Source organism: Alosa alosa, chromosome 15, assembly GCF_017589495.1.
Source record: "Alosa alosa isolate M-15738 ecotype Scorff River chromosome 15, AALO_Geno_1.1, whole genome shotgun sequence".
NCBI lineage: Eukaryota > Metazoa > Chordata > Actinopteri > Clupeiformes > Clupeidae > Alosa > Alosa alosa.
In genome coordinates, this window is record NC_063203.1 from 22276527 (window position 1) to 22409417 (window position 132891).

The following is a 132891-nucleotide window of genomic DNA, read 5'->3' on the forward strand; positions in this document are numbered from 1 at the left end:
AGTAGAATTCCTTTTATGAAGAGGTCACGAAAACTCAAGTATAACTATTTGGACTAAAAGGGGAAGAAAAGGCAGTTATTGGTATCACCTGAAGGGTAACATTTTCATTTAATATTTCAATTTAATTAACAATATTCAGTATCCACATAAACCAATTCTTAATAGCTTCAGTCAGTGAATATGTACAGAGCCTTTTCACCTATTTCTATGCATCTATAATAAATGAATAGATAATAAAATAGAAAATAAAAGCATTAACCACTGGAAATGAGTCATCACTAATTTATGGCATATTTACAAAGTTGGTAGCTGATTTTTTCAAAACTTGATTAACTATTAAATTCATTGCTACTGTGCATTTTTCTATTCCTGCTCTGAGTTTCCTTCGGGATAATAAAGCAGCCTGAAAAATAGCCATCTTAAAGGTAACACAACAGATTTAGATTTAAAGTCTTCACTTTTTGATCAACTGGACTGATTTTGCTATACTTTTACTACACTTAGGTTGAATTTAAAGTTCTGTTTCACCTGCAAGGTCGTCATGTTGCTCTTCTTCTTCCTCCTCCTCCTCTTCTTCTTCCTCCTCTTTAACTTCTTCATCTTCCTCCACTTCAAATCCCTCCACCTCCTCCTCTTCTTCATCTTCCTCCACTTCAAATCCCTCCTCTTCTTCTTCCTCCTCCACTTCAATTTCCTCCACCTCCTCTTCTTCCACATCCTGATCATGCTCATCTTTTTCCTCTTTTTGCCCATCCTCTCCTTCGTCTTCATTTCCTGTTGATAGACTGTTGTTGTTATCACTACAACTAATGTAACATTTAGCCAGGAACTGGCATTCTTTTACAATTTGCAGAACCAGACTTGTTTCTTTATCTTTTTCTACCAAAATGAGAGCTGGCTGGAAACATTGAAAATATCATCACATTATTTTATGTTTAGGTAGATATTTATACTATGTAAGTACTCAGCTCATAGCAATGTAAAAAGATGAAACAAATGTGCCGGCTGCAGTGAGAGTTCTAGTCCTTGCAGAGTGTGTTGCGCAAGCAATGACAATAATTTCTGAGCCTTCTCTTTATTTTTAGCACATATGTATTATTGCCACTTTATTTATCCAGATATATGACATGCACATTAATAACAGTCTGAAATATGATTGCACCTGTTTTAGTTTCCATGATGTGTTTCAGGAAAAAGTGGACAGCCGTTTCTGCATCCTCAATACTTTTTCCTAGAGCACTGGCAAGCAAGTCAATGTCTTTCTGGAGATGGCACCACAGGTATGCTCTTACATCGGTTGTTTCAAACTGTATTATGTTTTGAATTTCCTACAAAGAGAGAGAAAACAGGAAAAACAATCAACACTGCTGACACAACTGAACTGTAGCGTAACATCTTATTGACACTGTTTTTGACAATGGCCACTAGCAAAGTCAAGTTTTTTGGACAGCACTACACTGACTTTGAGGTCACCAGTTTGGTTATACTCAAAAATATCAATTAAAATACATATCATTTTCCTGCTGTTTATTTCACTGAAAGGGTCTTACATACAGGTGATTATAAGAGACCTTTGTTTATTGGAGTCTTGGATATTATGTTTTAGGCTGTGGTACGTTTTAACATTTAGGATGTGTATATGCAGTGTCACAAAAAAGTGAAAAACAAGTATTTTTTTTCTTCTTGTAATTTTGTATAGTCCAAATGATTGAAAAATAATATCATTAATCATCAAAAATACCTCAGGATGGTCCACTGAGCCCCAAATCAAAGATGAGTGAATGAGGGCTTGGACCAGAAGAAGTTGAGCCCCAAAAAGATTGCGCTCTCCTTCCTGATCTTTCCGACTCTCAGGATCACCGAGGTTATGGCCTCTTCCACTACCCTCTCCATTTCTTCGGGGTCACACAAACAATATTACTGGTAAATAGTTTTCACATAACCTTTTTTCAGACTTGACATCTATATTGATCATTTAGAATATTGTTTGTTTGGTAACCAAGAACATAAATATGAAGGTGAAATAAAACAAATATTATGATATGAAATGATATAAAATAAACCTAAATCAAGCAGGACAAAATCAAAAATAATCATGTGCAGACAGGGACACTGGCTATAACAACACTCACTCAGTCTGTTGAAACCCCTCCACTGGTTTGTGCATCACACCGCCAACATCTTGGCCGCAGCTAATACATTTATCTGTTACCCAGGGTCTCCCACACTATAAACAATCAACCAGAGATTAACCAAATGCCATAAAACTTGCACATAAAGAGAATGAGAACTGGTCTGATTTTGTAGCAAACTTACATTTCCAATTACAACAGGCTCACCACACTGACATCCTGTTGAGATACATATGTTAATTACTTTTGCCTAATGTTTAACAAAAATTCTACTGTAAAGTTTAAGGCCAGACAGACTACACTTACTCCAAACCGTGTTTTTGTCATTCTCATCTGTGGGCTTAATCCAGCTCATTATCTCATATACTGAACTTGGCATTGTTGGCAAAAAGATGTCCTAAAAAAGAACATACAGAAGGGTAATACTCTTCTGGTCTAATTTTCAGCAATCATGTGTTTTTTTTATTCATGCATTATGATTGTGTTAAGAGTGAACATATAATTTTGAACATTCATAAATATGTACGAAAGCCATTTTTTTTAATATTATCTGATAAATTAAGAATTGATTTTCAAAATGATTTGAGATTATCAAGGTGACTAATACATATATTTGCATATAATACATTGTCTTTGTGATTTGAGGCTTTGTCTGGCAGTACTATAGTCATAGTCATGGTCAAGTTTATTTATATAGCACAATTTAAAACAATATACTATAATGTCAAGAGTAGCAACCTTGGCATCTCCAGGTCTGAAGCACAGAGTCCGCAGGAGTGCAGCCTCAGGGGCTTGGGACAGGTGCACCACTACAGCTGTGTGGAGCACAATCTGGGACAGACCGGGGCTCAGCTCTGCTAGAGCGCCCTCAGTCACTTTTTCACAGATTCCAACAAGGCGCCTCCATCTCATATCTCTGTTGGGCTCCACCTTCATCTTTTCAATCTAGAAAACACACACGCACACATGACAATCCCAATGTCATAAACAGTATATATATATATCATGTCTTTGAGTTGTGACTTATTTGTTAGGCTGGATATATTGGTTAACTTGATGAGCCATGTCATAGTGAACACCTAAAAGATTAGGATCAATAATTCATTCACAGTAAACCACTGGTGAAGGCAAATAGGTAGCTAGCTTTCTAGCCAGTAGAGGTGTTGAAATTAATCAAATAATCAATGCATCACGATGCGGACATGGACGATGCTGCATCATCGTCTGTCAGATTGTCTGCTGTGTTCAGACTTTGTTAAATAAAAAAGATTGTTTATATCTTACTACTTGTATTTTGGATGAAAACTTTTTATTGAAAACTGTATTATATTAAAATATACAGTACCTTAATGCATTCTGTCAAGTCAAATATCCTATATGGCTTTAATAGAAAAGTGTATTTGACGCATCTTGAGTGAATTGTGAGTGTATCGTGATGCATCAAGATATCGAATCGAATCGGGAGATCAGGGAAGATTCACACCTCTACTAGCCAGCCACATTAGCACCATTATGTGGTCTTTTACACAAAATGGCATACAGATTGGATGGAATCAAACTCACCAATGAATCTTCACTGCCTAATAACATCCTGTTTTGTGTCACCTGTTTGACAGCTGCCAGTGCCATGCACACAGAGAAGCATTCTGAGCTCCTGTCAACATCCTGCACCAAACCAAACAGACATGCCAGTCATAGTTACAAGATTAGAATGTAAAATAAGAAAAAATAAAACAAGGTCACTTGTATCCACATTATACAGGTATAATATTCGGGGTAATACTTGTTCTTGTTATGAGGTTACAGTATGTGACACCAAACACCATTCCTAGTGGCAAATTACATGACATTCTCCTGTTAATGGAAAATCCCATGACAATGCTTGGAATTTTATTTGGAGGCATTAACAACTTACATGACATGGCTATAACAGTCACAGCAGACATTTACAAAAGCTGTCATGACAATTACTGGTAATTATCATTAAGTCTTTAGAATGTATTGTTAATAAAATTTAACAAAATGAATAGTGTAAATCCTCAACAACACAAGTGCAAAATACCACAATACAGTACCTCTGCAATATGCTGCGATGGATCAATTGTGTCAAGCATGATACGTTCATACAGGTCTCCATACATGAGAAACGGATCCATCTGCTCAGCTGTGTCCTAGAGATAAGAGCAAATTTTGACAAAATACAAAACAGGGGTCACTTCTGACATATCATAAAAGCACCAACTTCTGCCCCTTTCGTTCGAAAATTATATGTCGTTAAACACAATCTGGTTTGGTTCTTAACAGCAGCATTACTGCCATCAAAATCTGATTTTGTTCACCGTGCTCGGAGTTTGGTGCTGGGTTGGTAGGTGCCTATTTCCGCCCTTTCACACGGCACATCAACAGTTAGACCGAGAATTCTCGTCGCTAACTCAAAATTCCACTGGAACTCCAAGCGGATTTGTACACGCAGCCTTACAACACTATTTACAACTATTTGAGTCACGGTAAAATGTCATTTTTGGTACATAGCTAATTTAAATACACTTATGGCATGGATGATTGTGTTTCTTAAAGGATAATTCCGGTGTGATTTTGACCTAAAGTGTGTTGAAACATGATACCGAGTGTGAACGTATGTCTCATAGCTCACCTCGGCTTGTCCCCTGCACTCAGAAATCTGGCGCTAGTTAGCCAATGCTACCAACACAGTGTTATGGTGCCTCGGGCATCGGCCTAGCCATGCAAATAAATCACTGTTTTACACCATTTACGAGGCTCAAAGTAGCTCCATACTTCATTGGTAGACTTCTGAGGGCCTTGACAATACAGAACTACAACCATGTTAGAGTTAGCTCCACCATGTTTTTTTTAGTTCAACCAATGTACATCTTGACTGATGCCATGTTGCTTGGCAATGGTAAATGAAAAGGCTAAAGATTAGAACTATGTGTTAACGGAGGACGAACAAACAAAAATCTAAATAAACAATAGAAAACACAATTTTGTATATTAAAACTAAATTAGTTGGTAATGGAACTGTTGTATAAAAGCAATATGACACTTGTGGTCATGGGGTTGATAAAATATATCCCCACAGCTGCAATGGCCTTGTACCCTCTGACAATTACAGCCTTGTACCTTTACCAACCCCACTCCCACATGTGTCATATTGCTGAATTGTACAACAGTTAGGTCCAGTGGAACTATTTATTAATTTCTGATTACCAACCCCATTGATATCTCAGGACATTCCCCCACGGTGGTTTTGCAGATAGTAATCACTGCACTTATTGCATTAAATTATCCAACACAAACATTCCATTCATTCAAAGCAAGAAAAAGTGATTTATAACATCACATAAAGAGTAGGGGCATGGCTTTGCCCATATAAATCGTTTTACCCAGATATTGGGTTTTGAATTCCATAGGCATGGTAAATCCAGTTATATTCCAAATATGTACACAACTTTAAGAAACACCTCAGTAGGTAAATCTGTATCCATGGATTGTCTGAATCGGATATGAGCTTGTGCAAACTCTGAAGCAGCTGCTCATTTCCCTTATCGGTTATTACTTGTTCATCTGTGTAATAATAATATGTAAATATGTGTGTGAAATAATAATAATAATGAATTATAACATTATTACATACATACATACATGAACACATACATATTTGTAGTAGAGAAGCTCTTTCTGAGCACAAATGGATATGGACTCACCTTCTGCTAGCACATTGTGTATCACGTCAGAGGCTATTGAAATAGCAAATCTTAATTTTGCAATTGTATGAAGGTCTTCAGCCGTGATGTTATCTGGGCCAGATCTGCTCAACATGCAGGTGCTGAGACACTCTTGTGCCTTTTCGATAAGACACCCTTGGTTCGATGAGTGTATGTGATCCTAAAGAGAGAGCATGATTTCTCATTTTCCATTCACCATTCAAGTACTATGTATCCTGTACAGTACTGTAAGTAATGGCATGAGTGACTGACCTCTATACTGCGCACTATCATGAAGTAGAGTTCCTCAGTGTTGTCCTTGCTGGAGCTTAAAGCTGTGTCTAGGAACCTCTGCAGCTGAGTAGCTGACTCCTCCATTCTGTTAAAGCATTTATTTGACATTTTTATCAAAGGTACATCCTAGTAACTAGTACACCATTATTTTCTATATCAACAGTTCCATTCCATGGGGCGGTGGTAGTGTAGTGGCTAAGGAGCTGGGCTAGCATGCAGTAGCCTGAAATGTTGTGGTGGGTTCAATTCCCGGCCTCCACCACTGTGCCCTTTTGCAAGACACTTGCAAGTTGCCCCAGGGACAATGTAATACCTTGTAATATAGTTGACATATGTAATTCACTAAATGTTTGCTAAATGTAACAGTATCTTATTTTATTATGGTTCTGCAGAATACTGCAGAAAATTCCACTGACGTGAATGGACGGTGCCAACATTTGTAGGTCCAATGTTTTTTCTTTCTTCTCCAATTTGACCGCAAAAAATGTACATGTATGATCGCCAGAGGTGGGAGGGAGTAAGTCACACAAGCAAGTCCAAGTCATTTTTTGTGACAATCAAGCAAGTCAAGTCATTGCTTTGGTCAAGCAAGTGAAGCATAGCCAAATCATACAAATTCATGATGATTTACCCACGTTTTCATTTTAAAATAAGCTACAATAGGCTAGTTATGAACTGCTGGAGTTTTATTTGTAACAAACAAATAGACATTGCATTCATTCAAGCCACATACATCTGAACTGTATAAATAAAATTAAATGTACACGAATAAAAATAAATGTATTTCAAGTAGAGCTATTATAGTTTCAATATGCCTCAAATATTAGGGAAGCTACATCAAATCATGAAAATATAATAAAACAGTTCAAGTTACAACTGTCCTGACCTGTCACATCTTCAGGGACCCAATAATGTTGAACAAGTGAACTAATCACTCAATCAAACGCTGCCGTCGACGTCACTGCCAAACTTTGACAAGCACGACAGCGCAATGGGTTTTTGGAGGGTTAAGGACCGCCAATGCTATATCATATTATGCATAAGCCTAACATGTGAAGTAAGCTACTTTATCTATGCTGATTCCTGGCAGTTAGCTAGGCCTACTGACTGTTGTTACTACTAGGCTGCAACGCATGGAACGGGGACATGTTTAAAAGGGAGGGAGAAAGAAAGGCGCTTACTTTAGGTTACATTGGCAAAATTTTCGCTAGCATATCAAGATTAAACTTAGACAAGAAAATGTTTCACTTTGTCATTTCACACATTTTAACCTAATATCACGTTAATTAAAAAGCATAATAGATTCAAAGCCAACTCTTAACATATAATACCTCAAGTTTGACATTAGGTTTCTAACATGACTAACTTCTGACAGATGAAAATCAACGTGGTGGTGGTTATGTTGCTAATTTGCCCACTTGCAGACTGCTGTTGATTTCTCCTTTGAGTTGTCAGATACATCATCTGTGTAGCCAAACATTGTTATGTTTTGGTATAAATGTAGTCTTCCATATTTGCAAGTTAGCCTACCTCAGTCTGTCTAATTTGATCTGGCACTTGCTGTTGGTCTGTCGCGTCACTTGGTAACAATGACAGGTTCGCTCGCGTGACACATGCAACAGCACCTAAGCAGATTTTCTAAAATCCTAAAGTTAACTCCTTATTATCTATGAAAAAATAAAAAGTCAAGTCATTTCAAGTCATTTGTCTCAAGTCTAAGTCAAGTCTCAAGTCATGAATAGCAAGTCAAAATCAATTCAAGTCTTTTATACATGTTGATCAAGCAAGTCTCAAGTCCTAAAAAATGTGACTCGTGTCCCTCATGTCTGATGATCGCTGCCAATTGCAGCTCAGCGGAAGCATACAGTATGGTGAAGCCATGAAAGGGTAACCAATTATGGTAACACTTTATAATAACTACACACAATTCATCATTTATTAAGCCTTTGTTACTTGTTAGTTAATGGTTTGTTCATCCTTAGTAATTTCTAATTTATCATCAGTAAAACATTTGTTCACACAGTTATAAATAGTTTCTACATAGTAAATAAGCCTATATCTTAAATATGGTTATACTTGTTAATACTTAATAAATGATGCAATAATATGTTGTTGATTAAGTAATATTTCCATTATTTAACAGTTGTTACATACACATGCACTAATGATTAGTTAGGGTGAGGATACATATTTTATAAACCACTTCCTAATACTATAAATAATAATTAACGAATCATTTACGAATGAGTTATAAAGTTTACACTTACATTTATTCATTTAGCCGACACTTTCACCCAAAGCGACTTACACATGTCAATGAAACTAAAGGGCAAGACCACATTGGCAGACGCCGGGGTTTGAACCCCCAACTTTATGGGTTACTGCATGTTAACCCAGCTCCCTGTCCACTACACTACCTCTGCCCAGTGGTATTACAACAGTCAATTCAAAAATATAATATAGATATGCGTGTTTACTATGAACAAACAATTTTTTACTGTGTGTAAACATGATTTACAGTCCTTACTTTAGATAAGCTCACAAAATATCATTAACTAACCACTTGTAACCCCTGAGTTAATCATGAATTATAGTATTAGGAAATGGTTTATAAAATATGTATCCTCACCCTAACTAATCATTAGTGCATGTGTATATTATTGCATAATTTAAGTATTAACAATAATTAATAAACATATTTTAGATTTAGGCTTATTTACTATGAACAAACCATTTATAATTGTTTGAACAAATGCTTTACTGATGATAAATTATGAATGAACAATAAATTACTAATGATGAACAAACCATTAACTAATAAGTAACAAAGGCTTAATAAATGATGAATTGTGTGTAGTTATTATACAGTGTTACCCAAATTATTTATCAAAAATACATATTGTGTGAAAATAACAATTAATGATATTTGATTTGCAGGTTTTACCCGCATCTCAGTAAAATCTTCAGCACAAGAGAATAAGTTGCAGGGTCAGGCTTCAGACACTTCTCTAGTGTGGACTTTTCAGATTTTGTATCTGTAGATAACAACAAATAATAAATAATAAATACATTCTTACACAATTAAAATGGACAAATTTGAATAATGATGAACCAACTGAGTGGGATACTGATAAAAAGATAAAAAAAAATATTAAAAAGAAACTAATAGATCGCTTTATTGTAATTCACATCCACAATGAAAAGTGACTGCATAAACATAAAGTACATTACCCTTCAGAATTATTGGCACCTCTGCTAAAGTTGACTAAAAAACGGTATAAAAAATGATCTGTTGGTGATTTATTGTAATCTCACAATGAAAAAAAATAGGAAAAATCCAACCTTAAAGGGGCGTAATTTATTTATTTTTTTAATAAAACATGTTGCTCACAATTTTTGGCACCCCTGAAAAATGTTATATATAAAAAAAAACCTAACAGAAGCATTTTCCTGTCTAATTTCAACTTATGTAAGTTAATCAGACTGTCTGTGAACTTTCAGAAGTAGTTCACTATGGTATGAAAATAAAGTCACACAGAGGCTAAATCCTTTAGTCATTTTTCAACATCAGAAAGACAAGAGAATACACTAAATTTAAATAACAAGAAAGTGTGTTGACATTCGTAAGTCAGAGAATGTCTATGAAAACTAGGTGCTTTGTTGAAAATGCCTATATTTACAGTTAAAACAATGATTAAAAGGTTCTAATCGTCTGGAAATATGACCAACATGCTTGGACAAAGACCCATGGTTATATGGTTAGCCCCCACATACAGTATGGAAGATGGTAAGATAGGCAAAAAATTCTATAGGAACCACTGTTGGAGAGTTACAGACAAAGGTATCATCTTGGTCACCAAGTCCCCCAAAACATCTTCAAAAGTGACCTCACTGCTAATATATTATTTAGAGGGCATGCCATGTAAAAGCCTGTCCAGTCATTTAATTACCAATGTAAACGGCAGGAGTTACTGAATGGTACAGTGACTTAGTCTAGAAATGTGGTCTATTGTCAGATGAAATGAAAATTGCGCTCTTTGGCTAGAAACATGTTAGGTGTGTTTGGCGTACATAGAAGAATGACTATACTAAAAAGAAACCCATGCCTAATGAGAATTATGGTGGAAGGGCTGTGCTATTGTGGTGTTGTTTTTATTCCCAAAGGCCTTGGGAACCTAATTAAGGTGCACGGTATCATGAACCCCAAGATAAAACCTGAACATTTTCAAAGGAAATCTGTCAATCTCTGCCAAGACACTAAAAGTTAGTCATGATTGGATAATTCATCAGCTCAATAAACTAAAACAAACGTCCAGATCAAAACAAATATGGTTTGCTGAACACAAAATCAAGCTTCGGAGATTGCCATATCAGTCCCCTGATATAAACTCCATAGAAAAACAGTGGGGTGAATCAAAGAGGAGAATGCACAAGTGTGGACCTAGGAATCTGGATGAACTAGGGAGATTTTGTGAAGACGAGTGGTCTTAAATCCCTTACTTTGTTATCTCCAACTTTATGGGGTGTCATAGGAGAATATTACAAACTGTTTTATTGGCAAAGGGAGGCTTAAGAAGGTATTACAAGCAGGGGTGCCAATAATTGTGAGCAACATGTTTTTGTTAAAAAATATTTATTTCTTTATGAAATTTTCTATTTTTTCGAAATAAATTTGCTTTCCATCAAGGTTGGATTTTTCATATTTGTTTTCATTGGGAGATTACAATAAATCACCAACAGATTATTTTTTAAACTGGTTTTTAGTCAACTTTAGCAGAGGTGCCAATACTTCTTGAGGGTACTGTATATCATTCATAATTCACAAGGTGAACAATTGCATTTAGTGAAGTAGATTACACATATACTGATGCATATATGATACCTTCTACAGATGGGCTGCCTCTCACGTAGTTCATCAGCTCTTCAACTATTTTGTCGGTCAGCTTGGCTTTGGTAGGAACAAAGTTCCACATGAACTCAACAAAAAAAGAGCTGCACTTTCTCCTGAATCGGTTCACTTTCAGAAAAGTTTCCCTGGAAACATACATAAAAAAAGATTGAATTAAATGATCATGTTACTCTAATTAAAGCAGCATATTGTAAATTGAAATGTGTCCTCATACTTATCCACAACTCCACACGGTTTGTAATCCATGCTTATCTCTTTCTTGCATTTCCTACAGTTTCTGTCACTGTGTTCCCTCAGGCATGACAGATGAAACATGTGTCCACATTCCACTTTAGCAGTGTTGTCCTCTGTAAATTCTTTATCACAATATGTACAGTTAACCCTGCAAAAACAAAACACATACAGCACACAAGGGAAATACAGTCTGATATTAGCTAATTTTCTGTTTGAGTACTCTTGCTTTAACTGCAGTGCTCATGATGAAGAAAATGCACCACACAGCCTAATTTCACAGTATAAAGGTATGTGTGTAGATATTTAGCATCAGAACCAGGGAGTCAGGATTATGAGGGCTAGTTCAGCACGTTGGCTTCCCAGATGGCCACATGAACACACATGAACACAACACTTCTGCTGCTCTTACATAACTTGCACCACTATGCCACTTTCTTTATTACTTAGGTCAAACAGAACTACCCAAGCCTTTTATTGGCCTGACTTTGCACTAGTACTTTATTGACTGTCTATGCACAATTTCAACCAAATTTTGCTGCTCTTATTTTTCATTATTATATGTGCCCTCTTATTTACTTATTTACTTACTTTTTGTTTTACTTGAATGTTATGTTTGTCTGTGGACTTAAATTGGAAAAATATGTCTTGTCTTCACCGTGGGATAGTGAGAAACGTAATTTCGATCTCTTTGTATGTCTGGAACATGTGAAGAAATTGACAATAAAGCTGACTTTGACTTTGACTTTGACTTTGATGGCCACCACTACAAAAACAAGCCAATCAGGTGCCACATTCCTGATGGACACAACAAATTGTTGTTCATGTAGATTGGTGGTTGAGCTGGCAATTTACTGCTGAGAGAATCAACCAATTCATATGGATGACAATTTGTAGCCATGTAGGGTCGGAGCCATCACTCCGCTTATTACATTACATTACATTACATATGGCTGATGCATGTTAGCTAAAGCGACCTACAACATGGTAAACAGTTTAAAGCTTTTTAAAACAATTCTTCCAACAATTCTAGAACAATGTAAAAGGTAGAGTACCATAAGAAAAGTGCATCAGTGAGGGTTGTTATACAGTTAAGTGTCAGTTCTAGGGACAGGGACTAAATTTTGATGTTGATGTGATAGTGGTGGTGTGCCTTTATCCATGTACAGTAGATGGGTCAATGATGTGACGTCTAGATTTTCTGTCCAACAGCATTTTTTAAGTTCATAAAATGTTTGCATACCTGAAGACACACCATGTATACAGTATGTAGGAGCACTCCGATATTTGTAACCACTTTAACTTTTGAAAAATCCTATTTCATAAAAAAAATCATATCGTATGTCATTTTTCTACGGAGCCCCTAACTCTAAAGTTTAGTTTCATGTGCTCATGTGAAACTGTCATGCGCTCACATGAAAGTTTCATGTGCGCACAAAAGTTTCATGTGCGCATGTGAAACTTTCATGTCATTATGAAAGTTTGTTCCACCCCCCTTAGGGGCTCCGTATTTTTCTCTTATGTAAAGTATTAAAATATCATGTGGTACGACCGTCCCACCATGACTGGTGTTTAGGAAACTTCTTTAAAATGACACTAAATCTATTGAAATTTGTTTTCTGCTCTATCTGGCATATTTTTTCAAGTGTTTTGTAGCTCTGTAGAAAATTACACAGTATTTGTATTTTTATGTCCATACTATTATACAAACAAACTTTGTCCGAGGGTGTTAACTTTATCAAATATCATGTGGTGCAACCATCAAGAAACTGCCATTTTGAGACTTATATTTTCAAATTAAAGGAGAATTCCGGTGTGATATTGACCTAAAGTGTGTTGAAACATGATACAGAGTGTGAACGTATGTCTCATAGCTCATCTCGGCTTGCCCCCTGCACTTAGAAATCTGGCGCTAGTTAGCCGATGCTACCAACACAGTGTTTCGTTATGGTGCCTCGGGCATCAGCCTAGCCATGCAAATAAATCACTGTTTTACACCATATTCGTGAGTAAAAGTAGCTCCACACTATATTGGCCTTGACATTTAAAACGACACATTGAAAACTTTGAAAAAGCACTGGTAGTTTATTTACAAGACGATTTATACAGACAGTACCTTCAGGAAATTTACCGTTCGCCGCCATCTTGAATTTAGTCACGATAATTCCAGCGACGAGTATGAATGAACAGGTATGATAAGAGTTCTTAATAATATGAAGTATTTACATTTCTTCACTTTTTATAAATATTGGCATGATATTGTTGCTCTATACTGTCAGTCACCTTCTAAAATATACTTAGAACCCCTTTTTTCCCTGTAAGTTGTGTAAACTAGCCAGATTGTTTTACCAACTAAAAATATACAAAATTGTGTTTTCTATTGTTTATTTAGATTTTTGTTTGAATAGTTCTAATCTTTAGCCTTTTCATTTACCATTGCCAAACAACGTGGCATCAGTCAAGATGTACATTGGTTGAACTAAAAAAAAACATGGTGGAGCTAACTCTAACATGGTTGTAGTTCTGTATTGTCAAGGCCCTCGGAAGTCTACCAATGAAGTATGGAGCTACTTTGAGCCTCGTAAATGGTGTAAAACAGTGATTTATTTGCATGGCTAAGGCACCATAACAAAACACTGTGTTGGTAGAGATTTCGGAGTGCAGGGGACAAGTCGAGATGGGCTATGAGACATACGTTCACACTCGGTATCATGTTTCAAAACACTTTAGGTCAATATCACACTGGAATTCTCCTTTAAGTATCATCCTGGCTTCAGCTGTTTCCAAACGACCAGAGTTCTATTATAATAAATTGAGAGGATTGGCCAATAGTAGCTCATGTGTTTCTCCTTTCTCTCTCCCAACACACTGCAGTTGTTGTCTGATTAACTGAGAGGTGCTACGATATTATAATCAGCTCCTCACGTCTGATCCGGCCCTTTGACGTTGCACAGCTTAGTTATTGCATTGCGTTAAACAAAACTCACCATTTATTCAAAGCGAAAGAACAACAATTTCATAACATCACATTTGACTGACAAAATGGAGTAAATAAAGTTTAGGTGAATGTTCACTTTAAAATGAAAAACTCAGATCAAGTCAATGATGTGGCCAGCAAACAGTCTGGATCTCAATCTCATTAAGAATTTAAAACCTGATTGATGAAGAATACTGTTCTGCATTAGTTAATTCAAGCTGTCATAAAACCCAGAGGAGGTGCAAAGTACTAATTATGTATCATATATTTTTTCCCCTCAGGATTGAGTGATTCAATTTGTTTTCCCTCTACATGTTCTGGAAAATGAATTTCCTTGCAATTACTGCATTTTTTGTTAATCTATGTTTCAAAAAGCCAGAATGTTCATCTGTTAAATAAAAATCGTTTGGAGGCACATCTGTGATTTGTCTTTTTTCTAAAAAATAAAACAGCTGAATGAACATTTTCCAAGAGTGGTGATTCCATAATTTTTGCCAGCGGTTGTAGTCTAGCCTACACTCTTTCTCAACAGCTTTCTTGCATGAAAGGCTCAGTGTTTCTGGTGGAGCGAGGTGTGTTTGAATCTGCCGCTATTGTTAATGTAATTAGTGCATTGAGAGCCTTTCGTGCAAGTAGCCCATTGGCTTACTGTCAGTACACTTTAGTGCAATACACTGTCTGTATGCTTATTTGCATAGGGGGGAATTCTCCTATGTGCATAAGGGTGCGTAAGTCAAAAAAAGCACATAACTATGCACACTCTACTCTGCGCAAATTCTCCCTTTTGCTTACATCTGTCATTTACGCGTGATAGAGGGAGTTGTGGGTTTTGGGAGGAGCAACCCCAAATTTCCCCCATTACAGTGTCACACAGTGGCATATTTCCCGACATTACCTCATCAATGAGGCTACATTGTTAAATAGTGAAAACACTGTTATCATCACCCACTTTGGATATTGGAGCTTACCGACTGTGCATCTTCAGTTTTAACTTGACGTGAAGTCATAATGCCAGAGCCTACTTTGTTCGAATCTGTCCATTTCTATCCAATTTGACCGAAGCCATCCAAACATTTGCACAGACGTCTGGACAATTGTCGAGCAGCATTTATATTCGCCTGTCTCTGATTAATGTCTAATGGTGGCTGGTATTGTTATGTCACTCTCTTTACTGTATTCGAAACTGCAGGTGTCAGTCTACAGCTTGGTTAGCATAGATAAATTGATAGAGAAGCAGCTGCCATTGAAACTTTCTTTCTCAACAGTGAGTTTTTAAATTATGGATCTACACACCTCAAACACGTCTTGACTCTTTATATACAAACCTCAAAGCAAAAGTGAAATTTTTGTCACACCATTTTACTGTAGGCCTTCGCTATTCAGTTCACCATGCTTACATTTTCAAAATCAAAGACTGGTTTGTGTTCTTTCTGGATTTAAATGGCATTCAGAAGGTCAATGAGAAAGTCCACGTACTACGTTTTCATATCTAAATTAACGAGGTGGTGGATCAGTCTGGTTCTATTTTAAATAAATCACGTTTCTTTCATAAGGCCGCCTTGATTTCGAACTTACGCGCTGTGGGAGCAGAAACGGGAATGGGAGAATCAGGGATTAAAGTGAAAAAAAAATCGTTTGACTGAACTTTTTTCAGGCCATAAGTCATACGTTGTTCATATCTATCTATAGAGATAGCACCCCTTTTGCGGTCACAACCTATTGATTTTTAATGTACAAAAAGATGGCAAAGTAAAGGGAGTATTCGCCTTATTCACACGGCGGCCATTGTTTAAACCAAATCGAGGCTACAGGGTACACTTACTATATAATTAATGCCACCTACAGCTAACATAACAATCCTATGGTTTGTGTACCCTGTAGCCTCGTTTTAGCCGCCAAGGGCCGCCATGTGAATAAGGCGAATTGAGAGTGTTTTTGATTGAGATTGAGTTTTCCTGATGAACAAAACAATATTTCAGTACCATCCCTGACCATTGCTGACTAGCCATTGGTGTTCTTTTCTTCTGAAGCAATATTGTAGAAGGGCTTTAACTTACACTCTTATTTAACCCATTTACTCCTAATATGCCTGCTAAAAACGCCTATAGAATCCTATGGCATTCTAGACTAAATAACCTTATTTCCTGAGGGTTTTCTGAAAGAATACTAAGAATTGTCAACGTCTACCAAAACCTTAATATCTAAGCCTCTGTACACCTAGAAACATGAAATAAAAAGCATGCTGCACTACGCAGCATCCAGCGGGAGAGTCAATGCTGCGCTATGCCACAACAGGTGGGAGATGGAATGTTGTGTTGTGCAGCATCCAGCACAAATGGGTTAATTACTTCAGGCCAAAAATGTTTAAAGGGGAGATTTTTTTCTTTTCTTGTTAATATGCAATTCAACACCAAGTAAAATCTATAAAATCAAGTTTGCAAGACTTCCCATTTCCTCATCAAAGTAACGAATCAGAACATTCGAGATATTGTTCATATTTCCATTTGTTGCCTCATCCGCATTTAATGAAAACGTGGTAATTTTGTCTTCAGCATCAGATTGTATAAGGTTGACAAGAGGTTGCGATATGGTGAGGGACAGGTCGTGTTGCGCTATGAAAGAACATGCGTAGCCTGCTTTCTGAGCACAAAATCGGTCAGCCATAGATAAACGTAGTTTGTAGTTCTCCCCCATTTCCAACAGCCGCCCATCTCCATTTATTTTTTAACTTATGACACCTGTGCCTTCCTTTAGCAACAACGCATCCATGACAGCTAGTGGCCTTGCCAAATAGACGCACACAAATCATGACGCTGTCTGTGCGTCACAAACACGACTGACCCCCTTACTCAACAGTTCGCGATGATGACAGTATTATTATTTTATGTTAACACGCTCAGTCAAAACCTTCCGCAAAACCTACCGCAAATTGTGAAAAACATTGCTGTACATGTCATAACAGACGGGATAATACATTGCATAGGCTACGGTTTATATTCCGTCGCTTTACACATAATATTAGTTGCATTGATTAAAAACTGTAACAATAATAGGTTACATCGTTGTAACGTTACATCTGTTCAAGTCATAGCGACACCCAAAATGAATGACCTCCCCTGACAAGAGTTCGCGATAGTAAGAAATTGTCTACATTGATGCACGAAAAGAACACAGCCTACGCTTCTTCTCCAAATTCGCACATAGAGCTCACAATGCATCATATCCAAAAAAGATAAATTGATTGGCCAACCTCATCAGCTGTCTCGACTGTGTCACTATAATCCAACTTTTAGACCGTTAGTCCTCCAGACGTGTTCTTTTTTTTTTTAAGCAAACGCCCCAGGCCAATGAAACAAGCGTGTAGCTACAACATATACAAAGCGAAACTCATGGCTGACGTATCTTCCTGAGCGGTGACTGATTGGGACACTATTAGGTCTTTAAACATTTACCATCACACACATTAATTCATCGGACCTAATATTTGTAGTTGCCTTAAAAAAAGGAAAAGAAAAGGTGATAGTCACCCCCCCCTCCTAAATATGGTATTTCTAAAATCAAATTGACGGAAATCCATCGTCCGACGGAGAACTTTAATCCTTGGAGAATACGCATAACGCATAACACAGAGGTGCAAAACTGAAGTGCGTAAAAAAGCTTATGTGCGATTTACGCGCGAATGGGAGAATTCCCCCCTAATTGCCTATATCGGAACACCATGGTGGTTTTTATCCCTTTCAAGACTTCATTTAGCTATTATCATCTGAAATGAAGAAATTGTACTCACATGAAAATATTGCAAGCATTCTTTCCACACTTTGTCAGGGCTCCTGTGACCTTCTCAATCACATATTCCATATTCTTTCCATTCTCAGAGTTAAGGTTCTACACAAACAAAAATGGAGGGATATTTTATTTTCTTAATCAAAACAGTCAAAAGCCAAAACAAGTTTTACAAAAACAAACTTCATACCTTCCACATCCAAATGAGATTTCGAACGAGAAGTGTTAAAAGTTTTTTCTCCATGTCTGTCTCATTTTGAAGAAGATGGTCCATGAGAAGATACATAATCCTGGTGCTTTGCCAAAAAAGCCTGCAGAAGAGTAGCACAGTGCAGTTGTCAGGATAGCCACATCATTATAGTACATGTCACATTATTAACAGACAGAAATGGTATATCATTTCTCAAATTCTATATAATTTTGAGACATACTTTTGTAATTTTTCGATCCTCTCTGCATTCAAATCTCTATATCTCAAAATAGATTTCCGCAACACTGGACTCATTTAGTCGAGGCAAGCCTCAATTATATGTTGTGTCTACCTGATTTCTGTGAAGAGTAGCATCCCATTTTCTCCAAGCCTGGTCACCAGGGAGTTTTCAGAAAGCATCACTTCCACTGACATCGACAATGACTTGACTTTCTTTATCCAGTCCTGGCAGTCAGTAAAGTCCTTCATTATGTCTTCCTTTGGCCGGAGGCTTTGAATTGTCCTTTTCAATGCCTAAAAAAGAATTGATAATGAAACAAAAAAATGTGCACTGCTGAAATTCCCTTAATATCATCACATAATCATTTCATATTAAATGTTCTCTCTGAAGAGTTGATTCTTGCATGATGAGAAAGATACTGTAAATTCTATCAATAGCTGGATTTCCATTCAGTTGATGTGCACATTACATTGATGAAAACAAACAAGTAAACACAATCTCTTAAATAACCTCTGTTGCCTCTCCAGCATCCACCAAGTCATTGTCCTGGATATACAAATTGTAGAAATGCTGATGGTTATCCTGCATGTACTGATAGGCAACAAACAGCCAGGGAAGAGAGACATTCTCTGGATCTTTTCCAGTTAACTCATGATAGAGGCGTGGGGTCAGCTCAAGGAGTGTGTTAGAGAAAGACTACAGAAAACACACACACACACACACAAAGACACAGACAGACACAGACAGACACACACACATTAGACAATTATCAAAAAAGGTAATTTAGGTAATAGTTTAGGTAATATGAAATTACACCATTAAAATAATTTGATACCACAAAAAACATTTACCAAAATTTGACCCTGGTGGAAAATTAATGCTAATAGGAGGGGGGGGGGTTACTTTTACCTTGTTTAGGTCATGTGGGTATGCTGTCATCGTCATGTTCACCAGGTCTTCAGAGAATCGGGCAAACAATTCACTGCTTCCCCTGATGTTTTTCACCCAGTCCAGGGGAATGAGCTCTTCAAATTTTTCCAAGTACTCCAGAAGTGGGTAAGGACAGGGACCTAAATCACAAGAAAGATATAGATCTATTGCAGATCTATTGCATACTCTTCGTGATTTGCATTTGTGTCAAATAGCCCAACTGTCTTACAAAGCACTGTACAGTGCTGCATAACATTTCTATCTATGGTGACATTGTAATATAGATGTAAAAATCTCCTGGTGCATTATACTGTACAAAACTCAGCAGTTCCTTGCAGGATACATCATGTAACCATAACACTTACCTTTAAGATTTATTAATTTTGACCAGAGACAATGCAGTCTCTCTTTCAACACCCAGCCAAATGGGAAAAGGCAGGACCTTGACTTATCATTCAGTCTTGTACTTGACACAACACACACCTTTCCTTGAGATCTATACAATGAAATATAAGAATTACTGACTGGAACAGTGTTAACAGCTACAATCAACATTTGAACTACAATTACAATTTTCAACTCAGACATTCTGCAATGCTGGATTGATATCCACAGGCTGACTTCTTGTTTAATGTTCCATAAATGCATAAAGATCTCTAAAACAAACAGGAAAAAATGAAAGAGAAATTATAAGGAAGGATTTGAATAATGTTTAGCACTATAGTATACTGACTGAGTAGCTGGTATATTCAACAGGTCCCACTGATCCTCTTGAAATATCTTTAGCCACAGCTCCACCATCTCAGGAGATGGATCATTGATGAGGTTGTCAAGGTTGTTGTCCCCATCAATGACCGCCAAGATTTGGGCCAAGGCAGATGCCATAGTGTCTTCCAGGTGAACCCATAGCATGTGTCTAAGAAGTGTAAAGTATTAAAAATATTTGAAAGCATCATAAAATATAGAAAAAAAATAGACTTCCAAATGTACAGTAAGTACAGCATAAAAAAGGTTGTGCACATTGAAAAAGGTCTAGATACAAATAACTCCATTAGTGCTTCCAGATTCTACAGAAGCATGCCCGATTTCATGTCATTCTTTATATGCAGCACTGCAACTGATATATTTTACTATCTCATTCAAGCATGAGCCAATATCTTGTGATGGAAAGGCTCCAAGAATATGGAATTTCACATTCTGAATAACTACCATGGTCTTTGTATGCCAGGTTTCGTTAAATTCCTCTGCAACTGGTCTGGGATATTTCAATATTTGCTTGGACCCCGATGATGGCCGCTTTGAACTTATCTTTAGGATAGTAGGATATAATATGTCCATATTCTGTTATAAATGTCGATACTCTACATTTAGTATCAAACATTCTTGTCTTCAACTACTAATTCTACATGTTATATATAAAATATAAAACCCATATCTCCTTTTTTAAGACATCCTAAAATGACTTCAAAATAGCAACATGTGAAAAAAAAAAACTGTTTTGAGATTATGTCAAAAAAAGCCTTTGCACTGTGCTGTCCAGATATCCAACACCGAGCTGGCTGTCTTGTACACAAATACACATGCACACACCAACCCACACACAGGCAGACCCACAAACCCAAATGGGCTAACAGACACACACACACACACACACACACACACACACACACACACACACACACACACACACACACAGAAACACACATAACCCACTTAAGTGTTTGTGTCGATACAGAAAACACCGGTTCCATTTCAATAAAGATTCTAAACTTCAGATAACTGCAATGATTTCTTCTAAAAATACAGTTGACTCTTCGGTAGAACATGTGTTAACGGCACTAATTTTTGTTAACAATGTTAACACCTTATTATCGCATCAACTTTGTTAGCACTAGTATGAACATATCATTGAGAGAAAGATCTCTCCCCATATGTATAAACCTTAGGCATACAAAGCATAGTGATTACTACGGGAGGTGGTAGTGTAGTGGTTAAGGAGCTGGGCTAAAGTGCAGTAGCCTGAAAGTTGTGGGTTCAATTCAAGTCAATCAACCCCATGTTGCTCAGGGAACAATGTAATCCCTTTTTTATATAGTTGACATATGCAAGTCACTTTGGACATTGGTGCTAAATGTAAATGTAAATGTACTATAATCCCCTAGCCTGGAAGCCCCAGTACAAATTTAACCCTGCCCACAAAATGTGAGGTTGGGAAATTCAGTCTGGACTTGTTCCATTGAGAAGCAACCAGAGCAGATTGAACCAACCACATTGATGGACATATGAGCAACGATACCTAGTCTATCACGTCACCTGAGAGTACTTCAGTTGATTTTGTTTACAACAAAAAGCCTGTCGCTAAAGAAACAAGACATTTACAGTGGGCAGTGCTTCGACTTGGCCAGCTTCACTCGCGGTCCGCGTGTGGGATCACGCGGTATCACGCGACTTTAATTTGTATTTTCCCAGTGAGATGCTGCAACAACCCAAACAACCGGTAGATAGCTCAAGTGAGCAGGGTGTCTCGTAAAAAGAAATGGAGCCTGGAAAACCCTACACAAACTTCACTACAGACTTTAGCAGACTGGTTTAGAAATAATTTAATAGCCAGAAATATGCCTGCCCTGCCCTAATAAAGAAATATTTGGTTAACTGCGAGTGAATCCCGTTTGCAGCCGAGAAGAAACGCAGAGGACAAATTAAACATTCTGGTTTTCTCCGAGTGCAACGATGATAGACAGACATCATTTGGACAAAATATAGAGCATATTAACCTCCGTTGCTCAGCCAAATGCCTTCCTGTTACGTCCTGTTATCACGGAGTTACAGGCCATAAACGATTTTTGATGGTCACAAGTTTACTTCATTAGCGGTATATTTTTTTGATTATTAAAGAGTGTTTTTCATTTAAAGGTTTGACTAAAGGTAGCTTCGTGTTTTTTTCTTGAATTTCCCCTTGGGGATCAATAAAGTATCTATCTATCTATTGTAAGGGTCCTATGGAGAGTGGTTCATATTGGGATAGGCAGAAGCACAGTTCAATAACAATTAGTTAAATAATAAGTCATTAACTTTTCTATTAACATATAGTTTGCAAATAAACATTTAACATTTAAATGATGCAAGAAATAACTGTTAATTAGTGCCAAAAAGACATTTAGTTAACTATTAACACATATTAATACAATATTAGTTAATAGATTTGCTAAAACATTAACATACAGATTTTATGCAAACAACTAATATTTAATTAATGATTAAAAAACTATTAACTTGTGCCAAATAGATGTTAGTAACAATTAACAAATATTAACAAAGGGTTAGGTAATTACTAGTTTGCTATTTATTATGGCACCTTATTATGGAGTGTTACCGCTGACTTCCTGTGTGGCGGCTTTGCCACCATATTTGATTGGCTCTCACCTGCCGATACTTTTGAAATTGAAAAATCTGTCTTTTAATTTTTGTGAGGCTTGGTCTGAAGATCATGTGTGTCAAGTTTTGTGAGAAACGGACACAATTTGAGACCCATGAAACTTTTGGAAAGTTTGCACCTTGGCCTGTTGGTGGCGCTACAGCAAGCATGATAGAGTCTTGGAAATTAGTGGGTGGGGCCGTACCTTTTGCCTTAATCAGCTCTGCAAGTTTCAGCTTCATAAGTCCAAGTATTGCGGAGCTACTTGCATTACAGTTTTTTTCAGTCGCTAACAAGCGTTTCTCCAACCAGTTGTCACATTTTCAAAACTCTAAATAGAGTTAGCACAGTTTTTGTGGCCATACCATTCACAAATTTCATGTCGTTTTCACACAATATGCAGTCAGTGATCACATTTCCACAATGCTTACATTTTCTTAACAGACAAGCTATACCTCCCAACAAAATTATGGATTGTTTTTGCAGTATTTACGAATGTTAACACACAACATCCCACAATAGCAAAAACAATATTCCAAACCTTAGATACAGTATAAAAACCTCTGCTTCTGCAATGATATCAGTTCAAAAACAATATATCTCAGCTGATAATAAACAAACAATTGAATAATTGACACACAACTGATTTATGTTGGGTGAATTGGGCCAACTACAGCTGATTCCAGTCTGGCTTAGCCTCAGTGGCAGGGGTTATTTTTTTCTATTACATTGACACTTATACAGTAAAAGGAGGACTTTGAGGAGTGATGTTTTTAGAAACAGAAACAGAAAAAGACAAACACTGTAATGTCTGGTTGAGGAAGAGTAAGAGCAAGGGGCCAAGGGAGAAGAGCAGGCCCAGTGAGAGATGCAGTAAGAGGTGCAGGAGCAGTGAGAGATGCATTGAGAGATGCAGGAGCAGTGAGAGGAGCAGGGCAAGGGAGAAGAGCAGCCCAAGGAGAGGGCAAGGTAGAGGTGTAATAATGCGTGGTGGTGGAATTCCAAAGGCTGCAAGAACTGTTGTCAGTGATGAAATTCGTGCCACTATCATTGACCATGTAATCAATGCGATGTTAATGAAAACATGTGGCCTAACCCTGAATATCCTGAAGATCACAGAGATTAGATACAGTAATTTTGTCCTTTTTTAGCTCCCCCCTTTTTATCTGGGCTTTTTGCTGTTGTTTTTTTGTTCAGAATGCTCCTGTGTGTTTCATGGATATTTTGTTCACTGTAAGCAATACTGTAAAACTTTTTCTGTTCTATCATACTGTAAACAGTATTTCTACTGTATCTCCTGTAGTAAACAGTAAAGGAAAAAATAAACTGATTTGCTTTTTACTGGAATGCTTTTGAATGTGAACATAACATGTGGACATACAGTTCCCAACCAAGAAATTTAGTGTAAAAACTGCATGCAAATACCTGTAAAACTGAAACATAAAAGTCGTTTTTTGTAATGTCAACAATAGCCAGTATTTTGAAACCTGGGGCCTGTACTACGAAGCGGGGTTTCTGACTTATCGAGAGTAACTTGATCACGTGTGGCGTAACTTCCCGATTAACCCGTACTACGAAAGGTGGATAGGTTTTAACCAAGGTATGCTGCCATGGCAATTTACGCTGCATCTCAAACCTGCTCCGACCAGGTTATGTTCTTGGTTAACCCGAGGTTTCCGTTAACCACACCCTTTATAAGTACCACCCCTCCACTAACAATTTCATCCAGGTACGTGTCGGCGTACCTGGATGATCCATACGACATTGGAGCGCAAATCGTGAGGGACTCTCTTCGCAGGGCGAGGGGTTTTAGAGACCGCCAGAAAATATATATAGCCTACCCGGACGATATTCTCTATTAAGATATAGATTGTCAGCCGAGGGAATTCGTTATCTTTGTCAGATGATCTAGGAAGACATCTCATAGCAATGCGTGGACATTCATGTATTCAATCGGTGATGCAAGAATACTGTCCGAAAATAAATCGGACATAGGCCTATAGTAGGCTATGCTGAACATCTGAGCAAGAATAGCCTAAAATAAATCGGACATAGCCTACAGTAGGCCTAATAAATAAAAATCACCATTTTAACAAACTTGTTGAATTGAATGTCATATTACTGTACCCTGCACATAAAGGCTACACATTTCCACAGCACCAGAATCCGACCGAATGCCTCCCTCAACCCCCTCCATAATCGGCCTTTCACTATTATTTGCAATGGCCAACTCCTCTGCTACTGTAAAACACTCTGGTGCCTTTCCTCCTACAGTAGCGTTCGAAGACACCTGTTTCTTGTTAGCTGTAAAACAGAGGCCAAGGCTATAAGCTAGGCCTACATGTTTTCATAATTAAGAAATATTAATGCAAGCTATAACTATATAAACCTACTATTCTGAATAATGTTTTTGTGTTTCATTTTCACCTGCTGCCATGTGCGTTTGGCAATGGTGTTGCATCTGAAATGTTCACAGGATTAGGCATACACTAAATCAGTCAATGGGGGCTACTTAAACATTCAATTATCCTTATTACTATAATCTATATGCCCACTTCTGAATTGGGTTGCATCTGTAGGCCTTTCTATGAACTCAAATTAGGCTGTTTAATTATTTCAACTCATTTCAGACATTCCGTAAGCTACTAATCCTCCGTAACACATGAAGAACATGTGGGAATAAAACTTTTTAGGCTACCCGATCTGTAATACGTTGCCAACAGCCTTGCTTTGCTCACTGCCGACGTATTTGATTTTTGTCGTAGAGTGGGTTTTAATTCCTCATAACTTGTCATAATAATTGTGCATTCCTCATCCGTAAAATAAGGTGATCGCGTCATCATTGAAAGTGGTGACTTGCGCTGCAACCCGCCCTTTTATGTGAACGCGGCACAGGTTAACCCCGCTCAACAAATCAACTTCATAATCAGCCGTAGTACCGATTAACACCACTTAAGATAACCAGGTTTTGTCAACCCTGGTTTAACAAAGTAACCCTGGGTTACATCTGGGTAGGTTAAGCTCCCTTCGTAGTACAGGCCCCTGGTGTACTTTGATTGACTGCATGTACCTTGTGAAGTGAAAACAAGGGTTATTCTTTGACAGAATAATTCATTTTGAGTCAGATTTCCAGTGTTTTGGTAAAGTTAGTGTGTGCAGAGAAAGATGTGTTAGTAATATATTTAACAAAATGTGTTTTTGAGAAGAAAATTATCCACTTGTCCAGTTGTGTTTTGTAGGTGTGAGTCTGTGTTAGAAAAAGTATCTGAAGTATGGGTAAGCGCTTGTTAGCGATTGAAAATAACTGTAATGCTGTTAAAAATTTATGAGTTTTGACCTGTTGGTGGCGCTAAAGTTTTGGGGTCTGTACATTGGTGAAAGTGATCAGTGCTATGAGTAGAATAAGTGTGCCAAATTTCAAAACTTTTCACCAGATGGTTCTATGGGCTGCCATAGACTTCAATGGCAGAGGAAAGATGTTAAATAACTAGATGTACCGCAGAGCGGTACAAAATATGACCGCCGCCCAGTCCAACACATTTTTTCCACAAAAATAAGTCACGCTTGTCAAATTGTGTTCATTTCCTACTTTGTTCCTTTTTTGTGTGTTTGTTATTGAGTGTGTGCAGAGTGTGTGGTTGTTTTTGTGTATATGTGTTTTGTGTGTGTGTGTGTGTGTGTGTGTGTGTGTTTGTGTGCATGTGTGCTTGTGTATGTAGGTGTGTTTGTATGGGTGCATGTGTGTGTGTGTGTATGTGTGTTTATGTGTTTGTGCGTGTTGAATATGGAGATCATATGCTCCATGCCTACCTCTGATCAGTCAGAGAGATAACCAATGAGGCCTACATCACTTTCAGTGCTCCATGACAGTTAAAAATATATGCATATTTAAGGGTAATGCAAAGATTTTGTATTTAATTAGGTGTGCCCGACCGATTTGAGGGCCGCTTGGGCCAAATATGCCAGGGCCGATTTTTGGTCCCAGTCTGCCCCTGCTCTCCGCTCCACTTAAAAATCCTCCCACTCCAGTAAAATCGCATCCACGCTCGCTCCAATTTAAAAGAGGGAGTAATAATCTACAAGCCGAATTGTCACCTTCAAAAGAGAACTTAAATCCTAAAGAACTAAGAGCAACAGCAATATATTTCACTCATAGAACATTTATTTAAAACATAGACAAGTGCAACAACGAACAAAGTTTCGTTGCTCTGCCTGTGTTCCCGTAGCACACTCTCACATTTCCACAAAATGTCTTCTTAGATTCCAAAATGAATCTTTACTCACTGATATAGTGTCACCACATGGTTGTTGTTCCTCTACGTTGTTAGTATTTACCATAAATCCTCAAATTATGGCCAGGGTCTCGTATTTACTTAGGCTGCGCAAAGGACAGGCCTTTATTTGTGGCAGGCTTCTATTTGATGCAGGCCTTTATTTCTTACATGCGTTTTATTGTGAGACATACTTTTCGTTTGGAGCAGCATACCGATATCAAAAGCAGAATATTTTTGGTTTGGTTTGGGATTTAATTTACTTTTGGACTTTTGGATTATATTGCTAAATGTTGGGACTAGAGCTGTCAATAGATTAAAAATGTAATCAAATTAATTACTTACTCTGTGATTAATTAATCTAAATTAATCGCATATATAATTTTTGCTGTGAAACTATTTTAAATGTTTAAAATTCAAATGAATAATTGAATATTCAGCATTAGTGACATTAAAGTTTAAAAACTCTTTTATTATTATTTTCACTGTTCAAATAATGGCCATAATAATCTATGATATGACCTAATATACTGAGGAAATAAATTCAAAAGTGCTTCGGGAAGAAGTTTTTTTTTCACATACAAGGCATTTCAGGCCACAAATATACCTGTAACCTAGGGGACACAATGAAAATAAATTAACACTCCCCTCAATGTCAACAGTATGTCTTTGCATTGATCTGCTTGAAGAGTTGACGAACTTCGGTGATATGCAAATTCCTTGCTGCAGACATTGCAGAGGACTTTATTTTTATCAACACCATCAGGCCATTTTTTTTAAGTAAATGTTCCAATCAATGATCTAGGCAGCACATTTTCTTCTCTCTCCTTCATTTTACAGTCTAATGGTTACTGACTAGAACGGCTCGGGGTCAAAGGTCATATGGAATCGATTAATCTGCACTATTTTTTTATTCAGTTATTTTTTCTCAAATTAATTAATCTAAATTAATCAGTTATTTTGACAGCCCTAGTTGGGACTGATAGACACTGAAATCTGGGGGGTATTTGATGGTTCAATATTACATTTCATGTAGTTGAAAGAGTGTCAGGATTTCCACCTGCTGTTTATTGCGAGACAAGGCAGTCGCTTTCATTCATTCATTGGTGTGCTGTGCTGTAATGGAAACCTTATTGCATAGTCAAGTAGCCTAAATTGAGTTATTTTCTAATTATGCATGATTTATTTTTTATTAAATTCGTAAGCTGGAATGCCTAAAGTCGTGGCAAAAATTGTGTTTAAATTAGTGCTGTCAGTTCAACGCGTTATTAACGGCGTTAACGTAAACCTATTTTAACGGCGTCAATTTTTTTATTGCGAGATTAACGCTCTTTTTGGTGCAACAAACTTTGTAGTTTTGTCACATGCTGTTGCAACAACTAGTAATGTTAGAACAACTACAACACCACACCGGATCTAGCTGGAACTGGAAACTAAACAATATGCACTGACGAATGGAATGGAAACGTTGTATGTGCTGCACGTACACGTCCCCTTTTAGGGGAAAGATGACTGATATAATGGAAACTTGGGAAGTGGGGATCGAAAAGGGGTTATACTTACTAAATCTTGAAACAAATGTGAATAAAATGCACAAAATAAGGTTGGTGTAAGAGTTATCTGTGTGTTTATGGGATTAATGTGACCACTATGTTCCTATTTTTTGCTCTTTCCAGTTTACTAAGAGGAGTGTCACGAATGTAGGCACAGTCCAACTGCCCGTGGCTGACTACTAAGTTCGGCAAGCTTAACTTTACATGTCATAACATCAACTAAACATAAGTCACACATTCAGTCTATCACGTGTAATATGAATGTAGCCTATTTCCTACAACTAGGTTAGATAATTGGCTATGTTATACTGAAGTTCCACAGTTAGCTAGCTAGCAAGCTAACCGTTTTGCATGGGTATTGCAAACAAATTAGGTTGGTAATGTACATAGTTTCGACATGAGTAAGTTACATATACATAATTCTTCATAACTGCCGTGTTAGTAAAATCATTGAATGTTCTGTGAATTAATAACTAGATGTAATGTCATGTCGAAAAGCTCCTTATTTTCAACTGAACTCAAAAATAATTAATATAGTATGAATAGGCTATTGTATTTCCTGTGTGTTATGCCCTTTATAATGTGTGTAGGCCGACATTTTGTGCATGCACTTCTGCGGTAGCATTCAGTTTATATCAGCTATATTCTGAAGAATATATTGTGTTGCCTCAGGTCTGCACATCTTTTTGAAATTTGATTTAGAATCAAATCAATCTATCTATCAAATAGACCTACGTCTTAAAGTTCAGTTAATAAAGTAATTTGCTTTGCTTTCATTTGAATCCCAATCAAGATACATAGTAATTGCTTTATATTGTTAATATGGACTCCTGGAAAGTTCAGAAATGCAAAATAATAGAATTTTAATCATTTGATAAAATATGTGATTATTCGTAATTAACTATAGGAATTCAGTGATTAATCACGATTAAAAATGTTAATCGTTTGACAGCACTAGTTTAAATGTAATACTGCTTCAGCCTCTGGCAAGCTCAGAAGGGGGCGGCAAATGACTGAGCTTGAGAGTGATGTGTTGGAGACCCATTGTGGCAACAGTATTAAACCAACTAACAACATAAAACATTAAGAATGCTCTTATTTCATTGAGTTAAATCACCACAATGTCTTCTAGTGCTTGTGGACTGATACCCCTACTGGTAGGCAATTATTACTCCGGCTTGTATTGGGGGACCGACCTTTATTTGTCCGAATCGACCACGGCCCCGACTATTTACCTAGGCCCAGCTATAAGTAGAATCCCGGCCATAATTTGAGGATTTATGGTAGTTGTTTTGTAGGAATAGTACACCAGTCTGACCTCCATCCCCATCAACAAGCTTACAATGGCACATTTTTGAAGTATAATGGTCTTGGTTTAATTAGGAAGAAATTAATTTTGGATGGATTTGGACATGCCTCAGACCCGTGGTATGAGCTGTATCGGTGCGAAATTGGAGCGGAACAGAGCGGCCACTCCAGCCTCTAAATTAAAAAGTGCTCCGCGCTCCAACAAAATTCCATCTGCTCCGCTCCTTCTCTCGCTCCATTCACTAGCTCTGCTGTGGACAAAGTGAATCTGGTGCCAGCTATAACAGATCTGAAGCACCTCAAAACAGCCATAGCTTTCAAAGGAAAGTCTTAAACCAGCCAAAGTGACATAATCAGCAGAAGCAAATGTTTGGGCACTTGTTTCACTTATATATGTATTCTGTAAATTACTATAGGCTATCCTAATTAGTACTTTCCTACGGATATGCGGCCAAAAACAAAAATAACATGCATGCTGGCTCACTGTTGGATGAGCTTGTGAGTTTTATAAACCTTCCCTACCGCTTCCACTAGGCATGATTCTTTTTATTAATGTGTCAGACTTGATGCCATGTGTGGTTGAGCGTGTGCACACGTGTATGTATGTGCGTGCATGTTTGTTGTGCTGTCTGCCTACTTGGTGAAATAGATGAGCAACTGCTAAAGCACGCAAAAAAACAATTACCTGAAGGACCCTCCCTCAGCAACAAGGTGCCCAGACAAAGCCTGGGTAGTGACCCAATTCTCCCCTTTCTCTTGCACTGAAAGAAGGCTGATGATTCTTCTCTGTAATATTGAGATGAAGTCTTCTGAGACTGAAGAGACACACAATGAATTCAGATATTAGCAAGAATTGACAACAACAACAGGGCATGAAGTAATAGCCATAAACAACCCTCTCACCTTTATATTTGTTATGAAGTAAGCCATGCAAAATTTCTATGCGTTTTGTTGCCCTGTGTGTATTATCTGCCTTGTCTTGCAGCTGCAAAATGCCCTTTTGCAGAGACTTCTTGATTAGCAGCACATTGTCTACCAGGGTCACCTATAATGAAACAGATACTGGCATAAATAATATTGACTATACAATGAGTAAGCTTACATGTTGCTTAACATAAACTTTAATGTAACTACATTTTCCACCAGTAGTTCCATTACTATAAATATTAATATTGTATACAATTACTGCTATTAATGCTATCACTACTCCATAGCCACACCAACATTCAATGATGACCAAAGGAGAAATCTGGTGAGTTTTCACATAGATCTCTGTTTCTCAAGGTTGTTTTTCGTATCGACAGTACTTCCTTGAGAAACAGAGATCTATGTGAAAACTCGCTGGATTTCTCCTTTAATTATGTTCATGATCACAATTGGTCCACTAACTGCTTTTGGAAGGGGTGTCTAATATCCTCTGAACAAATACCATAATGATACATCATAAATCATAAATTAGGACAGTGGCATCGAACCTCTCTTTTTGTACTTTCTTCACATCCATCTGTGCCATTTTCCACTGAAATGCAAAGAATCACAATGTTGCTAGCATTCCTGTTTGGATCTACATTCTAGGTACAGAAAATAATTCAGTTAGCAGAAACTGCATAGGGTTAATGTAAATTGTTATTTAACTATACTGAAGTGGCAATTATAACATTTAAAACACATGACATAAAACACTCATCAGGAATATTAACAATCTAGTCATTTGTGATGGATTTGTCAATTTGTAATTCAAGTGATAGAATTAAGATGTGACTTATGTTTAGTAGATGTTATGACATGTAAAGTTAAGCTTGCTGAACTTGGTTCTAGTCAGCAACAGGCAGCTTGACTGTGCCTGCATTTGTGATACTCTTTTTAGTAGTCCACAAATAGGAATATAATGGTCACCTAAATCCCAGATAATACTAACCTTATTTTATGCCTTTTATTTGTGTTTGTTTAAAAAATTAGTGGTATTGGAATTAGAAATGTATTTATTTAAAACAGGGACAATTCACAAATAACATAAACATTAATCTTGTTATACAAAAGAATATGTGTTCGGCCAGGTTATAGCAACAATTGCTAATTTTCACCTGTAGTCCCTGGGCAGGTATGACAATATAAAAGTAACAATTTAAGAAATATTAAACAGGACTATAGATGACATGGTGGCCATAGTAATTACCGTATTTTCCGGACTATAAGTCACACTTTTTTCATAGTTTGACTGGTCCTGCGACTCAGGTGCAACATATATATCTGTGCAACATATATGTTCTGTGGGAAAGGCATTCCACTGCCTCATGGCAACACATGAGAAAGAGGAACTCCCAAATTGGGTCCTGCGTTGTGGGAAGCTACACCCCCCTTTGTAACACGATGAGTAGTTTGCGCTGTTATTTCAGAGCAGAGTATTACAAACTTTTTTCAGAGGGGGAGCAGTAGCACTGTAAAAAAACTCCCGAGACCGGGCTGCGATATTTTTCCCCCAGGATGGTAAGGCAAGGTACTGCCTTTTTCGCCTCTGATTGGCTAGAAGGGCTCTCGTCCGATTGGTTATTTGATTTGCCTGTGAAACGTCATCTTATGTTTTGATCATATTAACAACAGAAGTAAACAAAGTCAATCCAACAGTGCTATAAAAACAATCTATTATTATTATTATAATAATAATATAATTATTATTATTATTATTATTATAACAGTGTGCCGTCAGATTTATATCCCAAGTTCACAACTGCATAGCCTGTTTAGATTGTGTTTAGATTAGTCCTAGCTGTTTGGGGGAGTTTTGTGATGAACATGTGAACTTAGGAGTACAAATCTGACCAGCCTACCTTTCGTAAATTCGACGTGGCTCTCAAGCACTGAACAGTTATCCTATTAAAGAGTACATAGGCAAAATTATGCATTGCCTGGTTTTAAGATGTAAACGAACGTTCCGCATCCTTCCGCGGAACGTTCCTTGAACCGAAAATTGTTTGCTGGATTTATGCTGAAACAATAGCAAATAGATTTGTTGATACTTGGTTGGATTTAATTTTTTTTGTTGCAGTGTAGCAATTCACCATGAACCCTTTGGAGCAGAATCACTGATAATACCTTATTTTACCTGTAGTTTATGTCCCAAAACAATGTATAGGCATATTTGTTGACATTGTGTAAACATGTTAATACCATATTGTATATTTATGTTGTATGTTTTATATATTTATTGGGTTTTATATATTGCATTGTATCATTACTATACGACCTAAACCATCACCACCTCACGCCCTGCCCCCGCCTGACACCTCCTTGCCTGTGCCTGCTGAGGCGTCCACGACTCTGGCAGCCTTGACAGGGACATCAAGGAGGTGGTCATCCCCAAGCCCCCACCCCCACAATACCAGTGCAACACTCACCTCCACCATCACAGGCTATCGTACCCCCACCATCAGTGGATATTGCACCCCTCTTCCACACGGCGATCACGAACAATGAGGCGACAACGACCTCAGTCAACAGCCATCAGACACACAGATCCCAGATGCACCCCTCCCCTTACTGTACTAAAATACAAATTATACTAAATAAAACATCATCACAGGAAAACAAGTGAGCGCTAAACTGAACACGAGTAAGGCAGCAGGGCCTGACAAACTGTGTCCAAGGCTACTCAAGGCCTGTGCTGCTGAGCTGGGGGAGCCACTGAAGCACATCTTCAATCTAAGTCTACGCCTTGGACAAGTTCCAACACTGTGGAAGACATCATGTCTCACCCCTGTCCCTAAAAAGCCACATCCTAGTGAGCTTAATGACTAAAGACCTGCCGCTCTAACATCACATGTAATGAAGACAATGGAGCGACTCGTCTTAGGTATGCTCAGACCCCAGGTACCCCACCGCAGATTGCGAACGCTGTCAGACCCAAGTTTCCGTTGTATTTATTAATCGTTCAATCCTTAGTGTAAACTGCGCCTGTATCTGCCTTTCTCCGCCCATAAACGCAATTTACGAACGTCCACAACTTAATGGCAGCGCCTACATACAAGCGCAGTTCAATGAAGTTAACTGATGACAACATTAAAAAGAATCAAATGTTTAGCGATCATGAAATAATACCATACATGATAAGATGTAAACAAGCAGGGAGATAATGAAGATCAGTAGTTCTACTCAAACTGCTTGTGCACGTAGGCTATGGAAGACTTTTTACGCTAAACTCCCACTTTCCCCTGGATCCTCCCATGAATGCATATGCATGACATGACAAACGCAATCTGCCACTTTCAGCTCCCTCGACAGGCAGTTTGCGCTTTTACATAATTGCGGCCTGTTTGTACATACCTCGCAATGATTTTACACGCACATTGCGAAATAAATATACCTGAAGTGGGCGCAAAAGTGTTAGTACATCTGGCCCTGAGTGTCATCCACTCCACAGCACTATTGTTAAGCAGAAGAGCCTGATCAGCTGGAGACTTCGCTCACTGCCTTGCACAACAGACAGACTGAGGAAGTCATTCATCCCCAGGGCCATTGAACTGTTCAATGCATCACTTAAGGGAAGAGGAGAAATAGACTTCTCCGCATAGTCTGTCTGCCTCTTCACCACCTCCATGTCTTGAACTGTCTGTCCACTAGCCACTTTACCATTGTCTTCTGCCTCACTGTTTGCGTGCTTTACTAGCACATATATGCACAACCCCTCCCTCCATGCCACAGCCGAACTGTGACCACACTTATACTTTTCTTAATATAGTTATTTATATATAGATATATAGACTTTATTCTCACACTGTTGCACTATTTGACTTACTCATTTGCACCATCACCATGACACTCATTCACAAAGAGCACCTTACCTTACTTTATGCACAGAGGACCACAGGCTCAATCCCTGCTTCAGTCATTGCTGATTGATTAATCACCCACTATGTGGATAGTGTTTTTTAGAATTGATTTAGATTAAGTTTTATTTAGTATATTATAGTATATATTTAGTATATTTTATTTTGTATTTTAGTATATTTAGTATATACTTTATCTTCTACAGTCCTTATTGCTTAGTTGTGTTTTTTATATTATATACTTTTAATTACTTTTTCTGCTGTTAGTGAATGTGTGTGTGTATGTTGTCTGTATGCTACTGTGACCTTGAATTTCCCCTAGGGATCAATAAAGTATCTATCTATCTATCTATCTATCTATCTATCTATTATCATTGGAGTCAGGTGACTATGGTAAGCGTTTCACTACATATTGCACTTTGCATAATTTGTATGTGACAAATACAAATTTGATTTGATATCTGTTTGTGTGTGTTATATGTGTTTTTCTTTGTTTTAACAGTTGCTGCCGTAATACAACAATTTCCTTTTGGGTATCAATAAATATAGCTAGCCCGCTTGTCAGTGTATCATATTGCTATCATGAATGAATAGATACTGTATCTCCATACTTTTTACTGAATGTACAGTGGGTATTACCAAAGCAAGAGGCAGAACTCTTCTGTAGAATCTCTGAGACGGTCATACTCTGTAGCTGGTATATGTCACCAGGAAATCCAAAGGTTGGAATAAGCTCATCGAGGTGCAGTGACGTCCAATCATCTAAAGAGGAATTTTTACAGCCTTAACAACACCACAATTACACACTTACCACAGACTCACATGATTAAAATATTCTAAATTGCTTGAGATTGAATTATTATTTTAAATATTCTATTACATTACTTTCAAACCATTAATATTAATAATAAAACAAAAATATGTAGAAACATCACAAAATATGTTGAATGGATCACCTCCAAAAGAAGCAATGTAGCCACATCCTCCTGAAATTCTTGGTAATCTTGTGATAAGAACAACATCAAACTCAGGTGTGTCCTTCATCATGCTTCTCAGGTGAGTTATATTATGTCTGAGGGGGGAAATTGGAATTAAGGGGAAAGATTGGAAATCCTGAATAAAGTTGCTTTATTTTGCTTAGTTGCTTACTTTTAGGGCTAAAATGCTTCGTGAATTAACTTTACTCTTAGTAAAAAAAATAGGAGTCCTAAGTTACGAGTGATGAAGTTACAAGTGCAAGCATCTCATATCAAATGACCATGGCATTACGCTAAGCAACACAAATCCCATACATAGCAACATACATCTCCTCCCTATTCACACAAGAAATGAATGATGCTGAATCTCTGCTTAGCATGCTAAATCTCCGCTTAGCATTTTAATAACAGAAGGGGCACATTTATGTTGACCACTAGAACATGACTCATATGTCTGTAACTCTATAAAACACTTAAATAAAGGACGCACACCATCCAGCACATACACATGGAAACCGATATTTTGGGCACTTGTTTGGCCACAAACTCAAAACGTGAACTAGGGCCAAGGCTGCACCACTGCACCCAGGGTTGCTAGGCAACATCAAATAAACAAATGAGAGTCTTTCAGTGTGTATTAAATGTGTACGTGTGATTACGAATGGATTTATGTGGTTTGCAATTAGAATAAACAAGAAATAACATTTCCAATGGCTGTTTATTGTCCCTAGGTTTACAGAAACACCTATTCATATTAATATGTATGGAACGACCACTGCCGACCACTGTTTATTACATGGCCCAGAATGCCTTGCATGTCTTTACAACAAAACAACACTGTAAAACCTAATTGCCCGTAAACATATGAATTTGCATACTTGTAACATTTTTAATAATACTCTCCCATCATGACATTTAACAATAATGAAAAATTTGATTTGAATACCATCAATGTGAAAATAACTGTACTATGTTAGCTATATATAGCTAATGTTCTCCTTGATGTCCATAAACACCCATGGCAGAGCAATGAATTGATGAGCGTGGCAAGGCTGGACAGAGACACTGTGTACACTGGGAAGGCATTGTGGCAGAATTATAGTAGCAAAGGTGAAGGATGACAGATACCAAGCCAAATGATGTAAACTTTTGGAAAGTTTTCTTTTTTTTTAGCTTGTGCACCCTCACATTGGAGTCCCGAGTTCATATACAAAATTTGGTATCGATATGTGACAGTGATAGTGACAGTGACAGTTCCTGAGATATGGACGACTTCCTGTTTCGGAGCTTCGCCGTCAATTTCGTTTGGCTGTGACGGGCAAACGCTTTCGAAAATCAAAAATCCTTCTGGTAACTTTTGTGAGGCTTGGTCCAAGGATGTACGTCAAGTTTCGTGGCGTTCGGACCAAATTTGTGACCTGTGAACATTTAGTTTAGCTTTGTGTTACATCCAATATGGCGGACGAACGACACGATCACTTGACGTCATCTTCGCCAGCAACTTACACCGGTACTGACCGGACGTTTTAAAGTTGGAACGGTGTCTCTGTCTCAGAGGGTCTAGGCGCTAGAGCTGGCCAAAAATTAGGGAGTCGGGAATAAGAAAATTTAAGAAGAACAGTAAGTGTGCTGCTTTCAGTAAAATATCCCGTAGTTGAATAGCCGCACAACATTAGCCCTGCCACACAAGTAGGTCTCGCTGCAGAAAACAGGATCCAAGGGGTGGAGCTGGATCTAGGTCCGGTCATAATAATCATAATCTGTGAAGTGTGGGGTGATATTTTGTTTTGTTATTTTTTATAATTTATTTTATTACCAATTTCTGGGATTCTGACTGGACAAAGCGATTGTCAGTCAAAGGTTCCAATTAGGGCTGCCAAGCCATTAAAAAAAATCTAATGAATTACATACTCTGTGATTAATTAATATAAATAATTCACATGCATCCATTTGTGCTATGAATGTATTTTTTAAAAATATTTCAATTAAAAAGTTGGCAGATTAGTGAATCAATGAAATGCCAAACCAACATTATAGAATTTAAGGCAATAAGTTTCAGGTATTTTTGGCAACTTTAGAGCTCTACCTGGAGTTGCAAAATATTTATATTTTACTTTGCCTTTGTAGCCTAAATAGCCTTCTTCTCAAGGCTTGTTCTGCACAAGGAATATGCTTTTGTTGTTTAGGCGATGAACTAACATCAGTCAAATATCTATACTATAGTATATATATATATATATATATATATATATATATATATATATATATATATATATATATATATATATATATACTATACTGGCAGATTAGGCGCCCTTTGGTGCATTAACGCCACCTACAGGATCACGTCAATGTACGATAGGGTGCAAGTGTGGATATAGCAGGAGTTGGGTTTAGATCCAGCTTCACCCCTAGTGTTTTGCAGCGAGGTCCATCTCATGCCACCGGACCTATCAGTCTCTGTAGGCTACTGTTGTCCTGTTGCTACCCCCAGCGAAACAGGTGTTTTCAAAGCATCCTTTTTCTTGCTTGAGTGATCATGTTAGAGTGGATAACGGCGTTGTTGATGTGAGAGCACGTTTTGACGTAAATGTAAAGTCCCTGCCACTTTTGTTATTTCATGAATATGAAAAGGTTTATCACAAGGGAGTCCTACAGAACATTTTACTACCTCTGTGTGACAAAGGATCATCCTACCTTACACAAAATAGAATGCGCTGACTTTGTTTTGCACATTCAAAGTAAGACTGCAATAGTACCAGCTTGCGTGCTCCTGTATCAGCTACAAGGAAGTCTCTACAAACATAAATAAAGAAATATATATTAAATAAAGAATTTTACTTGGCTGTGATGATAGGTGATGCAATTGCATATCTGTATGCTAAATCTACTTAACAGGGAATTACCTCAGTGTCTGAGTAAATGACTGCTCTGTGTAAAACTCATTGAGCAGGTAGAGGCAAGAGTCATTTTCTCCAATGTTGAGTTGGTTGTTGATTTGCTCCAGATCTCTTTTATTCAGGAGACGGGAAAATGTGGACACCTGTAACCAATTAGTAAAATAATGTTGTATTGTGGAGTCATTATTTACTATTGTGATGATAATTATGTGAGGCTGCTTGGTTGCATACAGTATGCAGTGCACTAACCTCAATATTAAGTCCTTTGGGGTATTCTCTGTATTTCATCAGGGTCTTTATCATATTCCCATGAGGCTGTTTGACAAAATATACCTCAAGCAAGATGTCATGAATTGCACAAGTATACTTTGATGCTTTCAACACTGAATCAGGAGTTGCACACTGAAGTAGCTTTTCCTTGGCCAAGTCAAGAATTTCTTTTCCGTCAGAATCATCCAGTTCATCAGTTCTGTCTGAATCATGCCGTTCCTGATGTCTGGAAACAATGTCTGGACAACACTGTAATAGCACAGATGCACACGTGTCTTCGGTGTATCCTATAATGCAGTCATGCTTTTTCCTCGAGATGTCTGCCACTTCTTCCGATTGATACATGTCAGTTGTCACAAGTGTCTTCAACCAGTTCTCCAGTTCATTCTGCATTTCCTTCGCATAGGGTGGGAGGATATTGCTGATCTCCACACAGTGTTTCTCCAGACGGTTCAGAAGTGGAGTAGGGAACTGTTTATATACTGTGCTCTTCTCTTCAATGACAATGAGTCGGAACTCATCTTTTACTCTACACTTCACACGATGGGACCCAAGCCCAAGATCTACATAGTAACTGCCCCCTAACTTCACATAGCATTGATTCAGGGCATCGTAGAGACTCTCATAGAGACTCTGAATATTCAGCAGTATGACTGCTCTCCCTGTCTCCATGCATGTCTTCACTCTGTTTACAATGCGACACACCTGGGAATACTCTTCATCATGTGGGAATCCAGATCCAAAGATGACCTCAGTGCTTTCTTCATTGATAATTCCCTGCAGTTTCAGAATTTGTAGTGCTGCATGGTTTGTTGTTGGTAAGAGAAGATACCTGGATGTAAAACCTGATGTGCATATCGTCAGGTTTTCTCTAAGCAAAGAAATTGTGTCACATTTTTCTGTTTTCTGACCAAAAACATCCCCGAATATTTTAAGAATATCAATGGAATCAAATCCACCAAAATTCCGCTGAACAGCTTTGGTAAGCTCCTCATTTGAAGGTCTTCCATTTGTTTCTATGGCATATGACACAATTAGCTTAACGAGACTGTAAAAGTCCCTGAGTCCAAAGAATTCACCGAACTGTTCCTGTTCACAAAGCACCTTTTGGTAAAACTCAGTAAGTGAAGAAATGAGTATCTTAATTTCAGGGAGTATGTGCTTTTCATCATGGGGACATATAGCAAGAGCTGTGTTCTCCAACTCTTCAAACTCTGGAGATGTTCTCAGGACCAGAATACCTCTGTTCATCTTTGCTGGATCCAGTGACCAGTTGGAAATCCCAATGAATGCAACCTTTTTGAAGTCTTCAGGTTGCTCATCATCAATGCAACCAAATTCCAAAAGTGGGTGCAGTGTTTTCAAAGGCATCTTTGGGGAGTCTTCTGCCAGTCCAATTTCATCAAGGACCACCACAGAGACATATTCATCTAGATTCTTCTCCCTCTGAAACTGTGTACACTGTCTGAACACAGAGATGATACCATCGGGGGAAGAGTGAGGGCTGCACTGAAAGGAAGCAAGCTGGGCTTTTTTGAAGCCTTTGAAGAGTTCACTTTGGGAGCTTTTCCCCTGCATTGCATGGGCAGCAATAGTCTTGGATAACGATTTGGAACTCCCTGGTTTACCAACAAGGAATAATGGAATTCTCAAATTCATGCAAACAACCATCATGAACACATTTTCCTTCAGGGCATCATTCTTTGCCACAGAACCTGGACAGTCAACATGGTCAATGAACACTTTTTTGCATGACTCTATCTCAGTGCTGATAGCCTCAGAATTCAATAGTAATTCCTCGGCAACCTTTTCCAGATATGCATCACGATTTTCAAGAGATGCCATGTAGCAAACTCCGATTGCAAGGATGAGGGATCGAACCAACTCATGTACACCTATATTGGTACTATTACTATGTTTGTCCATTTCAGGGAATAATGTGACCTTTTGCTGATAAAACCACATGACTGTTTTCATGCAGCGCTCAATGTCTCTCAGACTGACCATCCTACATTCATCAGTTAAACCAGCCATGTGCATCTGAGAAGCAGAGATAACCTTTGTGAATAGGGACTCATGCTCTTTTGGAAGTTTTTCTTTTTGGAAGAATGTTTTAACCATCTGTTGGATGTACAGCTCTTGTGTCTTCTCATTTAATTTTCCAAAGTCCCAGACAAGTGGTGAAAGACTTGGAGGTAAAGGCTGAACTCTGTAGACCAGCTGCCTCATTGGAATTTGTCCTAGTTTCTCTTCTGTATTCTCAGACTTTACTTGGTACCCGAGGCCAGCTTTCTCCAGTTGTTCAATGGCTTCCTGTGAGTGCTTCCTATAGGGATTGCATGCCGCAATGATTTTTAGACGACGTGCATCAATTGGTTCTCCATTCACAGATTTGTCACAGATAACTTCCTTGATTGCATTCACAGCTTCTGTTGTGTTTGCCTCATCAAAAAACAGAACAGTGTCCATTGCTAGAGCCTCATTCCGTTTTGAAATCTCAACAGCCTCTTTAACTTTTTTGTAAATTGTTTCTGATGTTGTGCCTCCATGAACCCTCACCACAATCATATTTTTGCCCTCTTTCCCAGACCTCAGCAGATCACACATGAACTGCACCAGTCGAGTTTTCCCACATCCAGTTTCACCCATGATGATGACAGGGATGTCAGACTCAAATCGCAGATGAATGGCAAGGATTTTCATCACATTGTCAAGTGTCAGCTGATAGGTGTCATCTGGATCTGTGACGTTGATGACGCCTAGAACTCTACTTATGATGTCCAGCTGTTCTTTCCGTGGAAGTATCTCAAACTCTATATTAAATGGAACCCTTTGTGTCCTCAACTGGTGAAAAAGCACTCTGTCAATCACCTTCTGTTCTACAATCTCTCCAGTACGAGAATCGATGGCATTCAAGTTATGAATGTGGAACCCCAGAAATGTCATGGAATTGTTGTCAGCATTAAACATGATGTAGGGGTGAGCTTGTTGTTCCCAACGTCTTCTGAGTTGGAAATCTTGTAGATCAACATCTTCATCTGTGTTCATTTCTTTCTCAGTACTTTCATCACTTATCATTAGTGATCGCATGGAGAAATCCTTGGACATTGTTATCATGAATTTCACAACAAATTTCTTGAAGCCAGTAAGGTCTTGACTTAAGATGTCACTGCAGAAGATTGATTGCTCACATTTCTTTAACTGCATATTGAGGAAGTGTGTGAAGTTTCTGAGTTCTCCCCATGAGGGTGTTCTGTTGTCACAGTAACGCATAAGGCATTGTAACCACTCCTTAGGGGTATCCTCACATGAAAAACGTTCAAATGAAAAATTCTCAAGCTGGTTCTGTTCATATCTTTTGAAGTATTGGTATGTCCGCTGAAAGGCTTCACTGGAAAATTCTGCCTGATCCATTAACTGATACTCCTCATCAGATGATCCTCCTTCAGACAGGTACTTCTGTGTCTCCTCTGGTGACAGGCATTTGACATTTGGGAACATTTCCAGAAATGCCTCTTCCATTTTGGTGGGAATCTGTGTGATAAACAAATACTATTGGTTGGATGGAGTATAACATATTTCTTCAAACAAATATTACCTTGCAGATCAGTGAGCATAGGCCAAATATAATAATTTATCCTACAGTACGTGATTAAACAAAAAGCAAACAAAATATGGAAAACAACTACACCCACTGAATAAAATGCGAGATTGATTTTCTAAAATGAGTGATGATGACTATTGCATTTTCATTGTATTACATCCCTTATTAAGTCACTAATTTACTGCATTACTATACCTCAGAGTTATGTCTATCACATTCTCTATTTGTTCGTCTTGTGTATTCCACCAAGTACACATGGGAGTTGTTGCACCTCCACATGGATCCGTCTGGGCTCTGAAAGCATCTCAATACAAACAGCTGGAGCAGGAATGAGTAAAGACCCTTGGATACCTGGAAGTACAATAATAATAATAATATAATAATAATAATAATAATAATAATAATAATAATAATAATAATAAAAAAAAAAATCATTCAAATGCAACATTCAAATTCTCCCTTATTTCCGTTTGAGAGGAATTCCTATCATTGAGAGCTGTGAATGCCTCTTTGGATTAACGCCAACATGCCGAGTGATATAAATAGGCAATGTTGTGTTTGCAGTGTAGATAAAACCATGTTTGAAGAGAAGAAACAAGATAACCTTTCAATCACTAAGGGCAATGTGAGGTCACTGGCGATTGTGACAGATGAACTAGCAGCAGGGGTGACGAATAACAGGGAATTTTGGGAGTGTTTTGTCATGTGTTTACAGTGTGTACTGTAGAGACATAAGTTCATGAAGATATTCACAAACAAATGCAAGCATTTATAATGTTAAATGTGGGCTATGTCCTCTCAAAATTGTCACACATCGCTGCCAAGTATACCGGTTTTGCTTAATGGAAACATTTGCAATTCTGCTTTGTCTTGTTTTGACAAATATCGCTTTATTTTGCGCAAATCTGTAATGGAAACACAGCTACTGTTAAAGAGAGTCAGTCTGCAATCTGTGCATTGAACTACATCCCTTTATTACATAACCATTATTTGCAAAGGGTATTTCCACATGTGCGATTAGAGCATGTGATGTCATCCACTCGGACAGAGCTCGAGCTGCAGTTTTTTCATTGTTGTTGACCTCTATGACATGACTCTTATATGTAAGACATCCGTGGCCTACTGGTTAGGAAGCAAGGCACTTAACCCCCAACTGCTCCCTGGGTGTTAGATCAAGGGCTGGAAACTGCTCCAGGTGTGATCCTGATGAGCCCGCTGCTCCTAGGTCATGATAGATTTGATAATCTACAAAGTAACAAGGTTGTAGCAGCACAGCTGTTACATGCACTGAAGACAATGAGGCCTTGACTGGAGCTAAGAATGCTTTGTATATCAAATCTATCATGACCAGATTTACCCCATCCAGCAGGTCTCAGGTCAGCTCTTTGCCTCTGATGAAAATTTAGGCAAATTGGCAAAGTTTTGTAAAAGCACTCAGTATTACAATGTAACAACTATATGTAGGTTCCCACCAAATACATAATGCAAGTACAATGATAGTACCTGATAGTACATGTTGTTACACAGGTTGTACCACTGTACCTAATTAGGTAGGTACACTGTAACAGTGTTACCCATTTATTTTATATTTGGCCTGTTATGAAATCATGAATTGAACAATTTAAGCACAGCTCAGCTGTAAGAAACTCAAATAGCCTAGATGTATGCTTAGCATTTTGTGATCATTAAGGCTACTTTCACAAACTCTTAGTCAGCTGCATCCTCTGATTATTGATCTCAGTAAAAATTTCAAGTTTTTGCCTGAAATTGCACTGTGCCTATTTACAAGGGCATTGTTCCCACCTCTTTTGGGGTCAACCATCAAATGCTGGACCTCTATAGAAAGCTGAGAACCTGTAGTTTTCGTAGGAAACAGTCAAAATAACTGTGTGATGTACTGACAAAGAGCTACAGAGGCTAGAATATATTTTTTTCTTTCTGCCGGATTAAAAGCATCTCTGAACTGACCACATTTCAGCCCTCACTTGATATCCCTTAGAAACACAACTGAGCCCTAGCACCAGGTCTTGTGAAGCTGTGTGCAAACGTAGATCAATATAGAATGAAAATATGAGTGCTTTAGACTATTATTTGCCAAGGTATGCCCATGTGTTTTGTAAAATGCCTATGGATACTCCCCATAGGACTTTTTGTTATCCAAAATGCATACTGACAATCAAATGCTTACTGCACATGAACCCCTTTGTGTAGAAGCATAATCCTGGTCTCAACTTTGAGGTTTCTTGTGGACTATTTAGATTGTATGCCAGGTGTTCTGATATAGACTGACTACACAAAATATGGAATAATTACAAAAAAGTCTCTATTTTTGCACTTACTTTGTTGGTTCAATGAGTGTGTATAAGATAGACTATACATCTGTACAACTAATATTTGATAATACAACATGAAGATTCAATTTCTATGGATTCTTGTGAATATTTCAGTACCCAATATGTTGCATCTACTTATTTTGCTGCAGCTACACTGCAGCCAGAAGTCAGGGTAGCACCAAAAAGCGGGGGGCATTTTGGATCAAATTTAATTGAGACATAATAAAATTAATCTGAGAATGTAAAGTACTATACAGATTGTACATGAAAAAAGTTGTCATTTTTGAGTCAAAGCTTTGAAATGGTGTATAACATTACTATGCTACATAGCAATATGGTGCATACAATTGATTTAGAATGTTGGGGTGAGGTGGGGGAGGGGGGTAACCGTCCCAAGCCGACGGGACACTGAAAGTTATTGGGTTAATATATACCGATATCTAGCCGATATTTGTAACATTTATTTTGTATTTGGCCTGTTATGAAATCATCAAATGTAAACACATTGTGAAACTTAAAGCCCAAATTTGGTAACATGCATGTCAAAATTTGCTGCAAATTCAAAACCGGATTACTCTGGAACGGCTAACTGTACAAGGGACTGCTTTACACCTTTGTGTTCGGTAAGGTCTGCGGTTTATTTTGATATGTGGTTTGTCATGTGTTGAACGAAGGGTTCGTGAAGTATTCCACCGAGATGAATGGGTAGGGAGATAGGTGCAGAACCTAGAATTTATGATTCCATTTAATAATATTATTTACTTGTCTCGTGAACCGTTCACCACAGCAATTAGAGACTCATCGTTTAAAAGCTGAGAAAAAGCTCTTTCATGTGATGTGATACTTGTGATGTCTGTATGATGAGTAGGCTGCTTCGCGAGTAGTTCAACTGAGAAGAATGGGTGAATTTGGACGCACTTCCTTTCTTGCCGTGCACTGTCACTTTCTCCACTGCGTAAAAGACTAAATTAATTTGCGCTGTGAATGCTAAGATTATTTTGACAGGCCATAGGCTAATAAAATAGACTATTAGTTGGACGCAAACCAGAATATTGAAAGAAGGGGGCACCAAGGCCACAGTGGCCTATAAACCTCTGATTTTCAAAGGGGCATCACGGCCAACGCAAGGGGCAACGACGGCCATGGCCATCGTGGCCGTCATTAAATTCCTACCCTGGTTGTCACCCATCTGTAAAAGAACCTTCAGAATAAAATAAGCATCTAAAAATCAAACAAAACAAAAACAATACTGTTAACAGCAGACTTACCACAGGGGGAACATCAAAGTGGAATATCCTTGGCACTGTGTCAGTGGGCTTGTCCTCATATATCTGAAACTTCTGGATAATGTGTTCTGGTCTCAGCTGTGATTCAGTAAGTCTGATGGTTTCATGGGTGAAGTCTTCCTCTTTCAGTTCTTTCATTGCATTCACAAGACTTTTCACGTAAAGTGATTTTCCTTGGAAAACATTAATGAAGAAGTTAATTCACTATAAATGTGAACATTTCTCATATTGTCTAGATGTAATTACTGGTCACAGATAACACAAAATTTCCCAAAAGGGTAAAGAGCATGGGTTTGTGTAACACTTAAAGTTTCTTATCACACACAAACATCTGGAAAATGTACTAAAAATATCAAAAGTTTCATTTTTTTCCTATGTTGGCAAAATAAATGTTTGGATAATGTTTCTTCCAGTTTACAATTTTCTGTTTTAGCTGGAAGCTCAGAAAACTGAAAAAAAAAGCTGGGAAGTCATTTTCGGATCACCAGTCTCAGGGATTTTGTATGTGTGTGTGTGTGAGCTGGTGGATGTAGAGAGTTCGAGCAACAAAGAAAAGATACAAATGTTTTTTTGTTTTTTTTTTAAATGAAATGCATCTTATTGGTTGCATTGGAAGAAGCACATTATACATCCAACCATAGTAATACTTAAAGCTTTGTGATGAGTGGTCTTGCAAAAAACTTTGACATAAAAAAACCCACAAATTTTCTATATTTAAGACAGAGACAAGACCAAGTCAAAGTACAGTTGATTCCGGGACAAGACCGAGACTGCGTAAAAGTGGGCTCGAGACCAACAGGCAGTTTCCAGTACTACAGCACTGTTGCACAGTGAAAAACAAATATTTTGCTTAGAGCTATTGAGCAAACGTCTTACCCATGCCAGCATGCTCTGAGAAGACAAGTTTGGTCCTTTGTGGAAAGAGCTGAAAGCGGTGTAATTTTCCAAATCCCTTTTCAGCCCCAGAGGGCAATTTGTGTTGAGCCTTAAGGTACAGTTTAATCTCTTGATTTCGGCGTGGGTTCTCCGAAAGTGTTCTTTTGAAATTGTCAAAGGCAGTAGCAACATAACTATGACTGGCTTTTGAATCACAACAAATGATCAACCTGTAATTTTCTGTGGCTGCACTATCTTGCGTTTTCGATAGTTTGTAGTATGTGGACTCCAGTTTTCTTGAGACCTCATGATTGAGTTTGTCTGCATTCAGCAAACTGTAGATCTTCTCATGTATGTTGCCAGACTGGAGAGCTCTTCTGAGGATCAGCTCAACCTCCTCTGCTGTTGTCTCAGGTGTGCAGATCAGGATCTCGTCATAGCTTGGCAGAGGCTGTTCTTCATCTTTGTACACTGACAGACAAAGTGGTGCCATTTCAACATATTTACAGGAGATGAGATTTGGTTTTCCAGCTTCCAAGCCAAACGGTAGTTTTCGTTGTACAACGGCTGTTGAAGAATTAGCTATATGCTGTATGGTTTCTCCCAACACATCTAAATCCACAAATTTATCTGACACAAGTCCTGAAAGTTTGTTGTGGTATGTCTTCCAAAGCATCACAATCTTATCATCCGTGTGGTTTAAGTTTTCAAACATTGTTGAAATCTCATCCTGTGTCATTGCAAAAGATGACATTTGATCAGAGGAGTGCCCCCCTTTGAATTTCATTTGACTACCAAGCACATCATCTTTTGCTTTCTCATATTTTTCACTCCATTCTCGGACCCAATCATCATCATCTTGATGCTCATCAATATGTTCCATCACAAAATCTCTATATTCATCAATGTCTTCTGGACTTCTCCCTCCCTCGTGTGCTTGCTGTTCACAATACATTATTCCTGCCTTGCCCACTTTCTCAGGAAGTCCAAACCCTATGAAATATTCTAAGTGATCTGGATAAATGTAAAGGAACTTTTTGAGCAGGGCTGAACCTTGTGTTCCACTGTCTTCAACTGGGGTCTGGAGTGCATCGTTAAGAGCATCCTTTACATCTTCGTCTGTGATGTCCTCTTTCATGACGGACAACATGTTGAGCAAACTAGCACTAATTTCGTGTTTGTGTTGTACTTCTGCCATTGAGCAGCACAGATTCATCAGCTGCTTTGCTGTGAAACAATTCAGGGAATAGTATTTATTCCTTTTTGTCTCCACATACTTCAGCCACTCTGAGAGGCAACACTTCATGCTGTCACAGAGTCCCTTCAGCTCCTTTAGCAGAGGTCTTTGTCCTTTGATTTTCACGTTGGTGATTCCAAAGTTCACCCAGATTTTGGATTCCCGCTCACGCTTACAGTAGGCTGTCATCTCCCAGTCTTTGAAAAGAACATGACCAGCATCACAGAGTTCAAGGAAGGATGTTCCGACATTGATTATGTGCTCCAATACCTGGAAAATAAATTAGGACAGGACATGATTTCATGTTTGAAATTGTTGTTAACAAACACTGAGAAATTGTAATAAATGGAATAAAACTGATGGGCATACTGTATCCTACATAAGTATTAGCACAGGGATGACATCGCATTCTGACTGCAACCAGAGCACATAATGGAAAGCTGTGTTTTTCTTAAGTGGAAGTGGGGATCACATTGAATATACCGAGGTTCAAGAGGCAAACAACACAACGCTCAAACTATAATAATTTGAGCAATTCAACAAAGTTGTCTCATTGCCAAGTGACATTAATAACTGATTTCTTTAAAACAGAAAAGACCAACCCTTTTAAGGGTGCTTTACCTAAGAACCACCACTGGCGTTTAAAATCGGTATTGCAGTCCAAAATCAAAACATTTGAAAGTTTAGCCTCTTCCCTTCCAGACAGGATTCCCTACTATGCACAAATAGGCTGACACCAGACATAATTTTCACTGCATTTCTTACTTCCAGTAACTATATGCATGTGACAATAAACTTCCTTGTATCCTTGTATCCTTGTAGGTTGAGTATTCATCATCATCGAAGACTGTTCTCACCCCAGCCACAGACTGTTCACCCCACTCCCCTCAGGGAGGCGTTACAGGTCTCTCCACACCCGAACCAGCAGGTTCAGAGGAAGCTTCTTTCCTGCGACTGTCACCCTACTAAACTCTAGCTCTGCATCGCGGTGACATCCAACAAACTAAGCTCCCATCACCCCTTGCCCCGCCTGATGCCTCCTTGCCTGTGCCTGTTGAGGTGTCCACGACCATGGCAGCCTTGACAGGGACAACAAGGAGGCGGACATCCCCCAGCCACCCCCACAACTGCACAACTCCACAACTGTTACCACACTGCACATAACTGTACATACTGTACATATCTGTTTATATGGTTCATGCTAAATATCCATATTTATTCAGTTTTTCTGTAATATATTCTGTTAATACAGTACACTGCGTATATCTATATTGTTCTTATTACTACTATAATAGTACTGCCACTACATTGCACAAATCTGTGTTGTTTATACATTGTTCATATTACATAGCCATATTTATTCTGCTCTTATAAGGTTACTGCTAATACACTACACATACTTATATTTAATTTATACTATTCTAAACCAACTTCTGAAAACAACTGTAGGCTACTGTCTCACTGCACTATATCTTTTGTCCTGTCTATGCACCACCTACTTTGTATATCACATTGCACTTTTTTTTGCTTTTTTGCACTTCTGGTTAGACACAAACTGCATTTTGTTGTCTCTGTACTTGTACTCTGCACAATGACAATAAAGTTGAATCTAATTCAATCCCAAGCTAAGAGTGCAATCTGGCAATGCCGAAGATCAGAAGGCTACACTGGAAAACAGGTCTAATGACATCCACTAATGAGTTTAAATGATTTTACACCCAAAACACACTCATGACTGATTAATAAACATAAGAACAACCTTTTTGAGGGGTGCCCGAAGTGTGAAGACTGAGACTGACTATCTCTGAGACTGACTAGACAAAAAAAAGTTGGGTGACAATCCCCTCAACAAAGAATAAAAAGACATGACCCTCCCCTATTTTGCTCCGGTGGTCCATTCCATAAATACCGAACGGTCCCTAATAAGACTAACGTAAAATGAAACGTGGCGATTTTCTAGGCTGATTTGACATGGAACTATACTCTCATTCCGGCGTAATAATCTGATGCAGCTCAAACTTGTTGCTGGAAGGCCTACAGGGACTATTTTCAGGTGCTGCATGATATCATTGTGCTGCTGCGCCCATGGTACGTTCACAACGTTCCTTGATTATTACGCCAGAATGAGAGTATAGTTCACCACATTTCATTTTTACACTTTCTTACTACACTTTCCAACTTGAGAAGAGACAAGTTTTAAAATGGGAAAATTGCTGGAAATCTTAGTCACTTTTAAGGGTGATGCTAGCAGGCGAGATGCTAATGGTCTAATCCGATTCAATGATCTTTGAATTCAATGAATTGTTTAACTTGGGGAGGGGAGGTGGAAAATCAGTGTAATTCCCGAAATGGTGGAATATCCCTTCTGGGAGTCTGGGTGATCCCAAAATATTCTGTAAAAAGGAATGCTCTCAAATTCTCTGCTTTGTATTCTCCAACTTGGGCAGCCTTGGCCCACTGGTTAGCACTCTGGACTTGTAACCGGAGGGTTGCTGGTTCGAGCCCTGACCAGTGGGCCGCGGCTGAAGTGCCCTTGAGCAAAGGCACCTAACCCCTCACTGCTCCCCCAGCCGCCCGTTAAAAGTAGGCAGCTCACTTTCGCCCGGGATTAGTGTATGCTTCACCTCACTGTGTGTTCACTGTGTGCTGTTTGTGTTTCACTAATTCACCGATTGGGTTAAATGCAGAGACCAAATTTCCCTCACGGGATCAAAGAAGTATATATACTATACTATACTATACTATACTATACTATACTATAGTACGATATTTTGGTCCTCAGAATAAATTTCGTTCAAGGATAGATTTTCCTTGTTTTTTATTGTGAAATTATAATAGAATGACAAAGGATGTTTTTTTCATGACTCTTTTTACTCTCCTCCTAGGGGTGCCAATAGATAAGGAGGCTGCTGCAATAATCATTCAAACAATTATATTTACCTCCACATAATTTGTGATGCCATCTTCTCTGTTGTCATGAGTGACCGTGATCAGCATTAGTTTGTTCTGGAGTTCCTTGAGTTCAGTCAGGCTGTAATCCCTATATTTACTATTTCCATCGGAAGACACTTCTTTACATTTTAGAGCAATGCAATTTTCCAGAGTCACCTAACAGTTTCATCGGGGCAAATCACAAAGACAAAACAAGGTTCCAAATCAACAAACTAACCATCACCCATCAAACAATGTTAGCAATGTCATCATGAAAATTACTTGAAAATTCATACATTCTGACTACTACATGCTACAAAATGTATCATAAAACTGCAATAAATTTGGGTAACACTTTACTTGACAGTATCAACATAAGAGTGACATGACACGGTCATGAACACATGACACTGTCATGACGCATGTAACCTAACCCTAGCCCTACCCCTAATCCTAACCTCTAACCCCAACCCTAACTCTAAACCTAACCCTAACTTGTTATAACAAAAACCGAATGTCACTTAATAACAGAAGCGTTATGTCATAAACGTTTATGACATGTTTATGACACGTTCATGATAGTGTCATGTCACTCTTATGTCGACACTGTCAAGTAAAGAGTAACCATAATTTGATTAACATGTTACGAAGTCATTTACTTGTATAAGCATGAAAAATGATCATGGAATGGTACATTCTAGGCAGATCGCACGTCAATGAAAGCACATTTTGCCTGCCACTGGAGTGCAGTGGCAATGGCTATCTGTGCTTTTCTTACTCATGTATATGCATTTATGGGAAGACAGGGGGGGGGGGGAATGGGAGTAATGCACAAAAATATGTGAGTAGAAGTGTTAATAGTGATTGATTAGGTATTCTGTATGTATGAAAACAGCGCACCACTGTTTTGCAGGGAAACATTTCCACTTTTTAAAAGCAATCCAAATTGTGGTTAAATAAGTCAATTAGAGAAACTGAATCAGTATGAGAGCGCCAGTTTTTCTTCATTTTTTTGTTTGCCTTTCTAATGTCATACTTTCACTTCATCCACTTCCTTATCTGCTAGACTAGAGTATTAAGCATTTACCATGGTTTTCCCTGAAGGCCTTCTGATGGTGTAGATTCCACTTTCATTGATATCTGTTGCCTGACGCAAAGATGACCTCTCCACAGACCCATGTGTCTCATAAGCTATCTCAAGCCAGTCTCTGTTCTTGCAGGAGTCTCTCTAAAAAGTAATACAATATCAGAACAAATACTCACAAAAGGAAAATACATTCTCACCGATCTCACAATACGTGGCTGTATAGCATTTAATTTGGACATCAACAAGAGGATCTACTGCATTTTCACAACATTTAAACTATTTTATAATCATACTGCAAAGAACTAACCCATTGTATAAAGTTGTGATTTAGGACATGTCTTTCAGTATTAACATACCCATATAATAATATGTACAGCTGCACCACACCTACCAGCTTTTCCTCAAGCTTTTTGTCATTTAGAAGTTCCGACTGAACTTCTCTCACTGCATCTCTGAATTCGGTGAATCCAGACTTTTCCGTTAATCCATAAATTAGGGGTGCAGCAGCAGAAATGGCATCTCTAAAGTAACACACTTTGTCGATATCCAGGGCATTTTCTCCAGCAGAGATCGACGCCAGTTCCACAAATGCAGATAGCTCTCCAGTATCTTTTCAAAAGGGGCAAAATAAATTTTAAGAAACACACCGAGAAAATTATTTAAATTGGGTTTAAATATACACCAATATATTCATATTCATACTTTCCTACTTATAGAAAATGGCATCGTTATGAGGCAGTGCATTAGTCTTGGAGAAAAACATGCATTTAGGGTGCGAGTTTTGCAACAAATTGATAGTGGTATCGGGAAGATAGCTTACGTCAAGGCAGGGAGATAGAAGAAGAAGAGACCTCTATGTTGAAGTGAATTTACATAAACAAATCACATGCAACCAGAGTTACAATCATTCCGTTTCGTTTGTGTTTATATGTGTGTGTGTGTGTGTGTGTGTGTGTGTACATGCATGCATGTGAGTGTGTGCATGCCTGTGTGTGTGCATGTGTGCTGTCTATGTGTGTGTGTCTGGCTTGCATGTATATGCGTTTCTTTATGTGTGTGTGCATATGCGTGCATGCTTGTGTGTGAGTGTGTCTGTTCATATTATGTGTCTATGTGTGGGTTTGTTTGTTTGTGTTTGTGTTTGTGTTTGTGTTTGTGTTTGTGTTTGTGTTTGTGTGTGTGCGTGAATCATCTACTGGCAACCCTTAACGCGTTACTATCTTCAAGATGATTGGTGTACAGTCACTAACGTTAATTAATTCATTGTATGCTCCCCCCTCCAATGAATTCCACGAAACTTAGCATTTTTCCTCAAATTCTCAAGATATTCACAGAAAACTGTGTCCACCTTATCCTCCTTTTGGGGGTCCAGTACGGCAGGTGGACGACAGAATCAAAAATCAATGGTTCTGTGTCATCCTTGTGGGGCTACAGGCCCACCAAGTTTGGTGCAGCCCAGCCTTTCAGTGTCCCAGGAATCAGAAAAAAAAACTAAACCTATACCTGACTAAAGCTATACCTAAACCACTTTGTGCGTCTGACTCGCTCTGGCAGCAAAATATGCTCTCAAACTTGCACCCATAGTCTTACATACATTGATTATTATTTGGTAGACCAAATAAAGGGCAAACATGCAATACATCAGACTTGATTTTTTTTAAAATAATTTTCATTGTACTTTTTTGTTGAATTTATTTAGTAATTTCTAAATGTTACTCTGCACAATAAAGAAACCTTTACCTTTGATGATCTCTTTGATCCAAGATATGAATCCTTTTTCCACACATTTGCTTAGTTCTTTTAGGAAACTGATGACATAGGGTGGAAACTTCTTCACTATTTCTCCTGCTTTGTGCATCTCTAGTGTCAGATCACGCAAACACGTATGACTCATTACCTGTTGAAGAACAATTATGAAGAACAAATGTGTCCTTTAGATTTATTAAACTATATCTAAAAAAAGAGATAAACAATTCTTAAACAATTCTTTTCAGACATTCTTAAAGGATAGTTCCTACAATTTTTCACATAGATCTGTATATCAAGGTCACCGAGTGATCTCCAAATGTCCAAAGTGCCCTTTTGAAAAGGCATACCCGTGATCTTTTTACCAATTAAGCAATGAGTACAATCAGTCACAATTAGTAGCCTTGAACATTTACCAGTAATAATTTATGGAATAACAATTTATGTTAAAACTAGATGTACCGAGCGGTACAAAATATGACCGCCACCCAGTCCAGCCCATTTTTTTCCACAAAAATAAGTCACGTTTGTCAAATTGTGGTCATTTCCTACTTTGTTTCTTTTTTGTGTTTGTAATGGAGTGTGTGCAAAGTGTGTGGTTGTTTTTGTGTATATGTGTGCTTCTGTGTGTGTTTATTGAGTGTGTGTGCCTGCATGTCAGTTAGTTTTTTTGTTTGTGTTTTTTAGTGTGTGTGTTTGTGTGTGTGTGTGTGTATGTAGGTGTGTTTGTATGTGTGGGTGCATGTGTGTGAGGGTGTGTGTGTGTGTGCGTGTTTGTGCGTGACGTGTGTGTGCATGTATGTATGTGTATGTGCATGTGTAGCGTGCTATTCAACCACTTTACCAATAACCTAGCCCTTCTGTTACAATAATGCATACAGAACTGGTTCCTTCCTTCAAATATACTGGATGATTACAAGGCCAAATTGAATGAACCAGGTTGGGAATTTAGCCAGCAAATCAGGGAAACACCTACTCTGTGTGTGTGTTGGGGGGATGACAGGGGAGATGGGATAGTGTGCTGTGTATGTGGGGAGAGGGCAGTGTGCAGGGGTGTATGTAGGGGGGGGGGGGGCAGTGTACTGCAAGTATGGTGAAGGGACTTACTATTACTAATTTTAGGCTAACCTTACCACGATGTTGGAAGAGACGTTGAGCAGGGAGAGTTCACTTTACTGGGGATGGGGAACGTTTATTACCCCAAACATTCAGCTCATGCAATAAAAAATAAACCATCTATAGCCTAATTTGTCTCGTCCTGTAGTGCCCTTTCTTTGAAAAAAATCTTGGTTCGTGGCTACCAGGTTCATATTTCACTCTTAAAGGGTTACTTCGGAGTAAAAAACAACCTGAGGTTTACGGTAGATAACGGGTACAAACTTTCATTTGGGAGGAACATTACATTAATCAGAGGAGTTTTGAGCTAGACATTTATTGCATTAGCAACAAAATGGATTATAGAGTGTTGTGGCGAGAATACAACCATGTCAAAATAAATCCCTATTTGCAAACCACTGACAAAGTCAAAATAGCCTTTCACTTTGCTGATAGTGTCCATGGGTATCCTGCAGATACAGTAAACCAAAGTATTGCAAGTATTACAGAGAAGCTATAACAAGGAGGGTTTCTGAAAGCAACACACACTGCCTTATTTCTGTTCTGGTAATATCAAATCAGTGGGCAAGTTAGAAATCTTGCAGCTGTGCAGATCTGACTAATTCTTACAATACAAACAAGCATCACATTCAGCCAGATCTGCATGCTGGAAGAAGTAAAATGTGCCCACTGGTTTGAAGCTACCAGAATAGAAGATAAGGTTGTATTTACTCCGGACTATCCCTTTAAATGACTATTGTCCATCATCCAATAAAACTTCTGTGATGACATGGTGGAGCAGTAGAAGCTCAAACTGCGGATCCTCGAATGCACCATTGCAAATCTGTGTGAATTTTTAGCTTTAACTTTAACTCTTAGTTCTTCGTCTATAAACATGAGAAATCTGTGTGTCTGTTGTGTCTGGATAAATAGTTGTTGAGAGATTTGTGAAGACTAAAAAAGCTGTTGGTAGCATCGGCTAACTAGCGCCAGATTTTGGAGTGCAGGGGACAAGCCGAGATGGGCTATGAGACATACGTTCACACTCGGTATCATGTTTCAACACACTTTAGGTCAATATCACACCGGAATTCTCCTTTAACTTTAACTCTTAGTTATATAAACATGAGAAAGTCTATAAGTCTTTATATTGACCCTTTCAAGAGAGTTCCATTATCAGCATCATAGTTGGCCCCACAAGACTTCCGTTTTAACATTCCATATGTTATCTTAATGCAGAGGAAGTAGATTGGGGCCCAAATAGAATGTTCAAGCATTGTTTTTGTTTTTATTGTTGAAAGGGTCTATACAAGTCTATAAACATGAGAAATCTGTGAAGAACACACAATCACCTTCACAATTGTCTGAGGACCCCAGTGAGTGTGAAGTTGATTGCTTGAAAAATTTTGGTATTGGATGAGAAATTTGGATAGAATGTCTTTCAAATGTTTTAATTTTTTCCAAAAACTCCAAAAGAATCAAGGGGAAAAAAGCCTAGTTTATTTTTAGCCTAATTACAAATAGTTCAACCTCTGGAGTTGCTTCAGTTCACCCTCATGTTAGCACTCAAATCACTCACATCAGTAATGTACCTTTATAAACATAAAATACATTATATTATGCACAACCCCTGAAATGAAACAGGATGGAGTAGAATAAATAACATTAGAAAGGAAAAAATAGAAAAAATATAACATACTTGAAGGTTTCCAATAGAAAGGAAATCTCCTTGTAGACCAAGACTGTCCTTGAGGTCATTGACCACTTTTGCATTTTCAACAGCAGAGTAAAGCTCTTGGTACCGTTTGATATGTTCACATGTATTTTCAACCCAACCAGGGATGGAGTCTTCACTGAAAAATCTGTTCATGTGCTGCAATTCCTTCTTATGGGCATCTTTCTTCAGAAATGTCCCCATTTTATTCTCCAGGTCTTCAAGAGTCATTAACAGGTTCATCAGCATTTCATGGGAATTTTTGAATTCCTCTATTGCTGGTTTATAAATCATTCTGTAGACTTGATTTAGTGGAATTAAAGACACTTCCTCAAACTCTGATAACTTAACATCCTTTGCTATCTTCCTCCAAATGTGTTTGAAATATGTGCTATCAGATAGAATACCAATCTTTTCAAACACCTGGATGTTGAACTGTGCACTCTCTTCTGAATCAGAAGTTGGGGACAGCTTTTCCATCATGTTTTTCAGAGAATGTTTCTCAGTGGACAAATCGCATAGCATTGTTGATTTAAGTGGCTGTATATCCACTTAATCAAAAGAAAGATAGAAAACACAGATTCAGAACAAAATAAAGTTACAGACAGACACACATATAATCATGAAGTATGGACTGAACCCAAGAACAAGTAATCAAATAAACAGAGGCACACCTGGTGATCCTTGGCAAATATTGTAGAGTGCCCTCATGTTGCACTGCATTTCTCGGAAAGACTTGAAATCCTTCTCTGCCTCTTGCAGTGCTTCACTGTAGGACTTCAAGTTTTGCCCTAAAAAAGGTATAAACATGTATATGTGTACACAGACAGACAGACAGACAACACACACATAGTACTGATGTAGTACTGGAGTGCGTTTCTCAAAAGCATCGTTGCTAACTACGGTAGCAACTAACATGGTTGCAACTATGTAAGTACGACACAACTGTTCCCCAAAACGACCGTGTGAACTATGGTGGTGGAACTTGCATAGTACGATGCATCGTGACACTGCGTCAGTGTTTCCCAAAACCATAGTAGCAACTAACCTTCGTAACCACTATCGTAAAGTTGTGTAGTTACAGCTACACCTCTCGACCTGTAGTATGTAGTAAGAACCATAGTAGACGACGTAACCCTGATGACGGAACACATAGAGGACAGATGGATGAGAGGTAGCCATTAAACAATCCCATAACATTGCTGTGGGATACCATACCATAGCATTGCTGGAAGCTACAATTGCACATTACTGGACAACGTTATGTGGTACAGTGGAAAGTGAAGTGTTGTGGAGTTAGCCTACAACAGAGCGGACTGTGGTGAAGTGCTATGGTGACCGCAATCATCTGTGTTGTTATTATTCGTGAATTTACATGTAGCCTAATGCTAATGTGTCAGCACAGATTCTTTCGAACACCCGTTAAGTTATCTGGTGATAAAGCTTTTGAATGCCAACGGTATTGTTATGTGAGGCTAGCATTGTAATTGTTATAAAAGGATAACGTTACATTGTAGTCGTATGTTAAGTGTGTTTGGATGAAGCATCTGCTAATCATACACATAGCTAACGGTATATGGACTCTACAGCCCATTATGATGTGGTGAAGTGACTGTGCTGTGGCAGAGACTGTAAGCGTGTGTGCTTTACATGAGAGGTCATGGGTTCAAGACTGAGTCGATGGGTGTGAGGTGAGTAGGCTATGCATGTGGAGTGGGGTTTGTGTTGTATCTTGTCTGATCACAAGCAATGTTTAGCGGGTGTATAAGTTAGGCTACTCTCAGTTATTATATGATCTTGATATTTGAACACATGAATTACGTTTGATTATGTTGGTACAATGACATTGGAGAATGCTGCTGTGAAGTTGAGTAGCCTCTCGCTTGGAGAACTTTAAGACCTCTGGGACTTAAGTGAGCATGCAGAGTGCTGTGGTCAGTGTCAAAATGTGACATGATTTTCACTGATTTAACTTGTCCTTCATGGCCCAGGCATGGCCTGTCATGGGAGGCGGAAAAATGGTAAGTTGCCTTTGCTTTGTGACCTTTCAATCTGTGTATGTATTTTGATGTCATGGCTCATAGGGAATGTGTGTGTGTGTGTGTGTGTGTGTGTGTGTGTGTGTGTGTGTGTGTGTGTGTGTGGGAGGGATCATAGGGAGAAAGTGATGGTGGGAAAGTTAAGTACATTTACCCCCTCAGGGCACTCAGGGAATATAGACATGCATTTGAACAGTATAGACTTTGCTACTATCTCAGCAGCAGAAGGCAACAACATGAGCAGCACCTACAGTAACACTGTGTGTGTGTGTGTGTGTGAGTGAGTGTGAGTGTGTGTGTGTGTGTGTATGTTGGTACAGCTGGTGCAGATCCTTCAACCATTTGAGCATTGAAACATTTGTGCTATGTGAACTGTCATTTTGTGGTTGTGATTCAACACACAACTTCATAACTACAATGGATGAAAAGTAATGGTAAAAAAACTATCTGTGCATTTAAAATATCATGAAATACTTGTGTGTGGTAACAGTATTCAATTTTCAGTGTCACAGTGAAAACACATAACAAGGGCAACTTTGGAAAATGCTGCATAAAGGCATTAAAAACTTCCAGTGAAATGAAGGGCAATCATAAAGTAAAGTATTCATTTATATAGCGCTTTTAGAACAGAGTGAAACCCAAAGCACTTACATAACAACATGTTCAACATTGTTCATATTACATATCCATATTTATTCTGCTCTTACTGTAAGGTAACTGCTAAGATACTGTACATATTTATATTTTTGACCTCAAAAATTACCAGACACTCCTGACCTCCTTCTCAGCCAGCATCACTGCTGCTAAGACTGCTTTCTACCATGACAAAATCAACAGCGCTACAGACACTCGAAAACTTTTCTCAACCTTCAAATCGCTACTCAACCCTCAGCTGCCTCCTCCTCCATCCAGCCTTACTGCAGATACCCTCCGCCTCATTTTTTTACAAACAAAGTGGCGCAATCAGCAGTCAATTCTCTACATGCCCACTCACGCGATCTGACTCAGATACCGCGACTCCTACAACCTCTAGGGACTACTGGAACATCTTTTTCAGCATTCACGCCTCTCTCCGAGAGTGAAGTGTCCAGACTCCTGACATGCAGCCGTCCTACCACATGCTCGCTGGACCCTATACCTACGAGCCTACTTCAGTCCATCAGCCCGACCATCGCTCCAGCTATCACACATGTGATCAATGCCTCGCTAACCTCCGCACATTTCCAACAGCGTTCAAAATGGCCGGGTAACACCGTTACTTAAGAAAGCTTCTCTCAACCCTGCTCAAGTCGAGAACTACCGCCCTGTCTCACTACTGCCTTTCCTATCCAAAGGCATTGAACGAGCAGTCTCCAAACAGGTCTCTGACTTCCTTTCACAGAACAACCTTCTGGATCCAAATCAGTCTGGGTTCAAAAGCGGCCACTCTACGAAAACGGCTCTGCTGTCTGTAACAGAAGCCTTAAAGAAGCCAGGCGACCGCCGGTCATCAGTACTCATTCTGCTTGACTTATCGGTTGCCTTTGACACGGTTAATCACCGTATCCTTCTCTCTATACTCGCTGACATGGGAATCTCGGTTCTGCTCTCTCCTGGTTTGAATCCTACCTCACAGGACGCTTCGTTTAACGTATCATGGCTTGGTCAGCTATCCGCACCTCACCATCTAACCACAGGGGTCCCCAGGGCTCAGTGCTGGGCCCCTCCTCTTTGCTATCTACACCACCTCCTTGGGACAGATTATCCGTTCGCACGGCTTCTCATACCACTGCCATGCAGACGACACACAGCTCTATCTGTCCTTTCCACCTGACTCCACCCCTGGTTTCAGCACGGATCTCGGATTGCCTTTCAGACATAGCTACATGGATGAAGGCACACCACCTCCAGCTGAACCTCTCAAAGACTGAACTGCTGGTCATCCCAGTTAAACTTACCATACACCACGCGACATCAACATCAAATTTGACTCCCTGTCTGTTTCACCGACCAGGACTGCAAGAAATCTAGGAGTTGTTCTTGACAACCAACTAAACTTCTCGGATCATGTTGCCTCAGTCGCCGGGCATGCCGCTTTTGCACTCTACAACATACGGAAAATCAGGACTTACTTGACTCAAGATGCTACCCAACTTCTGGTTCAGGCAATAGTCATCTCACGACTCGACTACTGCAATGCCCTCCTGACAGGTCTCCCAGCCTGCGCAGTGAAACCACTTCAGATGATCCAGAACGCTGGGCAAGGCGGCCTGGTCTACAACCAACCCAAAAGGGCACATGTTACCCCGCTGCTCATCCAGCTACACTGGCTACCTATGGCGGCCCGCGATCAAATTCAAGTCTCTAACGCTTGCCTACAAAGTAGTCTCCGGTTCTGCTCCCACCTACTTGAATGCCCTCATACAGACTTACACTACCTCCAGACCGCTGCGGCCCTCTGACTAATCCGGCCTAGCTCTACCACCACGATGCACGCTCAAGCCAATCCAAACTTTTCTCATCTGTTGTTCCTCGTTGGTGGAACACACTGCCAGTTCCTACAAGGGCAGGGACATCCTTTTCCACTTTCAAAAACTCCTGAAGACCCAGCTCTTTAGAGAACATCTACTCTCATAGCAACACTTACAACAAGTCTTACTGATCCTAGCACTCACCAGCCGCTTTTAAACTGACAAGTAACTGTTAAAACAGCACTCACCGACGACTTATTCTTACTGTACTCTAATGTTTTTTTAAACTGTCCTAAAATTGTGAGAATTGTTCTAAAACTTAATGTTTACCATGTTGTTAGTCGCTTTGGTTAAAAAGCGTCAGCCAAATGTAATGTAATGTAATGTAATGTAATATGTCATTTATATTACTCTAAACCACCTTCTGCAAACCAACTGTATACTACTGTCTACACTGCACTATATTTCTTGTCCTGTCTATGCACCTGTCTATACTTTATATATCACATTGCACTTTTCTGCCTTTTTGGCACTTCTGGTTAGATGCAAACTATATTTGGTTGTATTTGTACTTGTGTTCTGCACAATGACAATAAAGTTGAATCTAATCTAACCATGCCAATTTTCATAGAACATAATATACATGTATCCTAAGCCTAGGCTAGTAAGCATATGGTCTCCAATCAGTAGTTAAAACTAGGACTACAGGTTCTAAACGGTCATAGGAATATTTAGTGATTGAGCCTATCAAAGATTCCAACACCATTGTTAATTGATCATTATCCAGGCCCGAACCTACGACTACAAGATCCGAAATGCAGAGGTCTATCCTTTCACGCCCCCTTGTCACGCTACAACAAATGAAAATATTGGCCAGTATTTAGCCTATAGGCTATTCGGTGTGTTTCATTAAATGTGTAACTTATTTGTTCACAATTGCTCGGTTGGCGATTTATGCTTCACTGATTAGGCTAATTAGTAGGCTACGTTCAATAGACGTTATTATTACAATTATCATTATTATGCCTATTATTATTAGCCTAATATAGCCTAGGGCCTATTGAAATGACTGCCTATTGTTGTAATAAGTATTATCATTATTTATTATTATTATTATTATTATTATTATTATTATAATTATTATTATTATTATTGACATTATAAGTGATGGGCCCAGGAAACGTCATGCAATGTCAAATTTCATTACTTTTACGTGACTTCATGCGTTCGGCTCTAACCGACAGAGCCCGACATTCTCCGAACACATCTGCAACCATTGTAGTCTGAACTATGTTGGTTCAAACCAACATGGTTCAAACTAACAAAGTACTATGTAAGTACGACGGTTTTGGGAAACAGTCGTAACTTACATGTTGGTTAGTTGAACGATGCATCGTACCACGTTAGTAAAAAGCTAACCTCCGTAGTTGTACGGGAAACGCACCCCTGTATGTCAAATTGAACCCTTTACATCACAACGTATTGGCACACATGTAAGCCTGCCAAAATCAATAATTGTTGCTAAAGCTGCTCTTGAGATATTGAAATGTGTAAAATGCAGCGCCTTCCATGGACAAAATTGTATGAAATTTAGTGAGTCAAAAGAATGTGATGTATTTTATCTGGGTTTTTTATCTTGCATTAACATTGCAGCTTGTTTTTGATCGAAGTAACACACACTGGATTTTCCCATAGTGGGACTAGCAATGATTTCAAGTCTAGTTTGAGATACAGCTGCTCAAAATGTTGGATAATTTTGAATAGTCATAAATTCATTCCATTTGAATGTTGATGATTCTGGAAATATAAATGAAAATGTCTTTAAATGAAGACAGTAGGTATCCTCTCTATACATATGTGGTACTTACCCATAACCATAGTATATGTGTTGGGTTGTTTTTTTCTATCAATTATATATGACATTTGTTGGCAGGAGATTGACTTGCTGATAATGTATTCGGGTAACCTCTCCAGAAATGTGTGAGTATCCTGTATGAACTCCTTTGCTTTTAATGAGAGGGGTTCCCTGTAGTTGGCCTCCTCGTTCTGCCGCAATGCTGTGGTGAAAGTAAATAAAAATGCAAATACCTTAGTAGATGTTTTACAGAATAAGGGCCTGAATCCACCAAACACATTTTTTGCACCTACGGCGGCTATTTTCAATACAAATCCTATGAAGTTCAGCGTTCTCTCGGCGGAAAAAAGCCCTCAGCGCTAACCGTTTTTTTTTCTGCTGTGCTCTTAGTGCTTTTAGGACAGCGCTAGGCTCTTCAATGTCACTTCTCTCTTGCTAGCCAATTGAAATCAAAGAAGGGGTGGGACCTAAACTGTCAACAATGCTGGTAGTGGCTGATGAAAACTCAATCAGCCAAGTCCTATCATGACTAATATTAAACCAATGCTGCAAACTGAATGCAAATTACAAAGCCTAGAGGGATGACCTATTCTATTGTAATGCCAAATGAACTCCTTTTGTCGGGCGAAATCATATTTAGCGAGCTGAGTCCTGAACGATTGCTGCCATTTTAGTTAGCTAGTTAGTTAGCATTAGGCAACGTTCCAAAAAGACGTGCTGGCAGACGGTTTTGGTAACATAGCAACAATAAACACTTGACCGAAGCACTCTGTAAATGAGGTTTAGGGCGCTGTGGCTGCAAAAAACGTGATTGGTGGACACAGGCCCTAAGTATTGTATAATACTGATCATTTTAAAACATTATTTGAAAGATGACTATTATTAAGTATCTTACCCAAAGTTTTGAAAAGCTCAGTAATTTTGACATTATAAAGTACATGAAGGTAATCACTAGGATGCCATCTTCTATCTTCAGATATGTTTTCAATGATCAAACTCATCAATATTCCATATCTTTGGCAAGTCGATACAATTTCCATAAGACTTTCACTTCCCTTTGTAAAAATACATGAACAACAAAATAATAAAATACAATACAAATACAAAACACATTTACAAATGTAAGAAACCCAGAGAAATATTATTAGTTAAACCGCTAAGATCGCCCTACTGTGTGTCTGATTGGGTTGCTATAACATATTACCTCCACCCCAGCAATCAGAACTGTGTCAACATTTTTGGACATGAAGAAACTACACAAAAGACCTCTGCAGTCAATTACACCAGTTGAACGGATGTTTCATCTTTCTTTAGTTCCAACGTAAATTGGTACTATGATGGTGTTTACAAGCTAGTGAAATTTAACAGCTTCCACCATATAAATTGTTTTAATGTAACACTAAATTATGACATACATTTTACACCTCCTTATCCTTAGGTGTAAGGTCCAACGTAAGTCATTTGGTAACATGGCCATTATGTTTAAATAGGTGGCAGTGGTAACATAGTGATTAAGGACCTGGACTTGCATGCAGTAGCCTGAAAGGTTGTGGGTTCAATTCCTGGCTTCCACCGTTGTGCCCGAGCAAGGCACTTAAAATGTAATTCTGGAGATATTTGAACCCAGGTTCTTTTTCACCATGACGAGTCGAACACCCCTTTGAGAGCTAGATTACATTGATCGAAGGAGTACCGAGTTTGAATAATTTTTAACCTGACTTAATCCAATGCTGATATATTTCTGAACTTGAACTATTGCATATTTCATTAGATAATGGTTCATTTATATATGATAAATATTTTTTCAGAAAATGTCAAATATAAAACATTATTGATATAATGTAAATAATCAGCTGTGGAAGTTTTGTGGGGATATCTATTAGTTAATATTTTTGGCATATGCATCTGTAATATATACTTGCATTAGCGTATGATAGAGATAAACAGGGTCATAACACAAAAAGCTTCTAACAATGCAATGCTATCACTTCATCTCTAACTCTAAGGTGGTATACCTTGCCACTATGAGACTTATTTGCCTCAGTTGGTACACACACACACATACATATATATATATATATATATATATATATATATATATATATATATATATATATATATATATACATACATACACTGTACATATAGTATATATGCTAGGCTGCTCACTTCTGTTATGGATTAATTTGCTTTCGAGTTTGTGGTTTTTGCATTTGATTTTTGTATTGGGTTTTTGTACTGGGTTGACTTTGGTTATATGGGCCACAGTTAGCCTATTCCATTTGCTGCCAGGGCTAGTCTAGCAACTCTCCGTTGGCTTGTTAGCTCGAAAAATTAAACTTCTATCAGGCCAATCAAATCGTGTACGATTACTAATCCGAGTCGTTAGGCGGGCTTAACATAATGATTGATGGCAGAGTTGCAACGGTTTGGCTTGAATTCCCTGCTACTTGAAAACAAATAAGATGGATGTTGCTGTTGGCGAACAGTGTGACACGAGTTAAGCTTTTAAAAGTTTGAACTAGCCAACTAGCTCCGCTGGTGGGAAACGCATGAGACTCATAGCGCTGTCCTATTGCGTGCAAAGGGAATTTGAAAAACAACCGATTATCCCGCCCCTCGGACTGAGCACTGCGAATGGTGAGTGCCCAGACCCTACATTTTAATGTGGGTCTGGCTTGTCAGCAATATATCCACTGAATATTACCAATGCTTGTTGATTCCTCGAGTGTATATATCTGTTCTGAAAACATAACAATTACAAAATATGAATTATGTTTTGGTTAGCAGAAAACAATAAAGTATACTGTGACATTACAGTTTTATCTACAATGAGTGTAATTGGTGAACTCATAACAATCATGAACACTTTACCTTGTCGTCCTTGCCATAGAGCTTGCTGATAGCTTTGGTGACCTGTCTTAACAAACATTCATTCATTGCATGTGGGCAATGTGGGGTCTTCGCAAAGAGCTCAACGACCTTGACTTCCGTCTCCTGTTTGATACATGTGAATATTGAAATGTAATACAACATAGTGTAATGGGGCCTGATATGCTGTAAATACTCTCAAATACAGTTGCATTTTCATTCCTGAACAACTAAGGGTATGCCGCACGAAAGTCACCATCACTGACACTGGCTAATTGGGCTACCAATTTTGCAGTCGCAATAAACAAGGGATTCGAGGCATTTTCCTATATTCTGTTTATGTAGGCTAATGTATTTGTGAATGTTGCCTGCACAATGCAAATAAATAAAAGATAAACTGGTGCATTTCCATACTCATAGAAATGAACATTGCGAGACACTTATCTCTTCTATGATCTCATCCCATAAAGATTTTCTTTGACTTGTTAGTTTTTTTGAACATTTATTTTATCTAATGACACAGCAAACATGATGAATTGAATCCGCATTTCCTTGCACTTGCGAAACTATGTTTCACTAGCCTAAAACCGTTGGCGTTCACATTCCTCTTAAAGTGACAGGCACTCAATTAGATTTACACACCCCAAATGTGATGATATGAAAGACAAGTGTAGCCTAATAATTTAAATATCAATATGATGTATTCAAATTATTATATTAAATATGTTTAGCTATTAGTAATCATGCAGATCACAAAATACTATAAATAATTAACAATATAAGTTTATAGTTTATATGAATTCCAAAATATGAAAAAGAAACCTATGACAACCATCACTTTCTGTGTGTGTGTGTGTGTGTGTGTGTGTGTGTGTGTGTGTGGAGGGTCAATGAAATACTATGATTGCCACTGATGTAAATGATCACAAATTTCAAATCACACAAACCAACTCAAATAAAAAAACGCAAAATATCGAAATCGAAATTGTTATTGGTATTGAAACAATAATGTTGGTATCGTGACAACAGGAGTTGGGGATGTGTCCCCACCAAAGCTGAGACCAAACCTACGCCCTTGGTAACATATCTTGAACATACTTGATCTATTTGCCAAACTGAATACAAGACCACTGGACGGGATCATGGTGAATATGTTGGTGTAGTCAAATTGTTCATATGATCAAATCTCTACGAGGGGATGACAATACAATATAATGATAACACCCTGAAAACTTGACTAAGAACAATGAATGTGGCACTTACGCCACAATTATTAGCAAAAACACTTTACTCAATAATGAAATTAGTGTCAGCTCATGTGCGGCTGACCTCTCACATTACAAACTGAATTAGAGAATTAGAATTAGATTTTAATCTTTGGTGTTAAAATAAGAAATATGGGAAATATGAAAACCAATTTTGTCCAGCGCATTTTACTTTTTGTAGCCAGTCTGTGAATAGTTTTTTCAGGTTTCTCTCCCAGTCATCCTGCCAGATATCACACTGTATCTCATACAGTTTGGTCCAGTCCTGAAAAATAAGCAAGCAATGAAAATAGTGGTGATGTATGGTAATACTATTAAGGCAGCATAACAAGATTAATAACTTAAAGGTGTTGGTTTTTGAACGTTCTAAGTTCCGCAACAATTGAAGGTTCTAAAATTCTATGTTGAATTCAATGAACCCAGATATTCTTTAGAACGTTCATTTCTCAACATTCCCGTCACACCAGTGTGACGGTACTCCTTTAAGGGTTAAGAACTTGAAATGTCAGAGATGGGGAAACCTGGCTTCAGAAAGAAAAATCCCCACACATATTTGTTCCAATCACTCACTAAACCAGCTGTTTCTTGTTAGCTTAAGTCTTTTATATGAATTTATTAGTGAAATCAGCTGTATTAGATGTAAAACCAATACATGGATGGACTTTAAAGAGTTCCACAAATAGGCACTCGCATGAGTGCATTGTCACTTGCTTTTTAACTGGCAAGCATTGGATTTAAACAGTCGATTTTATTGAGCAGTGGCAACAAAATATAACTGAATCATAATGTACACGGCGGTGGCGGCAAAGTGTGACACTAGTGTTCTGTCAAACTGGGCTACCTGTCGAGTTATGCTACCAAGCACAGTGGAAAACAAAACTCACAATCCACTGTTATAAGTACACTTACTGTAATGTTGTGCTTCCTCAACGCATAATATGTCATGATTCACGTCTGTCAATTGAAATTGCTAAGCTAAAAATCAAAAAAATATATTACAAAACAGACACATTCAGGTTTTTTTATTTCACAGTTTTGAAATATGTGTTCTGCAGTGCCGCATGTACCACCTGGAATTGTTTTATCAAACATGTCATAGTGTGTGTGGCTGGTAGAAGCAGTTTAGCTTGCAGAACAGCATAATATTAATCAAAAACGCTATTGATTTGCACTACGGTAGCTCATCTCGACAAGTTGGCATAACTCGACAGAAGACCAGTGTGAGGAGTTGTATGGAGAACAATGGAATGTAACATGATTGAAGCAGAGTGCACCACACTCATGTCGGTGCGAATGTGCAGAGGGCTTTACGTTCTCAAGCTGGATTTCCCATCTCTGCATATGGATATCTGCAACTTGAATGAAAATTTGAACATCTTGTTATTGAATGCAACATTTATGTTAAAATATAATATTTACCATTTGTGTCCTTTGAAGGAGCACCTTTTTGATGCATGATGTCATACAAGGAATAATGGCAGAACAAGTGTCTTTGCTTAGTTTCTGCAAACGCTGAAAATGAAAGAAAGTGGTATTAAGAACTATGCCTGTACTGTATGTAATTTGTGTGTGTGTGTGTATGTGTCTACACCTTGTGTGTGCGTGTGTGTGTGTGTGTGAATTTTACAAATGCTTGTTTATCTTTATGGTTCTTAGCAAGTGCTTTCGTCCAAAGCGACTTACAATGACATCAATACATATTACAGTGGGTACTACTTTGAATTGTCCTGCTTCACGCGTGATTCTCACGTGACCTCAGGCGTGAATCACGGGTCTTTTATTTATATTTCCCCAGTGAAGCTGCAATGACCCAAACAACCACCAGGTGGCACTTGTGGGCAGGGTTAGAAACATCGGCTTTTGCCGCTTTGAGTCAATGTGCACCAGTATACTACAGTATGAACCAAATGGGGCGTGCCATGACGAAATGAGTCTTGAGTCGCGGAAATCCATTTCGAGATATAGCGATTTGAATGCAGCAAGGGTCGAAAATGACAGTTATGCATTTTCTAATTTCACCCAGTAACACATTCCTTTACCCTTCATCTACCACTCATAGACGTATCTTAGGCCTACTGTAAAACGTCCTAGAAATATGCCAAATGTGTAGGCTGCGCATTAAAGTTTGGATAAAAAGTTGACGTTTAAGTATTAGGATATTTTTGTCCTTGTCGTCTTCAGAAGTTGACGACATGCAGTCTCACGATAAAACGTGTTATTGTTTATGAAGGTGTCTTTGTTATTTTATGAAGAGGCATCTGGCTGTTTTGTTTATGTTTGTTTTGCTTTCATTGATGGCTTAGCTCATGAGGTCACGAGGCCAGTGGCTACCCCATTTTTTAGGAAAAAATAATAAATAAAATGTCTCATTTTCCGACGCACCACAAAACATCTTGCCTATTCGTCTGGGGCTTTCTATAGGTTTCAGTTAGGGTTGTAACGGTACACCAACCTCACGATTCGGTTTGTATCACGATTTTTGACCCACGGTTCGATACGAATCTCGATTTTTTTTTTTGGGGGGGCTAGACATTTTATTAAATAACATTTTTAATAGCCGCCCTTAGAACACCAGAGGATTACAATATAATATATCTATTATTTTATGTCCTGATATAAAAATATTTTCCTGAATGACTGATATTTATGACAGCACACTTTTTGCAGATTAGCCTATAGCCTAGGCCTACTATTTTTTATTACAACTCTACCTCTTTAATTCAGCTGTCTGGTTGAAGCCTGGACTAATGTAAACAAAGTAGCATAGTTGGCTATCTTAGCCTATCATAGTCTACTGATTGGACTGTTCAGTTTCCCCATGTGTGTTTAAGTTTCAAGGTAATACTTGTTCTCCTTGGGAAAGGCCCTTTTGGGAAACGTTGGTATTGAGATGATCAGTCAGGCTAGGAATAATATATCAACAAACCCTTCTGTAAACATTTTCTAAATAATAGTTTTTCTAGGCATAAGTCTAGAAAGTTTAGTGTATGTAAGTGCTTCTGAAGTGGAGATTTCGTGCTCAGAGTCGGAGAGGAAACACATTTTGAGAAAACAGCCTTGAAAGACAGCCAATGAGATTCCGTTCTCAGCCTAGACTCGCCTTTGAACTTTCACGATTGGTTGCTGATACAAAGGAAGTGTCCATATATGGATCACATAGCGTGATACAGGAAAAACAGAGCTTTCCAACATACTACACATAATATGTTTTGGATCACGGCCGTGGGAGTGCAGGTTAGAATGCTAACTTTTGCTGAATTTAGGAGAAATATAGGCGCGAGTAGACACAATATTATGAAATAAACACCTAAATGTGTAAATCGGACTTTTTTGTTTTAGTAGTGTGATGGAATACATCATAAGGTAACAAACTAGCTCAAAATCTCGAAATTGACCAGTGCATGAAAAAAAGATGTTTTCACCTGCTGTGTCTCGCCTTAAATAGGATAAAACTTGGTTGTTTGTATAAGACATGAGTAGTCAATGGTGGTAAGATTGCTGCTCTTTCCTTCTCACGATTGGGTATTCAACAGCTCATTTCTTAGATATCCCGGGGGATAAACCCTCGACTAAGTAGACCTATGACTTGACACTTCTGGCCTAAAAAAAATGTGGGCGCCCTGTTTATGCCTATCGATATCTTCATATAGCCAATCTATACAAAATATCAGAAAATGGTTTTGCATTAGGCTTATAGCCTAGCAGATAATAAGACTACCAAATTAATTAAACAAGAAAACTGCATGAATGGAGTTCCCAACCTTTTTCATTACACAGACTGGACAACAGTTGTCATACAGTATTTCTGACAGACCGGTAGCAGGGACGTTGATAGAATTTTGTGGTGCTGATCATATTACCGGGGGTTCAGAGGTGTCTGCCCCGAGAAAATTTTGAAATTCTGGCTGTTAAATACACCATTTTAACGCAGTTTGGAAGGGGCAGAAATATTTTAACAGAAAGCAGGGCCCGTCTTCTGTCTGACTCAGGTGACGGGCTACCTGCATACACACCACACTGCTGCTTGACACTACCCTGCCTGCATGGAAACATATCACATTAACAGTGGAGATGTTAGCAAAAGCCAAGTCATATAGCCTAAATAAAAATGGGAAATTACCAATAACAGTAATTGAATAAGTATAATTTAACAAAATAATAACAATACACATAAACATACAAGCAACAACTCTCTAAAGAAAATCAATTAGTTAGATACAAGGTTAACAGATGAGTCTTTAGAAGAAGCACAAGGTAAATAATTCCTTGGGAATCACAGAAGAAAAGAGTCTTGATTGGGTCTTCTCAGTAATGATGACATGGTATCAAAATAGCAAGGTACAGATCCAGTAATTTTCCTGTAAGCCAGATTGAAGGTTTTGAAAATAATTCTGACTGCATACTGTAATTACACAAGTCGTCTTAAGTTAATTAAAGAACAGTAGTGCCACTGCATTTTGAATAATCTATAATTGTCTCACTACATAAGCAGGTAGGCTAGCTAACAATGCATTGCAATGGTCCAGATTTGAAAGAAGCAGGGCCTGCAAAAATGTTGTATGACATGTATTGCTTAAGGTAAGATAAGATATTACTACAAAACAAGGCTCTGAATTGATTTAATAGTGTTATTTTCTGTCATTTTATTTGATTTGCAACTAATTAAAATATGTCCTTGCAATTACTTGTGTGGAGTTTACTTAATGTTTGATAGTGGACAGAAATGTACAGGGCAGGCATTAAAGTGAAATGTGTAGAGGGTGCTGGGTGACACCAAGTTGATTGACATCAATCGCAAACCAATCAAATGATTGGGAATCCATGATCGATTTTGTCATGATGAGAGATTGGACAATGCTATGATTTTGGGACCCGATGACTATTGGTCGGTCCTATCTTACACCCGGCAGTAAGCGCGACACAAGGCTCATTCTTATCTTGCACTCAATAAATGAATGAATTTTTCGCCATGCACTCCACTTTTATTTAACCTTGCGCCCAGGGGTGTGGCAATTAACAACATAAGGTGTGGTCTGACACATGTTCTAAAAATCGCTATCTTACACCCTCTAAAAAATTGTTACGCCACTGACCAAGAAAAATCTGGTCTATAGCGCAAAGTGCATATAAAGCACAGCTGAAGACACACTGACTGTCATGATGTAAGCAGCCCTTAGCAACCAGTCCCAAACAACTCCTTTGCAGGATAAATATTCTTAGGATTTGTATTAGTCATTCAAACATTATTGGGGTAAGTGTTGTTTTTTCCAGGCTGTTTTCGATGGTAACCCCTTGTCAGTCAATAGTGAAAGTAAATAATTAGAACTGTTTTATCGTTGACTAGGCCTATGAGTCCACAGTGAAGCTAGTTTCACTTTGCCTATGAGTTCAAATAATAGGCGAGTGCAAATGCATGTAGGCTATACTCTGTTAGTCACAAACAAGTTTTATTAAACAAGACCAGGGTGCATTTCTAGAAAGCGTAGTTGGCTGACCTCCATCACAACCTTTGTAGTTAGAAACGTGGTTCTTGAATTTGGATAAAGAACCACTTATATACAATTGCCTTCCTTAAATAGTGAATGATTCCACTCATGTCTCTGCTAATTTATTATCATTATTATTATTATCATTTCTGTTTGTTTATTTTGTCTTGGGTACTGTACTATATATATTTTCCTTTTGTTTCTTATATTGAGTTAAGTTTGTGTTTGGTAGTTTGTCCTTTTATTTTTATTATTATTATTATTATTGTTGTTGTTGTTACTATTGTTTTTGTTTTGTTTGTCTGTAAAGCATTTTGTGCTCTGTGCTTGAAAAGTGCTCAATCACAAACAAGGGCGCAAAGTTTGGTGGTTGGAACCACTTCCAAAGGATAGGTCAGGAGCCTAACCAAAATCACAAAGTGTTGTTTTTTCGTGCTTCTGACTATGTGCAGTATATGATTTGCCACTTTCACGTGACATGCATGTGGTATCTCTGTGATGTGAAGAAGAATGTGAATTTGGACACACTTTGAACTTGTCGGCCTCAAAGGGTTAATATATGACATGCCATTTATAATTCATCACTACTTGGCTTTACCTGACAAGGAATAAATCAATTATGGAGCTTATCTTTAGATAAAATGGATTTATGTATAACTATATATACATTGATATTTACCTTATCACCTTCAATCCAGTTTAGGCAGCCACTGAATGAGTTTAACAGGTGAAGAACTGAATAGACATTCTCTATATATGTCCACTGTCCAGTAGCCTTCTTAAAGATGTTCATTGTTAGTTCCAAACAAGACAGAATATCTTTCTTCATCATGTCAAAGGAAGCACGACTCTGTAAACTAAGACAAAAAGTACAATTCACATTATAATTTATCCCAATCGTAAGGGAATTTAATTCCACAAAATGAAATGGTTTCTACCTTGATTCCACCCATGGCTTAATCACTGAGGCTATTTTTTTAATCACCTCATGCAGGGTCTGTAGAAAAACAGGTTTAATTAATTGTAATGAATAAGATATATGAAAATATCTAAGAGTCCTGATCTCTGGAAAAAAAAGTGAAAGACTGTGCCACTGACATCAGACCAGGTTTTTGTTGGTGAATCATATACAGTGCAACTGGAAAGTATTCAGACCCTTTCAAGTGTTCCACATTTTGTTATATTTCAGAGTCATCTTGAAATTGATTCAATTCATTTTTTTTTCTCATCAGTCTACACACAATACTCCAACACTCCACAGAAAATCAGGTGTTTGGAGTGTTTTGTAAATTTATAAAAAATAAAAGTCAGTAATATTCCATTTACATAAGTATTCAGACCCTTTGTTATGACACTTGCAATTGAGCTCTAGTGCATCCTTCTATCAATGGTCCTTGAGATGCTTCTACTACTTAATTAGAGTCCACCTGTGCCTAAATTAATTCATTAGCCATTATTATGACAGGCAGACATCTCTTTATATAAGGTCTCACAGTTGATGGTGTATGTCAGAGTGAAAACCAATTCACAAGGTCGAGACAATTGTCCGTAGACCTGCGAGACAGGTCCGGGACAAAGGGCTTTGGTCAGACAGGTAACCAAAGACCCAATGGTCACTATCATGGGCGGATTATGAACTTTCGGGCCCCTAGGCCCAGATGTAATAAGGGCCCCCACTTATTGTTGTATATGTGGGTGGGAGGGAGGGGGGGGGGTTGGGGGTCCTCCCCCAGAAATCTTTTTATTTGTTTGATGTGATTTCCTGTATTCTGGTGCATTTTGGGGATGGCCAATACTAAATTCAATCAGATTCATAGCCTACATCCTGATTTGTTGATATTGAGGCAATGATTCTATGCAAAGGCTTGGGCTTCAGGGCCCCCTGACCCCTTGGGCCCCTGGGCCCGGTAGGCCCGTGCAGTAATCCATCCGTGGTCACTATGAATGAGATTCAGAGTTCCTTTGAGAAGATGAGAGAAGCATAAAGGACAAACATCAGTGCAGCTTTGTGCCTGGTTTGTTCCACACACAGTGGTGGGAATTGTGGCCAAATAGTTCAGTTTTTGTTTCATCAGACTAGATCATTTTACTTGTCATGGTCTGAGAGTCGTTCAGGTGCATTTTGGGAAACAAAAAATAGCCTCCATCTGTCCACTCTACCATAAAGGCCTAATTGACCGTTCGCAAAACCCCGCCCATCAAACACAGATGAGCCAGTGACAGTCCAGTAGCTCCGTGCAGGCAGACATCGGCCATCAACTTCACCTTACGGCTCCATAGAAATGTATTGGGAGCCTTGATTTTTGTCTGGTTTTATGGGACTTTATAGTGATGTGAGTTGAAAAAGACAGTCAAATGACATATGTGGGATTAGCGCAACACCGATACACAGAAAAATGCCTTTCAGTCTTGATTAAGTTTTCCGTAATTATGGTTTTTTTTTTCAGATTCCAAAAATAATTCTGTGGAAATGCATGGATTCCAGTTGCTGCTACTGGAAGAAACTGGAATCCATGCATTTCCACGGAATTATTTTTGGAATCTGATCCCTATCATACCTGTTCATTCTTACTCGCATTTCGACTTATCGTGACTAAATTCAAGATGGCTGCAAACGCTAAACATGGAAGATACTGTCTGTATAAATCGTCTTGTCAGTAAACTACCAGTGCTTTTTCAAAGTTCTCAATGTCTCGCTTTTAAAATGTCAGGGCCCTCGAAGTCTACCAATGAAGTGTGGAGATACATTGAGCCTCGTAAATGGTGTAAAACAGTGATTTATTTGCATGGCTAGCCGATGCGAAGCACCACCATTGAAAAGCTGTTGGTAGCATCGGCTAACTAAGCCAGATTTTTGGAGTGCAGGGGACAAGCCGAGATGGGCTATGAGACATACGTTCACACTTGGTATCATGTTTCAACACACTTTAGGTCAATATCACACCGGAATTCTCCTTTAAATTAGATTAAATGATCTCGTCCCAGATCTCCACTATTTTAAGCAAAGGGTTACTCCTTAGCAAACCATAACGAAACAGTGCTCCACCACATCTGTGGATTAAGCCACGTAGTCAACTCAATGTAAGTAAGATAAATAAGGATGTTAATAGTTTCAGCATTGCCAACATTGTGTGTAAAATGATTGTCACTTGGAGGAGACTTGTATACAACTAACATTAGCATAGTTAGCTAACCGCTGCTAATAACGTGCTAGCTTCATCACATCAAGCATGGGGCTGTGCACAGTAGTGTAACATTTATTCACCATAAAATAATAAAGTTGAAGTGGCTCTGAAATGTAGGCTATGTTTCTGTTTTTTGGCAGCACCATGTTCCTTACATGACATGGCCCAGTGTCCTTGTAACATGCATGCAAGTCTATCAAGCACAGCTAATATTAATATCAGTGAATCACACTCGAAAGGAACTCTGGATTTCATTCATAGTGACTTTCTATGGTAAATCATGAAAAGAAAATAGGTCACAATTGTTAATATACTGTAGACATGAACCACATGGTATGAACCATTATACAATATTTCAATTTCATGAAATTTAACAAATATTATAATATATTACCAAGGTATTGACTTACATGAAACGCATAATCCATCTGCCATGTTGATAACTGTTCCAAGAGGTCCTTTGGTGAAAGATTTAGTTTGGACAAAACCCGAAGATCACCATTTGTTGGAGAAAACATCTCTAAAACTGCAGAGGCAAAAGCCCTCTGATTGCCAGTCTTCATTGAATAGGTGTCAACAATTTCTACCAGATCACTAGAAAAGAAACCAAATAGAAATGGACAATTGTGAAACTGTTTATGTTCTATCCATTTATGATGGTAGCATTACATTATATGGTTGCCCACTGTTTACATGATACAATGATGAAACACTACCTTTGTACCTGCCCATTATAGAGCCCACTGGTGACAAGGGTCTGTTTATGCTCTGGTGGACAGACTGCATAGTACAGAGCTGTAAGCCACAAAACCTCCTTCGGTGACTTCTGTCTCCTTGCCATGTTCACAACATGATGTAGAGAACTGGCAATGCAACTGCAGGAAGTAAACAAGGCAAATATTTTTTACATGATTTTACTGTATGGTAGTGGGATTATGCTTGAGTTGTCTATTGTCTCTGCTGAAGCTACAGCATGAAAGTCATGGATTTGTCATATGTCTGTATGTAATGGTTTTGCCTGGAAACAATGTAATTGTTTAAGATGAATCTGTATAAGATTGGGCCTTGCCCCAGAGAATTTTGGATTTGCAGCTGGAACTTTGTTGCTGGTAACATGTCCCCGGTCGTGATTTTAATCACCAATCGTGATTAAAGATGGTACAGTACGTTTTTTTTTTTTTCACTCCAGTCTGTGTTGCCTGGTTGTTAAATTTTTTTACCACAACAGAATACTTGAGAGTAAACGATAATCTGATAATCATCTTTTCTGTGGTAGTTCACAACTAAATGTCAATGACTTTAGACATATAGAGCTCTATCTTGGCGATTTAAAACAGCGCAAAGAGTGTTGTTATCACAACGCAAAGCGTATTCCTATCTTACACTCGAATTTTTCGCCATGCGCGTCTCTTTTATTAAACAATGCGCTCAGGGGTGTGGCAATTAACAACCGGCGACGACTGGCGCATTATCTAAATTGCTATCTTATACTGTCTAGAAAGCATTACGCCACTGACCAAGAAAAACCTGGTTTCTAGCGAAAGGCGCATATGAAGCACAGCTGAAGATGCACTGTCCTTAGTTTTTTTTTTCAGTCATTCGAACATTATTGGGATAAGTGTTGCCTTTTCCAGGCTATGTTTTCGATGGTAACCCATTGTCAGTCAATAGTGTAATTAACTCTGTATAACTGTTTTGTCATTGACTATGACACCACGGTGAAGTTAGTTTCACTTTGCCAATGATGAGTGCAGATGCATGTAGGCTATACTCTGCTAGGTTTTAGTAAAGCATGGTTTAGTAGAATACCTGTTCCATACGGTTTTGCTTGCAAGCAGATTCCTTCTAATGCGCCACTGACTATCAAAATACCGCTGTTTGAAGTTGCACTGCTTGCTATTTACAAGGGAATGACAGATGTCATTTTCATTGGTTTAAATGATGTTACACCCAAAACACACTCATGACTCATCAAGAAACATAGTAACCGCCTTGTTGCGCCAGGCACCCGACGTTTGATAAGGTTTGAAAACAAAACCACCCCGAAAGTTGAAAAACTATTTTTTTTCACCACTGGGGAAGATACAACTGCTCCAAATCTCTTGTGTGTGGTGTGCGGGGACAATTAGGCTAGCAAACGAGGCAGACTGGATGTTAAAAGCATGCTGCGCCGGTCATTCACATTGTACCATGCTATGCCCAACTTGCTCCTGGAAAACAGGCTCAGGGTTTGCATTGATGGTGAGTTGAGTATTAAAGCTACACTATGCAGGTTTTTTAGCTTAATATGGAAGTTTTTTTAGCTTAATTTACTTTCATTTAACAGCTTCAGAGTCATTGGAATGGTTATATGACTTTGAGATTGAGATTGAGTAACGTAACGGAATACGTTACAAATTACATTTTTGGGCATGTATTCTGTATTCTGTAACGGAATACGTTTTGAAAGTAACCCTCCCAACACTGTCACTTGTCCTCAAAATACTAACACGTTGTTTGACGTTGCACTCCTTGAGTTTTTTGTACCTTAAAATAATCTTTCCAAAATTGTTTCAGTGGTTCATCAACTCGTAACAGGGTAAATGGCACTTCTGCATTCGTTTCCAGACCCTCTATCCGCTATAACCGCACTATACAAGTTTGCCAGATCGGGTAGCGGCTCTGTAGTTCGATGGAATGAGACATAAGAAACTACAAACTTGACTTGCTTCTGATGTTGCAATACATCATACTTTCATAAATTCATGCAACATACTCTACATTGTCTGTGGACATTGTTGTTTCCAAAGCCGGTGCTGGATAAAAACCTTGTGTGCGTGCGACAGAGGAAAAGTGCTTTGGTGTTGCTTTAAAGGGAATGACATATGTCACTCTCATTGATTTAATGGACGTTACGCCCCAAACACACCCATAACTAATTAAGAGACATACTGTAAGAACAACCCTTTTGAACAATGTGTCTGGCGTCTAGCAAACTTATAGCGCCCTCAAAATACCAATTGGGTTTGGATGCGCTTAAATGCGCAAAATTAAAAAAAATGAAGGAAATTAAAGGTTATGGGCCCTATCTTGGTGATTATAAATGGATGGTCAGAGGTACAAATTTTATAGACATAAAAATGCGTGGCCAGTCCACAATGGCGTGATTTTGTGATCAAACACAAAGGGTTGTTCTTATGTTTCTAAATTAGTCATGGGTGTGTTTTGGGCGTACCATCCTTTTAAACCAATGAGAATGACATCTGTCATTCCCTTTAACAGCAAGCAGCACAGTGCATCAGTATTGTCATGAGCATTCTCTCTCCCTGGTAACAACCTTAATTGAATTCAATTCTCTGCCACTCTGCTCACTCTCTCTCTACTCTGCCTAACGAGCTCCACCTGGCTCTGCCCTGCTCTGCTCTTGTTACCTGGCCCTGGCATTTCTCCACTAACCTCTCCCAGTATATAAAGCCCTGTTTCTCAGCCAAGCCCTGTCAGATCGTCTTCAAACCTGAACCAGTAACCTGCCTGCCTGTCTACTCTCTGACTCCTACCTGTGATTCGGATCCATTCTTGACTGCCTCCCTGTTCTACTGCCCTGGTTATCCCGACCTGCCTTCCGGATCTTCTCGATTACTCTCCGATCTTCAGCCCCCCCGGTAACTCGAATCTGCCTTCTGTCTCTCACCACGTTTAGTGCCTAGCCCTGGTCTGTACTACTGCCTGCTGTTCATCTTGCTGTTTGTGTGTGTGTGTGTTCCCCAGGCCTCCAACCACCAGGCGAAGCGAGCCCAGGCAGCGTCACCACCTCAGCCCCGAGGCCGCTCGATCACTGGGACACACACACTCAGCACCTTGGACTGGAACCCCCCCGGAAACTTGGTGACCCCCGGAGCCCAGGTAACCCACAGGACCCTGAAAAACCCCAGAGCCCCGAGAACCCCTGACACCCCTGGCACTCCTAGCACTCCTGGAACCGGAACCTTCAAGACCTCACGATTCTCTCACTCCTCTACCCCCCCTGAACCCTTGAATAAAAAGACTCTGAATTTGAACTTGCGCTCTTGGGTCGTCTTCTGTCCGTGACAAGTATTTTGATAGTCAGCTGCGCATTTGAAGGAATCTGCTTGCATGCAAGATCGTATGGAACAGGGATTCCACTAAACCTTGCTTTACTAAAACCTAAAACCTAGCAGAGTATAAGATAATCCTTTAATTGACCCTTCGGTAAGTCCCGCCCCCCCCTTAGTTACTGTTGCTAGTCTGACAACCTCAGCTGGAGTTATCTAGAACTTCAATGATGGGTAGATTCTAGCTGTAAGTCTGTCTGTAAAAGTTACATCCCAAGAGGCTCTTTTGGAGAGCCACAGACCTGATTTCATTTAGGATCCGTCGAAAGACTCCAGTATGACATGGAAACACATGTATAAAAAATCATATCTAGCTTTGTTGGGTGACAAACTTAGACGGGAAGCAGGTGTGATTCACTGATATTAATATCTGTGCTAGATAGACTTGCATGCATACTACAAGGACACGGAGTCATGTCGTGTGAGGAACATGGTACTGCAAATAAACAGAAACATAGCCTACACTGCAGAGCCACTTCAACTTTATTAATTTATTGTGAATAAATGTTACACTACTGTGCACAGCCCGATGCTTTTCTGACGTGATGCTAGCACGTTAGCAGCGGTGCGCTAACTATACTAACGTTCGTTATCCACAAGTCTCCAAGTGCCAATCATATTATACAAAATGCTGGCAATGCTGAGAACAAACATCCTTGTTTATCTTACTTACATTGAGCTGTGTTGCTTAGTCTACAGATGTGGTGTACACATCACTATAAAATCCCATAAAACCGACAAAAATCAGCTGCGCCCAATGCATTTCTATGGAGCTGTAAGTTGAAGCTGTCGGAGTGTGTCTGCCAGTGCCTGTGCAGAGCTACTGAACTGCCATTGGCTCACCTGCGTTCAATGGGCGGGGCTTGCGATCGGTCAATTGTCTTGTCAATTGAAATTTGCATTGTTACAGTGTCCAAGACAGTGAAGGAAAAGAGACTTACAAACCCCCATACATCTTCAGTAAGACATGCAGTAAACCTACATGCCTACATGCATCTAGTCTAGCTTTCACCAGACCAAGCTCAATATTTTGTACGCAATTGGATAGTCATTCACCAATCTGACCAATGAATCGGGTGATGTTTGCAGAGCGACGAGAAAACTCCATGCTCTCCCGCTACGTCATAGTTTTAAACCTGCCAATAGCGCGCCAGGTGGATAAGCCAGTTTGTGATTGGCCACCGCAAAAGTGTAACGGAAGCAGGAGAAAGAGATGTACAGGTTTCCAGCCTGAGCTGCAGGATGGAAAAGAGACCGCCGTCAGATCATGCATCTGCACTTGCCTATTATTTGAACTCATAGGCAAAGTTAAACTTCACCGTGGTCTCGACAAAATAGTTCTTCACAGTTAATTACTGTCACTATTGACTGACAAGGGGTTACCATCGAAAACATAACTTGAAAAAAAGCAATACTTACCCCAATAATGTTCAAATGACAATACAAATCCTAGGGATATTTATTCTGCAGAGGAGTTGCTGCTTACATTTTGTGACTGTCTTCAGCTGTGCTTTATATGCACCTTTAATATGCGCGTTTCGCTATAGACCTGGCTCAGTGTGGGTTTCTACGATTCATCTTACGATTGTTCGTTTGTTTTTTCCGTCTGTTTCCCGAACATGCTCGTAGCATGAACGCGCGTGCATTGCTCTTAAGATGCTCTTAAAGGGACACCAAGTAACGTTTTCATGTTAATTAATCATCTTCGTAAGTCGGTATATGGTTAAATGACTTATTACAGACTCCGTGAAGACTCTCTCGCCCGCCCCTACTGCCTGTAGGAAGAATATCCCGCTTGCAAGTTCGGTGTATCCGACCCGCCGACCTTCAGTCTCACAAAGTCTCAGACATTGCGAGAAGCAGGATCAGTTTACATCCTGCAACCCCAGCACAGAGGCAGGCTAACGAAACGCTAGTGATTGTTGCAAACGTGTATATAATGGCAGAGCCGGCGAAGAAGCAGCGAAAACCCTTGACAGAAGATGCAAAGAAAAGGAAAAGAGCTTCAGACCAAGTGAGGGCTCACACACGTATCGATACGTACAGACGCTAGGGGGAGTTTTGTAGAGAAAAAGCATCAAGCTTGTCTGGTGTCTCTTTAAGGAGAACTGTGCATGTCAATAGTTCTGAAATATCCTCTAATTTGATGGTGCACCAGGAGTTTATTTAAATAAGACTTGCCTGATAATCTGCTACTATACCACTGGGTCGACGTTTCTTCCGTGATTTGGGAAAAGCCCGTAAAAGTCCTGGCAGGAAGCATGCATACACTTCGGAAAAAAAATATTAAAAACTGGATATACCAAAAAACGTTGATGTAATCGCTTCCTGCAAGAACTTTTACGGGCTTTTCCAAAATCACGGAAGAACCGTCGACGCAGCGGTATAGTAGCAGATAATCAGGCAAGTCTTATTTAAATAAACTCCTGTTGCACTTACAAACTTTCTAATGCCTCGTTATTGGACTAAAGGTCATAGTTGTACTACTGCAGAAGTTTCGTACCATTCAGGGCATTATTAGTGGGGTAATTTACGAGATAAAAGTTGGTTCCATCACGACTGCAGAATGTCATTAGTTTCTGACAGCGCTACTCGACCAGGGTTCGACCAAGGGAAAAAAGGTTCTGGGAGGGTGTTTGGCTCGGGGTCATGGTGCAAAGGACTCTAGGGTGAAATTACTCCGAACCATCGCTTTAAGAAGAAGTTTGAAGATAAGAAAGAGGTCGAGTAGGCTAAGAAAGTGAGGAAATGTCTATGCTTAAATAACAAATAAGCCTACAGTAGGCTTAGATTTTGACACAGCACAGACTAAACCATATGTTCCTTTCTCTGTTTTTACCTCATAGGCCTAATGAAATATAGCCTTCACTTAGCAAAGATAATGGCAAACTATTCTGGCAACGTCTCATTTCATAACTTTATTGCATTTTTACCCTTTTAATCACATTATTATGACCATTAAATGTATGCTATTTTGCACGCTAAAATCTGATTCATCACAAGTAAACACAATAAAGAATGGGAACGTAAGTTGGTTAATGTATTCTAAGTTGTAATTCCCCTGTATGTCCTCTTGGTGACCTCAGTGAGAAGTGCCTGTTAAGACACTCTTAGCCAGTAACGAGAACTCTGGAGCACTCGTAGATCTATGAGTGTTTTCACGACGCTTTTAAGCTACGATGCTTTCGGGGAACTGAGCCCAGGTTTCAGTGCCATAATGATTTTTAGAGGGTGTAAGATATTTTGGCTCATGCGCCAGACCACACCTTATTTCATTAATTGGCACATCCATAGGTGCAAGGTTTAATAAAAGTAGAGCGCATGGTAAAAATTCCTCACTTTATTGAGTGTAAGATAATAAAAAGCCTTGCGTCATGCTTTGTGCCACCTTGCACCAGGTGTACGATAAGGCCCTAAAACCATATGCTTCAGACCTTGCGTTGGGCTTGAAACCGGAGGGTTGCTGGTTTGATCCCTGACCAGTAGGAAAAATGTGGGCGGGGGAAGTGGTTGAGCACTGCTCTCCCTTGCCCACATCCACAGCTGAAGTGCCCCTTGAGCAAGCCACCTCCCTGAGCACCGCTGTAGCAGGCAGCTCACTGCTCCGGGTTAGTGTGTGCTTCAACTCACTGTGTGTTCACTGTGTGCTGTGTGTGTTTCACTAATTCACGGATGGGATAAATGCAGAGACCAAATTTCCTTCACGGGATCAAAAGAGTATCTATCTATGCATTTCAGACCGTCAAAACTGGGCCCTTATTCTTTTCTCATTAGATCCAAGCAGGGAACATTTGGAGGAAAGTCTTTACAATTACCTCAGTAGAGCCTGAAATTCAGTTATTTCAGAACACACAAACATTGGGAAGAAAACCGTGGAAGTTTTACATATTACCAACAGTAGAAATTAAATAAATAACTATTTAATAAAGATTCTGTACCACTTTGACATGTCAGATGATTTGGGATCACTTTCCAATTTCCCAGGATTTTTGTTGCCAGCTAATGTGAAAGTAGCCTTATATACAAATGCATATGACCATTTTCTGTGTCCTTTTTATGCAGTAAAAGTTCAATTAATTGAAAAATAAGCTAAAATAAATGTAACATACCAGCGCACTGAGTCATCAAGACCCGTGAGAGTCCCTTGGATGTTGCCACTGATTTTCACCATTTTGGAAATATGCTGAACTGTGTTGTGGTCAAGTTGAAGTCCAAGCTGCTTAGCAATTACTGCAGCCACTAGGACTTTTTGAATTGGTGAATAGGGTTCCTGCATCAGCAATGCTTCCTGAAGAGCTTTTGTGAGCACCTTTACATCCTAATAACATTTATCGAAAACATAAACAGATTCTTCACATTTTGGGACTGACAGACAGACAGACAGACAGACCGAATGCATTTACTATAAGGCAAAGGTTTCACTTACCAGGTTTGGGAATATGACCTCATCTTCTCTATTAGAGCTACAAATCACTCTTTTCTTTACAGAATGCTGAAAACATTCTATTCTGTGTTGTAAGTCAGGAAAGTCTGCATTTTGGCAGTTCATCAAGTGAAGCATTACTGCCTTGAGGAAGTTGGGCCGCACTTCATCAATCTTTGTAGAATTGCCTCTCCACGTTGGGCTCTTCATGCAAATATCATCAAACTGGTAAAGAACTTAATTAGAGATAACATTATGAGTACTTAACAGAAAACACAGCATAAAACAAACGTAGCATAAAATATTTTGACAAAAAATATAGTATTTTTAGCATTTTACAACTGTATAATTAAATATTATCTATTATAAAAGTATAGCCTACATTTTATGTACATTAAACATAGATGGAAATTATCATAAAAACCACTTGTACAAATTTGAAATGTACTAAATGTCTTAAAGCAATTTCGCTGTAGGATTAGTTATCTTTCCATAATACAATTTCTTTGCGTATTTGCAATCACCTGTGTCAGTGTCCACAATACTTCTGAATGGCCTTCGGAGAGCAAAGCATTTAGCAAAAGAAAACCATCCTTTTGTCCTTGCATCTTCACATGTTTTTTTACCATTCCTTTCAAGACAGTAAGTGTATGCAAGGTATCTTCCTTTCTCTTTCCATACAGAAAATGAACAACTTAACATGGAACCGACTCCCTCATACCTAGAGGAAATAAATGAATTGGCACTGTAAGAATCTGTAAGTGAAATATTGTAAAAGAAATATAGTAAACTTAAACATTTTCTGTTTTCAGTTGGTGAAGAGAAAAAAGGATATATAAAGTTGGGGCCTATTCTAATCCAAGTCATCTCTTCCAATTTCTGGGTCAGGGCAGAGCCAATAGCTCTTTATCCATATGTTACTCGTTCTCCGTATTCTCCCTATTGCAAGTAATGGCTGCCTTACATTGTACGATTTTGGTCTGTTTACACAGTCGGCGACTAAATTTCTCGGACAGAAATCATGGGAGTTGTACTGGAATCGCGGCGCGCTCCCGTCAACTAGATTGTTAAGTGTAAGGTGCCAATCTTAGCGGTTTTAAGTCAGTTGGAGTCAGTCTTTTTCAAGTTTTTAGTTACGACAATATACTATCGCAAGTCTTTCTAGTCATGACTCATGCGAATAGTGACGTGAACAATAAAAAACAATAGTGACTTCTCTCCAACACCAAACAGGAAGGGGCAAAGTAGGCGACAGCTGTAGCAGAGCCCGTTTACGGAGAGCCGGATCACTCCCTATTAACTCCATTGTACCTGCAATATGTTGCAGTTCCGCTAGGGGCGATCACGAATAAGTGCAAAAACAATGAGGGTCTATAGAGCTAGACGGCTAAATTTGTCTTTTTCACCTGGTTGTCGTTGAGAAATTGAAGATTTGATTGTGGTTTCTGCAAGCTCAATATGGATTATAGGTCAAAAGTTGAATGAACGAGTAGTCACGACCTTTCGATTTCTTAGGTTGGGTCGTTGTTGCCCACAACACACTAGCTTTCTGCTAATGAATGACGTCATTGACACATTTGAAAGGCTTTTTAGAACAAATAAGTGACTCAAAAAATATAATACTCAGCGGTTTGTATTTTCTCTGCCCCCTCTTTTGACTGCAACATTCGAATTTCTGGGCAAAAAATTAACTTTGTCAGTCAATAGTGAAAATAATTAACTGTGTATAACTGTTTTGTCGTTGACTGACACCACGGTGAAGTTAGTTTCACTTTGCCAATGAGTTCAAATAATAGACGAGTGCAAATATGTGTAGGCGATACTATGCTAGGTTTTAGTAAAGCATAGTTTAGTGGAATAACTGTTCCATAGGTCTACCATACGGTATTGCGTGCTAGCAGATTTCTTCAAATGCGCCGCTGACTATCTAAATACCGATGCACTATTTGATATTGCGCTGCTTGCTGTTAAAGGAAATGACAGATGTCATTCTCATTGGTTTAAATGATGTTACGCCCAAAACACACCCAGGACTTATTAAGAAACTTAGGAATGCATTGTTGCGCCATCCACCCAACGTTTGATAACGAAAACACTCCCAATTAGGACTGGACACTAAATTTAAATCGGGCTTGATTGTCTGGCGTTATAATTTATTTGCCTCAGGTGTACTGTGGAGTGGGTAAGACTGTTTTTAGTGGCAGGCTAACAAATACTGATGACCTGTGCTAGCCTAGCACCTGCAAACTCTGCAACTAGAAGGACTGGATGAAACGTGTTCAAAATGGTCTCCACTGATAAATATCAAACTTGCTAACTTGGAAATGAGGTCCTATGTCCAAAATCCTGAACCACCCCTTTAATGCCTGTAGAAACTGCTACCATTAGACAGTCCCTCCAGGATTTCGCGAGGATTTTTTGAAATTGTTGCGACCTAAAATGCCTGATTTCGCGACACCTTTTCTAAAAAATTGCGATGGAAGTTGTGGTGTTTTTAGCCGTTTGTTGCGGAGAAATTGCGGGAGAAAGTGAAAATTGCAAAAATAGTTGCGATTTTTAATTGAGGGCAATTAAGATTAGTACGACCAAAATCACACTGATCATCTTGATGCTTATTAAAAAGGATAAATAAAGTTAAATAGGAAGGATTACAGAAAATCAAAGTAGTAAAGTATTTGGTAATTCATATTAAGTTCATTATCTTTTTAATATTGCATAGTCTGTGACCTGCATACTTACTAATAGCCAAGTATCTAGTAATTTCATATTGATTTAAACTATTTGACTACACGTCTCTTTAATGTCATTACATTGGTGGTGTGTCTAATTGACTGCCTGCCACTTTAGGTAGCCTACGTGAGAGTATATAATTAGCCTACATTTCCGAGTGGATTGGAAGGCTTGCATCTCACTGTGTTCGGCTACGATCGAGTGTAAATAACTTTTTGCGTTAGTGCATTGCGATATGTGGATGCAATTCGGGATGTCTTCTGTCATTAGTTAAAATAAATGTTAAAAAATAACTCGAATTAAATCATTCTTACATCATAGAAGAGGTAAATGGTTTGTAATGGTATTCATTTCTATGATTTTGGTAGCACTATTCAAACTAAGCCCACAAGCTAGCAAACATGACCCAAGCTAAAAGGGCATCTCCAGATGTAAACGTTTGCCAATGGGTTGCATAGCCTACTCAAATGTCAGTAAACCATGTAGTCCTTAATTAACTTACTTTCATAGCCTAGGTATGTTAGCAACACCAAGTTGAGAGATGCAAGTAAGCAGATCATTAACGTTAGCCTTCTAGTTATTGTCATCAAAACTGCAGAGGAACAAACAAGTTAGGGCAGTCTGGTATCTGCAGAAGTGAGTGTGGCATCTGACTCAATATTCTGCGCGAGGGACTGTTGTGGTAGGTGAAATTTCACGGGGAAACTACGATAATTGGTCAAATTTGCAAAAAAGTTGCGGTGTTTGGACAAAATTGCGAGGTCGCCCAGAATTTGTGGGGATTTGCTGAATTTGCGTTAATTGTTGCGATCGCAACATCGCAAATTCCTGGAGGGACTGATTAGATTTTAAAAGTTAGAAGACAGCACCTCTGTGATATTCAGTAGCCTACTTTGGAAATTAGGGTTGTGGATCGTGTAGAAGGGTGATAGGGCAGTGTTTCCCCTACTATGTATTTAGCCGCGCCGGATCATCGTTGAAATTGTTCAGTGCATAAAATCCTGGCTTAGCCTCTCATTATTCAGGACACATTTCAGGTGATAACAAAACTGAAGACAAGCCTGCAGCAGCCCATATCTATCATAAAGCTGCAACATCCCCTCTATTGGATCGCCAAACAATTCAGTTTACTGTGCCTCAGTAAAATCTCAAGTCCAGGTTCAACTAGCTTACATTTCTCGTGGAGTACCCAAGTTGTTGTGATAAATGGTTCGTGAGAATATTAACATTGAACTTATATGAAATTATATTTGGATTCTGCACACAGCCCTAATGCACCCATTACTCTCTTGAAATATCTGACAAATTCTTCCCTCAACACATGGCAAACCATATATCACAATAAGCAGCAGACCTTACCGAATATGGGGATGTAGGCTAAAGCGTCTCTGTACAAAAAGCTTTTCCTGAGTAATCCAGTTTAAAAATTGCAACACATTTCAGCATGGTCTCCAATTTAGGGCCGAAATTATAATGTAGGGGAGACCGGGGACAGTTGCAACAGGGGATGGTTGCAACATGTCAATTTTCTCCAATCAGAAACAAGGTGAGTGATGACACTCACACTGCATATGCTCAGTTGGATGCCCCCCCTAGCAGAGAAAAAGCAAGGAGATTCCTGAACTGCTCCAGGATTTATTGTAAATCCTTTATTGTGACATGTATTTTTAACATGTTGCAACCATCCCCAAACAATGTTGCAACTGTCCCCGGGCTCGGGGTCAGTTGCAACATCCGACTCCTTACATTCAAATGCAAATTGTGAAAAATGTAGATTCTGTAATCATCTTTAAATGGTTTTTAGGTATGAAAGTATTTATTTTCTTGAGCTTTGTTTCTGTTAAACTGCTGTCACTGTTTTTGTGATTCAGCTCAAACTTATATGATTTAAATGAGTGATAACTTTAAGCTAGTATGGTTAGCATGTGTCAAGGTCCCCTTGTTTAGCTAGCACATGAGGTTTTATCATGGCTGACAGGAAAGGGGACAGTTGCAACAGTTGTTGCACATACAGTCTGTTGTACAGTCCCGTTGCACATACAGTTGTTGCATACAGTCCCGTACAATGCATAAATATGATAATATAAAATATATTTTTTTAAAAACATGTTTTATGTGACAATAGTCTAAATAAAAACTAATTGCCTCCCAAGTTGTTCCATTCTTCCTATGTCACTAAAGTCCAACTGTATTTTATATCAATTTCAATATTTGACATCTGCACATAAGGCCTACTCATCTAGACAAATCTATAATTGTCATCTAATCAAAGCTGGTGAATAAATAACACTGTATTATTATTATAACTAACATAACTTGTATTTACATACAAAAATAATAATTTTGCTGCACTGACATATATTGTAATATATTGTATTTTTAACATGTTGCAACCATCCCCAAACAATGTTGCAACTGTCCCCGGGCCCGGGGTCAGTTGCAACATCCGACTCCTTACATTCAAATGCAAATTGTGAAAAATGTAGATTCTGTAATCATCTTTAAATGGTTTAGACTATTAACAGACAGATGTAAGTGTATTGTATAAAAAATTGGTTTGTATAATCCAAACCGTCTCTGAGTAACAGAGCCAAATGCAAAAAGTGTTGCAACTGTCCCCGGTCTCCCCTATTCTAAAGTAAACTATCTATGTCAGTACATTTTTTGTAAATTGCTTAGCCATACAGTATCCCACCATCATGGTTCTCATATGGCTAGATTACAGACAATCCCACCTACAGAGATATGAATATATATTTGTACTGGGATGTTTGACATTAATGCAATAAAAAGCCTGGCATAAGACATATGCAAATGTAATCACATCATACTTTCCCAGATATGGGTAGCCCAGACTGTCCTGAAATAGGAAGATATTGCAGCTATAGAAGGCCATTACACTGCAATCAGATTAACTATCTGAACAACACAGGTGACCACTTCTGCATAATTTCATGGAGTGCTGAAATGTAGCCTTCATTACTGACTATTTCTGAACTGTGAAACAAATATGCTTTGTGGTTGTCAACTTACTGCTGTATCATCAGAACTATTCCACCTGTGTGTGTACAGTATGGTTAAGTCTAACCTCTGAATTTCTTTTCAAAGTGCACCAGATCGATGCATTTAAACGTTAAAATATTCAGGGGAAACACTGTAGGGAATAAATGTTTATCTGTTGTTGTTTGTCTAAATTGCATAACAAATAAATGTCTGGTATCTCACCAAACAATGTCCATGGATATCTTGGTAGTTCCATCTATAACCAAGAACAACTTGTCCCGAGGTTCAAGAATGATCCCCTTTCGTAGAATAGCAAGAACCTTCAAAGTGGCAACAGTTTCAGCCCCAGGTGCAATTTCACTGTAAGAAAAAAACAGTTTATATACATTATTAAGATGTCAAAGCTCTAACCAGCTGTAGACTAAAGTAAAGTGAATTCCTATATTGATTATATTTTCAATTACATATTGTTGAATATTGGTGTTTTTAATATTGTTACTGTCCCCTTGAGAAATGGATGAGACAGAATGTTTATTGTGAGCAGACTGAATGTTTCGCCAAATGGTATAGTCAGAGCCTGTCTACGGAGAGCCTAGCCACTCCGTATTAAAGGAGAATACCAGTGTGATATTGACCTAAAGCGTGTTGAAACATGATACCGAGTGTGAACGTATGTCTCATAGCCCACCTTGGCTTGTCCCCTGCACTCCAAAATCTGGCGCTAGTTAGCCGATGCTACCAACAGCTTTTTCAATGGTGGTGCTTCGGCATCGGGCTAGCCATAAGTCCCATTGTATCGAATTTTGGTTGCAGTTCCACCAAAGTTCCACTGGGAGCGATCGCCATGAGTGCAAAATGAATTGGAGTCAAAGGAGCTAGACGGCTAAATTTGTCTCTTTCACCTGATTGTCGTTGACAAATCTCAGATTTGATTGTAGTTTGTGTACTTTCAACATGGGTTATAGGTTAAAAGTTAAAGAACGAGTGCTTATGTCCTTTTGATTTCTTACAGGTTGGGTCGTTGTTGCCCATAACACGCTAGCATTGTGCTAATAGATGACGTCATTGACACATTTGAAAGGCTTTTTAGAACAATTAAGTGACTTTAAAAAATATAATACTCAACCAAGTGTATTATCTTTGCCTCCCCTTTCGAATACAATATTCAAAATCCCAAGAAAAGTGGATTTTGAGGGGTACAGCTCCATAGACATTCTCTAATAGTCAATTAATTGCTCCCCCCATCAGACACATTTACATTGCAACGGTGTTTTGGAGAACCCGCCCAGGAAGCCCGTATTTGGTCTTTCCTGTAGCTGATTTGCTCTCTCCCATCTGACTCCAGACAGATACCTGTGGAGAACTGTTTGTTTTAGTGTGTATTGTAATTTCACTATTTCTAACCAAGAGCGTTGTCGCTCAGTGAATTCATTGTCTTGGCTTCACTTTGCAACATTGCTGTGCTTGGAGCAGAGCTACCAGAACTGTTGCTGTAACATCCAGAATAAAGAACTATTCTCTCGCAAGCCAGCCAGAACTATTCTCTCGCAAGCAGCTCTTTTACCTGCTCTTAACTACATTGAGGGCCAGATGTACTGTACGTACATTTGCGAACGTAGCGTTATCAGCGTAGCGTTATCAACCGCAGATTGCTAACGCTGTCAGACCCAAGTTTCCGTCGTATTTATCAAACTAGTGTAAACTGCGCCTTTCTCTGCCTTTCTCCGCCCACAAACGCGATTTATGAAAGTCCACAACTGAACGGCAGAGCCTACAATCAAGCGCAGTTGAATGAAGTAGGAAAGTTTAAGTGAAAGTAGGAAAGTTTAAGTGAATGACGTGAAAGTGAAAGTAAGACATTCGAAAGGCCAACGAAAGTTAAGGTTGCTTTTGATAGTACAAATACTTACAAAACTGGTGCTCTAAATAGTGATTCTGTTGTCTTTGAAAGGTTCTCTTATTGACACATTGAACTGCAATTTGGATTAACACCTGCTTTTACAAGGTGGAAGTATTTAGGCGCAGAATAGACGTGCGCTTTCAGGAACACTCTATTTACATACCGCGGAATACATAATTAGGCGCTCTTTACGCTTCCCCTCCCATCTTTTTATGCTAAACTCCCACTTTCCCCTGGATCCTCCCATGAATGCATATGCATGACACGAAAAATGCAATTAGCCATTTTCAGCCCCCGAGACAGGCAGTTTGCGCTTTTACATCATTGCGGCCTTTTTGTACATACCTTGGAGTCGATAGAATTAAATAATCATTTTTTAGCTTTTTTTTTAAAAAAAGTGAGCAACAATCTGCCCAAAGCACTGACAACTGTCCATTGGTTAATTATCTATATTGACATTAGACTGGCCCAATAACAACATTTATCACATCAAAATGTATCGTGTCACAACATTTAAGCGCATCAAAATGGATAAACAAAGGGCACAAAGATGTGCCAGGTAGAGGTCAGGTGTCAACTGTATAAAAATAAAACCTGCTGTACCGAAGTTGCAAGTAGCCTATGTCAGCAACAGGTTGAACTTCAGTGAGGAGAGGTAAACAAACTTAGGCTATTATAAGGTAACCTGGTATCCATCGCATGAAGCCAGACTGATCTTTGAGTGGAAAAATGGAGCTTGCAAGATCAGGATGGTCTCACGAGGCTAATTATAAGGCACAATGATTTGCTGGAGGAGAATGTAGAGTGTGGCATAAGTAGCTTCATGATTTACAGGGGCTCACGTGAAGGGAGCAGTTTTTGGTTTTGGTATTAACATATCATTCTGCTGCTGGTGAGGACAATTAATCAATTCCGATATGATAATATAATGGTAATGATAACATAACCATAACATAAAATATTGGTAGGGACATGTCCCTACGGTTCCTATGCAAACCTACGCCACTGGGTTGCCATGTCATTGGCTATCATATCATATTCATTTAAAGGAATACGCCAGCCCTAGGTGAAATTGGGTCACTCCCCGCAGTCCCTAGAGTTGGATGAGTGAGCCAAAGCATTTTATAGCCGACCTAATCTAGAAACGGCCCGGTTAGCTTTAGCTTAGTCGCTGTAATCCGGCGATTCTAGCTAGCATGTTGTTGCAAAAGTGAATCAAATAACTCAAGATTTGTTATAATTATTTCTCGTAACCTGTACATTCACATCGAGTACAAATATCAATGCAAATTAACACAAAGACCAATTTAGATTTGGAACTATTTTTGGGCATAGCACCGGCAAAGCACCGCTGCCAGGCGCAAATACATCACGCAGCCCACCATTGATGGCAGTATTTTATCCCACTCTGCACAGCACAAACACTCCATTTCAGTCGCCATGGGTTGGCACACCCCACACTCACACCACCAGTTCGTGTTTGCTCTTGTTCTCTCATCCGACTCGCCTTGACTAGTCGCAACGTCCTCTCTTCCCAGATCCAAAGCTCACAACTCCTCTTCAGTGAACTCGGGTTCAAAAAAGGTAGGGTCTTGGATCTTGGTAGTCGAAGTCATCATCTTCGTCTATCGTGTAATCTTCCATATTCATCGCCATTAGAACTCTTAGAGAAAGCCCACCTGTCAGTGTCAGCCTAGTAGCAGAGATCTTGGTAGTCACGCTGGTGTATTGCCGGAAGTTGAGGGTTTTCAGATGCTGCGTGATGTCTTTGCACCTGGCAGCGGTGCTTTGCCGGTGCTATGCCCAAAAATAGTTCCAAATTTAAATTGGTCTAGTAAATCCCTTCGTGTTATTTTGCATTGATATTTGTACTCGATGTGAATGTACAGGTTACGAGAAATAATTATAAAAAATATTGAGTTATTTGATTCACTTTTGCAACGACATGCTAGCTGGAATCGCCGGATTACAGCGACTACGCTAAACTAAAGCTAACCGGGCCGTTTCTAGATTAGGACAATGGCTGGGTCGGCTATAAAACGCTTTGGCTCACCCATCCAACTAGGGACTGCGGGGAGTGACCCAATTTCACCTAGGGGTGGCGTATTCCTTTAATGTATTCATTAGGGAGAATTCTTCCATTTGTATTTGAGTCCTTTTTTTACGTGTTCCGCATTGTTGAGTTACGCACATTTTCCCATTCACGCTTCTGTCACACCCACAGCGCACAAGTTGGACTTTCTCATTGACTTTATGAATGTCATTTCAATCCAGAAAGAACATAAAGTATTTGATTTTGAAAACGTAAGCAAAGTGAACCTAATAGCGAACAACCAACAACATACAGTAAAATTATGTTTCATCACATATCCTAAACCAAGGATTGACCTAACAAAATGTCACTTTCGCTCTGAGGTTTGTTTATAAAGAGTCGAGACGTGCTTGAGGTGATTAGATTCATAATTTAAAACAATTTATGATCACTGTGTAGTCTGTTATTTAATTTTCAATAATAGCAAACACATGACCATTGAGGACTGAGCATCATTTCTGTTGAAAGCGAGTCAGACATCAGATTAAAGGTCCAGTATGTAGGAAATAATGGAAAATAAACTGTAACCATTCCAAAAATGATCACCATATGTTGTCAGAGAGTAAGGAAACACGATGAATTGAAGTAATGGCTTATTTGACAACATTACTCTAACACGTAAAACCCCGTAAAACCCATGAAAAAAAATGAGTTACGGGGCGGAATCTCTTGGAATTTTCGTTTATGTTTTGAACGATTAATTCTAGAATAGCGTATTAGTAATGGGCTAGCGCGTTCTCCTATTTGGGTTGCCAAATTAGCAAAACTGTCAACAGCTGTCAGTTGTAGTCATGAACGCCTACGAGAGGCAGGGGAATTTCCACATTTAAAACAAGAAACAAATTAAGTGGACATCGGAGGAGCTTCCTGAGATGGTGACGTCTTCGTCAAACGAAGAATATCAAGTCTGACGCAGAGCTGGCCATATTTCTCCACAACAGGTAGCCTAGGCTAAACTTCATCTGCATCGCTAACTTCAGCTAAATATGTTACGTTGGTTAGAGAGGTATTTTTTGTTTTCACTGTTTCCGTAATGTGTAGCTGGGTCATGGTTGGAGAAACGTTAAAGCAGCTGCAGGTCAACTAACGTTAGCTAAGTCTTCATTACATCTGGCAACCCAGAAGAGGCTCGCGTCTGGTAGTCTTGAGAACGTTCACCAGTGTTTTGATTTTAGCCTACAGAACGTTCGGTAACAATCCCACAAATCGCACCTTTAACTAAAAACATGAAAGCTGCTTCTCATAATATTAATTTATCTCCTCTAAAAGGATGCTGTAGATTGACACCTGCAGTTTCTAATCAGTGTTGCCGATTTAGCGACTTTTGGCCGTCTCTGGCGACTGAAAAGTGTATCTAGCGACTGACAACAAATCTGGCGACTTTTTCGTGTGTCTGGCGACTTTTGTTTTCTCTTTGTGTTATCCTTCGGTTTGCCCAGGCTGACTGCAGCAGCAGCTCAAAGCGTGAGAAAAATCCTCTAGGTGCCTCCTAAAAAATCCTCTAACTTCAGGTGAAATTACAACAAGAGAGTCAACGAGACGAGAGCAATGATATGATGACAGGGAAACAGGGACACGCTTGCCAGCATCGTTTGAACAGCAACAATTGAACAAAGGAAGTAGGCTACAACTTCATTCACAAGCAAAGCAGATAGTTAATCGAACATACATGTTAGAAAAACCTATAGCATTCGTTTAGGCTATGTAGGCTATAGCTTCAATGTTGTCAATGCAAGTTGATGCAGGACTGTCGGCTGAGTGAAAAAAAAAAATTCTATCAGTCTGTCTGAGTGACATTTAAGCCTATGTAGCCTAAAGATATCCAAAATATAGCCATTGCCGTAAGGGTACATTGCGTGTAGGCTACCCTGTGGTCACGTTATAATCAGACCTCAAGCAGTGCAAAGCAGATGCAGCAGTGAATAGGTTGGAAATTACTGCTTTTCAGCCACCTGATGCTCTAGTGTAGTCTAGATGAAAGGCTACAGAAAGTAAAGTGTAGCTTATCAATACATATAAAAGTATATTAAATAAAATGTATTTAAATTAGGCTCTTAAAGTTGACTATATGAGTAGGAGAAAAGCAAACAGGAGTAAAAGGGAATTAAAGGGGAATCACCGTTTTTTTTTTTTTTTGGGGGGGGGGTACGACGCACTGACGTAATTAATATGCAAATTAGCACGTGACAACATCTAGCGACATTTACCGACTTTTGGAGCTGGCTTTAGCTACTTTTCATTTGAAATAGTTGGCAACACTGTTTCTAATACAGCATGAGACTGCCAACATCAAGCAATATGCTGAAACGTGCTTAGTTGCACACCTTTTTTTACTTACAAAAATGGGAGAATTTGCCCCCTGTTCATTTAGCAGAAGCTTTTATCCAAAGCAACTTATGTCAATTATATTACAAGGGTCATTGTCTATGGAGCAACTGAGGGTTAAAGGAGAAATCCGGACGATTTTCACATGGATCTTGAGCTAGACGCCGCCGAGTACTGTCGATACGTATCATTTTGTCACGTAAGGACCCTGTTCATGTTGCACAGAACTTTTAATGGCATTTTGAGTCATGTTTAATGGCATTTTGAGATGATGCCCCAAGATTAGCATCGTAGCTCACTTTTTTTCCCTATCGACAGTACTCGGCAACGTCTAGCGATGTAGGTCCATGTAAAAATTGGCCAGAATTCTCCTTTAACGGCTACTGCATGCTAGCCCAGCTCCTCACTGTGCTGCCATCGTCACAACATATTATTTAGGGGGGTTTATTCAAGGGGGTTCCCTTGGTAAAGTTGGGTGAAAATATTAGACTAGTAGACTACAATAGTAGACTACAATATTTCATAAAGTCATCTTCATGCACAAGGCAACTGAAAGATTTACATAAAACATATAGGGCCCTATCGTGTGTCACAGCCACACCAAGCTCTCCATCAACCACGCCCACTCTTGACTCTACTGAAAACACTGCTTCCTGCTCACTCTCCCCTGTCTAATAACAGGCCACACCTGCCCTCGTTGTCCCTCGTTTGTCCTAATTGCCAGCACTATGTAAACCCCTCTGTTTGTTCACTCATTGTCTGGCTTCACACTGAGCTACATGGACGTCAGCTCCTTGCCGCTTGAATCTTGCAGAGAAGAAACCCACAAGTTAAGTTGACTTTTGTGGTTTCCTTTTGGACATTTGCATTTCTGTGAAATTGTTGGACTCTTGCCTTGTTTCCTTTTAAATTGATCCAGTAACTCCTATGTTTGAAACTACTCCTTCCAAGTGTGTCCTGATAATTGAAGAGTCCTGTTTTCAGTTTCTATGTTTGAATTCATGCAAACCAACAAGTAAAATCTCAGAACTTGACTTCTCTGTGCCTTGAGTCTGTGTCGCGTAACAGAAAGCCAGACCAGGCAGTGGATCAGCCTACAATCAATCCAACCCCAGACCACTTTCAAAACCAGATGGACGAGCTCGGCCAACCACTCACAGCAGCAACAGCTGCTACTCCGCCGCCTCCTCAGCAGATCCTGCAGATCCAGCAGATGCCACAGGCCCAGCAGATGGCTCCACCAGCTCCGGTGATTGCCCACTCACATGTGGTGAACCCTACACCTTATTCCGGGGACCCTGAAGGCTGCAAGGGGTTTTTGCTCCAGTGCTCCTTGGCAATAGAGATGCACACTCACCGGTTCCCAACTGAACGCTCACACAGCCTACATCATCTCAATGCTGACTGGCTGTGCCCTCCAGTGGGCAGAAAGCGTATGGAACAACCCCGGAGAGGCCACTACATCTCTTGAGAACTTTGTCACTCACTTCAAGGAGGTGTTCGGGATTCCAGAGAAAGATTCTACCCTCCAGACCAAACTCTACAACCTGAAGCAAGGTAGAAGCTCAATCACACAATATGCACTGCGTTTCCGGATACTAGCTGCATCTAGTGGCTGGATTGAAGTGGCTTTGATGACCACCTTCCGCCAAGGGCTAGAACCTTCTCTCCGCCTGCACCGGTCTTCCTATGATGACTCCATTGGATTAGAACGATTCATCCAGCTCGCTATCATAGTCGCCCATCGCCGTGAGGCCTGCATGCAAGATGCCAATGTGCTAGTACCAACCCCCAACCGCACGCCGAAGGGTGATGAACCAGAACCCATGCAGGTGGACACCACAGCTCAGTCCCACAGAGCGCAGCCGTCGGATGACACAAGGACTCTGTCTATACTGTGGATCAGAAGGACACCTCATCGCCAAATGTCCAGTTCGTCCACCACGTCCAACGGTGAGTTCAGTCTATGCTCCTGAAGTGTATCTTAAACCTCTCCTTATCCCTGCGGTGGCCACCTCTTTTTATATATGAACTTTAAAACCTGCAATCCACCAGCACCTTTTTAAGTTGGCTGTGCAAAGGGATCTCTTCTACCCCTCCTTATCCCTGTTTCCCTCACTGTTGCCTCTTCCAAACACAAGGTTTCTGCACTCCTTGACTCAGGCTCCGCTGGGAACTTCATATCTGGATCCCTTTGCCATCAACTCCAGCTCCCGACGACCCGCAGCTCCACAACCTTCACCGTCCACTCAATAGTGGGAAAACCTCTCGCCCGCAAACAGGTACAATTCCAAACTAATGTTCTAGAGCTAAGTGTAGGAAGCCTTCACATAGAGCCCATTAGTTTCCTAGTGTTAGACAATGCTACAGTCAACATAATACTAGGCCTGCCCTGGCTAAAGAAGCACTCACATGCCATCTCCTGGACCACGGGTGAAATTCTCCGTTGGGGTGACTCCTGCCATGGGTCATGTTTTCCCCATCTCCCAATCCCACGGGCCCACACTGCCCCCCTGCCAGTCCAAGCCACAACCCTTGAAAGTCCTAACCAGAACCAGCCCCTTCACTTTCCTCCAGAGTACTCCTCCTTCGCAGATGTCTTTTGTCCACAACGTGCATCCAGTCTACCTCCACACTGACCATGGGACTGTGCCATTGATCTCCTTCCAGGACATCCAATACCACATGGCAAGATTTACCCGTTGTCCCTCCCCAAACACCATGCCATGGAGGAATATGTGGCCCAGGCCTTAGAACAGGGCTACATTCGACCCTCAACATCACCAGCCGCCTCTCCATTCTTCTTTGTGTCTAAGAAAGATGGCGGCCTGAGGCCCTGCATCGACTACAGGGCAATGAACAAAATCACCACCAAGTTTCGCTACCCACTGCCACTTGTTCCTTCAGCTCTTGAACAGCTACGAGGAGCAACTATCTACTCCAAGCTGGATCTCCGTAGCGCTTACAACTTGGTACGAATTCACAAGGGAGATGGATGGAAAACCGCATTCATCACACCCACAGGCCACTATGAATATCTGGTGATGCCCCACGGTCTTTCCAATGCCCCATCTGTCTTCCAAGGCTTCATGAACGAGATATTCCGTGAGTACCTCAACCGATTTGTCATTATTTACATCTTGATCTATTCGTGTGACTACCCGACTCATGTGAAGCATGTTACCCTGGTCCTGTCTAAGTTGCGGCAATTCAACCTATACCTCAAAGCAGAGAAATGCGCATTCCACCAGACCACAGTCCAGTTCCTGGGATATGACGTCAGCCCACAGGGAGTGAGCATGGATGATGGGAAAGTGAAAACAGTGCAGTCCTGGCCTCGTCCACAGACCATCAAAGAACTCCAGCGTTTCCTAGGCTTTGCAAATTTCTATCGACGCTTCATCCAGAACTACAGCATGCTCACTGCCCCATTGACATCCCTCCTTCGTAACAAACCCAAATCCCTGGCTTGGAACTCAGAAGCCACCCAGGCCTTCGATCAACTCAAGACCGCCTTCACCACTGCACCCATCCTCGTCCATCCGAACCCCGAGAGAGCATTTGTGGTGGAAGTTGATGCCTCTACAACTGGAGTTGGAGCCATACTGTCCCAGGTTCAAGAGGACTCTCCTCGCCTCCACCCTTGTGCCTACTTCTCCAAGAAGCTCACGGCTGCGGAATGCATCTATGACATCGGAGATGGAGCTGCTCGCCATTAAGCTTGCCTTGGAGGAGTGGCGTCACTGGCTGGAGGGGGCCAAGCATCCCTTCACCGTTCTCACTGACCACAAAAACCTGGAATACCTCCGTCAGGCCAAGAGACTGAATCCCAGACAAGCAAGGTGGGCCCTCTTTTTCACACGCTTCCACTTCACAATCACCTATCGCGCCGGTTCCAAAAATGTACGAGCAGATGCCTTTTCCCGTCTCTATAACCCTGAGGAAGAAACCGATCCCCCTGAGCCTGTGCTACCCCCAGAGATCATCGTGAGCCCCATTCAGTGGGCGATTGATGCCCAGATTCTAGCCGCCGCTGAAACTGACCCTGCCTCTCCCTCCTTCCAATGGCAACACCTGCGTTCTTGTCATCGTAGACAGGTTCTCAAAGGCCTGCAAGCTGATTCCAATGAAGAGCCTCCCAACAGCAGCAGAAACAGCTGATGCATTATTCACACACGTTTTCCGGAACTTCGGCCTTCCAGAGAATATCGTGTCAGATCGTGGGCCCCAGTTCATCTCTCAATTCTGGCGGGCCTTCCTGCAAAGGTTGGGAGTAACTGTTAGCCTCTCCTCAGGTTATCACCCTCAAACCAACGGCCAAACTGAGCGGAAGATCCAGGAAATTGGTCGCTTCCTGCGCACATTCTGCCATGACCGCCAAAACAGCTGGGACCAGTTCCTCCCCTGGGCCGAATATGCACAAAACTCCCTGTGCCAACCCTCCACTGGCCTTACCCCTTTCCAGTGCATGCTCGGTTACCAACCGCCACTCTTCCCTTGGTCTGGGGAATCATCCAACGTCCCAGCCGTGGACTCATGGCACCATGAAAGCGAGAGAGTTTGGAACAAAGCGCACCACCACCTGCAGAGGGCCGTCCGCCGTCAGAAGCAACATGCTGACGTCCACAGATCCACTCCGCCTGAGTATGCAGTTGGGCAGAAGGTGTGGCTGTCGACCCGAGACATCCGGATGCATCTCCCCTGTAAAAAGCTAAGTCCCAGATATATTGGCCCCTTCACCATCACACAGAAGATAAATCCAGTCACCTTCAAGTTGCAGTTGCCTCCTTGTTACAAGTTGCATCCAACTTTTCATGTCTCGCTTCTCAAACCCTATCATTCACCTCTCTCTTCTTCTCCCACAGAGCCTGGTGTGATTGCGGATCCTCCACTGCCACTCCTCCTGGACAAGGGTCCTGTCTATGCGGTGAAGACCATCCTTGACTCTCGGCGCCGCAGGGGTCGTCTAGAGTATCTGGTCGACTGGGAAGGTTATGGGCCCGAAGATCAATCATGGGTCCCCCGTTGACATTTTGGACCCCACCATGCTCGCCGACTTCCATAGAACCCATTCCCCTCGTGGTCGACCGCGTCGCCGTGGCCCCTCGTCCCCGGGAGTGCCCCTGGAGGTGTAAATGTCACAGCCACACCAAGCTCTCCATCAACCACGCCCACTCTTGACTCTACTGAAAACACTGCTTCCTGCTCACTCTCCCCTGTCTACTAACAGGCCACACCTGCCCTCGTTTGTCCTAATTGCCAGCACTATGTAAACCCCTCTGTTTGTTCACTCATTGTCTGGCTTTACACTGAGCTACATGGACGTCCAGCTCCTTGCCGCTTGAATCTTGCAGAGAAGAAACCCACAAGTTAAGTTGACTTTTGTGTTTTCCTTTTGGACATTTGCAGCGGGAGAAACGCGACGCGACGGACCCACAATTCAGTTCAGCAACGGATCACGTGAGCCCATTTAAAGTGAATGGGATGCGTCTCCAGCAACGCGATGCACGCAGCTGTGTGTGGGAGCCGTAAATAGAGTGTGGTAGACACTACCGTCATTTTGTATGTGCATTTTTGCATGGCGCGAATGAATGGGGTTTCGGGAATCATAAAACATAATGCCCCCCAATAGTTAATTAACTGCTCAAGAGTCCCCGCGTTTATGTTGTCTCCATGAGGACTTTAGATCTGCTTTATCTCTAAAATATTATTGTTGCTATGCCTCTGCTACCAGTCAAAAACCTTCAACTATAAACTGTCTCCCGCACTGTATCTTAGCTGTGTGTCACAAGACATGTAGTAGCTAACTATAGTTAGCTTTACCCAGCAAGGATGATTGTTATGAAAAATGTTATCACGCTGTTAAATAAAGTTAACATGTCGACTGCAGAAGGGTTTGGCAGCCCTAGACAGTTGGATAGTATAAATCAGATGTTTTAGGTACTAGGACTGTGATGTAAAGTTATATGAGAAGTCGAGGGGAGTGAGTGAAGTCATCTGTACCATGGATACCGCTCATCCTTCTTGCTGGTTGCACCAGGCAAGCGGTGCTGTAGTCCACTTAATTTTGCTGTAGCATTTTGGTAGCAACATCTTAATTTTTACAAACAAGACTAGTTTGTGACAAAATACCGAATAGTAAATACATTTTAACTCCTCAAACTGAACGCCAAGGTTTTCGACAGCCGTTGCTTTGCTCAGACCTTATTTGAACCGTATTACCAAAAACTCAATTCATTTTCCCACAGATTTTTTTTTTTTTTTTTTGTTATGAACCAGGAAGTGTTCAGTGTTTTATTTAGTCATTCGAACATTATTGGGGTAAGTATTGGTTTAAAGGAAGATATGCCCAAAACACACCCATGACTGATTAAGAAACATAAGAACAACCCTTTTGCACCCAGCGTTTGATTACAAAATCACACCATTAAATTAGTGAATGTGGACTGGCCACGCCTTTTCTGATCAACAAAGTAGGGCCCTGAGAGACAGCAATGTGAAATGAGCTCATGTAAGCTTAGCTCTACTGTAGGCTACCTGGTTCTCTCAGATCCTCCTCTTTGACAAGTGCTTGTATTTACTTGAATATAGAGATTGTGTACTCTCTGGATGTGGATTTATTTATAAATAGTTTGTTAATTATTTGTGTTTTTGCTTTATTGAATAGTTTATTCATGTTCAAATTAGTTCATGTTACATCAGCTTATTTTAGATACATTTACTGTAAGGGCAGTGTTTCTATGGTAACAAGTTTAACATTTCATGAAGGAGGCGTTGATAAAGGGAAAGAGAATGTTAGGTTACAATGTGGCCCTGGTTGTCTGAGGGACATAAGAAAAAAAGACTAGAGTGCCCCATCTTGCTTTCTGTGCGCAATCAATGCATGATTGGATTGGGCCTCATAGAATGACCATGTAACGTGCATGTCCCATTGTAAGACGTCTTAATCATCTCCCTTGAAGAAACATCATGTGATTTGCATAATGTGGATAGAATAGAGCTTGTATGTCCAAGAAGAGTATTTCAATTTGAAAATATTGAGAACAATAAATGCTGATAAAGCATAAACAGCACTAGCTCTAATATCTTACCTCAGAACTTGCCAATGTTCCTCTGCCTTGTATGTCTTTAAATCTAAAGAGACAATAAATACATTACACTTAACAATAACTATTTTTCTTTAAATAGGACTTGTATAACACTTCTATTCAAAAAGAACCAAACTCTTTTAAAAATAAAAAAAGCAAATTAAAAAATAATGCTAAAACATACAGTTACCCATGTCACTTCCATCTGAGGCATCCTGGAATGCAACACATAAAAACAAATCAGGGTGGGTTGTGAACAGTATGTTTTCATATCTTAATGTTTCTGAAGCCTTACCCAAAAGAAAGTGTCATCATCCAAATGATTATCATCATCTTCTTTGTTTGCATTGTTGCCTGCAATAATAAGATGAACTATAAACATTAACCTAAAAGTTAATTTCATTATATGATAGGGGTGTCACAATTCTCCAAATCCTTGTTTCGATTAAATTTTTGATTTTAAAGTCACGATTCAATTGGATTTTCGATCTTTTTTTAATATTATTATTAATGCTTTCCTTATTTTTTAGGCCTTTTCCTTTTCTGTTTCGGGGGGCTTTTTATTTTAGCTGCATCGTCGATTCTACTTTTAAGTTCGAAGTTTGAGATTGAGATGCAATTTGACACCCTGGCTACTGTCTGCCTTATAGTGTCCTCATAGTTCTGCCAATATGTTTGTGAAATGTTGTGTGAGGCAGCCGTGGCCTACTGGTTAGCGCTTCGGACTTGTGACTGGAGGGTTGCCGGTTCGTAATCCCGACCAGTAGAAAGCGGTTGAAGTGCCCTTGAGCAAGGCTCAACCTAACCCCTCACTGCTCCCCGAGCGCCGCTGTTGATTAGTGTGTGCTTCACCTCACCGTGTGACGAGTGTGTTTCACTAATTCACGGATTGGGATAAATGCAGAGACCAAATTTCCTTCATGGGATCAAAAGAGTATTTATACTTAATATAAATATAATTTTGTCATTTTATATTTAATATTGACTTTGTAGAACACAATTAATTTGACATTCATGAACAATCATCAACAGATTAACCAGTTGTCATTATTAGTATATACAGAATTGTAGCCTAGCTAATTGGTTTGCATGAAGTAGATTTAAAGGTGATGTGTAAGAAATCACAACATATGTTACAAAGTTTACCAATGCTCCAAACAGTAAGGCATATTCAGTCCACAATACATGCTAAGCATGCTAAGACTTAGATCAGAATGTAATTGGATTACATAAAAAATGATAAACAATAAAACAATGTATCAATTCATCAAACGGAATGCCACATTTTCCAGAGACTGCTACTAGCCCAATGCAGAGCAGTTAGCTTCCTAACTTGGTAATGTTAGATAATTAGATCACACAACACGTCAGACATGGATCCGCGACCCGCTTGTCACGCATGACCCCCCCTCTGTACAGTTGTGCTACTCGTTGCACTACCATATGATGCAGACATTGAGTGTATCAAGATTTCTAGAAGATTTTGAATATAGCTCTAGAAGCTTGAATATTAACATCCTAGGCAACAGGCTATTATTGTGGCATAAATTCCCATTACTGAGCTAGAATTCCTGTAAAATACAGTAATGGAACAGACTCTAACTAAAATAATTATTAGTATTATACGCCAACCAATTCAAAATTAGATGTATGCCGTTGAGACCAAAACCTATGTGAACTTCAGTTGCTATGAAACATTTGTTCTGTTTAGTGTTTACAGTAACGAAAATGAAATGTCAAATTGGTGTTTGCAGTAATTTAATACTTGTTCAAGGTCTGTATGTGGGATATAGAAATTAATGAACATGGTGGCCGAAATGTTTTTTTACACGGCTGAATAACGTTACGGGATTAAATTATGGATGGTAGCGATATACAGGCAATACTTTCTGAGGTAGTTGCCAAATGCTGCCAAAGACCATCATTTAAAATTAAGGCAAGCCCAATTTCATATTTTTAGCACTTCTTGATAAAGCAGTACCTAATATCAAAATAAGGTAATTTGTGGAGAGATGCATGATCTAAGCGGTTCTTTTATAAATGTAACATATGACTGGACATTCCAGTGGGTGTCTGAAATACTTCTTAGGTTTAAGAATTGAAAGCAGGGAAGCCAGACTGAATGTAGATGCTCAGTTGTTATTGGTGTGTACAGTCATGTTTGACAGGCTGGGACTGAAACTGATTCCTGATCAGTATGCCGAAATATAGGCAGAGAAATAATTGAACTCCAATTTAGCTGTAAGAGTGGATTTTTTTTTTGCAACGGATTGTTCTTTTTAATATGTTACTTAAATTAGGAGATGTATGACAGACAAATCACAAATAAGGCATACCTTCACAATCTTCAACCTTTATGTCTGTTACTCTCTTTGGGTCTCCAGCTGATGGGCCGGGACTCTAGGAAAGAAATAGATACAGTATGTTGTATATGTTAAGTCAAAGATGCAGAAATGTAGTGAATTATATTATTTTATGGAAACATACAGTCACAATTTTACCTTCATGACGTTATGCAATGTAGAATGTGCTGATGTTTGCTGTAGGGTGCCGGGCAGTCCTGCCAAAGGTCCACTCCCCTGCAGGCTGACCTGCTAAGCGTAGAAACATTTCAGTCAGGACAGTGACTAAAATGTGAATTATGAAATGCATGGAAGAACATTCTAGAGCTACTACCAGGTGTGTTTTTCCATGCATCAGCTGAATATGCTCCTGCTGTGTGTTGTCTGAAGTCTCTCTGTACCAGTGTCTCTGTCTGGATAGATGGAAAATAGAATTGAATCAGAGATAAGTAAGACCAGAAGGAAGTGAACATAAATCATGTAAAGACCATGTAGTCCCTGATCTGCTCACCTCTGGTCTGACTCCTGAGGAGGATGCCAGTGGAGGTGATGAGTCTGGTCTGGGGTGTCCTGTGGAGAAGAGTTATTGCTGGCTCATTAATTTCTACCAGCTTCAAAATATAATCTGACAATCACTGTGCAGTGTGCATACACACCAAGAACAATCAGGGTGTAAAAATTCATCCTGACAAACTAAATTTATTCATGAGGGCCGAGGTATGTTGGCGGCAAAGTCGCCGATGTTATGTTCTGAGTGCAAAGAGCATCAGACAAAGTTGAAGCTTGGTCAATGTTATGGTAATGAGCTATGGGTCTGATCAACATCAATCAACGCCAAGCAATTCAAAATTAGATGTATGCCGTTGAGACCAAAACCTATGTGAACTTCAGTTGCTATGAAACATTTGTTCTGTTTAGTGTTTGCAGTAACGAAAATGAAATGTCAAATTGGTGTTTGCAGTAAATTAATACTTGTTCAAGGTCTGTATGGGATATAGAAAATGAATGAACATCATGGCCGAAATGTTTTTTTACATGGCTGAATAACGTTACGGGATTAAATTATGGATGGTAGCGATATACAGGCAATACTTTCTGAGGTAGTTGCCAAATGCTGCCAAAGACCATCACTTAAAATTAAGGCAAGCCCAATTTCATATTTTTAGCACTTCTTGATAAAGCAGTACCTAATATCAAAATAAGGTAATTTGTGGAGAGATGCATGATCTAAGCGGTTCTTTTATAAATGTAACATATGACTGAACATTCCAGTGGGTGTCTGAAATACTTCTTAGGTTTAAGAATTGAAAGCAGGGAAGCCAGACTGAATGTAGATGCTCAGTTGTTATTGGTGTGTACAGTCATGTTTGACAGGCTGGGACTGAAACTGATTCCTGATCAGTATGCCGAAATATAGGCAGAGAAATAATTGAACTCCAATTTAGCTGTAAGAGTGGATTTTTTTTTTTTGCAACGGACTGTTCTTTTTAATATGTTACTTAAATTAGGAGATGTATGACAGACAAATCACAAATAAGGCATACCTTCACAATCTTCAACCTTTATGTCTGTTACTCTCTTTGGGTCTCCAGCTGATGGGCCGGGACTCTAGGATAGAAATAGATACAGTATGTTGTATATGTTAAGTCAAAGATGCAGAAATGTAGTGAATTATATTATTTTATGGAAACATACAATCACAATTTTACCTTCATGACGTTATGCAATGTAGAATGTGCTGATGTTTGCTGTAGGGGTGCCGGCAGTCCTGCCAAAGGTCCACTCCCTGCAGGCTGACCTGCTAAGCGTAGAAACATTTCAGTCAGGACAGTGACTAAAATGTGAATTATGAAATGCATGGAAGAACATTCTAGAGCTACTACCAGGTGTGTTTTTCCATGCATCAGCTGAATATGCTCCTGCTGTGTGTTGTCTGAAGTCTCTCTGTACCAGTGTCTCTGTCTGGATAGATGGAAAATAGAATTGAATCAGAGATAAGTAAGACCAGAAGGAAGTGAACATAAATCATGTAAAGACCATGTAGTCCCTGATCTGCTCACCTCTGGTCTGACTCCTGAGGAGGATGCCAGTGGAGGTGATGAGTCTGGTCTGGGGTGTCCTGTGGAGAAGAGTTATTGCTGGCTCATTAATTTCTACCAGCTTCAAAATATAATCTGACAATCACTGTGCAGTGTGCATACACACCAAGAACAATCAGGGTGTAAAAATTCATCCTGACAAACTAAATTTATTCATGAGGGCCGATGTATGTTGGCGGCAAAGTCGCCGATGTTATGTTCTGAGTGCAAAGAGCATCAGACAAAGTTGAAGCTTGGTCAATGTTATGGTAATGAGCTATGGGTCTGATCAACATCAATCAACGCCAAGCAATTCAAAATTAGATGTATGCCGTTGAGACCAAAACCTATGTGAACTTCAGTTGCTATGAAACATTTGTTCTGTTTAGTGTTTACAGTAACGAAAATGAAATGTCAAATTGGTGTTTGCAGTAATTTAATACTTGTTCAAGGTCTGTATGGGATATAGAAAATGAATGAACATTGTGGCCGAAATGTTTTTTTACATGGCTGAATAACGTTATGGGATTAAATTATGGATGGTAGCGATATACAGGCAATACTTTCTGAGGTAGTTGCCAAATGCTGCCAAAGACCATCATTTAAAATTAAGGCAAGCCCAATTTCATATTTTTAGCACTTCTTGATAAAGCAGTACCTAATATCAAAATAAGGTAATTTGTGGAGAGATGCATGATCTAAGCGGTTCTTTTATAAATGTAACATATGACTGGACATTCCAGTGGGTGTCTGAAATACTTCTTAGGTTTAAGAATTGAAACAGGGAAGCCAGACTGAATGTAGATGCTCAGTTGTTATTGGTGTGTACAGTCATGTTTGACAGGCTGGGACTGAAACTGATTCCTGATCAGTATGCCGAAATATAGGCAGAGAAATAATTGAACTCCAATTTAGCTGTAAGAGTGGATTTTTTTTTTGCAACGGACTGTTCTTTTTAATATGTTACTTAAATTAGGAGATGTATGACAGACAAATCACAAATAAGGCATACCTTCACAATCTTCAACCTTTATGTCTGTTACTCTCTTTGGGTCTCCAGCTGATGGGCCGGGACTCTAGGAAAGAAAGAGATATGTTGTATATGTTAACTCAAAGATGCAGAAATGTAGTGAATTATATTATTTTATGGAAACATACAATCACAATTTTACCATCATGACGTTATGCATTGTAGAATGTGCTGATGTCTGCCGTAGGGGTGCCGGCAGTCCTGCCAAAGGTCCACTCCCTGCAGGCTGACCTGCTAAGCGTAGAAACATTTCAGTCAGGACAGTGACTAAAATGTGAATTATGAAATGCATGGAAGAACATTCTAGAGCTACTACCAGGTGTGTTTTTCCATGCATCAGCTGAATATGCTCCTGCTGTGTGTTGTCTGAAGTCTCTCTGTACCAGTGTCTCTGTCTGGATAGATTGAAAACAGAATTGAATCAGAGATAAGTAAGACCAGAAGGAAGTGGACATAAATCATGTAAAGACCATGTAGTCTCAGATCTGCTCACCTCTGGTCTGACTCCTGAGGAGGATGCCAATGGAGGTGACGAGTCTGGTCTGGGGTGTCCTGTGGAGAAGAGTTATTGCTCATTAATTTTTACCAGCTTAAAAAATACTGTAACACTTTACTTCACAGTATCGACATAAGAGTGACATGACACTGTCATGACACATGAAACCTAACCCTAATCCTAACCTCTAACCCTAATCCTAATCCTAACCCCAACCCTTACCAAAACTCTAAACCTAATCCTAACCCTAAACCTAACCCTAATCCAAACCCTAACTTGTTATGACAAAAAACGATTGTCACTTAATAACAGAAGCGTTATGTCATAAACGTTTATGACTTGTTTATGACACGTTCATGACAGTGTCATGTCACTCTTATGTCAAGACTGTCAAGTAGTGTAACCAAAAATACCTAATTGTTCAGTAATATGCAGGCTCACAAGAAAAAAAGTAAACCAATCAGTTGTTTTTTGCTAATTAATCAGAAAATGAAATGAAACACATATCTTGGTCTTACATCACAGGCAACGCATATTTTACTACTGTCATGGGCCAGGTTTCCTGAAACATTCTTAGTACTATGTCATTTTTTAGTTTTACATAAAGGGTTCTCCAAAAGGTTGATAGCTATATATTGTATACCAGTATACAAGGATTTAAGCCACAGACCCAACTCATGTCCTAAACACAGAGTACGAGCTGATGCCTCTGGGCAAAAGATACCAGCTCCCATCATCTAGGCTAAATAGATTCAAGTTCTCCCTAGTATCGCTATCAATTAAGCTACTTAATGAGGAATAGTACAATAGTGCAATAACTGGAGGGTCAATAGTGCAACAACTAGTGGGCAGTGCAATCATCCTTATGGTCTAATTTGTTATACTATATATTAGAGGAACTATGTCTATGTAAAATGGTCTACGTCTTGTCTTGTAGCTTGTATGGCCTCATCTTGTTGGCCTGAGGTTTGTTTATAAAGAGTCAAGATGTGCTTGAGGTGTGTAGACAGAGTGCTTTTAGGAAAGTCCCTCCAATCGGCAGCCATATTGTAATGCTTTTTGGACACTAATCGGGCATCTATTTCATGATTTAAAAACTCAGTGTTGAGAAAGAATGGCAGCTGCTTCTCATAATATCAATTTATCTATGCTACCGATACTGTAGACTGACACCTGTAGTTTCGAATGCAGTAGAGAGACTGGCATAACAATGCCAACCCCCATTAGAAACGAAAAGAGACATGAGAATATAAACTATGCTGCTCGACAATAGTGCAGATATCTGTGCAAATGTATGGATGACTTTGCTCAAGTTGGAAAGAAATGGACAGATTCAAACGTAAACTATGGGATTAGGACTTCACATAAAAACTGAAGATGCACAGTCGATAAGTTCCAATATCCAAAGTGGGTAATTATAATGGGGTTTCCCTATTTAACAATGTGAAAAACATCTTCACTCTGCAACCACTGCACTTCCTCCTGTAGCCTTATAGTCACTTATACAATTACATTTTAAATACACGAAACCGGATGGAGACATTTCAGTCGCTCTCTTGCACTCGCTCACTCGCTGGTGGTCCCATACACAAATTGAATACCTCCCTTTCAAAAATTCAAGACATCCCAGACAATTTACTGTATTTTCCGGACTATAAGTCGCACTTTTTTTCATAGTTTGGCTGGTCCTGCGACTTATAGGCAGGTGCGACTTATATATGTAAAAAATTTATAATTGAACATGTTTTTAAATGTTAATTTATATTAACTGACATGAACCCTGCATGAAACATTACCGTCTACAGCAAGAGAGAGCGCTCTCAAATGCACAAGTCCTTTCAGTCAGAGATTAGTGCTTGCTCTATGCCTGAAACACACGTGCATACTTAAATGCTCAAATTATGGCCGGGATTCTATTTATAGCGGGCCTCAGATTCGGACAAATAAAAGCCAGTATAAGTTTGCTTCAATTTAACTCATAAAAGAGCTCTTCTTAATAATTTATGTTGGTTGGTTTAATACAGTATTGTTGCCAATGAAAAGTCATCATTCTACACCATGAATCTCCAACACGTTCCTCTCAAGCTACCAGTCGCACGCAGCCCCTTTCTGAGCTAGAGGCTGAAGCAATAACCTACATTTAAACACAATTGTTGCTGCCAGGCATCAGCCTACGAATTAAAAAATGTAAAAAAAAAAAAGTAAATAATGCATAATTTAAAAAAATAACTAAATTTAGGCTATCTTAGACCTCTTTGGCTCTTATCTCGCAATAAGTGGATGGAAATCCCGACACTCTTTCATACATAAAACTTAATAGTGAACCATTGCCATTGGTATGCGCTCCTATAACGAAAAGTATAGGCCTATCCTATGTCTCACAGTAAAACGCAAGAAATAAAGGCCTAGCTGACTCGAATAGCCTACAAGCCATGGTCCAAATAAAGGTGCTGTGCTTTGCCCAGTCATAATTTGAGGATGTACGATAGTCTGTCCCCTAAACATTCCTCACCCGTTATTTAGACATGCATGAAAAGATTTGAAAACAAAACTCACTGCCATGTAATATTTGATCGCTGTTTTGCTACTAATGATCTTTCACGTAAATTTGCACAGAAAGTGAAAGTATGCGCTCCGTGTCTGTAGCTGTCTGTTCACGTCCGCAATCGATTATAACGTTCCTCTAATGGAGAACACATCCATGTTCTCTCGCGTTATATTATAGGCTGTCACGCTTCTGTGTTTGCAAAATTCCTGACGGTTCCTGATTGCTAAACGTTTGTTTTCCTTTCCTGTCGATAGTGAAGAAGAATGATGTAGAAGAATCTATAGGCTATAATTTGACTTTAGCGGTGACAAATCCTGCTGAGAGAGAGAGGCCCCCCTAAAGTGGTCCTGTGCGCGTGCATGTATGTGTGTCTCTGCATGGGGTTCAATTGAAGTCAGAGTTGGTCCGTCCAGTCAATAGTCCAGCATTCAGGCCGCTCCATTATTAGATTAACGTCAGACAGCGCTGTAAAATGTGTGGGAATTTCTCACATTATGATGGCTAGAGTTGCGGGACTTTTATTAGTAGGCCTATGCTCAAAACTTAGTAATAATTTATGCGCAATACCCGCGCTGACATTTAGGACTTGGTTTTAAATGCGCATTTTTTTTTCTCTCGCTGTCTCGGAGGTGGCCAGCAATCATTTGTTCTGTTGCCTGTGCCAATATATCGTCCAAAATGCTTGATTGCATTGCATTCTCCACATTTTTAGTTACATTTTCATGTACCACATCAGCATTTTTGTTCAGTGAATCTTTTGTAAATTGCTTTACAATAGCGTCGGGGGCCCTTGCCAGCAGCCTTCGGCTTGCCTCTTGCCATTCACTCCTTCCTATTCACTCCTTCATCTTCAACATCTTTTGTAAATTGCTTTACAATTACCGTCGGGCCTATAGGCCTATTGCCTGGCTTGCCTCAGCTTCGGTCACGTCCTTTTAAAACCGTCTTTTTCTCTATCATGAGTATTTAATCTGCAGCCAGCTTGTGACTCCATATCGCCCAAAATGCTTGATTGCATTGCATTATCCACATTTTTAGCTACATTTTCATGTATCATATTTAGAAAAGTATTTCACAAGAACCCGACGCTATTGTAAAGCAATTTACAATTACCGTCGGGCCTAGGCCTATAGCCTGGCTTGCTTCAGTGACATCTAAAACTGCATCTTTTTCTCTCTCGTGAGCATTTAATCTGCTTACAGCTTGTGACTCCACATCGCCCAAAATGCTTGATTGCATTGTATTCTCCACATTTTAGATACATTTTGGTGTACCACTTTGCAATTACCTTCCTGCCCTCCTCTTGGCTGCCTTCACTCCTTCGTCTTTATTATTAATCTTTTTGGCCTCAATAATCCAGTTACATAGTCTCTGTTTTTGGTTTTGGATTTTGTGAAATACTTTTCTAAATAAATGCGACTTATAGTCCGGTGCGACTTATATATGTTTTTTCCTGTTCATGAGCATTTTTTGACTGATGCGACTTATACTCAGGAGCGACTTATAGTCCGGAAAATACGGTAAAACGTTTTTAGGCCTTAAAAACCGAAAGTTGTTAAGGATCCGCGGGAACCCTGTCTGTCTTGTAGGCCCTATATCTGCCAAAAGAGCCAAAGACAAATGTCCACCATGGTGTAGGCTAGCTACATTAAAGATTTATTTTATTATCAAGACATTTATTTTATTATATTCCATTCTAATTGATCCATGATGCGTAACAGTAGAAATGTAGGGATAGAGAATGTTTTTTAAGTATAGGCATATTAAAGGAAGATTCCGGTTTTTAGCACTTTAAGGCCCAGTGGTGGACACCGAAATTTTGACGATTGGTCCTGTCTCGACTTTTCTGCCTCGTTTTGAATCGCCTTTGACTTCTCAGGGTGGCTGGCAATGGGCATACTGTAGTAGGCTACTCAAACATGTCCTAAAACAACCCTTACCGTTCGTTTTCAAAACTGTGCAACTCACCGAGTGGTTAGTGGTGTTTGTTTGATTATTAAAAACAAATATACCGGCGCAATGTATGATTTCCAGCCGTCTTATTTGCTAGGCCTATTGTGGAACTATTTATTCAGACACCTCACAACCATGTATAAACTTCCGCTCAATATCTGAACCTGAAGCGTAGATGGTGGCGCAGTAATATCAACGTGCAATGAGTCTTCCAACAGAAATCAATGGGATTTTACAAAATGCCAAATAAAACACGACAGAAACTGGCTACGCTACTTGTTTTGGAACATCAACAAACACCACTAACCACTCGGTGAGTTGCACAGTTTTGAAAATGAACGTTAAGGGTTGTTTTAGGACATGTTTGAGTAGCCTACTACAGTATGCCCATTGCCAGCCACCCTGAGAAGTCAAAGGCGATTCAAAATTAGTCAGAAAAGTCGAGACAGGACCAATCATCAAAATGTCGGTGTCCACCACTCTAGTTCATCCAAAACAAACCAGAAAAGGGCCTGAAAGTGCTAAAAAACTGAAGAGGAGGAAAAACTTTAAGGAGGATTTCGCTGAAAAACGTCAGCGCTCTCACAAAAACTCGTTTGGAAAAGAAAGGATATCATGTGGTCTTATCACCTTCTCACAGAGAATAGCGCAGACAAGTGTGAAAACAGAGGCCTGTCTGAACGTGTACTGAAATAACTGAGCATAATCTGAACAAAACCTACCCCCTACCAGGTTAAAGTGCCCATATTATGAAAAAATCACTTTTTCTGGGATTTGATGTGTTATTGTGTGTCTCTGGTGCTTCCACACACATAAAAACTTGAAAAAAAAACACCCATGCTGTTTTGAGTAAGATAAGGGTTTCTGGATGTATCCTGCCTTCAGCCTCCAGGGTGAGCTGGTCAAAATCGGCAAGGCTTTTGACGTCACAAGCCGAAACATTTCAACATTCCCACCCACCACCTCCTTTTAGGGCAATTACGTTACGTAAATATAATGGAAACCTATGGAGCTGCATCGAAGTGGGCAGGGAAAAGCATTTATACTTACTAAATCGTTGAACAAACGTGAATAAAAGGCACAAAATAAGGTTGGTGTAAGAGTTATCTGTTTGTTCATGGGATTCATTCTAATTCCATCACTTACATCCTACAACTAGGTGAGATAGCTAAGCTTATGTTTTAGGCTACTGAAGTTCCACTGTTAGATAGCTAGCTAGCAAGCTAACCGTTTTACATAGAGATTATGGTAGGCTAAGTGTTAGCTACGGGCTATACTATGTAAAACAAAGGTGTAGTAGATGTTAGGGGATTTTGAATTGGCGTGTTTCAGACGTTGCATAATCAACACCCCACCTCTCCACACCAAGCCTACGAGTTCAACAGTTTTTTTAAGCCTACATATCTCAGAAAATAATGTAGATACAAGCTTAGACCTTTGCACAGTAGTTGTTGGGTAATATTTAGCATTATTGACATAGTATGAAGCAAAGCCAAGATGGTCAGGCTAGGCCGGTGGCATTTGTTGATTTGGCACGAATGACCCTGGTAACAGTTAATAGAGTGGGGCGTGGGTAAGTGAGCAGCAGCTCATTAATATGTAATGAGCAGCAGAAACAGCACACTTTGACAGGGACTGAAAAAGAGTGTAATAGAGGTAGATAAGAATCTTTTCCTACAAGCTATTTCCAGCAAACAACTTCAGAAAGATGTTTTCTGGAACTCATAGACCTATTTTAACTTGTTGAAAAATAGTCATAATATGGGCACTTTAAGAGCATATGTTGTTACTTACATAGCCTGATTAATTTTTGAACATTTTGGAACTGAAATCCCAAGTTTACCGCTTAGTCTGGATTAACATACCCAGTTAAGCCAGTAAACCTGCTTTCGGGAATACCCCCCAGGTTAGTTCAGTAGCATAAATTCCCATAGTTGGGATTACGTTAACCATACTAATGGAACGGAACTCTTACTAAAATTAGCGAGACTTATCGAAATAAGCCAGGTTTGGCCTTTAGCAAGGTTGATGGAATACCCCTTTGGGCCATAAAAACATAAACTGTTCCAACAAATGACTGACAAGATGCGCGTTTAGGAGAGTTTCAATTGCACAGGAGGGAGGGAGTAGCGAGCTACTAGCACTCTGTTTTGTTTGAACGTCAACAGAAGTGACGTTACCCAGCATCGCTTAGAGCGCCTTTAAGACTAGGCACAGAATTCCTCTCATGGAATGACTGTCACTCCACTGAAATGGCTCCGAAGCCTTAAAAGCATTCAGAGCAGTAGCTTGTTACTCACCTTGCTTGACTCATCAGCTGCTTTTGACATGGTCAACCCTAATATCCATACTCTCAAACGTGGGCATTACAGGCAAAGCACACTTCTGGTTTGAATCCTACCTCTGAGCGATGGTTCATTTTGTAGTGACTAGGGCAAACGTCGACATCTCACCACCACAGGGGTGCCCCAAAGCTCAGTGCTGTGGCCCTTTCTCTTTGCAAACACCTTGCTGGGCCCGATTATCCCCTTGCATGGCTTCTCACATCACTGCTACACAGATGATGCCAGACTTTTTCTGTCTTTCCCAATGAACAACACCAAAGTCTCGGCACTGTGCTTGGATTGTCTCTCTGACATATCCACTTAGATGAAGGAACAACTAAACCTCTCTTAAGAACTCTTGGTCTTCTTAGCCAAACAAATCATACATCATAACATCAAAATCGACTCTTCTCTTGTCTTGCTCCAAAAAAGGCTGTAAGAAACGTAGGTATCCTGATAGATGAACAACTAACCTTCTCTGACCATGTCACCTCTGTCACCCAGGCATGCTAAGCACTATTCAGTATGAGAAAAATCATGCAGGAATAAACTCAAAATACTTACCCTCACTCCTATCAGGAATGTGTGACTCTGACAACACTCGTCCTATGTTAAGATGACCCTAAAACAATATGTTTAATGATTACAGTACAATGAGTACAATGATTACAATTAAAGTTGAAATGCACATTTGTTAAAGACACTAATCAAAGTGGAGCATTTCAGGGTTTTTTTTTTTTTGAAAAGGTTGTTGCCTAACTTCTGTTGCGATCTTGGTAGTTAGAACAATCATTCATTGGTCTTTCTAGAAATGGTAGGGTTGATTGATGGTTAGAAGAACTATTCTTTCTAGAAATACCCAATCACAAACATGTTCAGAAAATTTGGTGGGTCGAAAAACAGCTCCAATTTGTGATGTTGTCCTTGGTTATGACAGAATGATGTAAACCTCCCTCCTGGAACCTTAAAGGAGAAATCCCGTGATTTTTCACATAGATCTCCATTTCTCTGTACTGTTGGTACGAAAAAACCTGAAAACAACCGGTTTTACCTAGCTCGAGTTGCTAGTGTCAACAGCTGAAGCAGGCAGGCAGCTACAGCATCTTGGTGACCTCGAAAAACAGATGTGAAAAATAGCCGGATTTCTCCTTTGAGAGACGTGCAAGTGATAGAGCTAGCATCCTATGGTTTTAACTCAATTACTAGCACGCTCAACTCCCAATCCGGGGTGCTGCAGTTTGAGGGTTCAAGTTTGGAGTAGAAAAGGCCTGAGCCTCAAGGTAAACACAATGCAGATTATATTGGTGCTGTGACCCCGTTTGGGAGTGAGGTTCAGATGGATGAGTGCAACATAGCCAGCTGGTACGTAGCTGTACAGTAGATGTGCAAACCCACGCAAAACTGTCACATCCATAACGCCAACTAAATACCATGGCATTGTGTTGGCATTATGGATGTGACAGTTTGGCAATTTGCAATTTTTGACCAAAACTACTGTGGTTTCAAGAACCAGTGAGTAGGTTGGTGTTTAAACAAAAATTGCATCACACCACAATGACTCAGCAACGACTTTTACATGTTTTTTTTTTTCTTAAAGAAACAAACCCCAGAATAGGAGTATGTCTTACATTTGCATTTTCCTCCTCTTCTTGCAATGGAGAATCCATCATTGACTCTTCTTAACACCACATTGGCTTTAGTCTCACCTGGAAAGAATATCAGAAGACATTTTTTTTAAGTAATTGGCCTGATTCCAACTGAGCTAATGTCAAATGAGGTTCCTGCACATATGGCTCTTTAGAAGTAAAAAAAGAGTAATTGGTAAGGAATAATTGGTAAGGACCTTAGGAGGTACACAATTATTTGACGGCCACTTCTTTTCTAATAAATATAATGGGCTATATTATATATTTCAAAGTAAGAGCGAGCCTCTCCACCCTATCAGTGAATAAGGCCTCTGGCTTGGACCTAGGGTTGGACCTCATGTCATACTGTAAATCTGTCGATAAGTCAGGGTGTTTTCCCAAACAAGATGAAGAATGCCAGGGTGGTTCCTCTTTTTAAGAAAAATAGCAGAGCTAATGTTGGGAATTATAGGCCAGTCTCAATTCTTTCAACCATATCAAAGATTATTGAGCGTCTTGTGTATGAACAGGTCGAGGACTACCTTATCCGGCATGATCTGTTATATGAGCTTCAGTCTGGCTTCAGAGCTGCACATTCTACTGACACATGTCTCATCCACCTCTTTGACTATGTGCGTCAGAATTTAGATCTAGGAAATTATGTTGGTATGCTTCTACTCGACCTGCAAAAAGCATTTGATACCGTGAACCACAATATTTTGATTTCTAAATTGCAGTGCATGGGTTTTAGCAACTCAGCACTCCAATGGTTCCCTTCTTACCTAACAGATACGACACAGGTTTGCGATGTAGAGGGGACCCTCTCTGATCCACAGAGTATAGCATGTGGGGTGCCGCAAGGCTCTATCCTGGGTCCCCTGTTATTTCTATTGTACATAAATGACATGTCAGCTGTGGTACAGTGCAAATTGTTATTATATGCCGATGATTCTGCTTTACTTGTCCCAGGGGGTAACGTAAAAGACATTGAAAATACTCTTGGTCATGAGCTTGAGTCTGTCAGTGGCTGGTAGACAATAAGCTCTCTATGCATCTGGGAAAGACTGAATCCATCTTGTTTGGTACGAAAAGGAAGTTGGCAAAATCAAATACTTTAAAAGTGATGTGTAATGGGTATGAAATTGTGTCTAAATCAAATGTCACATATTTGGGTCTAACATTGGATCAATCACTTATTGGTGAATCTATTGCAGCACAAGACAAATGTGCCTGTAAATTGAAGTTTTTATATCGCAAGACAAAGCCCCCCTGTACTCATAATGGTAGGGAGGAGTTTAAAAAAGTAGGCCTACTACCTGTGCATTTAAGAGTTGAACAACTTAAGCTGAATCCTATGTTCAACATTGTAAATGGTCAGGCTCCCAAATATTTAGGCTCTAATGTCACCATGGTCCACACACAGCATAGGCATAACACCAGGGCTAGCATCCGCTCCTGCTTAGTACCTAGAACTAAAAATGCAGGTAAAAGTTCTTTCTTTTATACTGGTATCATGGCTTGGAATAGTTTGCCTACTGCTACACAACTCCTAGCATCAAGGGGGAGTTTTAAAAGACAGGTAAAGCAGATTTTATGGAATAAGGTGGATATGTATTGATCATTTGGATATTTTTTTTTCTGCAGTTGTGTCTTTCTTATTTATTTGTTATATGGTATGTCCCCACCCCCCAGTCTGAGTATTGTCTGTTCCTTGTCTATTTGTTTCATGTGTTCAACACCAAGGACCATGCTGGAAATAAGTTTTGTACTTTTGCATGTCATCCTTTGGATTGCTGCATTTTATTGTATTTGATCCTGAAATAAATCAAATCAAATCAAATTCATGGCCACCATATGGCGGCATGGCACTGCGGTTCTGCAGCCTTACCCTTTATTACCCTTTACCCTCTATTTAGATGTAAACTGTGTCATCTGGTGGCCGTGCAGCGCAAAAGCACCATGAAATATTTAATTTAATAGGAAAGTACGGTAGAAAATCTTGTTTCTTACTAATTATTATTCTAATCCATCTAATATTTCTTCTTAAACTTCGTTCCTTTATAAATTGTGGTGTATCATTAAGGACATCAGTGTTTCCCACAGAATTGAATTTTATTTGTGGTGGTAGATTGGCAGAATTAACTTGAATGCAACAATTTTTTAAAAAAAATAGCGCAGCGTGGTTATGATGCAGTTTTAAGCACAATTTAGCCAGTCGACTTTTATGCAATTGCAGGATTGTTAATGTTTTCTTAAAACGTGCATATAGGTTTGTTGAGAGACAAGGAGAGGCTGTGCAAAATGGGGCATAGCTCTACAATGAGCGAATTCCATCCAATTTAAATAGCACAACATGGAAAATCATTGTGTGGTGGTCTGGTCAGTGTTGATATTGTGGTGGGCCGCCACAAATAAGTCAACGTATAGGAAACACTGGACATTTTTGAATGCAATTACCTTTACCTTGAATACAATTAATCTTTGACAATAGATGACCATAAATTTGAGCAATGAGCAGTCTTAGGGGCTGACAATTTGCATTAAGATTTCTTCACATTGCTTAAGGCAGTTTCTGCTATTCTTGCTGTATTTTTTACCAAAATGTAGTTTATTATCAGAGTGAAATGGTTGCTGCTATAAGTCAGTGGCATAGTTTGAGCACATGATTCCCCTTGGGGATCAATAAAGTATCTATCTATTATCGAAGTATTGCTTTGACGTGTTGAATTGAAGTCAATGGGAGCCGTAGGCTACATCTGTAGCCAGTTTTAAATCTAGACTTAAGACCAAACTGTTCTCAGACGCTTTCTGCTAACTGTGCCGAGTTACAAATTCTGAATCTGCCTCGATAATTATTCTACTTTGTCTTTTATTACTTTTTTTACTACTTTTGCCTTTGTTTTTGCTTACTAATTATTCTTTATTTTTAAATGATTTTACCTTGTGTTTTATGTTTTCTTTTTTATTATGATCTTTACCTTTTAACTATTCTTTGACTATATTGCCCTTCTATGCTTTTATTTGTTATTATCGTTTGGTTTTGTTTATGTAAAGCACATTGAATGACCTCTGTGTATGAAATGTGCTATATAAATAAACTTGACTTGACTTGACTTGACATCTTACAACAGCGATGACAAGAGACAGCGGCAGGGCAGGCTGCCACGAGGCGACGAGCTTGCCCTGCTCATAACCAACCTCTTACTTTACCACTAGACCCCTGCCCTGCCCAAACTGATGCAGGATATTGGTCGAGTAGGCTACAGTGGACAGCTCGTTGAGATGAAAATTATGATAGTGGCGTCGTTTGCGTTGCTTATTATATTCGAATAACCTACCTAGCCCTGATTTTAGGCTTATTACGCGACATGAATACGCTGACTGATACTGTAAATCAAGCCGAGTGATTTGATGTAGCCTAAGCCTACCATACGGGATCGTGACAAAGCATTATTTGTAAACGGTAGCTTAGCCTAATTGGACCCCGACACCACAGACTATCAAATTAAGCTATATGCCGCTTAGAAGCAATCTTATCAATTGTGGTTTGGCTGCAGGCGGGAAATAAAATAGCAAATGATCAAATCAGTGCAATAAAATGTAAACAATATTTCCCCATGCATGCATTGTCTATAGAGCGATTGTCTATAGAGCGGATTATGATATCTTAAATCACTAATCCATTCTATTTGACCTACCTGTTTCTTTTCCTTTGAAATATTCGACTGTAAACCTTTGTGAGCTCTCCGAAAGATTGCCCTGGATGTAAAGTAGAAGTAGCCTATTTTGCAGTGAGTTTAAATAGGCTCGTTCAAGCATGCGCAAATATGAATCGAAAGTGAAAACATCAGGGGATAGCCTAACATTTAGTCACATGATTTCTGGCAACCAGCTCAGTAGTGCATCTCCGCAGAAATATTTAACAACACTATCCTGTAGTTTATATTATTCTTTTGATCTTATATATATTAGTGTCACTCCGTAAGATGACATCAGAAAAATGTACAGTGGTCTTCTTTCCAGAGCTGTACATATGTATCCACTCCATATGCTTCCACCTCTGAACTTCTCTGTTGGTATAGTGTTTTTAGGGTGATGTGCAGTGCCATTTCTCCACCAAAAATGGTGTGCAGTATGGCAGCCAAAAAGTTACATTTGGCTCTTGTCTGACCAGACTACATTATGCAATTCATTCAGGTATAGGCTTGTCCAAATGTTGTGTGGCAAACTTTAAACATACTTTATTTCAGTAATGGAGTCTTGCAGGGTGAGTAAAAGTACATATGAGGCCATGGTGTGGAGTGCATTGCCTATTGTTTTCTCTGTAACAATTGTAGCCTACCTCCTGCCTCCAAGTCTTTTTAGAGTTTTTTCTAAGTGGGTCCTGACTCTTGGGCTCTTCTTCTTACCATCATTCTGTGGTCAGAAATCTTTTAAGAAGCTCCTGTGTGTGGCCGGTTGATGATAGAGTGATGTTCCTTCCACTTGTCGATAATGGCCCCAATGAGCTAATGGAAATATACTTACAGTAGTGACAAAAATGTTGACGTGTTCCATACTTATCTCCCCCACTGTAAATAGTCTAGGTAATACATTTTAAACGGGCAAAGTACAAAGTCAGTGAAGGAGCAAGCCAGCAAGGTGTCCCTTGCAGGAACTTAATCTATTGTGTGGCTTGTGAAAGCAATGAGTTGACCCACAAATGTCTGTGCATAAAGGCACCCTTAACATTTTTTTTACCTTAACATAACGTTTCCAAAATCATTTTGATGGTGCATAACAACCCTCTGTAGGCAATTACCAACCTAGCAACTTTCTAGTTTCGGGTAAGAAACTGTCCCCTCCCTCCAAAAAACTGTTACTGTATGCTACAGAGGTCTGTTTCTACAGACTGCTGTCCCAGTGTATTCCCTCCATATTATATTGAAGTTATGCTCGTACTTTCTTGCAAAAGAGCTTATTTAGTTTGTTTAACCAGAGGGGGATCCCGAGAGCAGATAGATTCATATAATACACTAATTATAAAATTGGTTGTAGTTTGACATTAAACTTTGCACTTTGCCTATAATTTAACTTACACTGCTCTGGAAAAAGTATGGAATTTTGAAATAGAAAATGTGTAAGAACACTGAAGACAATCTGGAGCAGGGGAGGGATAAATTACAGTTGTAAGTACATCTGGCTTAAACTTTTTAATGTTGACACACACTGAACTACTATACCCATTGTATAGTTTCTTTGTTTGCTTGCTGTTAGTCTAAATACAGAGAGCTGCACCCTCCAATGATACAGAATGTTCTGGGCTTTGTGCCAAGAGGATAGCGGCTGGCGTCAAACCGAGTGCTGTGGAATTTCATCAATCTTCATAGAAATCTAGGGCCTATGATGCAGTATTAAACTTTGATTTTCCAAAGATATATCACCGATTTTTATAAGTTTCCTGCACACTTATGGATCATTGTTGGGAGGCTTATAGACTGACGTGAACAAGTGCAAAAATATTTCTACAATAATGATTAATTTTGTCTTGTCAATCAAGGAAGAACATGATGTCAGCATGAGACACACTCTGTCCCTTTGTGCACTCCCTGTCTACCTGTGAGAGGATGATTCAGAGCTCTTCAAGACCTGCAATGCAAGTAATATTATTATAAAGTAATAGTGTATAAACATACAGGTGCAAACCATTTGAATATCATGGAAAAGTTCATTTTTCCCCATAATTTAATTCAAAAAGTGAAACTCATAGAATTTAATTACACATAAGGTGAAATATGTCTAGCCTTTTTAAATATTTTCTTATATTTTATCTTTTTATTATTACAGTTTAGAACTCACGGAAATCAAAAATCCAGTATCTCTTAATATTGGGATATAGAATTTATAATATAGAAATGTCGACCTGAGAAGAGCTCTAATCAGCTAATTAAGTCAAAATAATTGGCTGTGCTTTCCTGAGCCTTTAATTTCTCAGTCTGGGCAGGGCAATAGACTTTGCACTATATTCTATTTTTATAGATGCACCTGTATAGACAAACTTGAATATGTTTTCCAAAATGTTACATAATGAAAACAGCTATTGTAATTTTGCATTTTCTGTTTTAACACAGTGGTCAAATAATATACTGTATGCACAAAAAAATAGTTGGTGGCCTTATGGTTTCATTGAGGTTGATATAAGGATTATAATCTTGACAGAAGGTGTTGAGCATATGATGAGCATGTACTTTATGACTTGCAACCTTGCTTCTGGAACTAATTAGATTGATGATATTTTGCAGCAAGAAGAGGAGCCAGATATCAGTGACACTCCTGTTGCTCTCCACAACCGATGCAGACACCTTCGGCGCAGAGAAGTTTTTGTTGTTGTTGATGTTGTAAAAAGCTTCCACTCTGATTGTTGTTTATGTATAGGGGTTTCAAGTACTGATAATGATTGTGAGTACCTTTAAAAAGCCTATGTCAGAATGCTATAAACATGTTATTGATAGAGTCAGCTATAGAGGTATAAGCTATGCTCAGTGAGGGAGAAGTACTCCCAAGTTGACCTGGATAAAGATTTAAAAAAAACATGTGTTCAGCCTGATCAAGACTGGATACATTGAAATATTCATTTGTGTTTTATACCGTATGTCTAATCTTCTGATAATGGTTAATGCCTGCAATAACACAGGTTGTTTTTTAACTTTCTGAATAAAGAACTTGAATTGTATCAAAGAAGGCTGTCTATATTTTTGAGAACTTATTATGACCGCCGCTCAGCGAATTAGTCAGATTTTTTTTTTTTTTTTTTTTTCCGCATGCCCAAATTTCCGTCAATGATTCCCGACACTGAAAGACCGGGTACACGAAACTTGGTGGGCATGTAACCCCACATGGATAGCATGGAACCATCGTTTTTCGTTTTGATCTGTAGCCCCCCGCTGGACTGGACCCCCCGAAAGGAGGGCAGGGCAGACACAGTTTTCTGTGAATATCTCGAAAACCGTAGAGTTTAGGACCATTTTTTTTTTTTTTTGTATGTTGATCTCAAGGGGCCATGTCAACCCATTCCATAACCACTCATTTCATGTATAGCCACCTAGTTAAACACAAAAAAGTAAAAATGAGGTGTTGTAATCGAAGGTATCTGTGACCTAACATAGTCAGAACTGCACGAAATTGGAAGTGTAGGATCATTATGACACCCTCTGTATGCACGCCAAGTTTTGTGGAATTCCGTTCATGGGGGGCCACACAATAAATTAATTTATGTTACTATACACCAACTGGCCTGTAGGTGGCGGAGACAGTTTTCTGTGAATATCTCGAGAACCGTGAGGGCCTAGGAGGTCCACCTTTTTTATGTATGTTGGTCTTAAGGGGGCATGTCAACCCATCCCATTACCACTTATTTCATGTATAGCGCCACCTAGTTAAAAATTAAAAAGCAAAAAATTAGGTGTTTTCATCACAATATCTCTGGCTGACAAGGTCAAAACTGCTTGCATGCACATACGCAGGCACACACGCACACACACACACACACACACACACACACACACACACATAACATAAACATAACACAAACAATCAAGAATTTCTCAGAATTATGAACAGGCAAGATGGAGGTGGGGTTGTATAAAATGAATTTTACATGTGAAATCTATGAACTAATCATGTTTTGGTACTTGTTGTCTAGCAGATACCAGTGAGAATTGAGTGTGGATAATGCAATTTAGTGAGACAGTTAGAATCATATCGGCCTTTCAGCGTGATTTCTTTTTGTGGAAAAAATGTGCTGGACTGGGCGGCGGTTATATTTTGTACCGCTCTGCGGTACATCTAGTTTGAAATCTGTTAATTAGGAGTAGGTACCCATTCATGTTTTGTAGATTTAAGTTGTGTAGGCCTACCATTACATTTATAAAGTTAACGTTAAGTAGGTTTAGCTTATGCCCTCCTTACAGTGAAAAACTTTGCAAAGATTTGGAAAAGATTTTTGAAAGACTACACTCTCAGACCCTCTCACATCTAAAGACAATAGAGTTGTTGAGTCACAGACTAGTCACAGACTATGATTTACAACAACTAGGGATCATGCAGGGTCACTATTTACAAGACTGCTACTAGATTTTTTTTAAATTATTTCCATCGTGCATTACATATCAACAGGAACTCATATGATAGCCTATTCATATCAAAGTCATTTTTTCGTGTTTCTGCAGCATTGTTTTATGTGTGACATCCCTAAGAGATATAGAGTTGTTCTGTCACGTGATAGCCGACTAATAATTTATAAGAAATTAAATAACAAATAATCATATAGGCTACAGCTGTCACCTACTTTGCCCCTTCCTGTTTGGTGTTGGAGAGAGGTCACTATTGGTTTTTACATTGTTCACGTCACTATTTGCATGAGCCACTACTAAAAATACTTGCGATAATATCAAACATGTTTCACATTGTCATAACGGCAAATTAGAAAAAGACTGACTCCGACTGACTTAAAAAACGCTAGTGGCACCTTACACTAAACGATCTAGTTGACGGGAGCGCCCCGCCATTCCAGTACCCTGCCATTCCAGTACAACTCCCATGAATTCTGTCCGACTTTGGAAATTTAGTCTTTGAAAAATGGAAAGTCTTTAGCCTCCACAAGCCAGCCTTCTACCTCAAAGACACTTACAGTTAAGAACAAAACTAGATGTACCGCATAGCGGTACAAAATATGACCGCCGCTCAGTCCTGTACATCCATTCCGCGAAAATAAATCACACTTCAATTTGTCTCCATATTTTACTCCATCCCCCACTCTTGAAACTTTTGTGTATGCTTGTTTGGCATGCCTGAGTGTGTGTGTGCGGCTGCACAGAAAGTAGCCTACTGGTGCTGAAAAGGTGAATAGATTGTAGAATAGCCAAAGAAGATGTACCATTGTTATAAAACCTTTAAAATCTCTAAACAATCACAAGTTGGGCAGTTCATCACAGTTCATCCATTGCAACTGGATTGATGAAAGGTCACTTACACCTGTAGGCTACATTGTATTTGGGAAAAGCAAAAAGTATCAGCATAATGTTATTTATTTATTTATGAACAAAAACATCTCTGTCAGTTCCATGCTGTTTTCAACAGCTATCAAAAACAAAGGTCATTTTTAGATGGATGGATTTTTTGTGAATGTTTCTTCTTCTACATAAGATTTTAGTCATCTTTAGTTCATGTAATACTTTATTGTCAATGCACAAATTAAGTAACAGTAGTCTGAAACGTTATTGTTAATGCACAAATTAAGTAACAGTAGTCTGAAACGAAATGCTGTTTTACATCTAACCAGTGGTGCAAATAACTGACATGTCCAAATGGGCCTTGATGAAATGCGTAGCTAGACTGTTCACATTTTAACGGGCCAAAGTTGAAGAGCTTTTGTCCGTTATTGTTCGTGCAAATATAGGCTGATTCATGTTCCCTTGCATTGTGTAACTGAGGTCCATGGCTAGTCTGGCTTTCATCAGACCAAGCTCAATCTTTTAAGAAATCAAAAAATAAATAGCGGGCAGATCAGGCTGGGTTCACCCAGCCTAGTCCATAGGCACCCGATATTGTTTAATTTTCCGATTGAGATATACACGCTCTGGCTATTCTAAATGCAAAAATACATCAGGGAGTTATGACAAAACGGTAACTAACAAACTAGATCCTAATAGAAAGCTGTTAGCTTCCCTAAGCTACAGGTAGGATTATAAGGTAGGCCTATTTACAACATAACTTTGGAAACCAATGGCTTACACCTTACAGTATCAAGCGGACTTAAACTGCCATATCGTGGCGAAAAGTTGCCATTCACGCAGCTCCATGAGTCAAGGAAAGCGCGAATGAAGTAGTCACTTCTAAATGGGACCCACTACACAGTAGCTTAAGGTGTGTTGCTAAAGCAGCCATAATGAAATGAAGGTGTCATTGTTTGGATACTTCACACACACGTGCTTTTTAATTTCACAGACTACAACTACCAAGCTGGAATCAAATCACATCGATTCCCCTCTCACACCCTGCACGCACTTAAAACAAAACAAACAGGCGTCTCAGTCTCACGCATGTATAGGCAAAACTGTCAGACCGGTGTTGTGCCCCTTCTGGATCTGTTTCGACCTCACTCTGACCGACACTACAGTCTAAAAAAGGAATGATCACCTTCGTTCTGCCTATCACCGAGACCATATGTCAACAAAGTCATGCCCATGACCTCCGGAAGCAGAACGACTCGAGCTTGTAAATAGCGGAGATTGCTCCCGGTTCAGTCTCTCACCTTGATCGCCTCATCTGAGACCTGTGATAATGAGTGATGCGTACTTTCACTGCTTTCTTGCTTTGACTGTGTTTGTTAGTCTGCATGTGGCAGTAACCTGTGTTTTTTTCAGGAAACTTCGTTTAACTTTGTTTAACTTGTTGACGCCTTTCCTGAGTTCACCCCATACCGCACGGCGGAGGGGCTAGTGTGAGCCTGCTGCCTGGCGTTAAGTGCACTGCTGCGGGCGCCCGTTTTCAGTGTTATTTTCCTTTGTGTGTGCCAGGTTTCGGGTTGTTGTTTGTTAACTACTGTGTACCTTATCTGGCTGTTCGCAGCTAGTTGGGCTTGGTGTGAGCCTGCTGGGTGCGTTCGCGCACCGGCGTGGGCCACCGTTATTATTTCTGTTTACTGCTCTGGCAGCCGGAAGCTGTGTGGGCCTGATCAGCGCGTATGTGCTCGGCCGCTGTTTGTGTCTGCTAGGTGCAGTCTTGCACAAGGTGCGGGCTGCTGTGTGTCTTTTCTCCAGTTGTCCACTGGTGTCGCCGCGGCGCGTCGTTCGGCACTGGTGGCCGCCTTCTTTGGCGATCTGTTGTGTACCCGTCGCTGCTGTCCGCGGCTAAGCTGGGCCAGTGTGAGCCTGCTAAAGCGTGTCCGCCTGCGCTGCTTCCAGGCCACCCGTGTACTGTATTACACCACTGCTGTATCTCTTTACGGGCTGCTGCTTGCAGACCCAGTCGTTATTATGGCCAAGGTAAGTGCCTTATTGTATTGTATTGTATTGTATTGTGTTGTATTGCATTGTGTTTTTCTGTGGTAGGCTATGGCGGCACACTACTGCAGAGTCTGTAGGGCAATGATGGCCCCAATGACGGGCATAGAGAGTGTCCCGCTTGCCTTGGGGCCGCCCACCTCCTGGAGGATGTCGACAGCCCCTGCAGCGCAGCCTGTGACCTTCCTAGGGAGGAGCGGCTCCGCCCGGGCTGACCAGGCATGTGGCCACGCGGTGGGCCGGGACAGGCGGCTCACCCGACCGACCATCCCACTCTCATAGGCATGGCCGTAAGCATGCCTGGCGTGGTGGCAACATGAGTCCCCTTCCAGGCATGATCAGGTGGAGGTCCCTGGACCTGCTAAAGCTTCGGCTTCAGCTGCGTGACTGAGGGTAATGGCACGGAGTCGCTTCAGATTCTCTCAGCTCTCCAGGCTCTGGCTAGGAGGATGGACAGGCTGGAGGGTCTCCAGGGCACGTCATCCCTTCTCTGCCCCTGGCCAGGAAGGTCTCTCCCCATCAGGCCTGGAGAGCCATGGTGCGGATGTTGATCTGGGTGATGTGGATGTGCTGTCGCTCCATGCCCCTCGTTCTCACGATCGATGGCGTAAGCGGGGGCGGCCTCCTGGATGAGCTACATTCAGACATGGTGGAGCCAATTGATGAATCCACGGTGCCAGGGGAGGTCCCCGTCGGCTCCTTGATGTCACGGGTGTTGAGTGCCTCCAAGATCCTGGGTCTTCAGGCCCCTATGCCAGACATGGCTTCCCTTGGGGGCGTCTGGGAAGGCGTCTCGCACAGCAGCCCACCACCCTGTATACCCGTGGCAGTGGATTACGAAGGTGCTGCAGGCGGCATGGGGTAAGTAAGCTACAGTGCCCCCAATTTAATCCAGGTTGCCGTCAGCTGGCAAAGGCTGCCTATCCGGCCCGACTCAGGGCTGGGGATATGCCACCCGGTCGAGCAGTCCATCGCCGCCTGGACTTCCCTGGGGCCTGCCAATGCATCTCGAATCCACGCTGCCAGCGTAAGGAGTGTGCCAAAGGCGGACCGTCTCATCAATCACTGCTTTGGCGCATCAGCACGGGCAGCCCGTATGGGCAAGCCCTGGCTATCACTCTGGCGGCTCTGCAAAAGCGATGAGCCGGAGGACCATGATGCAAGGGCCCTGGTGGATGCGCACTGTCAGCCCCTCCCAGCTGGCTGGCGTGATGTGGGGAGTGCTATGGCCTCTGCGGTGCTGTGCCGTAGACAGGTGTGGCTTGCCCAAACCTCTCTCCCTGATGCCATCAGGACAGACCTGTTAGGTCTCTCCGTGGTGCCTGGGCATGTGTTCCATCCAGACTCCCAGGGGGTGCTGGACAGAGTGGAACAGGCTGGCTTCTAGAGAAACTGGTCAGCGTGTGTGCCACAGGCGGGCTCCGGTTCCCCCACAGGGGCAGCATCAGGTAAGTATGGGCGGTGGCAGCCCGCCCGAACACCACAGGTAAGTATCAACTCTGCTGCCCCACGGGACCGGCGCTTTCGTGCACCAGACCAGAGCTCAGCCCCAACTCCCTGGTCCAGAGGACAGCAAAGACCTCGACGGGGCGCAGGCAGAGGTGCAGGCCGCTGTGGCGATCCTGCCTAGGGATCCGGGGCAGCCCATCGATTGCCCTTCCCAGCTGTCCAGGACCTCCTGGGAAGGGATTGTGCCAGACTCTTGGGTTGTGGCTACGGTGACTCACGGTTACCGCCTACAGTTCGGCGGCGGCCCCTACGTTTTCAGGGGGGGGTCAAGATGGCGTCTGTGAAAGACCCCTTTTAAATTCCGTGCTTGTCAAGGAGGTCCAGGAGTTGCTTCTGAAAGGGGCCATCTCAGAAGTACCGCTGCACGCACGGCACACTGGGTTTTATTCCAAATATTTTATTGTGCCCAAAAAAGACGGTTTAGCGGTTACCGGCCGGTCCTCGACCTCAGGCCCTTGAACCAGTACCTCAAGGTGCTGCCATTCAAAATGGTCCACGTTGGAATAGTGATTCGTTCCATCCAGGAAGGGAGTGGTTTACGTCTCTGGATCTAAAAGGCAGCGTACTTCCCGTCCCTATCTGCCCAGCACACAGGTCCTTCCTCGCTTCGCCTTCCAAGGCAGGGTGTTCCAGTTTCAGGTCCTCCCCATTTGGCCTTTTACTGGCCCCAAGATTTTTTTTACTCGCATGGTGGCAGCCCCCTGCAGGTCAGGGCCTAAAGATCCTACCATACCTGGGCGACTGGCTAATTTGTGCCCCATCTCAGGTGCAGGTGGTGCCGCGACACCAACACTGTTCTGATCCATATCCAGGCCCTGGGTTTCACGGTCAACTGGAAAAGAGCAACTTGCAGCCCCGCCAGCAGGTGGATTTCCTTGGTGTCCTCCTCGACTCGGTCAGCATGGCCGGCGTCTCTCACTCCTCCCGGAGGGCAGACAGCTTGACCGAGGCTCTGACAGGCTTCGGCTGGGCAGACTGGTCACCGCCCACAAAGTCCAGAGGCTAATGGGCTTAATGGCGCGGCAGCTCGCGGTACTGCCATTGGGCCTGCTGAAGGCGCGCCCCTGCAGTGTTGGTTCAATGCCTTTCAGCTCCACCCGAGGCGACAAGCATGTGAAGTTGCGGGTGTCTCCTGCTTGCATCGAGCCCTCGTCCTTGGGACGGACAGGAGGTTCTTACTCCAGGGTGTTCCGCTGGGGGCCTTCCTCACAAGAGGCAAGTCATCTCGACAGGCGGCTTCTCTGACAGGCTGGGGAGCTGTCTGGGAAGGGCTGTCAGCGAGGGCGTGTGGCCTCCCTCCTGGGCGTCAGAGCACATCAACGCCCCCTCGAGCTGAAGGCCATCCATCTCGCCCTGCAGAGGTTCCTGCCAGGGTTGCAAAGCCAACATGTTCTGGTGAGGTCAGACAGCACCTGGGCGGTGTATCATGTCAATCACCAAAGGCACGAGGTCCTGGCGGTGCCTCCAGGTGGCGGAGGAGTTGCTGTCATGGGCATGGCCGTCTGGCTTCAGTGAGGGCAGTACACGTTCCAAGTGTGGGAGAACAGGGCGGCCGACATTCTCTCCAGGACCGGGCCACTCGGGAAATGGAGATTGAACCCAGAGGTGGTCAGCCAGGTCTTGGCTCAGTATGGGACTGCACAAGTGGACCTGTTTGTGTCGGGCAGTAGCGACTCACTGCCCAGAGTGGTACTCTCTCGTGGGACAGGGGAGGCAGTTTGGGCCTGGATGCTCTGTCACAAGACTGGCCGACAGGCTTGTTGTGCGCTTTTCCTCCATCCCCTCTTGTACCTCAGGTCCCATGGAGGATCAGGGAGGGCCAACATACAGTTCTGCTGGATTTGCTCCACGGTGGCGGGCGAGGCCTTGGTTTCCAGACCTTCTCCGGCTCCTGCGTGGGTCAGCCATGGCAGTTACCCTGCAGGCGGATCTTCTGTCACAAGCAGGCGGGCAGATCTGGCATCGAACCCAGGTGCCCTGCGCCTGTGGGTTTAACCCCTGCAGTCAGTCATCGAACAGCTAGCTGAGTCTGTGCAGGAGACTCTGAACAACGCCAGGGCTCCTTCTACTAGAGCTTGCTATGCACTCAGGTGGAGGATCTTTTTTGGGATTGGTGTGCCAGCTTGGGTCTTGAGCCAGCGGTTTGCCCTGTGCCACAAGTTTTGCGCTTCTTGCAGTCCTATTTGGATCAAGGCAAAGGCGGTCAGTACTGTGAAGGTTTATGCCTCGGCCATTTCAGCCTTTCACCAGGGTGTGGATAACAGGCCCTTGGGTAGGCATCC

General features: G+C 40.0%; 2 protein-coding genes across 2 annotated transcripts in view; both read right to left on the bottom strand.

The window, feature by feature from the left end:
• Positions 1–4816, bottom strand: part of LOC125307900 (E3 ubiquitin-protein ligase rnf213-alpha-like) — a 19711-nt gene extending 14895 nt beyond the window's left edge. The window contains exons 1-11 of the mRNA XM_048264031.1: positions 4786–4816; positions 4208–4303; positions 3696–3797; positions 2871–3077; positions 2439–2529; positions 2317–2351; positions 2133–2227; positions 1742–1895; positions 1163–1328; positions 716–774; positions 529–676 (exon numbers count right to left, since the gene is read on the bottom strand). Coding sequence (XP_048119988.1) covers positions 529–676; positions 716–774; positions 1163–1328; positions 1742–1895; positions 2133–2227; positions 2317–2351; positions 2439–2529; positions 2871–3077; positions 3696–3797; positions 4208–4288 — 1138 coding nt within the window. The 5' untranslated portion in view covers positions 4289–4303; positions 4786–4816. The remainder of the gene's footprint in view (positions 1–528; positions 677–715; positions 775–1162; positions 1329–1741; positions 1896–2132; positions 2228–2316; positions 2352–2438; positions 2530–2870; positions 3078–3695; positions 3798–4207; positions 4304–4785) is intronic.
• A 716-nt stretch (positions 4817–5532) lies between these two features.
• On the bottom strand, positions 5533–109688 carry LOC125307901 (E3 ubiquitin-protein ligase rnf213-alpha-like). Its single transcript, XM_048264032.1, has 55 exons — positions 109606–109688; positions 109429–109507; positions 109095–109158; positions 108065–108123; positions 107549–107612; positions 106516–106574; positions 106164–106253; positions 105999–106062; positions 103958–104016; positions 103853–103877; positions 103666–103708; positions 90480–90617; positions 85049–85245; positions 84528–84760; positions 84211–84419; positions 76706–76864; positions 76400–76583; positions 73743–73801; positions 73484–73661; positions 68738–68830; positions 67491–67583; positions 66057–66179; positions 65890–65925; positions 64078–64237; positions 63196–63384; positions 57513–57629; positions 56824–57389; positions 54024–54180; positions 52675–52892; positions 52284–52424; positions 51206–51373; positions 47029–48535; positions 46135–46325; positions 42729–42884; positions 38909–42463; positions 38666–38802; positions 38457–38555; positions 35739–35854; positions 35422–35544; positions 31435–31478; positions 30863–31004; positions 30645–30774; positions 20146–20328; positions 19778–19908; positions 19392–19552; positions 18993–19178; positions 18594–18775; positions 18242–18362; positions 18056–18153; positions 11275–11442; positions 11034–11185; positions 9096–9186; positions 6131–6236; positions 5858–6038; positions 5533–5717 (listed from the first exon to the last, which is right to left on the bottom strand). The coding sequence occupies exons 1-55, from the start codon at positions 109686–109688 to the stop codon at positions 5533–5535; spliced, it is 12252 nt and encodes a 4083-aa protein (XP_048119989.1).
• Between the last annotated feature and the right edge of the window lie 23203 nt (positions 109689–132891).

What these genes read in the sequence shown, in the direction of transcription:
- LOC125307901 (XM_048264032.1), bottom strand. Translation starts at nt 109,688, where the DNA reads ATGAGCAATAACTCTTCTCCACAGGACACCCCAGACCAGACTCGTCAC. An exon ending in AAAGGTTGAAGATTGTGAAG is followed by an intron (nt 106,575 to 107,548) that starts GTATGCCTTATT and finishes TCTTCTCCACAG; the next exon opens with GACACCCCAGACCAGACTCA. An exon ending in AGGTCATATTCCCAAACCTG is followed by an intron (nt 84,420 to 84,527) that starts GTAAGTGAAACC and finishes AAATGTTATTAG; the next exon opens with GATGTAAAGGTGCTCACAAA.